At 36.0% G+C, this 133,732-nt stretch overlaps 3 protein-coding genes and 1 long non-coding RNA gene across 8 annotated transcripts; 3 read left to right on the top strand and 1 right to left on the bottom strand.

Annotated features, from left to right (window-relative positions):
* The first annotated feature begins 9,405 nt into the window (after positions 1-9,405).
* LOC133525407 (uncharacterized) lies at positions 9,406-13,386 on the top strand. The gene is made up of 3 exons (XR_009800568.1): positions 9,406-10,032; positions 12,093-12,251; positions 13,251-13,386. It is a non-coding gene; the product is annotated as an uncharacterized LOC133525407 (long non-coding RNA).
* Positions 13,387-24,948: 11,562 nt separating this feature from the next.
* Positions 24,949-27,574, top strand: LOC133525905 (uncharacterized). Its single transcript, XM_061862319.1, has one exon. It carries the CDS (start codon positions 25,743-25,745, stop codon positions 27,372-27,374), a length of 1,632 nt encoding a protein of 543 aa, XP_061718303.1. The 5' UTR covers positions 24,949-25,742; the 3' UTR covers positions 27,375-27,574.
* Positions 27,575-29,782: 2,208 nt separating this feature from the next.
* Positions 29,783-49,333, bottom strand: LOC133525912 (uncharacterized). 2 transcript variants are annotated; one of them, XM_061862330.1, is made up of 5 exons: positions 49,100-49,333; positions 35,347-35,434; positions 33,199-33,432; positions 32,377-32,506; positions 29,783-29,949 (listed from the first exon to the last, which is right to left on the bottom strand). In XM_061862330.1, the coding sequence occupies exons 2-5, from the start codon at positions 35,413-35,415 to the stop codon at positions 29,849-29,851; spliced, it is 534 nt and encodes a 177-aa protein (XP_061718314.1). In that variant the 5' UTR covers positions 35,416-35,434; positions 49,100-49,333; the 3' UTR covers positions 29,783-29,848. The 2 variants fall into 2 exon arrangements, with proteins under 2 accessions (XP_061718314.1, XP_061718315.1); XM_061862331.1 differs by lacking the exon at positions 49,100-49,333 and adding an exon at positions 37,059-37,358.
* An 18,182-nt stretch (positions 49,334-67,515) lies between these two features.
* Positions 67,516-120,880, top strand: LOC133525873 (transmembrane protein 151B-like). Of its 4 annotated transcripts, none has more exons than XM_061862281.1 (8): positions 67,516-68,745; positions 110,867-111,015; positions 111,408-111,626; positions 115,863-115,953; positions 118,405-118,570; positions 119,049-119,172; positions 119,280-119,400; positions 119,601-120,880. In XM_061862281.1, the coding sequence occupies exons 1-8, from the start codon at positions 68,695-68,697 to the stop codon at positions 120,504-120,506; spliced, it is 1,827 nt and encodes a 608-aa protein (XP_061718265.1). In that variant the 5' UTR covers positions 67,516-68,694; the 3' UTR covers positions 120,507-120,880. The 4 variants fall into 4 exon arrangements, with proteins under 4 accessions (XP_061718265.1, XP_061718268.1, XP_061718267.1 ...); XM_061862284.1 differs by having other exon boundaries at positions 67,517-68,745; positions 111,423-111,626; positions 115,863-115,947; XM_061862283.1 differs by having other exon boundaries at positions 67,517-68,745; positions 111,423-111,626.
* The last annotated feature ends 12,852 nt before the right edge of the window (positions 120,881-133,732 follow it).

The following is a 133,732-nucleotide window of genomic DNA, read 5'->3' as shown; positions in this document are numbered from 1 at the left end:
AGGTAGAGGTAAGGAACAGAAACTCCTGAGGCAGAATTGTTGTAAAAGTGTCCAGCTGTCAGCTATAAATAATAGTTCCAAATCTCTCCAGAGTAGCGCTAGAGTAGCTAAGAACCTTGGCGTTATTGACGGAGTGAAGTGCGCTGTCTATGATTAGACTTTTTTCTCAAGTATTCTAGGCATTGTAGCGCCACCTATTTCTGATTTTTTGTCGGACACTTTTTGGTATATGGAGATTTTGTTCCTTGCCTCTACCTTCCATAGTTGTTAGTCTTAATACTTTTCTATTTGACGTATTGTCAAATGAAGTGGACAAGTACCCAATTATTTATTTTGTTTCTATTCTACTCTATGGAGTGGACTTTGGTAAAATTACCAGTGACTGATATCAGTGTTATTAAAAAAAAACTAACCAAATCTTTACCATATATCCCAGGATTCCAGGCTAATACATATAAGACACATTATCTACCTAGTCTGCATCGAGTTCTCTTGAGTAGCATTTTGTGTCTAACCATTTACCGAATATGTTCTTTGTTGTCCCTAAGGAAAAACTATTTCCTGTTCTCGTCCCCTCTTAGTTTAAATACCCTTAACATTATGTGACCGGTATAGATAATAAATCTACATATATTGATTTTTACAATCCTTTTAAAGTTGAGGTATTAATTATTCTCTGGCCCTACAGGGTGTGTACTACCTTCCGCAGCGGAGCGACGTGAAATATTACGATAACGAAAAGTATGCGTAAAACGTTACAAAGGTATATTCATAAAGCGCTACGGGAGGAAGAGCTCGTACAATATCGAAGCGGGAATGAAGCATACTTGGGGAAATAATGTGCGGAATTTGAATGACTAACTGACTGAGACTTAAAACTTGATGTCTGTATTTAATAATTTAATGTTTGTATTTGATAATATTTTAGGAAACACGTAAATGTTGTGTTGTAACGTATTTTACTTTGACATGCATAAACTGTGTCAATACAAATAATTTTCACATACCCTAGGGTCGAGCATATCAAGGGTCAATAATGTACACTTAATGATATCTAATGTACCATATGTTCTTGTGAATAAACTTTCATTCCTTCATTCATTCATTCAATAATGTCACGGTAATTTAAAAATTTATTTAATCCAAGTTATGTGATTTAACCACAATACGTATGGGCATATGGGGTTCCGGGGTTTCAGCTCCGCAAGTAATTTCGATCACTTGCGTTATGTAGTCTACATTGCTACTCAAAAAAATTGACAACAATAAATATGCTCTTGTGATTATGAGTAGATTAAAAAATCTTTCATATTAGTTTCATATTACTAAAATCTACGTTTCGTTTAAGTATGCGGTTTTATCAAAAATACACGCAGTGTGTTTGTTGTAATTAACCGACTTCAATTTCATAGGAGGAGGTTCTGTATTCGGCTGTAGCTATGTTTTTTTTCTTTTTAAATCCTACGTAGCATGAAAATTACGTACGACGTATACTTTTGCATATTCTGCAGTTGGAAATAAAATTTGTAATCACAAAATTCTTTATCAATTAAATGTAAATTAATGTGGGATGTTTTGAAATAGGTATTGTTCGTTATATATAAATAATTTCTATCATTAAATAGGCATTAAACTATTGACTATGCCCACGACAAACAATTTCATTATACTTAGTACTTGATGAGACATAATGAAGTTGACACCGACAACTTGTACCAAAGTCTTCGTTTTGTTTCTATTCTGTCCTTTAGAATCTTCCTTGGTAAGTTTAAATATACTTTTAATTTCAAATGCTCTGAAAGTGGATCATTGTTGTTCTAGAAAGTATTCATATTCATACTCATCTTTATTGCCTATCCACATTGTATCTAAACCTATTACATAGAATTGTATACAACATGACACCCTGTAGGGCGCAGCAAACAGTTTATTCAAGAGGACAGGGGGAGATATTCAAGTGATTTGTTTTTGACCTGAAGTATTTCCATACCCAAAGGGGACCCTATTACTAAGACTCCGCTGTCCTTCCGTCCGTCTGCCCGTCTGCCGCCAGGCTGTATCTCATGAACCGTGATATTAGACAGTTGAAATGTTCACAGATTATGTATTTGTTGCCGCGAAAAAAAAATTTGGGTGAAAGGTACTATTTCATCCCTTGGTTCACAATCTACTATATAACAACGGTGTGTTCTCATGGCATGGTTTTATAGTTATAAAATATTAGCATTGATGCTGAACTCGGTGCACTTTAAGGAAACAGGATTCCACCCATGTACTTTAGAAAAACCATGGCATGGTTATCATGCTGCAACTCTGTTTAGAATATCTCTAAGCATAAATCGACGTACCTATAAGTAAACCAATAGCTCCTTTTCAAAGTAAGATATTAACAATTTTGTGATTCTACAGGGTGTGTACTACCTTCCGCAGCGAAGCGAAGTGACATACATTAACGAAAAGTATGCGTACAACGGCAAAGCATTCATAAAGCGGTACGGAAGGAAGAGCCCCTACTACTACAACATCGAACAAGGAATTAATCATACTTGGGGAAATAATATCACGGTTGAGTTTATTTTAATCCGAGTAATATTTTTTAAGGCCGATCCGCACAGAATGCGTAAAGCAGCATGGGGCATGCGTGAAGTGTCAAAGAGCCGGTGACCTGCTGTGGTATTTTTATTTAAATACTACGTCGGTGGCAAACAAGCATACGGCCCGCCTGATGGTTAACTGTCTCCGTAGGCTATGGACTCCGGCAACTCTAGAGGAGTTACATGCGCGCTGCCAACCCTAACACTCCGCACCCTAGTAGAGCTCTGGCAACCTTACTCACCGGCAGGAACACAACACTATGAGTAGAGTCTAGTGTTATTTGGCTGCGGTTTTCCTTAAGGTGGAGGTACTTCCCCATTTGGGCTCTACTCTAGATCTGGAATGACATCCGCTATGTTGTGCCCTACCACAAAAAGCGAGATCACATTGACAATGCCCATACCCCGGTCGGGTATGACCTTTAGTTGGGATGATTCCGAAAAATCTTTTCCGTTTGGCAACGGCGTGGCTTTTTATCCATCTTTGGTGTAGTATGTGTTATGTTTTTCTACTATGCAACTACTGAAGAAGCTGCGGCAATCCAGATTTTTAATTGACCGTCTTTGCTGATAGTTTAATTGACCGTCCATAAAAATCTATATATTATTGCTCCCTGAATCCTTTTCTCAAAGCTCATACCGATGGTACCTGCTCTATATCAAGATTTTTTGACGATCTGTTTGGCCTAGTTGGTAATACCCCTGCATATGAAACCGATTGTCCCGGGTTCAAATCCTGACCAAAGGACAAAGGACATTTATTTGTGTGATGAGCACGAATGTTTGTTCCTGAGTCATAGTTGTTTTGCATGCATGTATTTAAGTATTTAGGTATATATTATACAGCATGTATTTTTGAGACAATTATATAATCAAAAGTTTAGGGTTTAATGAACACACTTTTATAGGTTTTATAAACAAATGAAGCATGCTATGTATCACTACTTTGTTTTAACTCAAAACGTCGCACTAATGACGCGACTTCACAACTATCATAAGTGATCACGTTATACAAAATACATTGCGGATCGAAAACAATTCAAAAAGTAATAAAATTATGCTGTTGTGTTTAAGAGTAAAATAAACTTTTCTTTCAGAATAATTCATACCACTAAGACCTACGCCTCGTTTAAATTTGTGGTTACAATAAAAATATACGCAGTATATGTATAGTGTTGTCTAAGTACCTATACTTAGACAACACTATACATATACTGGTATAGATGGTACATAGGTTATAGGTAACACGTGCCTTATTGAGCTTACTGTATATCTTAGTCAATTTGTGTAATAATGTTCTAACATAATTGCTATCACACAGCTCCATGTAGTGTTTTTGGAGAGCCAGCAGCTCAACCAGTACAAACGCAGTTTTTTTGAGATTCATCTAAAGCTTTGCGACCTGCTTGAACGTGAACCCTACTTCGGAAAAACATTCAACATTATTCTGGCTAAACGGGGAATTTCCTGCCCTATGAAACCGGTAAGAATTATGTATTTATTATGTTCAGTATACACGTTACTCTATCTCTAAGATGGGAATAATAATTGCCAAGGAGAGGGAGTCCTTGGCAATTATTTCCATCTTATGATAGAGTCTGGTTTCGTGGCGTCTCTGTCTACTTTGCCTTATTTGACGTGTCGCCTTCAGACGCATTGCAACACTTGAGTGTAAGGCTTGAGTGGACGCTCGAAGCGGAGCGTTCAGCGGGGCGTGTAGGGTGACGTCGGACTCACAAGTGATATAAGCAGCGCACTAGGGCCGCTCCTATACGTTTGCATTTGTTTAAGATGCACGCCGCACGCCCCGCACCGCTGCAGAGCCAACTCGAGCGTCCACGGACGGGCGTGAGGTACTGAGGTAGCGTTTAGCGTAGCGTTTTATATTTTTCTCACTCTTGCATTAACAACCTACAGTAGTGAGGTCATTGGCATACGTTTTTTCTACAGATAACTTTCTATAATGATAAGTTACGTGTAGTGCTTCTAGCGGCGGACCTTTGCTTTCTCATTAGTTTTTAAGTTGATGTCTTCTTCTTTTTCCTCGCGTTGACCCGGCATTTTGCCACGGCTCATGGGAGCCTGGGGTCCGCTTGACAACGAATCCCAAGATTTGGCGTAAACACCAGTTTTTACGAAAGCGATTGCCATCTGACATTCCAACCCAGAGGGGAACTAGGTCTTATTGGGATTAGTCCGGTTTCCTCACGATGTTTTCCTTCACCGAAAAGCGACTGGTAAATATCAAATGATATTTCGTATATATATATATATATATATAAGTTCCGAAAACTCATTGGTACGAGCCGGGGTTTGAACGGGGATTGCAAGTCGCACGCTTTTAACACTAGGCCACCAGCGCTTCCCAAGTTTTTAAGTTGATGTGTTGTATTGAATTTATCAATCTTCCAAGAACAAAGTTATTGAATGCAATTAAGTATATTCTAACCTACCTTAAGGATGACTCACGCTAGACCGGGCTGGAGTTTCCAGTGCTCCGTTTTCTATGGAAAGCACCACGTGATCAATGATCAGCCGTCATAGAAAATAACGTATCGGACGCCTCGGCCCGGGCACGGTCTAGCGTGAGTCATCCTTTGCACTATACATACATACGTACTTTTCTTTATTTTTTGGACTGATAAGCAAAAAATATTGTATAAAGGTCTTCATAGTTGTTACCATATTCGTCAGATGAGGATCTTTACTTGTGAAGTAATTATAGCATAATCTATAGTGATCTGTTTTTTTTTTCAAAGAACTCGTTCGTTTGCTGTCAAAAACCGATATTTAATGAAGTAAAGATGTCCATGAACACCGGACAACTAATTTTTTTAAAATTAAATGTTTCTGTTTTCAGGGCATGTACATACTTCATAACCTGACGCTGCCTTCCTTGCCCAATATGTTATCCATTCAAAAGGGTAAACTAGAAGCTACGTTCCGGCAGCTACCCACCAATGACGTCATCACAACTGTTTACGTTACTTTCGTCATCAAAGAAAAATTGTAGTATACGTTTTATACAAGAATAAGTTATTGTAACTTACTTCATTAACTAAATGAGTAAAAGTAGTTTTTAATTGTATACTTACAATTACTAGACTATATATAAACCATAGACATATATATTACTTCGTAAATACCGGCCTTACGAGCACTACGAATGGGGCCAATATATGGGTGTCAAAATCGCATTTAGTTACACTGCTGCGCTCATTCGTGTGGTGAGTTGCGCAGTGCAAAGGCGTCACATAATGCCATTCTCAATTTTAAAACATGCCTTATTGTGTCGTTAAATTGTGTAATAACTATACAGAAAAATCAAATACACATACGAGATTTCATATCATCGCTAAATCATTTCGCTTAAAACAAACTTTAAGCGACAATTTTGTTTCATTACGAGGGTTGCTACTTATATATCCGGAAACAAAAAAACAAACAAACGTACACGGCTGAAAATGGTTTTATTGTTTTTCAAAGTATTCCCCTTGATGATATATGCACTTTTGCATTATGCACGTGTAGACTTATTGACTCACTTAAGAATCTAAATGTTGACATTCACTAAAAAGCAAGCTTGGTTATGAAGTATTTTGTATGTAATTAAACAATAATGTATTTATCTGAGACATTTTAATAGCTATTAACTGCCACTTATTCCTACTTAATATTCTTAAGTAACTAAACTACGAGGGGCGTTCAATATATTCTCGGTATATGTATGAGAACGATAAAGGTAATTTTTTTTTCAATATTTATGTTTTTGCACTTTAAAGATCGGTCAATAAGTTTTTTAAGACCGTCATAAAAATATCTTTTATTTTTAGTGTCAAAATGCTCTTGCACTGCCCCCTTAAACGCTTCATCGTCAGAAAATCGATATCCTCGCAGATCTTTTTTAAGATTTGGGAACAAAAAAAAGTCGCTTGTACCAATAGAAAGTTTAGTTCTTTCAGCAATTAATTTTATCTTCACTCGAGTATCTTCTAATATCATTTTCTCCACTTTGAAGTAGCTGCGACGGGGCGACCAGGTCTAGGGTCATTTTCGATGCTCTCCCTCCCACTCTTGAATTCACTTGACCACTTTTGAACCGTAAATAGTGAAGGTGCAAACTCCCGGTAATCAGAATCCATTTCTTCTTTTATAGTTTTTTGATTTTTTTTCAGTTTTTTTTAGTAATTTCAGTAAAATTGCAAAATCGGCCATGGTGATTACATTGGTTCGGCAATTGTAGAAAAACAAGAGAACAGTTATTTTTTTAATTTACTTTTTTTTTAATGTCAATGAATGCCTCATAGTGGCCAGTATTCAATTAGTTACTAAAAAAGGACGGAAGGTATCAATACTGAGAATATATTGAACGCCCCTTGTAGCACGGCAAAATCTATAATAGTGATATTTATATTAATAAAAATGGTAGCATGGCTTGTTTAGCTGTGGCAACAATGATAACATTTAACTCGTGCTGGACCGGGCCGGAGCTTCTAGCACTTCGTTTTCTATGGAAAGTTCCACGTGATCATCGATCAGCCGTTATTGAAAATGACATATCGGACGCCTCGACGGGTGCGGGCCGTTCTAGCGTGTTATCCTTTATTCAATTGTCACTTCATCGTTGTCTTAAAGAAAGAAAGGGATTAAGGTCTCCCTCGAGCCATTTTTCTAGACACGTTTTTTGGAGGCAGGAGTGAATTCTACTTTCGCATATGTCTCTGGCCAAAGCGACTTGATTATATCTTTGCTCTGACCATCGGCCACGTAGTTTACATAGAATACAACAGATGGCGCTGTGTTTTGCTTAACGAGACTTTTCGTTTTGAATTGTATGCATGGGCTTACCTTTACTTTAAATCTATGTTATACTCGCCGACCAATCTAAGATACAATCATCGCAAGCGACAAAGTGGACGTTATGCCGGCCGTGGTCACAAATTTTCAAGCAAGCTTACACTGTGTGGAGCTAGTATTATTTTCAGTCATGATCTCATGATCGATTCGATACGGCTCGATTCGAAGAATGAGAAACGATAACGATAAGTTTAGGTTTAGATAAGTTGTCATTTAGATATCGTTTGTATGTCACATAATTGACAGAAGCAGCTCGATTCGGGCAAAAAATGTCACTTTGACGTTAGAAATATCGTAGATAGATCTTACTGGGAAACTGGGATCACAGCGGAATCGAAATAAACGTCAATTTTGACATGTCGTTTAGTCACCGATCTTTTAAAGATCATAAACGTGTCTTAATCATTCTTCGAATCGGGCCGATATTTATTTATTAAGGACCAGATATTTTTTTCGACATTATGTCTAAGGATCGGTTGCATCAAACCAATAGGCATTGTCGTAGTTCCCTAATAGAGTCCGAAATTTGTCACGCTATCAACATGATAGGGCTGATTGTGGAGTAAATGGACACCCTAATTTAAATAAGAATAATTATAACGTCTTAGAATAAATATCAATCAATTTTTTTTTTCAGTAAGTAATGCTTTGATTTGAATACATTTTATTCTATGTTTTTAATTCTATATATTTTATGTAGGCCAAGAAGTAAATACAGCCCCAAGCAACCGATATAAAACAAGTTATACATTCGACTTTCAAGATGACCCTGTGGCGTTTTTTTATAATTATTAATCCGATACAAATTGACCAACAAAAAATAAAATAAAATTCAATACAATTTTATAACCAGCAATTTTTTCTACCTACCTAACCCTAGATTAGTTTTTCAATGTACCTACGGTTTTTGTCTCTCAACTGTTTTATTTATATGCATAGATCTATATCATTTCTACGCGTCCGGTCCACAAATTCCTGCAATTACCTTCAAAACCTCATTAAAGTATGATTATACTTATGTGATGTTTTACATAGGTACGCCAATGTTTATCTATTATTCAGCAAAATGAAATGTTATATTTGAAGCATCATGAGGCATGCCAACGTTCTTTTACTTGTTATTGTTCTTACCACATTTCATTCGGAATGGACCTTGGTGTGTATACATTTATTAAGTATATCATTATATTATCTCCTAGGATCAGATAAGATTAATCGGTAATATACTATTAAAATGGGCATAGGTTGTATTTTTTTTTAAGAATATGTATTTGTAACTGAAGGCTCACGGCGCACCCTGGCCATCCCTAAGGTAGAACAGGATGGTCCGGACCTTCTAATTTAATCAGATTAAAGTGATTCCAGGTTGGTCACTTTTTCTTAGTATATGACATTTATTTCAGTTTATGATGGATAACATGTTAACGAGCCCCTAATTCCACGTTTTAATTCATTCGTGAAGGGTAAATAGTCTTCTTTTTCAATTTAGCTTTTTCCCGGCCTAGCGTCAAGGTCGGTTTTCCTACTTAATCTTCTCCACTTTGTCTTCGGCATCCTCAGGTATGAGATTGTTGTCTTCCATGTCGGCTATCATGACGTCCGACGTCCAGCCAGCGCTCTTAGGCCTACCGGGGCCGCGTGATCTAGGGCCTGGGACAGTGAGGTCGAAAGATCTATTTCCGACGTAGTCTACCGTTCTGCGGCTTATACTCGAATGGTTATAGCATCGGAGGCGACTTTCCTGCAGCTTCACCGCAAAAGAATAAAAAAAATGTATCCCAAATCAACTAAAGTAACCTGACAAGATTCTATTTGGTCCTGAGAATCCTGGAATTGCCATTTTTGTGGTAAACTCGTTTATAATTGCGTAATGTTTTCTTTTTTTTGTCAAAGAGTTTTTTTGCCAGTTAAATAACTTAGCACAAATAGAAATACGTAATCAAATAAATAAAAATACGTACGTAAGTAAATACGTACGTTTTTATGAAGGCCAATTAAAATCGTCTCAAATCAAATATATATTTTCATTTCTCATGCTCTGAAAGTGTTGTTCTATGAAGTGTGCAGAAAGTTATACGTTTCTGCACCAGTGCATTTTACATTCCAAGTACGTTATTTTTACGATAAGCAATAAAAATATGGTTTTCAATGGATTTGTTGGACAATTTCCATTCCGGCATTTAACTCCCCATTCCATAAATAACGATACTTTTATCTAAAGTGTTAGTTGAAAGTACCCTTAAGAAGTACTATGTAAGGTCATACTTAGTTGTGTTTTGATTAATACTCACACATGTAATTTACTTTCCTCATATTGGAAATGAAAAATAGACTGATAACTAGGGTGAAATTGTTAAACACTCAGTCTCGGATTATTGACGCTCTCAATGCGTGACATAGGTTTTAATGTTTCTGTTTATTCTAGAGTATTATAATCATACCCGAACGTACCGAAGTGGCCCACGTCAACGAGAAATACTTATATAATGTGTCTGCACGCGTCATAAGGTACGGTAGAAAAAGTGATTACCTCTACAACCTCGAGGCAGGGATCAAGCATACTTGGGGAAATAATATCACGGTGAGCATTTTTTTTCAGTACTTAATAATAAACATAATTTTCTTTATAAATACATGTAACTATGGAATAAATAAAATATGTTTTCCTGTTAAGAAGGAAAATAGCTTTGCGATCCTAACGAAATAACAGTACTTTTTGTATGAAATTTCATTTCGGGAGAAAACGGTTCCTGCTAGCAAAATCTTCACAAATCACTTTGATTTTGATGTCGATCGCTTCAGCATAATATATTCTAAGTTCATATGTTTCGCTTTAAAAAAAATATATACTTTGCAAATATTGAAAAAAAAACCTATAAACCTTATTTTTCATTCTGTCAATAACATATTAAAAAATCATGGAAAAACGTTTTCTCTTTTTCTATGGACGATCTCTTAAATATTTAAAATAGTGATGGACTACTCTTATGGTAAGATAAATCGAAGCAGCGTCTAAAAATGCTTTTGCTTGTCGTTCGTTTTCGTTCATAAGTAATATAATATAATTAGCAAAAAGTTTATACAAAAACGACGACCGGTTTTGACGACTGGTTTGGCCTAGTGGGTAGTGACCCTGCCTACGAAGCTGATGGTCCCGGGTTCAAATCCTGGTTCATTTGTTCGTGTGATGAGCATGGATATTTGTTCCTGAGTCATGGGTGTTTTCTATGTATTTAAGTATTTATATATTATATATATCGTTGTCTAAGTACCCTCAACACAAGCCTTATTGCGCTTACTGTAGGACTTAGTCAATTTGTGTAATAATGTCCTATAATATTTATTTATTATATTATTATTTTATTAAAAAGCGAAAATGGCCATGTAGTCATGCTGTCGAATGGCAGGAGTAAGATGGGGCATAAGACCCAAAATTGCTGTGGCTATACACAGCGGTAGTGAGGCCCATTATTACCTACGCCTCCGTAGTCTGGTGTAACAAAACCAGCCAAAAGACGCGCCTAAACAGCCTGCAACGCACGGCTTGTTTAACAGCAACAGGTTCCTTCTCCTCGACACCGGGGGCGGCCCTAGACGCACTGCTGGACCTGGACATTATAGCACTCCACTTGCAATTGCAAGTGCTAGTGGAGGCCAAGCATTGCGTCTACAGAATATGCACGCTAAACAGGCCAAAATGGCGCTCTCAAGCATTAACCAAACTAAAGCCCTGGGTTTTTGCAAATATAATCCTTAGCATGCCCACTGATGACACGCACACTGAATGTCATTAGGCATTGATGTAGGATGTGTGATCTATGGTGAGAGACCTAAGCTCAGAGCTAGCGTCATCATGAGCACACAGGCCTCAATCTTCCAGGCAGAAGTCTACGCCATCAACAAATGTGCGCCGATTAACCTGGATAGAAAACTAGTGCAGAACTGTAAAACAAACCTAAATGCACTGGCTAACTCCAACAGTCATACTTATATGGGTACCAGAGCACTCCGACATTAACGGAAACGAAGAAGCGGACGAACTTGCTAGAAAGGGCGCAGACACACTCCTGGTCGGCCCAGAACCATTCTATGGAGTCACAAAACGGGATGCATATTCTCTGCTCAGCAACTTAGAAAAAACAAGAGCAATCGATTGGTGGAAGTTCGTCAAAGGCAAGAACATTCGAAAGCTCTAATCAAAGGGTTCAACAGCAAAAAGTTGAATAAACACATGTTTCAAATTGGAAAGAAACAAGATCGGAAAGAGAACGACATGCTGGTTCTGCAAGCAGTCAGAGAAGACTGCAATGCACATTCTCTGTTCCTGTCGAACCACTAATCTTCTAGTCACTACTAGTCAAAAAGAAGTACCCACTTAGGGCGGCACGTATTGCAACCCTATGAGGTACAGAACATTACGGCCCAAAGAATCTGGAATTTCCTGGATTCAACGGGCATCAGTAATGAACTTTAAAGGGCTGTCACAATAGATCACTACCTGGTTGACGTGGCACTCAAAGGCCCACAAACTCCAATAATACTATTATAATATTATACATGTCGGGCAACTCGCGGAAGTGAATAGCACCCTAAAATTAGCTTAATGTTTTTTATGTCTCAGGACACCTTGAATTTTTACAGATTCATTTCGTTTTCTTCGAAGCCCTAAACAACCAATACAAACGGAGTCTATTGGAGCTAAAGCTGAAGTTTTGCGACCTATTCCAACGAGATCAATACCTCGGAAAGATGTTTAGCGCAGTTTTAGACAAATATGGAATATCCTGCCCTTTTGCGCCGGTACGTTGTGAATGAATTAATGAAAATCTTTATTTCAGGAAACTAGTGGCCCGTAGATAAATACCTTAAAACTAACATACATATTATTACAATTTATTTTAAAACTAAATTATACGAATCACGTTATGGTTGCGATGCGTTACGTAACCCCGCAGTGTCAGGGAGCCGACCGCGAAACCACCGAAACTTGACACCCTATGACAGTTTGTTTTTTGCTACAGGCTTAAAACATTTACATAAACAGTTATTGCGATAATATAATATATATTCAATATGCACATATGGCTAGGTACGTTTTACGTACTTACGGTATTTTATTTTATCCTTGTTGAAGTTGTTTTTTTTTTTACATAGTATAATTTTAATTTCACCACATCTACTAGTAGTAGGCCCTCTTGATTATTCAAAAACTAATGAGAAAGTTGCCTTCTATTCACATTTGGGGCAAAGTAATGATTACGTACTACGTACGATGTATTTATTATTACGTTCATTCTGATGTTTAGATTTGGTTTGATTTTTTTGGTATTATGGTATTTGGTAGTATTTTCCTCGCGTTGGTGTGGTGAAGTTTTTTGTTTTTCACTCGGAGGCAAATTTTGTTTAACCCTCGTGCCTTAATACCCTCTTAACGCTCAAGATTCCACTTCTTTCGAATCTCAGCTCTCAGTAGCTCAGCGGTGAATGTGTACTAATTGAATAAGATCTATCTACGATATTTCTAACGTCGAAGTGACATTGGTTGCCCAGATCCAGCTGCTTCTGTTAATTATACGACATACAAACGATATCTAAATGATTGAATGAGATCTAAATCAGAACTTATCGTTATCGTATCTCATTCTACGAATCGGGCCGTTAGTCCGACGATTATCACTGAAACCCAAGTTAGAGAAAATATTATCACGCAAAATCATGTCTACTCACGTTAAAATAAGATCTAGTAGAGGATATTTTAATTGGAGATTGTACTACTAAAACACTTGTCATAACTTCCAGGGAATGTACCGCTTCTTGAACACGACTCTGCCCGGAGAGAAGATTCCCAACTTTCTACCGTTCCGGAAGGGCAAAGTCGAGATCACGTTCAACCAATTGCAGACGCAAGATTTAGTTGGAAGGCTTGTTATCATATTTACCGTTAAAACGTAGGCATAAAATAATAACTACGTGCAAGTACAGATACAGCAATTATGTTTTATTAAATCTTGCATCTTTCAAGTGGCCTGCATTATTTGACCTCCACCGATGAATAGCTGCCAGATATCCGGATCGAATATTAAGTTTAGTATAGCAAACTAACTAGATGGGTTTAGTTACTCTCAAAATCGTTAACCTTTTTTATTAGCTGTTAAGAGGAAAGGGGACGACCGCTTTTCCATACAAACGTAGTCCCCGTTTTTCTCTCTGGGTAGTCTAATTTGATCTATGTTAACCATATACTCGTATATGAGTCAATGATATATTAACCATAGCCATGCGCCTTCGTTTGGGGTTCCGTATCCAAAGAATGTCCGCCGCCGCCGCTGTCCATCCGTTTGTCTGTCTGTCAGTTTGTCACCAGGCTGTACCTATCTCATGAGCCGTGATAGTTAGACAGTTGAAATTGTCACATATGATGTATTTCTGTTGCCGCTGTAACAACAAATACTAAAAACAGAATAAAATAAATATTTAAGGGGCTTCCATACAAAAAACGTATTTTTTTGCCGTTTTTATAGATAATGGTACGGAACCCTTCGTGCGCGATTCCGACTCGCACTTGGCTGGTTTTTGATTATTTCGCAGGGGCATAGCTATGGTTGTTATAAAGCCTGACCAGTAATATATGACCACGCGCCATATTGCGGAATTTCATTAGAAACTAATTTTTACATACTAAACTGAACTGTCACCCTACACATGAGAATAACAGCGCCCTCTTGACAATGATCATATATTTCTGGTCGGGCTTTACCTACATCTAAATGTGTAAAAAAAAAAAACATTTTAATATCCAGGCGATTTCTTGTCGTCGTCCACTTTTGCCTTGACTGTTATGAGTTTTTCATTTCTTGCTAGTTACCCAAAGGTTGTCTGGAAGAGTTCGCTTTTTAACATTACCGCCTGTTACAACTAAGTAACAGTGTAGTTTTTCTGATTAATCCTTTGCAACTTTTTAATTTACTTTTTAGTGCAATAAAGAATGTTTTCTCACATTTTCTGAGGCTATCTCTTAGTCTATACTTCCATAGTGGCAACAACGAAGTACGTCGTATTTCTAACCCTTCAGAAATTTACCAAAATATGTACTTAGACAAAGTATTTCTCCCTATGTGTATGTCTCCTGTGTGAAGTACAGTAAAGATATTAGCTTGGCATCCCTGCATACATATTTGTATATAGCTTACGAGCTAATAGTTTTGCTGACCGTACATGTTTAACGTGACTTATAATTCGGTTCACGGCGAGAAGAAGTTGAAAACTGGGATATAAAATTAAAGAAATTAGAACTTAAAATAGAATTACATAAGGTTCAAATTTCTTCAATTTTATATCTCGAGTTATCAACTTCTTCCCACCGTGTAGGGAATTATATCTCAAGCATGCTTTGTAAGTCTTGCTTTTGGTATAGCGTAGATAATTTTGTTTTCTTCTCTACAACTCATTATAATTTGATATGGATGCATTTGCATGGATTATCTTTAATAATTCTGGTAGAGTCAGACCAAGATAATTTGGCAGCGATTTTTATAGCCCAGGCAGCGCAAGTGTTATTTTAAATGTCAAACATCTATGAAATTATGACGTAACACTTGCACAGGGTCGGCTATAAAAGTCGCTGCCATCTTAGTTTAGTCTGACTCTACTTGAATATGACTCTGCTAAATACAAGCGTCATCTAGCGTTATTACCATGAAGCTCGAACAACCTAGTTCCAATAACAAAACATAGAGGTAACCACGATACTTGTCAGTGGGTTGCAACAAAGAAGAGTGTTAACCAGTTGCCGTTGTTGTTTGCTAGATGGCGTTTTTATCAATATTTGTTAATACGTATACTAAAGTTTACAGCTAGATTTGCGGATGCTAGGTGGCGTGATAGTTGTGCACGTAGCGAAAATATAATATATCAGTATCTCACGGAAGTTGTTAAAATTGATATATTTTCTCTGTAATTCCTTTGTATATTGTAGAAATGTATTAAAGTGGCTGGAAATGTATTAAATCGGTTGAGTTTCCATGTATGTAAATTAAAAAAACACTGTCATCATAGCCGATGACATACATACTGTGATATAACAAGAGACACATCTCTAGTGGCTTTACAGCCCCGTGTAGAATTAAAAAACTATATCGCCATTATTATTTTTATACTGATATCCAGCTTTACGACGGGTGATGTTTAATGTAAAAATTCGCTTTGTGTAACATAAATAACACATTTTCCCATGGAACTGAAAGTCTCAATAAGGCTTTAAAAGCCAATTCGAACGTCTATTGATATCATAATGATATCAGAATGATGTAATTTTAAAAAAGTTACTGTAAAAAATATAATTGATATACACTTTTATTTCTGACTGTACAATTGCTATCAGATGTATCGGAGCAGCCAAGGTGTTCAAAAATATCTGAACGCCCACTCAAATGACTTGACAATAGTGGCGTGTTCAGATATTTCTGAGCAACTTGGCTGCTCCGATATATTTGATGGCACTGTACCTGCTTTTCTCTGCATGTCTATAATGTAGTTGCAGTCACCATTTTAATTAACGCAAACTGTTTGTGCTTTCCCATAGTCCTAGTTCCACTGGCTACAATGGCTACTGACTGCATCTTCAGGTTAGCTTATAAGTACACATGCTTTGCCATCGAATTTACGGAAGCACGCCAAATTTCAACTGAATCACACACCGGAAAGTGATTCAAATGAATTACATAAATATTGGTACGAGTGTTTAGGTACGTATGTATATGTATTATTGTACAAATATACGAAATGAAGCAACAGTGTGTAATAATATAAAATAATAATGTATCATGTTTATTGTACAATGTGCAAATTAAACTTCTTTCTGGCTATTTACCTAGTTAAATAAAACACATTAACACGTAAACTAATTTTACAGTTATCATTCGCGTGTTTTTCACTCGCGCGACATGTTTCGGAGAGCCTAGGTAAAATTAGTTTAATGTTATTATTTCTCACGACAATTTAAATTTGAACATTAACACGTAAAACAATCTGCCCATATTTCCCCAGGTATATATCAACTAAAAAGCGTATCTATAGTAGCTAATTCGTGCAACTTACGTCTTTTCAGAACCGACGGTTTTATAAGACAGTTCTTTAAAAGAGCATTTGTTTTTTCTCTGTGCTTGCATCTTATGTCATTTTAGAACGGGATAGGAATAAGCATCGAGTCATTTGCGCATTTCTCTGAGCTTTGCGCGTGAGAGCGGTGAAAATGGTCGGCGCAAGAAAGTGAAACCTGCAGGCCTTGACCGCCGTCTGTAGAGACGCCCGTGGACAATTTTACATCGTGACCGATACTTCGCTCACTATTTCCTTTGCTTTATTCATCTCGTGCAAACCAGTCTATTTGTGGTCTTTATCAAGAATCTACCTCCTAGTCTGGAATTAGTTTCTTCCATTTTGGCATATTACCCGTCTTCATGTTAGGACAAATAGATAGCTTGATTTAGATTTAGATTTATTTATTTCATTATTAGTAAATTACAGTATAATCAACCCCAAGATACGAAAAAACCCTTTGGAAATTATAAATAACCGGGTTTTGGGCAGATACATCAAAAACAATACTTCGAGTCGATTTGTTTGAAGGGTATTATTTTTTTAAGTGGACATATGGTTGAGCTATTCCTAAATTGATGTCTTGGGTCGCGAAGTCACTGTTATACTAGTTTGCTTGAGACAAACATGTTATAAGTGATGAGAATAGTCGTGGCGAAATCAAATTAAGGGTCAATTTTCGTTGATTATTGAAACGGAAATGAAAATAATAACAAAAGAAAGTTATATATTGTAATTGATAATGCTGAAGTGTGACTTTCGAAAAGTGTGCATATTCCATGACAATTAAAGAAGGTATTTAAACAAAACAATAACATTTATAAAAATAAACATGGAACAAGAACGTACATTACTCGTCGCAGAGATGCGAACTGAGATGAATTCAATGATTTCCCCATAGATTAGGCTCGGTCGAGTGGCGTCGACAGACAATGTAAACAATGTCACATTACAATGCTTCCTACAATTCAGGAAAATATATTAAGAGGTTCATACCTATCTTTGAATAGTCTTGTATTCAACATTTATAAACTTGGGTAAATTCTTGGAAAGGGAAGTGTAAATACTAACGGCCCGATTCGAAGAATGATTAAGACACGTCTAAGATCTTTAAAAGATCGATAACTAAACGACATGTCAAAATTGACGTTTATTTCGATTCCGCTGTGATCCCAATAACGATATTTCTAACGTCAAAGTGACATTGCTGGTTGCCCGAATCGAGCTGCTTCTGTCAATTATACGACATACAGACTTTATGTAAATGAGAACTTATCTAAACCAGAACTTATCGTTATCGTATTTCATTCTTCGAATCGGGCCGTAATTTATTTATAGAAACCGTGATTCGATTGCTTATTCCTTGAAATAATCACTAATGATATCATACATATATATTAAATCAGTACTACTTATAGAGACTTAAGCTGTTTATATCTATAAAGTAGTTAGGCTAGTATTTGTTTATCTAAACAACCCTTATAATTATATTTATCATACTGTAGTTCAACGAAGAATGATATATACGCTAGGTAAGTTTTTTCAACTTCTATGAAACAAGTACCTATGTATGTTAGTAAAAAAGTACTATTTACTTATAAGCAACAAAGTACTTTTTGCTTCACTAATACTAATTAAATTAAGAAATTAAACGTATGCAACTAGTAAATATAAAAATTCCAGCAAAAAAATATTTATCATTTTTTTATAAACATACACGACTCCATTGGATTCGTCCAAATTCGGCGTTTAGCCATTGCCATAGCGCTTGGAAAGTGCTTTGTTTTGGTTGTACGTCGTGGCGCTAAATTACGCTTTCAAACTTACTGTGACGCAATTGTGCTCGGGCACTGTAACCATCGCGTAAGAGATTACCGGCAACTTTTTATACAGATAGTAATTGGAGTAACTGCGTCAGATCGGAACAAATAAAACACCGATGGACGGGAAATGATTTGTGATAGGTAATTATGATTATTACCCACACGTTAAGAATGCAAATGGATGTGTAGATAAGGTACTTATATATTATTAATACTTTCCCCTCTTTCTAAGCATCATTGGCTACAGCATCTTGATTGTTGCAGCGACAGTTCATTAGGAAGAAGAGGCCCGTGTGATTACAAATTACTTCGAATTGTAAATTCCTGCTATATTTTACTCACATTAACGTGTATTTCGTATGGCTCCCTTCAATATATCTCTACTACTATAGGCTTTTAAATTCTACTAATAAAATTGAAAACGAGTGGCCAATCCCTGCTGGTCATTACTACTGTGTTAAGTATGTACCTACGAACACTAATATGAATGAAATTATTCGAAGAATAGCGGTCGAACCTAAGTCTGAATCCCCCTCTGACCTCCTATTGTAAACAGTTTTGAGTTAACTTCATTTACTTAACTCCAAAAAAATTGCGCATTGGCGTTGAATCGCAAAACTTATTTTGTGCGAGGAAGCTGTCAGTTTTACGATCACCGGTGGCGTCTGCTATTCTTTTAGTTAATTCCTTAAATAGTGTAGACGCGTTCGGACCCCACGGGCCAAGGGTCTTGACGTTGGGCTAAGGGTTGTATGTACGTACTTATTTATAGAAACGTAAATATTTGTTTGCGTTCTATCATTGGTTGTCAATTAAAATCATCTAAAGATAGATTTTACATACATTAATTATACGATGCTATAATTACTAAAATAACAAAAGTTATCAACGCTCGAAGCGTCAAGCATCAAATCAAAAACTCGTCAACAAGTCAATTAAACTGTAACAATCGATCCGAGCCTCAAACTTCGTGATCAAGAGTTGAACGAACTTGAATAAGTAATATTTTCATTTCACGAGAAACGACATTATTTAGAAATCTGTCAACACCATTTTGCGAGCTGTAGAAAGCATAAAGGAGCCTGGCGTTAAATGAGAAACACGGAGAAGGGGCGGGAAGGGGGGATTGTTGTGTTGATTTTATTGACATTGAGACTTGAGGACCCCGGAGTATAGGGTTTACTGACAGCATTATCAGGCAAATAAGGCAAAATTTATCTAAGCCGATTAGAGTATTTTCCGTAGTTTCTAATTGACCACGTAACGTAATTTTGACAAATAGAGGAAGAAGACTTTGAGATCCAAGAATTCCTTTAGTATTGGTATTTTATCGGCGGTTGAGTTTCATCACATTCTGATATCCCGCGTAAGTAACAGTTGAGAGCGCTATATCATATTCATACACTTTACACGTAACTATAACATACACTTGGCTGATTGACGTAGTCTCGAAAATTGAAATTATTTAAATGCAATACCTAGTTCTTAATGTTTACATTAAGTTTAAGACTAATGGTGTTATTCATATAAGGTTTATATAATAATGTTTGATATCTCGCAAACTGTTGCTAATAATTTGCCCCTATCCGTAATTAAAGCATTGCTGTTTTCTAAAAAGGAACAAAATGTAACAATGGTTGCTAATTTTAATGAATAAGAGGGTAAAAGTTTAACTTTACACGAGTCCAGTTCCACGATAGTATAGGTGAAACTCACACCAAGTGCATACTCGTATTCTAATTTATGTCACTAGTAAACTTCGTCCGAGCCAATGCTCAATTCCGGCTGCCAGTAACTTCACAAATTTAGTAACTGCTTCATTATTATCCTGCGCATGCAACTTGCATTAAATGTATTAACTTCACCCGCCTAGAGCCCGTTTAAATAGAAAACTTTCTTGTTACTTACATCTGTATCAAGTAACTTCACCAACCTCTGTTAGAAATACGAGTATTAAGTGAGCTTGGAATTTGGACTTAAAATCCAAGGCCGAATGTTAGTTGTGGCACTAAAACAGTGTGTAATATGTGATATTGGGTTAGCAATAGTGAAAGAGCTAGTTTACATAAGTGTACGTTTGTCAAAGGCGAAGATTTAGCTACACGTTACGACAGACGGCTCGTTAATGTTACTGGAATGTTAGTAATTAAAGTTGTATACGTGTTTAAAATATAAAATTTATAATATTTTTCATTAAAGAAAATTTTATGTTAGTAATTTAGATATTATTGACCAATAACATTATATTTAAGTAAGTAATTCATGTGCGTTTTCAATATAATTATGCTATTACGTCAAATTAGCACCTTTTCATCGAGGTACCAGGTACTCCCTAAAACCTCCAAGTAATCCACTCCAAAGGCCGTGGACCACTTACGACCTAAACTTATTTTTCACGGGACTACTATTAAATATTTGAATGAAACAAGCTCCAAGCAAGCTTAGGTAAGGTTTTATGACAATAAATATTACATCACTACACGAGAAGTGAGAATTATTTCATACTCGTCTGCGTATAGTTCGTGTCATCCACGATGACGCGCAGACTTGTCAAATCAAACCTTTAACAACATCACATTACGAGTCAAGACATGCGTCTTCGTGAATGACATGATCTATAGTTTTATTATCACGACTTCGGCATTGGTACCATAATAAAATATGTTCTATCAAGTCATACGCAGAGTACTTATGGCTGGTGATTAAAATTTCACCCTGTATAAATACATAAATACTTAGGGACAATCTTAGACTAATGGAAGCTTATACTATGAGTACTAGACGACAATATACGTAATTATGTACTAATCTCATTGATATATAGTCTACTCCAGCACATTCGTCCACGTATAAGTGTAATTACGCATCACTAATTACCCTGATTTCATCTGGCAATTACATGAAGTCACTCCAAGCGTTCCCAGACTAATGAAGCTATAATTTGCAGCACATTCACCCCAGACGCTAGGTAATCTAAGACATAGATCAAGATGCAAAAAAGTAGTTTAAAACCACTAAGTACTTAGTATAAAAACGGACAAAGTTTATCGTAAAAAGGTTCTAAAAAAGGTTTGAAATTTATAAAGATAGAGCAAGGAAGTCTAATTAGTCTAACAAGTGTAATTAGTGTGCCATATCCAATCATTAACTCTTGATCCGGGCACCTGGCAGCTGTTAATCGGCGGATGTCAGAGTGGCATGCCGGTTAAAGGTTTTGTAAAGGGCTTTTGGTTGACAGTTAGGTACCGCCACCCAGCCGCCACCGCCTGAAAAGCTGTGCTGAAAAGCTTCATCGTCATCTTGTAAATTACGAGTATGAGACCAAACGCTATATACATACTTTAAGTAATGGTACTTGGTTTGGTACACTTAGTATAAAGCACATTTACCGTATATCGTTCGATTGTATCCTATGTATGTACAGATGTGGTGAATAATCCTTCATCATCGTATTTTGACGGAAACGCACGAGTATGTTATGCTATTTCAGTTAGTCTAAGTACAAAAAGTACTGAGGTTAACTGAAGTAGGATGACAAATACGATTTTTTCTTAGAAAATACGATGATTTACTGACACTTGTAAAGGTTGCACTGTTATCGTCCTTCACTGTGTTCGTCACAACAATGTGAGTGCGAGTGTGATGCATATAGATAGGTACGATAGAAGTATATACGACAAAAGAGCTGCCATCATATCCGTCTGATCGGATTTGGGGAAGTTGGTTATCTGACTTCTTTTATTTATTACTTTATTGAATCACCTTTCTCTTCGCATTTTGAATTCGCAACTCAACTACAAATGAACGGATGTTGTTTTTTTATTTTTTGCAGTTACGTTTGTTACGTGACAGGGGCGTACCTTAAACATTTACTGTGTTCATTGATGGGATAATAATCACAGCTGTTATGTGCTTAAATGCAATTTCACTAACGATTATTTTCTTTGTGCACGTAAAGTATTTTCGTAATAATCGTAATAGATGTTTAATAGAGCGGAGTCTGGAGTAAAATGTTATGATTAATATGATGTAGGCATTGACATATATTCAAGGACGGGCCTTACGGGCAGTAAGAGTACTAAAAATGGTGCTAGTTCTGTGGTGTCACTCACGAATTCGAGCCAAGCGAGCAGTCTAACGCCACCAATCGCGCCCGTGTTGCGAACTCATCAACCAATCGCGTTGTGGCGTTTCGGAATTCGTGTGCGTGGGCCTACCGTAAAAACGGAAATTCGCAAATTGTGGGGATTTTTCTCTTTTCTAGCGAGAGCACTAAGGCGTAATTAGACTGACACGAAAAATACCCGCAATTGACGAACTTCGATTTTCGCGGTTATAGCCCTGGCCCCATTCTTATTGCCCGTGAGGCCCGTCCTAGATATATGTCAATGGTAGGTGCATGAATTACAACAATCCAACACAAGTCATGAATTATATAAAGTATGCACATGTTGGTGTTACTATTGTAATGTTATACAGGGTGGCCTAAAATGTTTGGAATAAAGTTAGGTGGAGTAAGAAAACCAAGGGTCAAGAGAATCACTTATTGATAATAAATACCATATAGAACGAAATTAAATTATAACTTACACTAAAAATAAAACTAATACATAAATTAAATTAAATGGACTAATCCAGAATGTGCAAAATTATATTCATTTAGCGTTAATAGCGTTTTGACGACCGGTCTGGCCTAGTAGGTAAGTGACCCACAGACCCTGTGACCCTGCCTATAAAGCCGATGGTCCTGGGTTTGAATCCTGATAAGGGCATGTATTTCTGTGATGAGCACAGGTATTTGTTCCTGAGTCTGTGTGGGTATGTTTTCTATGTATTTAAGTATTTGTATATTATATATATCCTAAACACCCAACCCTTCTTGAGCTTACCGTAGGACTTAGTCAATTTGTATAAGAAGGTCCCTTTAATATTTATTATTTATTTATTAAATACACAAACGCAACAAAATGCCGAAGGAAAAAAAAACGTATTATTGGGTCTTCCTGCATGGGTGCCGCTATGCTACATTCTTTCTTCTAAATAGTTACACTTTATGGTGCATACATTTAAATATCAATAAATTCTATTAGCAATATTGGGGCCTTTTCCTAGGGACCCTCAGCCATTCGAATCCTGAGTTTTTGACTTTCGCTCGATACAAAAAAAATACCAACATAGGCCTAATTTGCACTTTAAAAATTATAATAAATTTTGCACCAAAGCTAAACATATGAAAATAATTTCTGTTAATGAGGAATATTATGCTTGAGGGAAAATAGCAATTAATTTTTAAATTGTAACACACAAAAAAAAAACATTGATCCTTTAAGTCTAAGGAGAGACTTTGTCTCCTTGTGGGTGTTCTACCGCTTGTGCAATGAGCTGTGCTCTGAAGAATTGTTTGACATGATGCCCATGGCTACTTTCTACTCTGACAACGGCCACTGTTCATCCTCACACCCTAGAGCCTAAACGGTTATCATATCACCATCCCATATCCCATCTCATCCACGCTTACGCTCAGTGAGAGTGAGAGAAGAACACGAACTTACTGCACTGCACCATCTAGAACAGGGGTCACCAATTAGTTTCTTTAGGGGTCCGGTTCTTAAAATAAAATGACCACTGCGGTCCGTTTTTATTTGAGTTTATTAAATAAGCAAAAAATAAAATTTCGTGACCCCTAATCTAGAACCTCAGCGTAATATGATTCATGAAGACGTATTGCAGTGCAGCACAGTAGCAGCACTCTCAGCACAACCCCCACCCTCGAAGACTTTTAGTATGTTCATCTGGACACCACAAGGTATAATTGCACCAGTTTTCAAAACTACACGAATTATTTCCCCTGATTTTATTAATTTTCTTGAGCTACGGCCGTTCTAGCGTGAGTTATCCTTTACATATACAAATATTCGCACTATTCGCAGCATTTTTTTTATAAAAATTCTAATACACATACAAGTTATAATACCAGCCAATGCTTCTACCTTAGTCAAAAAAACTGCCTAAGGGCCCATTACGGGTAGTTAACTTTCGCATTTCTAACTTTAGTTGATTGTGACCCCTAAATTAATTAATTTCCTGATATAGTTTTTAAGACGACCTAAATAACATTTCAAAGTGCCTATTATTTCCGTTTCCTTTCCAGTTAGGCTCCAAAAGAGCGAGTTGAACTTCTTCTATTTATTCAACAAATGTATAAAAGTGCATCGTGCATTTACCACGGAGTCGATGGCGTTAGGGATAATAGTAAGTGGGCTAGCGATTATGGAGAGAGTGGCCACGAACTGGAGCACGGGGTGATATAGTGGTTGGTTTGGAAAATCGCCTTATTTTATTAATTAGTATTAAGGTAAGTACAGTCTATTGGGAGACTAAACAAGATACTGATACGTTGAAGTACGAGGATCAGTCGAAGGCCTGTGCCCTACACTCGGACACTATGAATGATACGTTTGATGAAAAAAGTTTTTTTTAATTTTATGAAGTATTAAAAAATAGATCTCGTTCAAATCAATTTTCGGTGGAAGTTTGCATGGTAATGTACATCATATATTTTTTTTTAGTTTTATCATTCTCTTATTTTAGAAGTTACAGGGGGGGGGGGGGCACACACATTTTACCACTTTGGAAGTGTCTTTCGCGCAAACTATTTAGTTTAGAAACAAATGATATTAGAAACCTCAATATCATTTTTAAAGACCTATCCATAGATACCCCACACGTATGGATTTGTTGAAAAGGACAGACAGACAGACATGACGAATTTAATAAGGGTTCCGTTTTTTGCCATTTGGCTACGGAACCCTAAAAACACGAACACTAAAATAAATGCAGAGTAACATTACGCTCTCGACCGTCATATAAAAAAGAAAACAAACATTATTTTCATTTAGAAAGCTGTAAGTATATCAGCAAATGAAATTGTTATACGGTGTAATTTCATGTTATTACTGTTGTTTACTTTACACCATGGTTTCCAGGTTTATATAAGTATATATTTATTATATCCTGATAACTATCGGTTACGAATCTTGTTAAATTTAATTTAAATTGGAAAACCCAGAATTAACAAGCACAATACTTACACACCTTTTGTGAAAACGTACAGAATGAAATACGGTTTCACCTGAGCGCAGGTCACGGGCATGAGAAAGATGCGATAGTCCATTAAGATAGTCGCCAACGACAATCACTGCAATTATCCGGCGCATTCATCGTGACTGAACTGGAATTACCATTGCATTAGAGCGCAAGGGAGGGCGTTTAATGTGCATCCACTATCAGAACTATATCAGTGCGAGACAACCACCGCCGCAGCTCAGTCCTCGCGTGCCCGCCGCGCTGCCGCGATTCGAAAGTGAACAAAATGAAAACGACAGTGAGAATAATCGTATTTTGCGTGGCCCTTGCCGCTGCGGCATCAAAAGACCCGGCGCGAATTGAAAATGGGGAGATCAAGTACCAGTTGGATGTGCCAGGAAAAGAACCTATCACCGTTATAGAAACGGCGCCGAGCACTGTGAGACAACACTGGCAGGATTACTCCCGAGACTTCAAGAACCATGACGATAGTGAAATGAAACACGCAATGACTGATATTATACACGATCCCGATGGTTATCCAAGATGTTTTGGACCATCCTGTCAAGAAGGATTTTCGGAAAACGGGCCACAAAGGGATTTGAACGACTATTACGCAGACGTGGAGAAACTGAAGGATTACCCTGACTTCCAAACAAGCATGCAAGCGTTAGCCGCTAAACTCAAGAAAGACAAGTACAAGACTAACCCATATAACACTGATCCTTACAATACTGATCCTTTAGAACTAAGTCATTCTGATGAAGAAGACAACGCTAAGGTATATACTTCTTGGAATCGTCTCAAAGTCAAGCAGCATAAGCACCCTTATGATGACAAGGAGGGCTGGGTGACATTAGAACCAGTTGCATGGTCTACCAGTAAGATCTCAAAGTGGAAACCAAATGTAAAGAAACAGAAACCCAATCAATGGATCGAGGACGATGACAGACCAGACGGCGACCGATACAATACATACCAAGGAATCGATTATAATAACTATCCTCAGGTGCAAAAGAAACCGACAAAGACTCGTCCCACGTACATAAACAATAAATTACACACATCATCAGAATATGATTCTGAAATGCCATCGAAACCTACATGGAGTAAACCAACCATGAACCAACAAAGTACGTTCAACTATCCTAGTTCATGGTCTCCAGACGATAGTCGGCGTCCATACAAACCAAATTGCGATTCGGAGGAACAGTACAGTGACAGTGGTGCAAATGATGATACTGTTTTTTATGGTATATCGGATTCAGTAGTGACGGATCACCGACCAAGTAAGTTTCCAATTGAATACGAAGCTCTTCACCAGGCTCCATACCAGAAGCGCCCCATCAGGAGACCAACACAAGTGATCTACGCGGGATCTCCTGAGCTGGACAGCGATCGGTCTTCAAGGCCCCCATATGGCGACGGGCAGTGGGTGTTGCTTTCGACAACAAAGGGTTACCGGAATAAAAAACGACAGAGATCCTTGAGCCCTACACCTGCAGCAGATGACCGCTCGGACGGAGCAACGATGACCTCTCATCAAGCAGTATCGCTAACAGTTTTGCCTATTGACAACGCTCACACCAACATGACCACATCACATGGAGGATTATTAGAAGTTGAAAAAAGTTTCAAAACAGTAGAGGAATCAAAGCGAGATATGGAAAAGAAGTACGATTTAGCTTTCGCATCGAGTCTGCAAAAGCCGTCGATTAATCGGGTGGTGAAGAGGAAAATTGTATCGAATATAGCGCCAGACAGCTCGACCGTGTTTGCGGCCGTTGGAGCGGGTATGCTCCCAGCCACCATGGCCATGGTCGTTCCCATGATGCTGGGGCGAAGACGAAGGAGAAGGGATCTTGATACTTCACCAGAAGATTCAAATTTCAATAACATATTTTATAAAAATCAATAATACGTTTAGTTAATTTATTTTTAGTATAAGTGATCACTGTGATTATTAATTTATTGTATTTAATGTTACTGAATATTCCAGTGGCTTTACGTTATTTAAATTACCAGTCTGTTAAAATACGTTTAATGTATTTCTAAGACTCAACACATTTGTGGTAGCCTAAGTGTAGGTAATTAAAACACGATAAGTAAAATTTGAAAGTGTTATTATTTTATTTTGATAGAGCTTTTTTTTATTTAGCACCTTTTTACTTTATATCAGTTTCTGAAATAGGCAGCAATCATAATTCCTTTAGACACTCATTTTAATAAATTATATCTACTTTTAAGAAGGAAGAATAGCTATTCGAATATAACAAAAGAATGAATTTTTTTCTATGAAATCCCATTTCAGGAGAAAACGTTTTCCATTATTTAAATCTTAACAAATAACTTTGATTTTGATGTCGATCGGTTCGGCGTAATATATTCTAGATATATTGGTTTCGCTTTATAGATTTTTTTTGTTTTGCTAAATTTGAAAAAAAAGGAAAACTAATAAACCTAGTTTTTCATTGTGTTAATAACATACTAAAATCATGGAGTATGGAAAATATTTATAAGTGGAAAAACGTTTTCTATTTTTGTATGGACGATAATGTGGTATACCTACGTCCCTCTTAAATCAAAGCGATAATATGTATATGAACGCCTTATTTAAAGTAGGTACGGCGGTTAGTACTAGTGTTGGTTAATTCTCAAGTCCTTTGAGTCCTCTGCTTTAAGACTCGACTCAGTTTTTCAGACTCTTATAATTAAGACGAAACTTGAGTTCTTTTCGTATTATTAGAGTCCCGAGTCGTCTGCAGAGACTTGAGTCCTTTTCGGAGATTTTGTATTTTTTTTTCAAATAACTTCGAAATGCGTTGTCTTTATGTAAAGAGTTGCGCTTAAAAAAGACTCAATAAAGGACTCAACTCGGGACTTAAAAGACTCAGAAGTTTTTTAAGCTCCGAGTCTCGTAAAAACGAGTCTAGTTCTTCAATTTAGACTCAAAAGACTTGAGTTCCAACCAACACCAGTTAGTACGGAATTTGAAGCTTTGTCTTCTCACTTTTGAACATTAATGCTATTACATAGACTCGAAAAGTGACAAACCTTCTAATTGCGTGACTGACTGACAAATAAAACATATGTTTATCATAAAGACGACAAGATTCTTATTAATATAAAATAAAATAAAGTTTGCAAGCTTAGCTTAGCTAAAATCCTAACGCCATAAATAGCTTATGGCAATATTATTTATAAATTCAGATAAAGTACCCAGTACTTCTTACAAAAATATGTACAAGTGATCCAAAAACATGACTACCCACATGCAATTTAAGGGTAGGTATAACAGTATTATCAATCACTTTATACAATCTCGAAATAAAGATAATTCTAGCTGATGAAAATTACATGACAATTACCAAAAATACAACTATGAAAGAGGAAAAAACAATAATTATCAATGTCATTCATGTAATTATGTTATAATATAATAAATATTTACTCTCTAATACGAAGTTCGATAACGTAAGTATCATCACTTTTGCAATCATATAGTTTCAAATGTTTTTATAATATCTCTCTGTTGAAAAAATATAGCTAGCTCGACATACTTTTTGTTCACTTAATTAGTGTAACGAATAGTTTGAATAAATATTTCCGTAACACAAACTAGAATTTCGAACAGCATAGTACACTGCACTAGCATACCTTGAAAACACTGCTGAAAAAAACAGGTACCTACTCAAAGTAAACTTATATTTCAGAAAGTAGGTAATTTCCCTTTTATTTTAAAGTAGGTTCTGCCCGTAACTTCATCTGCGTGGAATGAAAACAATTGTAATTGATAAAACTATCCTGTCGGCTCGATTCAAACAAACAATTGCTTCTAAGAAGTCATAGCGATACGATACCGATCTGTCAGTATCAAAAGTGACGCTTTTTGGCTGAAAAAAAAAAATCACTTGACTCTGACAGATCGGTATCGTATCGCTGTAACTTCTTACGCAGTGGCTTACGTGAGCGAATAACTCGCGGCGGCCCAACGACATTCGCGTTCGCGTTCACAACGAGATCGCACACGTAGGACACTTCCATAGGTATCAAAGGATTGAACGCTTCGCGTTCGCGAGTTATTTGCTCACGTAAACCGACACCTTAAAAGTATTGTTCGAATCACGCCGTGTGTCCTTTCGCGGGCCTCAAACTACATATATCGATACTTTTTTAATTAATCCAATTCAATAAAATAGAAAATAAAATTTCGATCCAGCAGAATATGCACATACCTAGTATGGAATTGATAGTAACTTCGAGATCTTTGCATTACAATTCTGTTGTCAACTGATACATGCATCATTAAATGACATTCTCGAGTAATTGAGGGTAAACTGAGTCTATAATTTATTTGAGGTTATCAAAATTCGTAAATTCAAAACATCTTACTTAATACTTATAATACACTTCTCCCGGTCTGCTGTAAATGTTGCCCGTTCGGATTGCTTCCATCAGATACTTGACGCTGAAGAGGCATATAATCAAAATCACTGGAAACAAAAGAAAATATGTATTTATATTGGACTGAAATTAAAAAAAAAAAAAATTGTTTACCTCTTACAGTTACAAGAGTGCGCATGGCATATATTTTATTGTGCATTTCACGTAAGTACATAGTGAAGAAGACTGTTTAAAATGTTCGATACATATTGTAACTTCCATAAGTGTACATATTTATTTATATGTACACTTATGGAAGTTACAAAACTAATGTACTAAAACTTGTATTGCGATTTCTTTAAAATATTCATTCACACGATTCATATATTATACGATTACGATTTATATATTGCTCAAAGCAACAGTAGCAGTTACGTTGGCCGCCGGCAAAAAGTTTATTGTGGCAATCATAACAGCAAAGGTTTTTTGCGAAAAAAGTGCGTTAGGTAATTATATAAGTACGCCTGGGGCTGGAGAATTGGTTTTGCTCGCATGCGAACGCTTTAAAGGTAAAATAATTTAATAGACCACATTAAATACCTTCCTACAGCTAAAATACTTGATACACAGCTTCGCCGATACAAAAGAGTCCTTTTTTTAAACTACGTGGGTGGCAAACAAACATACGGCCCGCCTGATGGTAAGCAGTCTCCGTAGCCTATGTACGCCGGCAACTCCACAGGAGTTACATGCGCTTTGCCGACCCTAAACCCGCCCCCCCTCGTTGAGCTCTGGCAACCTTACTCACCGGCAGGAACACAACACTATGAGTATTTGTGTGTTTGAAAATATTATAGCTGATCGAGGGCTATTTATACATTCTCGGTTTGTTCAAAATTCTTCATTCTTTTTCCCATTATTGGAAAATTCTTAAGATCGAATTTAAACTGTCATGAAACATACTAACATTAAACTAATTTTATGGTTTAAACTCACGTGTTTTTAGTCACTCGTTAATAATTTCTTGAAAGGACTAAAGTATTTTGTCATTAAACATTTTGGAAGAAATAAATAATGTTTATGCATTTTTTACCAACTAAACTAGTCATCCATGAGTCATCCCATTAGGGGGTGAAAAGGGGGTAGAAATTTGTACAGGGAATCAATAATAAGTTGATTACATTAAAAATAAGCTACCTAATTAGTAAAACCACACAGATGAAGTCATGGGAAAAAGCTTCATTCAAGATTTTTTTCAATAATAAGGTCAAAGCAAAGTAAAATTTAAAGAGCTCGACAGAGAAAAGGCGTTTCTACACGCTTTTACTCATACCGCATTGGCAATGTAATAAACACCGAGACCATTGTTCGGCGACAACAATGAATACTTATTATAATATTGCTCATTAGTAAAATCGAGGAGTAATTGATATACATACAAAGAGCCGGTAATAAAACGTGTATAAAAATGTTGTTATTCCAAAATCAGGGAAAATTTTAGGTACCTATGCACTGTTTTAAATGAAATGATATTTGTTTGGAGAACGAGTAAAAAGTTGCATAGAAACATTTTAAATCAAGAAAATTAGAAAAATCAGGAGAAATAATTCGTGTAGTTTTGAAAATTGGCATAGTCATACCTTGTCTCCAGATAAACAAAAGAACTAAAATCCCTCGAGGGTGAGGATTGTAGGGTGAGGGTGTAGGGGGGAGATGAAGGTACCTTTTTTTCGAATATCTTTACGAATAGCATTATGACTACTGCGGACAAAAAATTAACCATAAAATTCCCTACAAATTTGGTTATGTTTATTTTTACTCTACGATCAAAACTATAGGAGGTACAGGGTGTTTAAGTTAACAGAGAGGTAAAAAATTTACAATTTAAGAAAATGACGCTTTTTCGTATTTGTTCATCATATCAAATTTTTTTTTGTTTAGAATATGCAAGCTTAGTCACCTGTTGACCAAATTTGTAGGGAATTTTATGGTAAACACTTTTGTCCCCAGTATTCATAATGCTATTCGTAAAGATATTCGAAATATGAGCAAAAATAAAAAAAAAAGTAACTTCAACCGCCCCCTTCACCCTCAGCACAACCCCGACCCTCGAGGACTTTTAGTATATTTATCTGGAGACCACGAATTATTTCCCCTGATTGCGTATATACGGGTTAATTTTGCTGAGCTATTTGATAATTTCTTAAACCTCAAGTCAAACCAGAGCAACTATCGCTCGTGTATGCAAGAGCGATGGAGAGGCAGATAACGATTTTCGATTTTTCGATGTTGACAGTAGGCCTTCTGCCGCGTATGCAGCAAATCAATACAGATTTTATAGGAGCTACAGACGTAGAGTAGACATTCTGCATAGGCAACCAGTGTGTACTGCGGATGTAGCACGGTCGCATTTTTATCACTTCTCTTTATGCCTGTCACTTTCGCACTTACATGCTTGTTAGAACGTGACAGGGATAGTGACAAGTGATAATGCGACCGTCGCTGATCTTTGTACATAGTTACGAGTGTAAACTTACAATCTGATCCAGCAACAAGGCCAAGCTGTATCCAGCCGCCGGAGGTGGCCTCCCACACGATCAGGAATATCGTGAGGAACAAATGGAAGAAGCTGTACAGGAAGAACGACGACACCAGGCAGTTGTTCACCTACAAACATCGGTAAAACGTTGTTAATGGTAATTATGCAACCAAATATTATATACATAAGTATTACACTTTAATTAAAAAACAAGGTAGTGAGTTCAATCTGTCTTGACGTTCAGTTCACAATAATTCTGATCAGAAAAAAAAATAATACAAAAAGGGTGCTATTGTAACTATAAAGTTTCAGAGCAATCTAGCTAGTCGTTTTAAAATGAGAGTGTAACTGCGTTTGTACCGAAATTGCTGGGGACCCTTCACATCACTGCCAAATTAAGGGTTAAAGATTGTCACAACTTTAACTTTACGAATAAGTATCTCTATTCTCTAATCTTCACCGTAGTGGCTACACAACTAAAAACTGTGTACCGTTATAATTTTTATTTATTTATTTTGTTAGAAAAAATGTATTTCTTACGGTTCCATTTAACTATACCAGGAAGATAAAGCACAAAGATAAATCGAAATTTATCAACTAAAGCGCTAGTAAGTTTATCTTGAACTGAGTAATCGAGAAAATCTTGTTCAAATGGATTGAGTAGGTACGAAGAAAAATATGCGATATTACCTCTAGAAAGGGAAGATAAGTAAACGTAAATAATTCTTAGAACAACAAACACAAGAAGCTTATTGGTCATGTATATAGATATGTACCTAGCGGGATAGTGTGTGAATTGTGAACGTAACAAAAAACTTACCGAATAAGCTCCACACGTAAACATTGCGGAAAAGATAAACATCAGGAAAGCAATAACTATATACGATGCGTAATACACCATAGCGACTAACGCTACCAACGTTTCTTTTTTCTCTCCGAACAGGTCCTCTAGTTTCTCCCAGTTTTGGAATTTGCTGGAATCAACTTTTTCAGGCGAATTGATGCTAAGGCCAAGCTGGTATAAATTGTAAGCCATTACTGCTATTGTTATTACCTGAAAAAATAATATTTATGATATACAGTGAAACCTGGATAGTTGAAATTTCAAGGAGGTTGCGGTGCAAATAACCATTGAAAGTGATTTCACATTTTTACATACTGGTTTTCTGTTCTATAAAATATTTAGCTTGCATTACTACTATTTAGGTTTTGATATTTTTCTCGTGAATTGTAGAAGAAAGTTTTTTTTAATGTGTATAGAGGCCTTTTGGTGCCAAGGGACCAGGATCGGACCTTTGATTGCAATATTGAGGTTTCTCATTTATCCAGGTCCCAACTAACTAGGTTTCACCGTAGGTATGATGTAAGGTTTAGTGTAAATATTACCACCTATATCTTAGTTGTTAATCTGAAAATTTTAACTATAGATCGTGGCATTCACGAAGACGCGTAACTTGACTCGTATTGTCATGTTATTGCAGGTAAGATTTGACAAATCTGCGTGTCACCGTGGATGACACGAACTATACTTTATCAATGCCGGATTTAGAGGTCTGGAGGCCTCGGGCAATAAACGAGTGGAGGCCCCCTGGCCCCAAATTATTTCTCAAATAAAATGGTAAATTTTCCGATGTCACTATTGTAGGGGCCCCTCTTTTGTGGAGGCCGGGGCCGGGCTGTAGCCGCGGTTGCCCTCCCCTAAATCCGGCCCTGTACTTTCTAATTGTCATGACTTTAAAACCTGTAGCTAATAAAATAAAGTAAGCTATCGGTTCGTAATACATGTAGCGTTTGTTCAGAAATATTTCTACAAATGGAAACTACTTGACTTAAAAGAAAGAAAGAAATACAATATTAATATAGAATGTTACAAAAATATCTATTGAATATAAATAATGTTAAAACAGGTTATCAATTATTTTATTGCCATGCTTTCATTGATCATACCAATCCTAAACGTTTTATGATAGCGCCTACTCATATTGTGTACGCAATTGAAGTATCGTTAACTTTGCTCAACTGTTCTAAAAGGAGCGTTTAAGAGTTACACCAGGAAATTCCCTGAGTCATGAGAATGTATAATCAGGCCATTAGGAGTTGGTAGCAAACTCAGAAATTCTCCAATAAAATTGGTACTCAAGGTAGCGGTATTGTGAGTTAAATTTTATTGAAAATTAGTTTAAAAAAATTGTTCCAAACATAGACTGAAGGAGGAAGTCATTATATTTTATATTAAAGAACATTTTGTGTATATTTTTTTAATCTGAAACTTATTTAACTGTCAATAATTTATTGGCATACCTAATCGCAAGAGTAAGAAGATGCTTTCAATTTCTTAAAAAAATTACTTGTATGTTTCATTTAAACCAAAATTAAGAGGGAACGTGGTCGTCCATACAAAAAGAGAAAACGTTTTTCCACTTCCAAATATCTTCCATTCTCCATGTTTTTTTTTTAAGTATGTTATTGACACAATGAAAACTAGATTTATCGGTTTTCCTTTTTTTCATTTTTTTTTAGCGAAACCTATAAACCTAGAATATATTATGCAGAAGCGATCGATATTAAAACCCAAGTGATTTGTCAAGATTAAGTTAGTGGAAAACGTTTTTTCCCGAAATTGAATTTTATAGAAAAAGGTAGGTACTGTTATTTCACTAGGATCGCAAAGCTATTCTTCCCTATTAACATTTGATACCTATGATAACCAAACGAATAATGGCTAATTCTGGACATGATCCTCCCGCAACAATCTACAACGACCAGTCTTGCGTTGCCCTCCTTGGGATCTAGACTAAATTGTCAGTCGTCTTGTTGCGGGCCTTTCCCGACTACTTTGGTACACTATCACTATTCAGCTTTTTGCTCCAACTGCATTGGGTTCTTCAACTATTGTTTCCCTTCGTTGCCACCATAGAATTTTTCTATGGTTGCCACTATGTTAAGTCTAGCAACTCTCTTTACTTACTAATACGAAATAGCCGAATATCATGTTTCCCACTCGGAGGGGAAAACAGAAGAGGAATTTTCTTGTCATCTTGCACCCATGTGTGTTTCTGTAACAGGTAAAAGATAAATATAAATCAAATAAAAAAAACATAGGATTTGTACACATTCACAAATAATATGGTTTCACCGAAATTCAAAGTTAGTCAACTAGAGGCGTAAAGGTTTGACTGAGACAGTCACTTTTTCACAAAAGTGATATTAAGTGTTGTTACCTAACACAAACACAAGACCAATTTGTCTGGTGTAATACCTGCCTGCTAGGTAAAATAACAACAAACAATGACGTCATGTCATCTTTATGTATGCAGACAAGGCCCAAATACCTGCATAGGATTTCTGGTGATTTTTCCAGATACCGTTACTTTACAAACATATAAAATTAAAAAAAGGCATAAAGGTACTAAAACTACATTTTATTATTTTGTTTTCGTCATATTTCGATGAAATGAGCACAATTTCACCGAATGACCTATAAAACGGAACCAACGGAAAAAACATTTACATTTTTTTTGGTCATGATAGGATTTTGTAATTATTCCAATCAGAATGAAGAGCTCTTCAAACCAGCCAGATTCCAAGTCTAAAGAAAAAAGCATTACAGTTGCCCAGCCGGATAAAAATTGAGCCTGAGCAACCCTAGGTAAGAAAAGTTTCCAGCCATACAACTTAAAGAAAAACCCTACAATCTTAGAAAACAACTTTCTCACGCGAGAAAACTTGCCTTGCCAGACCCGATTTCATTGTTTACGAACACATATGGCGGAAAAAGAAATGTAACGCTGACGATCGTAGGTAGGTACGTGCTCAGAGATGAACTTTAAAAAAAAACACTGTTTTCTTGACAAGATACTATCTTTTTAATATTTTAAACAAATGTGGTAGAAAACAGGTCATTAGAACGACTAAGTAAATAATGATAGGAGATAATACTTTAGTGGTATCACGACTGTTACGAAAGATGAAGCGATACTACGCACAGCGAAGCGCATGATTAGATCTTAAATCTTGTTTATTGTTTGACTACAAACCGTGCTCGCTCCTCTAATGGCGTTATAGGGAGCGTGCATGAACTGTAGGAGGCAGCACAGGAGCCGTCAGATTTTTGGCGTGAGGCGTAAATGTGATGTTTATTGTTCCGATGTAGCCCACAAGATGGCAGACCCTCCAACGCACACGGTTACTATTATTTAACTTCTTAATCTGTCATTTTGACTTATGTATTTGTAAGAACAAGCGCACCTCCATATTCATAAAACTTAACAAGCCTCAATTAGGTCAAGAATACGTTAAATGTCGTAAACAGAAACGGTCGATCCTGCTAAACAATTAGCACCTAAAGTTTTTAATTCTGATTCGCAAAGGTCCTTGTTGACAGAGATTACAAGGCGTATTAATTTACAATATGGCTTTGCGTATGCTCCACTTTAAATATAGAGGAGCTACAACACAACTACAAGGTTTAGTTTTTACGGTTTGGGGAGTTTAAAATAATGTAAGTTCTAATTTTTTTCCGGGCTTACCAGCTCCATATCAGCTGGGCTGATAATGAACATAAACACAGATATGTTTGATTTGCCTTGTGATTCATAATGGCATAGGTACATAATTAATTACATATACATGTATAAGCTAAAATTAAACACTACAAGACAAGACCATATCAAATCTTACCTGGTAATTGACTACGCTTCGAGATTGTTCAGTTGAATTTAGGTTTAGTGCTTAATCGACCGGTGAACTTCCTTTCCTCATCCAGAAACGTCGGAATATCCATACCAAAGCCAATTCAAATTCTTAATATGTTATTACAATCAGAATACACCTCCAAAGCGGCAGATTTTGAATCCTCCCTTTTCGATTAAAAAAGTAGTTTTACGATTTATTACATGTACTTTCAATTTTTTCCATTGTAGCGGGCTTGCTTTGATGCAGCCTCACTTAAACATAACACAACACTGAACACAACCGTACGTTACTGAGCGTTACACGTTGTGCTATTTCGGACTAGATATTTACCTGCCCAACTTGATTTGGACTCAACTTGTGGTTAATTGTCCACCGCGAGGGCTCATTATGAGTTGGTTTATAAATCGTCGCGGTTCGTTGGGTACTAAAGGTCATCGTGGTGAGGGTCCGTCGTGTCAGCCAGGCCAAAGGGCGTAAGATGTTAATGATTCAATGACATATAGTCTTTTTATTAGGAAGGCAGAGTTGCTCAGTGGTCTGTTTGAAGGATAAAAGGTAAGTGAGGTCGCCCTTTAACGCGATAACAGTTTTTGTTCGAGCACGTGGCTTGAGCTATCTTTATTGGGTCTTGTCGGCAATGTAGTTAATATGCGAGCTCGGTCGGAGGGTATTAGGGACCGCTTTGAATGTAACGGCTGTGGATCACGTAGTGGATGAACAGCATAACTAATAGAGACATAAAGATGTGCTTTTAACTTAACGAGCGTTGATATGTTGAGGCCTACTGAAAGTTTAATAAAATGCTTATGATTTTCTAATTGCAAATACAAACGAATTTCCGTTCAGAATTGAGAAGTTCGATGAGAAGATTTATTACGTTCTGAAGCTACTGGCTAAAAACGAAAATGCCTTAAGGCATTAAGTTCGATTAAGTAAATAAATAAATACTCTTTATGGGCGAGAATTAGCCCAACAGCGGTATTTTTGTATTTTGTATACTTTCGTGTAACCATTTAGTGCCGAAGTTGATTTTCACTTCAGCGATATTACTAGATGGGCATGCGTTTAGAAAAAACAAAAAAATTACGAATAGTATTTTAATAGATGCATACATTGTAAGTATAAATATCAAGTCCTATAAATAACGAGCCCTATTAAGACTTCTGCGCATCGGAGTCGACTAATAAGATTCCTAAATGAGTCAGTGTGGTGTCAGAGCTAAAGGCGTTTGCTCAATATAAATGTTAATAAGTTTAGTTTCAGACAACTTATCTTATTCATAAGCAAAAAAAACGTACCTATATAAAGCAAAAGTCACTTGAAGGACGTTCACTATTCTAAAGTACTGACATTTATTAATTATTATCTTAGATTCGGCTGTCAAATAAAAAATATTTTTAGAAAATAAGTAACATTTAAACTAACATTCGGGCAAAGTTAATTCAATGTTTTAATTGCTTTCGCAAAATAAAGTTTACGAGGTCGTTATCTGTCAGGAATTTTATCATTGTCACAGCAAGACCTAACTTTTAGTGGTCATAAAAAAAGTCGTTAAATCTATGGACATCCTCCACGGCCTTAATAAAACCATTCTCTTACTTTGGACTCTGTTCAGACTCTCTGCTGGGCTAAGATGGTTGGCTCTTTATCATTTGTCACCATGCCTGTCACGTTCTAACAAGTATGTAAGCGCGAAAGTGACGGACATAGTGACAAGTGATAAAAGTGGAACCATGATGCCGCCGCTGGGTCAAATTAACATGTCAATTACTCATCGCGGGGTCAATTGTAGCAACTTGAACTTAAATCTTCTTATAAGATAAGATCAAATACAAGGAATAAACAAAATTGCTATACGTCATTGTGCGATAACCTTATCAATCTTATCATACATACAATACAAATATTTACTTAAACATACTTACCGGCAAAATAATAACAAGTGCTTATTGTAAATTGCAATCAGTGTCTGTCGCTCCTTTTGTGACATGAAATATGTAAATAAAATGAATATATTTTAAGTTCTCATTTTAAGTGAATTGTACAAATTCTTATGAGAATAAAGAATCTTTAAACCGAATTACTCGCGATATGATGAACCTCATCCATTAAAATTACTCAATTATTATTATAAATTAATTTTTATGCTCGTTATAATTACGTTGTTTTTTGTGGAATCTGGAATGTATCTTTTAAATTTAAAAGTAATGTATCATAATTTATTTTGATTACATGGGGTATATGTATTTTTATCCACATTTATTTAGGAGCCTTTGACACCGAGACTACTCAGTTAGACCTCTTTATTTTATAAATGCATTTACCTATAATTGGGTGAATACTCCGGTATGATTTCTGTGGTTATTATTTAAGTCCAATTGTATTTGTATTACACCTGTTGGCAAACCTTAATAAATAAATAAATAAAATTAAAAAAAAACAATAATATTTTAAAACTATAAAACCCGATTTTTTTATCAAATTTTTAATTTAATAATTATTTGTACATCATTAATACGTTAACTGTTGTGTATATGCATACGGCCCGATTCGAATTTAAGATAGTACGTACGTTTCTTCAAACAAAAACGTCACTTTGACACTGACATATCCGATCCATATCGTATCTAGATCTAATATTTGACGTATCTTAAAATTCGAATCGGGCCGATAGTTTGGACAAAAACTTGTTACCTTATTTACTTAATGTTAAACTGAAGAAACAGTGACTAGGGTTGCTTATCCAATGCTTTCAGTCAACTCTATATATTTTCCTGTTCCCTGTCGACTCGCCATTATAATTCACCATTGCATCAATGCATGCTAATAGATGGTAGGATCGTATAGATGTGCTATACCGCGTGCGCCCGTGAGGGATAGAACATACGCAATACGCCAAAATTAAAAACACGTTTTAACATTCCTGACAACATACCAAAAACAACCTACGTAATTTGATCGGGTTATTTGTTGCCCACCAATAACCATACTAAAATGTACGGTGGGGAATAAAAAAAATTAAACTGTGACAAAGACAATTAATAATAATGCCTTCTCTGCTACTCCTACTGAAAGATACATAAATACTATCTCGTTCAGTCAGTTACCCCCACCACTCATACCATCATCCATACTAAATACTATATTTATGATGCCAATGCATGTTTATACATTCAAACATACTCACATAACATATACATCCACCAGTGATCTAGTCTCTCTTAGCAGGCAGTAATAATTCTCTCATCACATGCAATTTAATTAATATAAATAGAATTTGTAAGGGCAATGTACTTGTGCTTGTACACACGACTAAACCGGAACACATATGAATATAAACATGGACTTATGCAAATACGTGTAGGCGAAGGAGCTATGAATGGATTTCACGGTAGATTTTGTGTTTACTTAATTACAATTTCATATTGACTATACAGTAAAATTAGGCATGACTATGTTTAACTGTTAATAACCATAGATTTCTAATTTAGTCATATTCTACATATTTAATACATGTTTCTTAACACAAACTATACCCTTACCACGAGTTACTGACAGTGTCAGCACTGGAATATACGCTAACGTCTACCTAATTACTTTCAATACATCTCGCTCGCACTTATATACCATAGAAAGTAAATAAAATAAATGAATAAAATAAATATTTATAGGACATTATATTACACAAATTGACTAAGTCCCACAGTAAGCTCAATAAGGCTTGTGTTGAGGGTACTTAGACAACGATATATATAATATATAAATATTTATAAATACTTAAATACATAGAAAACACCCATGACCCAGGAACAAATATCCATGCTCATCACACGAACAAATGCCCTTACCAGGATTTGAACCCGGGACCATCAGCTTCGTACGTAGACGTAGACGTTAGCGTATATGTCAGAGTTGACACTGGCAATGACTCGCGGAGGATATAGTCTGTGTTAAGGAACGTGTATTCTATTGAATCCTATAAGTAAATTAGAAATCTATGTTTGTTACGGGTACTGTACCCCTAGTGTAACTTTGATCGAGATCATAACGTAACGAACGCGTTTGCGTTAAGTGTCATTTTGTATAGGATTTTGAGTTTCCAAAACGTCCCGCTTGGCGCGCTCTTTCGAAATTCAATACAAAATGAGACTAAACGCAAACGCGTACGTCACGTTTGGAAATCGAATTTATTTACACTAGGGGTACTGGTCATAGCTGCTCCTTACCGCTTCTGCACGGCTAGCACATGACGGGCGCGACAGTCGACAGGCGAGAAAATGCCGCGACATAGAGCTTTCTCGCGAATCGGTAGCATAAGACGCGCGCGACAACCCGCTGTCTCGCGGACAAATGTCAAAGCGACATAATTTTGTCGTTTGACAGTTCCACGCGGGATACTCTCGAAACTCGTAGCACAAGTGCGCTATGGGAGAGAAAATATCCCGCGTTTCAACGTCAAAAGGAGAGAAACTGTCTTCGAGGCTAGAGGGTCGCGAGAAGCATATTTTGTCGAAGTTTTGTTGACTTTGGTCCTAAAAGAAAGTTAATTTTCTATATTTTGTATTTATTTCATACTACAGCAATTTTCTGTGTAATTTTAATATGAATACTGAGTTTTATGATTTGTCCGTTAGCTAGGTAGGTAAGGTACGTGGTATTGCTTTATAACATACCTATTAAGATACCTATATCTATATCATGCCGGTAATAACAAAATGATTGTATTTTTTCACATTTACTTGTTTGTTCTCTTAAGTTAAATGAAAACCCGGCAGAAAAATTAAAAGCCTAAGATTGTGCCACTACATCAACAAAGCAAACAGTTTGATGGCGAGTTGACTGGAGGGTGATTAATAGAAATTACTTTGTGGAAATCCGTATTAATGGATACAAAAATATTACTTCGCTAATCCACGAAATAATTAAGTGCTAGTCAATCAGTGCTAACCCGTTACACTTACACGCGTGTTTTTACAGTCAATGCATGCAACCTACCACCTAAAAAATATATACGCAAATAGTTAAATAAACCACCACCTAAGTACAAAAACTCGTCACGTGCTTCAATTGATTGTGGGATATAAACCGCGGTCTTGGGGTTTAATTATAGGTATATCCGGGTACTAATGATTTATAATATGTGTACAAAAACGCACCACCTAGAGAGGATGGGAGAGGATCGTGCTGTGAGAAGAGTGTATGTGGGGCACCCGGGTGGAAAACGTCCGTCTGGGCGTACCAGATACCGCTGGAGTGACGAAGTCCTAAAAGACCTGTTCGCCCTCGGAATACCAACTGGCGTGAAGTGGCGTAGGATAGGGCAGAGTGGCGCTCTCTTGCGTCAGAGGCCAAGATCTTGTTTGGGTCACTGAGCGAGTGAAGTAGTAGTAGTAATACAAAAACTTTGGAGAAAGCCTTCAGATTGGGTAAGGTAACCTACACCTACTGTACTTAGGTACCTATTACTTACCCTAAGTAGGTGTCTAAGTACACTTTTGTTACTATATGCATTATTTTATTATACGCAGATAATAAAATAATGCAAAATAATGAATCTGGCAGCCCAACTCAACCTCCACCTTACAAAAGGCCACGGCCGTAATACGAGTATTCTGTAGTTACCACCCTAATGTACGATTCCCACCGACAGGCTGGAGTCAGGCCGCACCGGAGCGCATTTTTAATGTGCCTATATATTATATATCGCAGAAGCGATAGAATCCGTCTGGAGGCGTCTCCGCGTCCGCGAGCAGCCGACCGGCTTGCGGCCACATCAATGTGAAATGCGATCCGACTCCGCCCGTTCGGTGGGAGTCGTAGTAGTCGTACTTAAATCTAAATATCTAAAAGAGGTCAGAGTAAATAAAATAACTTAATGTTTTTGTGTATTTGCAATATGAGAAAACTTAAAAAACTAACGCTGCATCCATAGATCGCTAAAATACAAAACACGCAAAAATAACTCATTGTTTTAAACATTCGAGTGTCGTTGTATGGAGTAGGTTCCCAACTTGAGCCCTTCTATGTCCTCCGTGGCAGGATGGCTGTGCCCAGCAGCAGCATGCTTAGGTATAGGCGCCGTGTTTGATGACAGACTTGTGCATGTCATCAATCTATCTTCAAAGCCAGCGGTGCAGCAACTAGCCAGCCACAAGGAAGATATGTTGGGGATTATCATGAGATCTTCAGTCTTCTTTGTAAAGATGGTAGCTTATTTGCCAAAACTTTCGGGTAATCTCAATTATCTTAAAAAAAACACCAATCATTCGTAAGGAGTGGTATTTAATTATTAGGTAGGTATAATTACCTAAAGATAATTCTTTAGATATAATAATGTACTACAACTTGTAACGACAAAGCGAATCAAATTATGATTGACACATTGACATTTCCGACTTCAAAATAATATTTGCTATTTCTTTAATCTTAATACTGCGAAAAGGAGACAAAGTTATCGTGACTAGGGACGTTCCGTTTCTAAAGCTGACTATTCATTATTTTTCCGATTATGTTAGTACCGATTCAGTGTTGCCACGAAAGAAAAGTTTGTCCCAAGTATAAATGGCCACACTGGCTAAGTCGCGCGCGGGATGGCTCTCTCGCGTGGAATTCTTTTCTCGATCTGCCAACGTATGCTACCAAAATCGAGAAACTGACAGGTCGAGATAGAAATTTGTGACACGCGACTGTTATTTCTCGCGGCGCGAGTTATCCCGCGTGTAATCATGTGCTAGCCGTGCTGGTGAAAACATGCCTATAAAGCTCACGGCACTCTCATGTTGGATAGGGTTGAAGAGCCTTTTTACCAGATATGAATTTTGTAATATATAATTATTTATATGTATTAAATTCTTCTGTATTCTTTCATTAGTAAAATATTTTCATACGAATAGGTTCTCTATTTATTATATTACTCTTCTGAGCAAAACTTGAAAACCTACCTTGCTATTTTTTATTAGACTCAGATGTAATAGATGAAAAACGCTCGAAGCCAAACTAACAAAAATATATAATTATTATAAAAATAAAACTGGATACAACTTAGCTAAAGCCGTGAAGTCCCTTTTGCTTGTGTGAGTAATGTAATATGTATTGATAGACGTTCCATAAGATATATTCAAACTTATCGTTATCTTATTTCATTCTTCGAATCGGGCCATTAGTAAAAAAAATGACGAGGGGACAAATTGGATACGGGTGGAGAAGTCAACACACACAGTACACACAGTACAGTTTTTATTTTTTTGAAGTTTTGAAGCGGTGGTGGCCGAGTGGAAATGACGTCCGACTTTCAATCCGGAGGTCGCGGGTTCAAATCCTGGCTCGTACCAATGAGTTTTTCGGAACTTATGTACGAAATGTCATTTGATATTTACCACTAACTTTTCGGTGAAGGAAAACATCGTGAGGAAACCTGCATACATCTGCGAAGAAATTTAAAGGTGCATGTGAAGTCCTAAATCCGTATTGGGCTAGCGCGCATGAGAGGAGGCCTGTGCCCAGCAGTGGGACGTATATAGGCTGAATTATTATTTTTATTTTAAACTTTAAAACTTATTTTACGCAACTTTATTCATTGTGAAGCCAATCAGTGTCTTTTTCTTGGTAAAATCATTATTTTAATATTTTACTTGGGTGAAGTTGGGCACCCGTTGGTGACGTTAGTGTTCTATACACTACCTTTATCAAAGCTATCTAGTTTTGTCTACCCTCATTTTCAATGAGTTCCAAAAGTTGTAGCAAAATACCGGGATTCGATCCCAGGACCATCGGCTTCATAGGTAGGATCACTACCCAATATAGTTCGTATCATCCACGATGACGCGCAGATGTGTCAAATCTAATTTTTAATACGATGCGATTATGAGTCAAAGGCACGCGTCGTGAATGACACGATCTATAGGCCAGAGGCCAGACCGGTCGTCAATATTTAGGTAAGTCCCGCGTTTTTGTAAACTGTACACAACTACATGCAAGTGTGGTTTAAGCTAACTTTTTTACCTATAGTTACCAAACATTTATAAATAAGTAGGTATCTTGATAAAAAAAGACAATTTATTTGGCAATCTAACCTCAAACCTGTATTTCCTCTCAGACATGTTAGTGTAAGTAAGCAAATTATTAAAGGTGACTAATAACAAGTCTAACAACCAAAGGTAACAGAGGTTATTCAGAAACATACCTATAGTTCGTGTCATCCAAGATGACGCGCAGATTTGTCAAATCTAACCTTTAATAACACGACAATACGTACGTCTACGTAAACGTCGTCGTGAATGACACGATTTATACAAATAAAAGATACAGTAATAACAGATTCCCACGATATTTCAAACAATAACTTCGTTCACACGCTACGTTTCTCCTAACATACTTAGCACTTATTGAATTCCGCAGGTGCAAAAACTACTTCTTTCTCGCAAATAAAACTTGATACTTACTTATTTCTATCGGCATCATATATTATGAATTCTGCAGATAGAAAGTAAGCAAAATGTTACACATTTAATTTTTTTATTTAAGCTAGTAGTAATTACTACCTACCAAGGTGGTCAAAGAATAGGTACCTAAATCATATATATAAGCTAAGAACCACCGCAAGGAAACTCGGTTTCACGTAAACGCATCGAAATCGGTCCTTTCGTTGGGAGCTACGATGCCACAGGCTAATATTTGCGTCAAACATAATTATAATACCCCTCTTTGCGTCGGGGGTTATAAAGGGATTGATTCGTAGGAGCTCTCTTGCCTAATTATGTACGGTGGGTTGCAGCTAATCTTGCTAATATAAATTATAATATTAATAAATACACAATATTAATTATTAACTGGACCCCGAAGTACCGTACTACAAGTACTTATCAGTGCCAGTTTTCGAAAATGCTCGTGCCACGCTCTATTGGGATCGATCTATCATCACTGACAGGACTATTGTAGCCAATAAGCCTGACATCGTGATAATAGATCGATCGCAACGCCCGGCCGTGCTCGTCGACGTCACCATCCTCCATGATGAGAATCTCGTGAAAGCCAAGAAGGACAAGTCCAGTAAGTACCTAGACTTTGCTCACGAGATAACCGCCATGTGGGATGTTGATTCGACGATCATTGTGACGATAGTCGACTCAGCAAACGGTCTAATAGCGAATAGTTGACCAATATCTTGAGAGACTCACTAAGTGCTTGGATTAAGGGTTTTACAATGTGTTTATATGTATTTTTTATTGTTTTTAGGGTTCCGTACCCAAAGGGTCAAACGGGACCCTATTACTGAGACTTCGCTGTCCGTCCGTCCGTCCGTCTGTCACCAGGCTGTATCTCATGAACCGAGATAGCTAGACAGTTGAAATTTTCACAGATGATGTATTTCTGTTGCCGCTATAACAACAAATGCTAAAAACAGAATAAAATAAATATATAAGTTGGGCTCCCATACAACAAACATATTTTTTTGCGGTTTGTATAAATAATGGTACGGAACCCTTCGTGCGCGAGTCCGACTCGCACTTGGCCGGTTTTTTTATTCGTTTTTAGGGTTCCGTAGCCAAATGGCAAAAAACGGAACCCTTATAGATTCGTCATGTCCGTCTGTCTGTCCGATTCTGTTACAGCCACTTTTTTCCGAAACTATAAAAGCTATACTGTTCAAACTTGGTAAGTAGATGTATTCTATGAACCGCATTATGATGTTCACACAAAAATAGAAAAAAAAAACAATAAATTTTGGGGGTTCCCCATACTTAGAACTGAAACTCAAAAAATATTTTTTCATCAAACTCATACGTGTGGGGTATCTATGGATAGGTCTTTAAAAATGATATTGAGGTTTCTAATATCATTTTTTTCTAAACTGACAAGTTTGCGCGAGAGACACTTCCAAAGTGGTAAAAAGTGTGTCCCCCCCCCGTAACTTCTAAAATAACAGAATGAAAAATCTAAAAAAAATATATGATATACATTGCCATGCAAACTTCCACCGAAAATTGGTTCGAACGAGATCTAGTAAGTAGTTTTTTTTTAATACGTCATAAAAATTTAAAAAAAAAATTTTTTTCATCAAACCCATACGTGTGGGGTATCTATGGATAGGTCTTCAAAAATGATATTTAGGTTCCTAATATCATTTTTTTCTAAACTGAATAGTTTGCGCGAGAGACACTTCCAAAGTGAAAAAATGTGTGTCCCCCCCCCTGTAACTTCTAAAATAACAGAATGAAAAATCTAAAAAAAATATATGATATACATTACCATGCAAACTTCCACCGAAAATTGGTTTGAACGAGATCTAGTGAATAGTTTTTTTTTAATACGTCAATAAATAAAAAAAAAAAAATTTTCATCAAACCCATACGTGTGGGGTATCTATGGATAGGTCTTCAAAAATGATATTTAGGTTCCTAACATCATTTTTTTCTAAACTGAATAGTTTGCGCGAGAGACAGTTCCAAAGTGGTAAAATGTGTGTCCAAAGTGGTAAAATGTTGAACAAGATCTAGCAAGTAGATTTTTTTTTAATACGTCTTAAATGGTACGGAACCCTTCATGCGCGAGTCCGACTCGCACTTGGCCGCTTTTACATTTTACTTTTATATGCAAATAGTAAAAAACCATACGAGGTTGCGATTTTAACGAAATAACGGTCCTTTTTCTATGAAATTCCATTTCGGGAGAAAACGGTTTCCTATAACTAAATCTTAACAAATCACTTTGATTTCGATTGTCAATCGCTTCAGCATATTAGATTTATGTTTTTTTTTTTTTTGCAAATTTTGAAAAAAAAAGGAAAACATATAAACCTAGTTTTTTATTGTGTAAGTGGAAAAACGTTATCTCCTTTAATGACTAAAGGAGCAGAAGCAAAATACTTTTATTATCAATTAGTTAGTTCAGTAATTATACTAGGGGTCACCGTCTCGTATAGTAGAACTTCAAACAAGATATGTTATGACGTTTACAATATGGTTCATTTAACGAACATCCTCGGCAACATGGTCGCCGCCTGATAACTGGATTAGGAGTTTATTAATTGACGAAGCGAGCGAGTTTAATTGGACGTCCACTCTAAACCAGTCTCGTATAGAAACTTGTCTCTTCGCAACCATAAGCAAACAAAAGTTTTTTAATAATGCACCGTTACTTTATCTGTGCGAATTTTCTAGATAAAATTCCTTTTTTTGACTCAGAGAAAGTTTATCTTCAAAATTTTATTTTCAAATTTAGTACATACTTAAGTACGTATTTAGTTTTTTCAAATGAATTTAGTTTTGTTTACTGCGGCGGAGCCTTTTGCTACTGTATTGGCTTCGAGCAGTTTTCTTGGGTCATTATTTGATAATAAAAATGACAGATCACTAATTGATAATGATTGATGTACCTGCGTAGCTATTTATAGGCTTATTTTTTGATCGTCTAATTTCTGATGTTTTCGGTATCATTTAAGTACAGTTTAATTTTATAGGTATAAATCATTAAGTATGTAGATACTTTGTTATTTATACCTATGTTCTATAAAATCTAGCCTAAGCCTAAGAATGTTAGTTAGACGTTCTTTTCACGGTATTATATACTTAATAGTAATAAACGATTAATTACTATATGACCTAGGGTGGTTATGGCAGACCCATCAACTATATGTATGATGCATTAGTACCTACATGCACTTATAAAAACGTATTACATACGAGTAGTATGTCTTCATTAACAATATACATATACATATTTGTATATTCTGTATATTTAAATTTAAACACAGCTAAGCAGCTGATAAATATTGTAAAATAGTTTTTTGCCATTCTTAGTTTAGCAAAGTAATTTTACAGGAGTTCAACTAAGTATGCTTGAAACTTTTTATTACTTTTTCGAGACCAGATTAGTATTCATACAATGTTCGCCCTGCTCTAAATTATTCTCTTCAGGGTACCGTCAAATGAGGCAGTAAAAATAATTATTCCTGATGCTCCACTTTATCTCAGAAACGTTTACGAAGAAAGATAAATTGTAACAGAATTAATTGTCTAGGTACTTACACAGAATGCAATGCAGAATGTTTTTATTCCAAATCCGTCATATCTCTTTACCAGTATATTTCGCACTTAACATCACTGTAGCATAATAGAAAATTCAGCACAGTTAAAATATCGAACTTTTTTTAAAATATTAATTGAATTCTAATTTGAAATTGCGGTTGGGACCGACGCTCGCGCACGTTCGATGGGTCGCTCGGCCGGAGCGAAGATCGCGGAGGCACCAAGTTACGTCATACGCCAAGGTCGCGGCGACGCAACCTACAAACTTTGTCGGATCTCGGAATTAATCTACAGACCAAGGTTAGCTACGAAACGGGCGAAGCTGCATTTATATGGAACTATGGCAACAAAAGGTAGCTAAAGAAATTGTGATAAGCGTACAATGCAGTGCAGTTAGCAATGTCAGCAATCAGCATCATCAGTAGCAAATAGAACAACCCACCAAAATGATCTGCCACCCTCCTAATTATAGTTTTACTAATAGCTCACACTCTTTTTACATATTTACGTTTTTTTACATATTTATCTTGTAAAGCTATTAGAGTATGCAATAAGTAATAAATGTCTACTGTGACGCATAGTCTCATCCGGTACAGGGGGCCTACAGCGAAAACCTAAATTCGCAAATTGCGGGGATCTTTCTCTTTTACTCTCACTAAGACGTAATTAGAGTGACAGAGCAAAATGCCCGCAATTGACGAACTTCGATTTTCGCGGTCCAGGTACCCAGAATACATGAATTAAGTAGGTATCAATACCAATATTTTTGGTGTTGCCGGAATTTTTTTCATTACAAATACTTTGCTTCAAAACTGAGAAATTCCAATAATATCCACACCTCAATTAAATTATTTCCGATTGTAGATGAGGTACACAGCACAACATTGAGTGATGTGAAGGCAACTTAGGGTTGAATTTAAACAATACCTTCGATTCAACTTTAGGTCACTTTATTATTTCTTTATATTAAATATGACGTATAGTATATAAATTACATCGTGAGTCAATAGCTGATTAAAAGTAATCTCCACCTTGCCTCTTTGAAACGCGAAAATATTTACAAAATGTTCAGATGGCAACGTCAGGTTTGTGAAGTGATATAAACCCTGATAAATGTTAAAAGCTGGATACCGTTTATGAGTAGTTAGTACAAATCAAATTATGAAAACATTATAAATTTATTAAACCAGTTTTATGTAAAGGTGTCTTTGTTGTTATGTGCCCACGCTTTTGCACACATTCGAGCGCTTCAGAAAATGTCTTAGAAGGAGATCAGTATCCGTACCATGAGTTGACACTTGACGTTTACTTTAGCGTTCTTCGTTTGCACTGATGGTTTGGTGCGATAGAGGTGGAATGCGATCGAATTAACGCAGTCGCTAAAGTAAATGTCAAATGCTAACTCGTGGTTGCCGTGCAGTAGGCGTAGCACATGATTGGCGCGACAGTATCTCGCGGCGAGATCAACTACCCGTCTTTTTCTAACTATGTTAATAAAAGTGGGACGGGTAGTCTATCTCGCCGCGAAATACTGTCGCGCCAATCATGTGCGAGCGCGGCAGGAGAGTAATATGGAAAAAGGTGACAGTAGGTATTTGAAACGATGGAAATGTAGTTCAATAACAAAAATATAGTTCATGAAGAAAAAAATGCAAATGTGCAAATTACATGGAAATTTTGTAGGGAAGTATGGTAAGAATGAGAATAAAAAGCATCGTTTGCTATTATCACACACACTTGACACCTTAATTTGACTGAGCAGCGAGTACTTGAGTAGCTAGTAAGTGTCACGAAAAGCACAACAATGCCAGAGATACCAGAGTTGAAATGAATTCTATATGAATATTAGAACATTGAGATCTAGGTGTGAAATTGAGAGATAGAACTAAAAAAAGTGAAGTGAAGGAAGATATACTGACAAAAATACAGATACTTTAGACTTTATGTGTTTGTGACACGAGGGAAATGATCTCTGCGGACTACCTTTGACCTGCTGGATTCGAAGAAAGCAAAAAGGGTCTGCCAGGAGAGACGTGCCCTGTCGAAATCAGAAATCTGTATTTTGAAAACCATGATAACGTACTGGCTGCACAGGACAGGATATACCTTTCATAGCTACAATCATCTGCATGAGTTTACCAACCAATACTGATCGTGTTGGATCATATCACATAACTTTAAATGAAACTCTATGTGAGAACGCTTGAACTGATTATTTTTAGATTCAAAAAACTTCATATGCATCTGTGAAAAAAAGAAAATTTTGAGTCAGTATGAAATAAAATTAGCTGATGCGTTGATGAGTATAAATAAAGAAGAAATAATACGGCTTCGTCATTATCATCAGAAGAAAAACATATATTATAGGACATAGGCATCTACTGTGGGATATAGTAGCTAGTACAGCGTTTCGTTTATTTTTCTGTAAACTATGGTCATCATGGCCCCCAGATCCCCAAACGCCTACGTAATCGTTCTCTTTACCAGACCGTCGGTTTATCTTTTGGTAAGTCTACCCAGACTGTGTTTTCCAGTATCTGCCCATTATATTCACAGTAGGTACCTAAGTCTAGTAATTTCTATTCGATATCGGTAGTCTTATTGACGTGCAAAAACTGAACATGCATTCATGCTGTGTGAGTGAGTAACCTTAGACAATTATAACTAGGTACCGTGACGTTATTTCCCCAGGTATATTTAAGTCCTATGGTTGTATCAAAATAGTAGGGGCTCCTTCTACCATATCGAATGATTTTTGCAGAAACGTTGTAGACATACTTCTCATCGATAAAGGTCACCTCAGTGCGTTCGGGAACAAACGTAACACTCTGCAAATTAAACACTTTTAGTGATAAGTTCCTTGTATTCTTACCCGGCACGTTTGATTTATTTACATAATTGATTATGCTCTTCTCTTGACGCACATGGTGCAAGTTAGTGGAAATAATATAGAATTACACACGTTCTTCAAAGATAGAAGTTCTTCTAATCACGCAGGCTTCTGGTTTGTAAAATGAAACATTTGAAGAAACTATCACGATAAAACAAAAAGTCTGTACTTTTTTACTTATCAAGGTGCATTTATAGAGGAGTGAAATAAAAATGACTTTGAACCAAACTAAGCTTACATGCCTCATAATGCCGTAAACAGCAATAAAATGCAGTGGTCGGAATACTAACGAAAATATAATAATAATGAACTATACTGTGATAGTCGTAAATACATCAGTACCCCTAGTGTAAGTTTTATAGACATCATAACGTGACGAACGCGTTTGCGTTAAGTGTCATTTTGTATTGGATTTTGAGTTACCAAAACGTCCCGCTTGGCGCGCTCTTTCTAAATCACATACAAAATGAGACTAAACGCAAACGCGTACGTCACGTTTCGAAATCGAATTTATTTACACTAGGGGTACCGGTAGAATGGTGATCTTATCCAGTATAATTAATATAATATATATTTGATTATATGTCGGGTGACTCTCGCGTGCATTTTGATGTAAGTGTAACAATTAAATTTCCATATAACTTTGATATATCAATATCACATTTAAAAAAAAACGCATTTTACCGATTACGCAAGACCGAAGTGATCCCATGTATGTAGAGTTCCGTGTACAAAGTTTTGTATGAAACACTAAAAAACGATTTATGCATTTACTTACATTATTATTTTATTAGATTACACATTTAATGTTATTTCCTGAAAAACAGCCATTATGTACCGATATCAACTGAAAAATACCGAACTTAACACCACATACTAAGTTAAACAATTTCTTAATAGAAACTCGAGCAAGGCAGTTGAAGAGTTCTCATAAGAGTAATTGCTTTTTAGCAAACAAGCTTAAGAAGTAATTTTCATAACCCAACAATATATTTTGTTACTGAAATTTCGCTCTCATGATATGATTTACACCGCCCTTCGAGGCTCATAAACGCGATGGGGGATCGTTAAGTGACGTCATAAATAGCCGTATGTCAGTGATGATGCGCTATAAATGCTTCATAGCGCTCTGTGTATGGCGTACTAACACCGTATAACATTACAATGTACAGTATTTCTCTTTTCAATCCTTGTTATTTTACTCTCAAGGTAAGAATAAATCTCGATAAAAAAATTTTTTTGCAAGAATGGTATTTGAAAAATCGGAATCAGATTACTTTGAATATTCTATTCCTGTCTATACTATTTTTTGATACAGTTAAATACTTTATAATGATTTAAAAATATGTCCTTGATGGGTATTTTTAACGGAACAATTTGACAGTTCACCGGTTCTTTTAGAATTTCTAACAAAAGTCACAAATACGGTTCAAATGGCACAAGAGTCCTCCGCGGGCCCTCAATTGTGAACCCTACTTGTGTTCGTTGATCTTTGTTCTATCCGTATGGTATTGGTATAGATCGTGTCATTCACGAAGACGCATGCCTTGACTCGTATTGTCATGTTATTAAAGGTTAGATTAGACAAATCTGCGCGTCATCGTGGATGACATGAACGTGGGTTTTTTTACATGAGAGTGTTGATCATAACAGCTCACCCGCAAAAAATCCTTTGCTGGTTTGAGAAAAGTGAGTTTTGTTGGAAGAGTATTTGCGAAACAAACATTCTGCGAAGAATTTTTTTTGAAAGGCCTATTTAATAAAGGGAATTTCCAAGAGAGAAGAAATAGTTTGCGAACAGATAGTATTAAAAATCGGCAAAGATTCGAGTGCGAGTTACTTTAAAAATACCTAAATCACTATAGTTCCTCTATAGTTCTATAAAAATGTGCACTTATTCTATTTAGGAAAATATCAATAAATATTTGCCATCTAGGTAAACGAATATTCGAACCAACCTGCAACCTAAATAAAAAAAACGTTGGGCTGTATTAACTGTGGGGAAATTGGCCGGAGGTGTGTTCACGGCCTGTGGAGCAAACGATGGGAGAACGATTGCTTTCAGCTTTGTATAGGCTTCTTTTGTTAGCATTTGGGAACATTTGAAGAAAAATCGTTTGATATTCAAACAATTTAAAGCTTATTCTGACAAATAGAGTTTGGGTTTAAAAACACGTAAAAATACTGTAACATGAGGTTTGGAACCTGCAATAATAAAACGATAAGGAATAAGATCGTCATTTGAATATATAGAATTGCTAGCATGAAATCTAGCGCAGACCTGTTGTTTTTTAAGTATAAAACGACAACCATTTAAGGTTGCATGACGAGAGCTATCTGGCGTTGTCTGGCCGAGGGCGCTCGAGTATCTCGAGGTCGACGCAAGTGGAGGGTTAAGTAGAAAAGTAGGCACAGCTCAACGATAAGGGCAGTGAAGGGTTCGTGGCTCAACGAGTTGTTCTTTCCTAACTCGATTTGTGTTTGTATGGTGAATTCGTTTGTTGTTGTCAAGAATAAATGAATAAATAAATAAATATTATAGGAAATTATTACACAAATTGACTGTCCTTGAATTGAAGTCCCACAGTAAGCTCAATAAGGCTTGTGTTGAGGGTACTTAGACAACGATATATATAATATATAAATATTTATATATACTTAAGTACATAGAAAACACCCATGCCTTAGGAACTAATATCCATGCTCATCACACGAATAAATGCCCTTACCAGGATATGAACCCGGGACCATCAGCTTCGTAGGCAGGGTCACTACCCACTAGGCCAAACCGGTCGTCAAAAAGAATAGGTAGGTAAGAATAGGTAAATGATCTTACGTAAAGTGAAGTTCAATAGAAATTGCAAATGTAAACAAACAATTTTACCTTAACTTCATAATCTCGCACTTTTTAAGGACATATCTCTTATCAACAGGTCATATACTTAAATATTTTAATTACTTATATAAATTTTTAATGTTAATTATTAATATTTCAGAGAAAACAACTTTCGAAAAAATGTTATGTTATGTCAAATGCTAACAAGTTTTGCCATATTTGTTTACATTATTTGCAATCGCTATGAAACTCCAGTTTATGTATTATGTGTTATTACGTAACTATGATTGTGTATAAAATATAAAATATTAAACCTAGCAATATAATTTGATCGATCGCTCGTTATAATCATAATTCGTTTTGAGATTAAATGACTTGCACTTTGGTAATAAGACGTACGCGTTCGTTACTTGGGTACATACAATACTTGGTGTGCTTATTACGAAAATATAATTTTATGATGACATTGCGTTATAAAAACTGCTTTTTGGTTTAATGTAGGATATTGTTGACATCAAAATAAAACGCCTACACAATATTAACGGAGATTGAATTAACGAGAACATGATGCTATCTTCACCGACAAGGCGATTGGTTGGTTCTGTGATAAGTTGAGATAATGCGACTACTACTTCATTTATATGGCCTTCATTGAAGGCCCGATTCGAATACAATGATTAAGACACGTTTAAGATCTTGAAAAGATCGATAACTATACGATGTCAAAATTGAAGTTTATTTCGATTCCGCTGTGATCCCAATAAGATCTATCTACGATATTTCTAACGTCAAAGTGACATTGGTTGCCCGAATCGAGCTGCTTCTGTCGATGAAAACTGCCGTGACACTGGCATAATAGTTATTCGAAACTCATTAAGCCAACCCAGGCGGGTAAAAACGAAGAATCTGTTATTATCATACCAGTTGGCTAAAAATATGGATAGATTTTGTTCTGTGATACGAGTACATTCGCGAATCGGTTCGTCTTGAAATTTTATCTCTTGCGCCTTGCGAGTTGCGAGCTTCGGAAATGGAATGTTTACTGCGCAACAAGATATTGAGTTTTGCAGAATATTTCTGCGTGAATGACTACGTGGCCTACATTCATTATAATAATTATGTTTTAAACAAATCCAAATCAAATGTTCTTACGAATATATGCTGCCAGTGATAGAGTTTATTAATAATGCAAAAAACAGGCAAGAAAATTTTAAAATGCCAGTCTAACTTATCCGCTTATGTTCACAGAAATCGCCATTTTACAAGCTTTATATTAACTTGCAATGTACCTATGTATGTATAGGAAATCGTGGTCATGCATGGAGGAGGCCTTCACCCAGAACTGGGTCCCCAAAAATTAATTAATTAAGTTATTTAGATTTTAAACGAATTTTAACTCTGATGATAAATGATAATCGATTCTATTGTATATTGTAATTGTTTGCTTGAATTTTATGTTTTTGTGGGAATGTATTATTGAAGACTTTATTGAAGCTGAAAATTTGCATACATATCTAAGTCGGGTGACAATAGTATTATGGTACTATCGAGCTGATCTGATGATGGAGACAGGAGGTGGCCATAGGAAATCTATGATAAAACAACGCAACCTAATTGTGTTTGAAGTTTTTAGAATTGTCTCGATGAGTATTTAGTTGCCTGTGGAGAAAAGTACAGTATGCAATAAAAGCTTGTACCAAAAATGAAATTTTTGCCAATAACTTATTAATAATGTTAATAAATCAACTATGTATATATATAATATTAGCGCGTGTGGCCGGTTTTGCATTGGTAAAAGCGAACGAACCAAATACGTTGTAATTGTATAGTGGAATACTTATTTTGAGTATTGGCTTCCATTTTCCATTTCGGGAACCATTAGCGTTTGCTCATTGCGCTCCGGCAGGCGCTGTTACGTTTCCGTTAAAGAAGTCTGCTTCAATTGGTAATTCCTTAATACGTAGAAGATTTAAAAACTGAGTAATAATTATTTTAGGCAAGTTTATTTAAAGTCAATTTCATAAGCATGAAACTAATTCTCTTTCTTGTTCAAAAATAGTAGATACTTGTTTAGAGTTCTTACCAATTTGAGTTCTTTTTATTAAAAAAGGGAGTTTTAAAAGTAAACTTAACTAACATTATTAGGTAGGAAGGTAAATGTATGACTATGGCATGTCGCTTAACTTTCTTACATTTTACTTTAGATATTTAAAAAATGCAAGTCTTTTATCTCACATTTTGTTCAAATAATCTCTAACATTCCTTGTATGTAGGCAATTTTTTCAAGCTGAATGCACGGCTCCATATTGATATGCCCCAATAATCGTGGATCGGGAGCTTCTAAGCGCGCGTTACAGGGTCGGGCGGACGCGCAGCCGCCCGTGAGGGCGCCGATACAAATGACGCGGGCATGTATTGCAAAATGGAAACTACTCCCAATAAGCGAAAGGTGTTAATTAGAGCTTCCATTTTGCAATAAGTAAATATACCTATGTACCTAATATTTAGTATGTATATGAACGTAAAGCAATTACTTAAACCCGTTAATGTTTTGGTCATACAGAGCAACTTTTACTATGGGATCAACGCTGAAATCTCGCAAAAAATTTGGCTGTTTCATACATATTGATGGTCTGATGTTGAAATTTCCTATGGGAGAGTCAATTGTTAGGTATTGTCGCTACCTCAATGACTTCCTTAACATGCCAAAAAATATTATATTTATGACATTTGTAAAAACATTATACTGAATTATCCATGCAAAACATGCAGTGTCACAAAGTATAGGTATACATCCTTTGTATTAATGGGTGTTCATAGTTTTCCAATAGGTGTAGGTGCCGACTTGTATGTTTGAAACTAATTTAACTTGGTACATACCGAATAATTTGTTTGTTAAGAAGCGCTCGTGGGTATAGGTTACCTTATACCTTTCAACGTGCAATTCTTGTATAATATTATCAATATCTGGGAGACCTTGTATAATATCATCAATATCTAGGAGCTTTGCTAGGAAAACATATAAAAACTAAAAATGCGCGTCTTCTCAGAGATAAAAGCTAGCTAGATCGATTTTTCGCCCCCGAAAACCCCCATATAGAAAATTTCAAAGAAATCGTTAGAGCCGTTTGCGAAATTCCCAAAAAAAAATATATATATAAGAATTGCTCGTTTAAAGGTATAAGATCTCTGAACTAGAACATTTTAGGTGGGTAGCTAGGTCTTTGTTTTATATGTTTCCTGTTTCCTCTAATAAATAAAAAATATAGCTTGGAATGAAAGCAGAATGCGAAAAACTTACGAGTATCTATTATATTAGTAGGACGCTATGTTAGGGAAAGATGAAATATGTTCTTGTACTCGTAATAAAAGGAATCGTAGGATATATCCTATTATACTTGGAGCATGTTTCACGGAATCCTGCGTCCAGCATAATTTATGATCGTCACATTAGCATTAGGGCGAAATAGGAAGGTAAAATAAAATGAGGCTTATTTTTTTCATTTCAAGAAAAGTGAATAGTAGGTAGTGATATTGGTAGTGATATTCTCAAGTACAACGCCTGCACCTAACAAATGTCTCTTTGACCCAGTGGTTGACTGGTAGAGTATGCCTTAAGGCATTAAGTCCACCATTTGTACTTAATATTTTATGTGCAATAAAGTATAAATAAATAAAAACATTATTTTTTTTCTTATCGTGTTGCTTTGAGATAACTTATTTAATTCTATGGGAATTGATACACATTTCAATGATTTTGCCTCAATGGAAAAAAACGTAAACTTAGCTTGGATATTTTATAGCTCATGAAGCCATTTGATTGCATAACAATCGTGTAACCTTGGAAAATCCTGGCAGTCGATACTGGCATAGGCGATGTTCCAAAACTATCTAGGGCAATGACGTCAGAAACTATCAGACGTCAGTGTCTTTAACTTGAAATTCAGTCACGGAATGGTATTAAAAATCAATGACAGCTATTTCTTTAGACTATCGTTTGTGTAAGTTTATTAGGCAAATAGGTAGGTACAGGAATGCAATACTCGTACCGAGGAGTCATACCATAGTTCTATTGGACAGTTGTTGCGATATGACCGACAAATCTTATGATATTTTTTTTAATGTTCACTTCATTTTGAGTACAGTCAGCGTCAATTCATCTCATTTCTCATTCACGTCAGTCATTCTATAACAACTTAACAAAAATTGATGTATTTAATATAGAACAACTGAGACTGTAAAAGATATACATACTTTGGAACGTGAATTTTAGAAATTTATCTATGTATATTTGGAAAAATTATCTCAGATGTCAGATACTTTTGGCGCGTTGTTTCATCCGCTACTATTGATGCTGACTGTACTAGCATAATACATTAGGTACATTATTTTGTTACATTAACTAGAACTACACAAAAATGAAAGAGCTCTTATGGGATAGTTATTGTTAAACTATGTTTAATCAATTACTAAATATGTACCTAACCTACTGTAAAAGTTATAAGTAAATTGTTAATTACAATACAGGATCTTTAAAATGCTAATATATTTTTATTTCATACTACGTAGTAATCTACAGAGCACAGCTGAAATATAAAATGTATAAATATAGATCTACCAAGGAGCGGTGTTATCTATGCACATATTCTAGTAAGCTTGGAAAGAAACATAAAGTTGTCTATTTCATATGTTCCGCTCATAACTTACTAATAAAATGAGACATGTTTACGAGATTATACGTTTGGTTATTGTGTATAATTTATGTTATTAATTTGTCATTTACGCTACTATCACTACACCTTATAAAACACATGCCGCGTCTGCCTATTTGTATGTATGTTCGCGATAAACTCAAAAACTACTCAATGGATTTTCATGCGATTTTCAGCCAAATAAAATTTATTAAGGTTTTGTAACCGTAACTGTAACCCGTGCGAAGCCGGGGCGGGGGTCGCTAGTGAACAATAAACACAGGTCAATTTTTTTTGAAACAAATATTTGTTTAGAACTAATTACATATTAAAGTTATTTTACATAATAACTATATTAAAGTTCAACTGATGTCACTTCTCTTTGTATTCACGCTAAGTAAGATTGTTAATTTATTTAATTTAGGGCATAAATACTTAGATATTATACGTTAAAAATGACTACCCCATACAATCTCCTTTTTTATTTTTTCTTAAGAATTTTTAGGACTTTAAAGAGGCGACGAGCCTTGAACCGTGTATTTTCAGGGTTCCGTAGCCAATGGAACCCTTGTGGATTCATCATGTCTGTCTGTCTGTCCGTTCGTATGTCACACCCACTTTTTTCCAAAACTATAAGAACTATACTGTTGAAACTTAACAGGTTAGTAGAATTATGGGGAGTCTTCAAAAATGATATTGAGGTTTTTATATCATTTTTTTTCTAAACTGAATAGTTTGCGCGAGAGACACTTCCAAAGTGGTAAAATGTGTCTCCCCCCCCCCCCCCCTGTCATTTCTAAAATAAGAGAATGATAAAACTAAAAAAATATATGATGTACATTACCATGCAAACTTCCACCGAAAATTGGTTTGAACGAGATCTAGTGAGTAGTATTTTTAAATAAATAGTACGGAACCCTTCATGGGCGAGTCCGTCTCGCACTTGCCGCTTTTTAAATCTGGATCTTTAAATGGTTTATAACTTTTAAATTGTGTTTCAATCAACTTAAGTATTTCAACTTAGGTTTATGTTTGTATTCAACTTAGGTACATCTACTTGTTTACGCCTTTGTTGCCTATTATCGATTTATCTCGTCGTCCCCGTAGCACACGAGTCTCCTAAGACGCCAGTCTGCCGCGTCATGCGGGCGACGACGCGGCGCCTGTTCCGTTTGTTCCCTGCGACTATCATCTCAACTATCTCGTAGAAACACTTATAACGTATTGAAGTTCGAGATTCATGATACTACGAACTTTATGTTAAATGAGAGGTTTCTATGCTAAGCAAGAGCTTACACAAAATATTTTATATGTTACTATATATAAAAAAACTTTATGTTTATGTGTCCTTTTTTCTCTAGATTGCTTCTGGAGATAGGCTTTATAAACAATACAAACGCTCCACTACCAGAATTTTATATTAACCGATTAACTGGGGAGGTGATATCTCAGAGTCACCATTGATTTTCTAAAGTAAAGGCACATTCCATATAGATTTTCGTACATTGACCCGCCTGTTTCTATCTCTATTTCACGCGTATAATTATATTGCTGTCCCGCCTATAATATCGGATGTCAATGTAACTGTATAAGCTTGACAGCAATATAATTATGCGCGTACAATAGAAATAGTAACAGGCGCGTCAATAGACTTAAATCAACCAGGAAATAAACCGTGATTACCTTTTATATTGTTTTTGAGCTCCCGATATCCGATTTTACTCGATTTAAGTCGAGTGAAACTAACCGTGAATCATTCAAAACTGTTAGGCGGGTTAAAATACGAAAATCTATATGAAAAGCGTCTCTGCTTTAGCCTCAATGACATAATCAAGCTAAGAACCATTTTTTGATATTAAAAACTTCAGTGTTATTTAAAGAAACAATGAACTAATGATATATCATAAAATCTGTTTAAGTAGCTGATACTAAAGTACTTAGGTGGCTATTTAAAACTGTTCAATGTTGCAAGAATCCAAATAAGTAATTCAAATCCATTGAAGGCAAAGCTTCTTGAACTCCAGTTTCAAAATTCCTTCCAAGACTTAAAAAATAACGTGATAGGTACTGATATTGATGATACTGTTTAATATAATACTGAAGTACTTGGTGGCTATTCAAAGCTGTTCAACGTTGCAGAAATCCTTATGGAATTCAAATCCATTAAAGGCTTCTTAAGCTCCAGTTTCAAACTTCCTTCCAAGGCTTAAATTCTAACAAAAGCACTATGAAAAGTAACGATTATCTACCAGCGTCGCCGTAAAGTAGTGGGAGAGTTGCAGTAAACTAGTCTCGGGTCAGGGTCAGAGGTTTATTATTCAGCAAGCCAAGCCTATACACGAGCAGGAAGCGAACGAAATATAATTTCCGCTCAGATATTGATAGTTAACGGAAACAGTTTTCTACAAAACGAGCATCGAGTATTATAATTATTTTTTTAATTATAATTGTTTTTCGTATATTGCCAATATAAAATAGTAAGTGTATTGTAGGTACAACTTGTAGAGAAAAATATGTTATTCTAAACTTTTTCGGCTCTGTCGCCTGTCTTTTAGAGTAGCCCACAAGTGCCATTCAAGTTTGGTAACGGCAAGGTTGGCTAGCTACAAAAAAACACCAGAGATGCTGCACCTAGACGTCATCTTACGGTACGCTGTCCCTAATGATCCTTTCAGCCCCAGCGGGCAACATTTCTACATTTTTTCTAGAAGCAACTTACCACGCCCTTTGCCACACAAGGATTGGAATGTCTCTGAGTACTTTGTATTCTAAGACTAACGAATTTATGTTTGCTCGAATTTCTGAGTAACAATTTCGCCGAAATAGACAAGAACAATACTGCTTCGCAGTATAATCATTTCCGAAATGGGAGGAATTAGATTTTCCCATCGCTTGCTTGCCCACCTCGGCGTGGAATGAAAATGGACCGTTATGTAGAAACATGAGCCGTGAATGCTTGTCCACACTGTGTTCACTTGAAAATATTTGATGTAATTATATAACATCAATTTATTTTTTAAACCTAAAACGAATCGCATTTTAAAATATATTACCTTAGTTTTCTATTGATATGTGAACAGTCACACTTTGAAACAATTGACTTTAGTTGTAATAGGGTAATTAATTTATATTAACAAATTCAACTGATAATTTAGAGATAAATTTTATTAATTTTTTGTTTTAGGAAAACATAAAAGTAAACAATGGATATAGGTATTAACTTGATGCTTGCAAATTATGAACTCGTAAATATAAAATTATTGTAATAACGACAGCAAAGTGCGGTCACGCGGTTGACAGACGGACGAGTTTAGTGCATCACGAATATCACGATACCGGGCCGCACATTGATCTATTACGTCCCATCTTAGTCTATTTGCCCATTCATACTCGCTGCTGGCGATTTCTCATTCGCCGAGTCGTTACTGTCTGGTTTTTTCCTGTTAGCTTTTTCTCGAACATGTGTTCGTTTTGATATTAGTGTGAAACGCTTGAAGTTTTATGTCTGTTCGTTCCCGTTCGTTTCGTAGGAAAACTAAATCTACTTACTTTGTTATGTATACATAATCAAAATGAGTAATAATTATCATAATAGATTTGAACAAAAATTTGAAACTAATTAATAATTATACAATATTTTACATCGGAAAATGTATTTTGAAAAGAATCGTACAAAAATATTCGTTTGATAGCAATGTGCGGTCATGCGGTCGTCAGCGGACGAGATTAGTGCAACACGATACCGCGCCGCACATTGAGCCATTACGTCCCGGCTCAGTCTATTTGCCATTCATACTCGCATTGACTATTTTTCATTCGCTGAGCGTCTCTATAGTCGTTGCTCTGCAATTTATTTCCAGGTGTTTTTTCTCGTGTACAGTCAAGTGCAAAAATATGTATCGAAAAATCGTCTCATAAATATGGTACTATGCTCTCATTACACTGAAATAAGATGCTATGGGACATATTTTTGAGTAAGATGTGTACACCCATATTTTTACACTTGACTGTACGTGTAAATGTTAGCCCGATGTCACACGATTGCGCAGTTTTATGTCATAGAGTAGCATGTTACAAACTTTTCGGTTGATGGTTCCTGCAATCTTGGAGGATTTAACAAACGGAGTCGTCTTTAAGAGCTTACCTCTTTGTCGAATACCTCGGCCAATGGTCATATGTATTGCATAGACCACGTACACCTTCATGGTATAGACTGACGTTTAGCTGTCATGACTAGTTGTATGTTACGTACAAATAGCCATACATTTGAATTGTCCCTCCCCTGCAAATATCGACAGACTGTTTTGTACAGAAAATTACAGACAAGGCGTCTACCGTTGTTAAATCCTCCATATACGCAATAGGTAGAGGAAACGGTAACTATGAGAACTAGGAAATGAAAGCAGGTTATGTTTCGTGTGAAAAACGCTTTTTTATACAAAAAAGTCATGATCTAGTTTTTTCGCGCAATAACTTATTTCATCGAATATCAATAAGAAACAAGTTATAGTAAAACCACATTTCTTTTTGTTAGTAACTGAATATCTGACTATTTTGCATGGGCACTGTCAATTGAATATAAATTGGTATTTAAATATTTTCCATTCCACATAAGCCCGCGGACGATTTTTCAATCAGCGGTATCCTTCAGCTACAGATGATGCTGTTTCTGTAAACATGATTGAATGTTTTACTTGCTATTTATTATTATACGATACGATTCAAGCGTCGAGATAATAGTTATGTTTACAGGCAATACTTGATTGTATTACCATGTTTTTTTTGTATTTTTATTTTTATATCACAACAAATCATACAAAGAAATTAAAACTAAGATATACCACTGAAACTTGTAAGAAGAAGTTTATGCGTGGTGCAAAGTTTATGCGTGGTGTAATCTAATACTTTTAATGAAATTACTATTATGTTAGTTTTAGGCTTTCTATTTTAAGTTTTTATGAAAGAAATTCTGAATCATATTTATTTAAGCTGCTGTATAAAATGCTGCTATATGCAAATTATTTATGCAGGTCCGTGTTAAGCTTGCATCGATCGATTGACCGGGACTATAATCAAATTGACAATAACATTTTGCCTTAGTCGATTCTTTCTTTTATTGTCTTTTTAAGTAGGAATGCTCGATAAATAACTGATAAATAGCCCTTTTCTGATAAGTATTCACAGAAGAATGAAAAGTCTGATATAGATTACCTACATTAATTAATTAGTTAATTAATTATGTTCGTATTATATATTCTGTACAAGAGAACAGTATTCACTGGAATTCTCTAGAATACCTATTCTAGAAATAATTCTCTTATGTTTAGCGACTGCCTAGTCGCTAAACAATAAGATGTTAGGTACCTACCAAGGTAGGTACTGCTTAATGTATAAAAAAAACAACCTTTCTTATTGCAGAGACACTTATTTTACCTGTGCTTTTATCACAAAAATCTGATTTTCATTCTGTAATAACGGTTAGTTATTTATAATATCAACTTTCTAAAACTAAACTATGAAAGCTTCAAATCCGTTAGTACGACTAGCGTACATCGCTAAGATACTGGATGAATATGCCACCACCGTAGATATATAACCACTATAAGTTACTTGATGCAGATATATAGCTTCTATTAGTCTGACGCCCTTTAACCAAGATATAGGGTGTTGAAGGAGCCACTAAAGTGAGTTATCGAGCTAAGAGCGATCATAGCTGCCTAATCACCGCGCCTCGGAGTGACGAGCTACGAACCATTATGGGGGTGATACGTCAACATAATATGTTAGGTCAGTAAAGTAAAATCTGGTAACAGTAGTCCCAAAAAATGTTTCAAAATGGAATGTATTTTTCCTACTATTTCTGAATAATGTATATATAGGTACATATGCCTAAAAGAACATAAACATCCTCCAGAATCATGTATGTATCACTACAACTTTTAACACCAAAGCAAAACACATTTCCACTAAAGGTAGTATCACTTCCGAGGTTGGTACTTATTGGTCTTTGATTACTGCGAAACTCGAAAACGGCAAAAGTAAAACAAAACCGAAGATGTAGACGTTAATCGAATTTTTGTCGATTGTTCTTTCGCAGCCGACGAACTTCCGGCTGCAAAGCGGCGTCCACGTCACACTTCACGTATTTATGTAAACATATTTAGCCTTTAGGTGTATTGGCACATGCAACCATTTTAAAATATACTTCATAGGAAACCTATGTGTAAGAGCTTAAGCTCCCTCTGACGGATGGTTTATATTGATATGAACAGTTGAACACCCGCATATTATCTGCGATAGAATTGAACGGACGTTTCCCCGTTTCATAGATTTCAGATTGAGTCTGTATACTCTGTATCCAATAGCGAGTGTTAGGATCGAAATGTTACTATTACGCTATTATCACATATAATAATTATACGCCATATTTTTTTAAACTGTTAATTTCAAGGGTGCATTCTTGAGCTTAAATTGAGTAAATTTTTCAAAGTAACTGGTATTCTATCAACCATTTATTTTTATCTGATAAGGCCCGTAAAATGCCCGTGTACATGTTTGTAAGAACACAGCATTTTTTTATTTGAAACTTCACAAACAACAACTTAATACTATTTTGGCGACAGAACGGACTGCGTGGCTTAGTTGGATCGTCTGCTCTTGTGTTGGATTCGGCAGTTTGCCCCGAAACCTCTGAAATACGACACTCTTCTTCGGTCAGAAGTCGGCGCACTCGATGGTCCCCTGCAGCGGTTGCGGCAGTTGAAGTGGCGCGAGCGAAGCTGGAACACCCTCAGCGTTTAGCCGGTCTTCTGGTGTAAATACTTACTCCACCACTTCAGCAGCCATGGCGGTGTGATGCATGCGGGACACGTACAGCGCCTTAGTCGGTGTAGCAATCCGTAAGCCAGAATTCGGCTCGGCGGTACCACACAATGACTTATGAGACCCGGGCGCGCGTGAAATCCTCCTCATTCACAATAGCACCAAGGAGTTCCTCCTTGACAGCTGCTCGCTCGCTTAATTTTTGTAGTGTTCGCGCATAGACAGACGATGCTATAAACATATACGTATATGATGAAGATAATGTGTTTTTAGACTCATGTCTTACACATTTTCATAGAATTACATATTATCCGTAATTTATTTGAATCTCAAAAACAATCTTCCCTCAGCCTGCAGCTCCTTAATTTAGTAAGTACAAGCATTAAAATCTTACAAAATAATTACAATTACTCTGTTTTTGAGCAGTTCGTGGCTCGACGATTTTAATTAACGCTCCGAGCTCAATAACAGATGTTTGACGCCCTAGGCCCAAAACAAAGTTTCTGATAAACCTTTATTGATGACCAATTAATACTTAAATAGATTTCTAAAAACGACTACACCTGCAACTATTAAAGCTGCAGTAATAATTGATTTATCCAATATTGTTGTTTAGTTTTTCAAACATGAATTGTTTTCTTCATTTTATTATTTATTGTATTACAGTCATGTTCATAATACATTTAGGAGTTACAAACTAAAGATGGTGAGCACAAGACTTTTTGTATAGGCAGTGGGTACTCAATATTTTATCGTAAGTCCAAGTACGTTACACCTACGTTTTTATATTTTGTATTCGCAGGCTTATATTGCCCGATAGTAACTATTAATTCGTTATTTATTAAGACTCACTTCGGCACTGGGCCGAAAGACCTGACATAAAGTATGGCTAATTACGAGTACACTAAGTACCGCAGCGAATGTGTAATATGTAGATTGTAGAAACTGGGTAGTTAAGACAAGTCGTAACTTCATCGTACCTATCCTGTAGTTGACTCTGTTCACCCAGCTCAAATCACCTGGGTTAATTAAGTAAACTAAAAACCTGATCTACCAACGGCCTTAAGGTGCGAAGACAAACAAAAAAAAATTTTTTTTTTTATTACTTACTTGTCATGTAACCATTATGTGTACGTTTAAAAATAGGTACTTTAGTTAAACAAACAGAAGAGTTTGCGCCAAAACCCAAAGATGAGAGCGTATAGAGTAAGAGACTACATTAAGAGTAAGCGAGGGAGCAAAAACCACTGCAATTATTTGAAGTTGGGTTTCCAATTTCCAATCCGAAACTGTAATGCATGAAATTATCCGGATCTGGACTGGTACCGGATCCACGGATCTTCCCATACATTTCAGATTCGTCGTGCAAACCCTTATTTGAAGCTTTAACGCTAACTGATAAGTGTGATAAAAAGTTTATTAAATTAACTTTGTGAGAGAATATTCGCAATATTAAATATTAAAAAAGGATTGGCTATTCCATACTATATTCGCAGTTACCAATACCTATTAACTAAATGGATACCATTCATGAAATTTTGAATGCGCGCAACATAAATATTGGTTCACCGATCAATTGAGAGATCCCACCTGTTTTTATATAAATAAAACCGAGAAATATTAAAAGCCCCTCTTGCTGGAAATGAAAATGGACGTTATTTTCATTACGTCCCTACTTTCCGCATTTCTGAAGGTTTTTCCGTTGAAGAAGGATTAGATAGACGATGCTGCACAGAATGCATAGGAAGATTTATTTAAAATTTAAAGCGCTATAAATGAAAGTAAATACAAAAACTCGCTTGTGTAACGTAAAGGGCTCGACTACGCGTTATAGCTCTCAAAGCAGTCAACGAAGCGCGAGCATAGTCATACAACTCACTCGGAAAATAACCTAACGTATGACACTCTAATCCACTCCCCTGACAGATACCTTCCACAATGCATGCAACGGTGCGGCCGCAGCGTGGAAACGTAGAAGCCTCCCCATTGCCATGGTTACCAGACGCTGCAGTGCTTTCTCAGCCCGCCCTTCGTCGCAGTGTGCGTCCGTGCCCCGTCCGCGCCGCACGGATCCTTCGAAATTCCAAATTCGACATGCATGTTATTTTTTCGAAATGGTATACTTTTTAAACTGTAATCAGAAAAGGTTGTCAGTAAATTTTTGATGTTTTTTTTAAGTTTTAGAAATATTGATCTCGGACCGAGGTCCGCAGGTTGTTGGCAACATAATGTGCGAGGGTCGTGTAACTTTGAACAGAGTTTGGATGCAGTTGGTGTGGTTTCAGTGATGGAGATTTGTGTGTTGTGTTTAAGCCATGAGGAAATGCTGTTTTGGAATACGGATCGACTTTAAGACATGACGGCGCAAGACCGAGGAAATATTTTCACGGACGACGACGAGGATTTGGTATGTACATATATTATATAATTATTGTTTCATTTATAACACAATTCACTCATTATGTCAAAAAAATACAAAGGAAAATGGGCCTTTTTCAGGGTGTGAGCATAAAAGGGCACTTGAAATGAAACTTTTGTAATATGCAGATGTTTCGTAGTTTGTTAAGAGGGGTGACGGAAGTGTTGATTGATGGTTGTTTGTTGACTGAAAAGTTTCCAACTGAAGCGAAGCTATTTCGAGTTCCGTAATAAAAAAGACAAGTATACTGAAACGAACTATGTATAGCCATATGTAACATTATTTTTATAGAGCTGACCAGTCCAACGTCTATGAACTATTTTTGATACATATTTAATGGGAAATGATTACTATTAGCAACGCCGTAGCAGACGTAGAGGGAATTATCATTTCAAACGAAGGTTTTTAGTATGTTTCGAAATCGAAACCATTTTTTCCTGATTTGATACTTAATTGAAATAACTGTGTGTAAATTGATCCAACAAATTCGAATTACCCATTTTGTTTGCAATTATTCGTAGATTTTATAGTTTACTTTAGATTTAGTCTTAATAATTATAGGTTAGTTTAGTTTACTATAGTTGTACAGTATTGTTTTTGATTGTATGTAAAATGTTATTCGCTGATGTGTGTGTGTGTGTATGTATTGACGTTGTAAGTTTTAAAGAGGTATATAATTTTATGATAGAGAAGACACTTTTCTTTTTATCATACAATTAATTACTTCTTTAAACAGTTGAATATTACTTTTCGCTTTAAGCACGAAGACTAAAATTTACGCTTTATTTTGTAAAAGTTTTCCCTGTCCATGTTTTTTTTATACTACGTCGGTGGCAAACAAGCATACGGCCTGCCTAATGGTAAGCAGTCTCCGTAGCCTATGTACACCTGCAACTCCAGAGGAGTTACATGCGCGTTGCCGACCCTAACCCCACCCCCCTCGTTGTTGTTGAACCTCGTCATAATTGTAACCTTGGTATATTTCCGGACTAAACCGTTAAATTATGCACCCTTACTAGACAGGTTGCGAAACAATGGCTGGGATGGCCATTGAAAATCCAGTATTTTACACCAATTAGTCCCATGTCAATAACGTCTTAAATGCACATTCGACGATTTGGTTCTGAAAGTCAAAAGTGTCAAACCGTATTCCCTAGGCGGGTGCGGAGCGGAACACGGAATAGTGGATAAAAATAAAAGTCATTTGGCGTCAGTGTTGTATCGAACAGCCTATGTATCACGTAGCGGCTGTCAATACCCACATTTGTTCGTAAAACTGAGAGATGTGTGCAATTTTAACACAAGATATCCTGACAGACTTGTGTTACCGGCCATATATCGTACTGAGTTTTGCAGTAAAAACTCTTATCCAATGGCAATAAAAATCTACAATAATTTGCCAAATGATTTAACTCAACTTGCTCTCAAACCTTTTAGTATTCAATTGTATAAATGGTTATTAGAAAAATGTTTTTATTCAATTAATGAATTTTTTGGTATTTAAGCTAATTTGACATAGACATTTATTTTAACATTTATCATGAATTTTTATTGTTATTATATAATTATTTAAATGACGTTTGTAAATTAATAATAAATTTTGATTATTTGAGGCCATTGTAATAATTTGTGATTTGTGTATATGGAGGGATGATTATGTCGTCGAGCAGCCGTTCAAATATTATGATTAAATGTAAATATAATGTAAATTATGTAAATAATATTTAGATTTAAGTAAAGATTTTGCATGCCCATGTTGTCGGCGAGATGTGCTGAACGTATAGAAAATGTTACCATCTAATTTGTTGTACCACATTTCACGCAAATAAATATATTTCTATTTCTATATTTCTATTTCTATAATAAAGACAGGCAGGCGAAGCCTAGTATTAGTGATGCAGATACACGCCAGGCCAAAAGTAGGGAAATAACTTTGTTCTTGTTCTTTAATATCCGTATTTCTATTATTATTATTGTATATTGGTAGCCAAAAATTTAGATTAAGCAACCCCATAATATTAAAAATATATCCAACATATTCAAATGTTAGAACAAATTTGAAAAAAAATACAAATCGGTCTTTTCTATCGGAACTGGCAATTATTTTAACCAGAATTTAAGTTTTTATTTTAAAATGTTATATTCTCAACGCTGCCATTTATTCTATTTTGTTTTTAAAATCCACTGCAACAAACAATTTTTTTATTCTCATATAAGCTTATTTCCACACCCCATTTGGCCTGGGGTGTACATGTTTGAATTGGTTTACATCGATCAATGAAAAAAAAAAACCCTATAACACAACCAACTATAACACAAATAACAACAAACAAACCTATCTCTTACGTATAATTTATTTATATACCTACATGTTTAGACCATATTTCTGCGCAATTGTGTTACTGTAGCTACTCGTATAGCCAGTATTGATATGTAGGTGCAGCTTTTGTAAGTAATCCCACGAAAAATTACGTGTGTAAATTCGCAAATAATGAATTACTTCTTGACTTACAAAATTCAAATGAACTTAGTTTAATTTTCATGAAGATTGGATTTTCACTCGCATGTCCAGTAATCAGACAAGAGTACATGTTTCAACAACGGTGAACATAGGCCATGTTCCGGAAAGGGTTGCAAGCACAAATTAACGGCGCCCCGGAGACTGGATACGGGAAAATTTTTCCGGCTGGAATTTCACTGAACATGGGACTCGTGTTAGCAAATGTTTACCTGACGGCTTTAATTAGAAAAAGGGATTAAATTTCTTAGTTTATGTCTGTGTCGCACTCAACATTATTGGCATTGTGTTGTTACTGCTATATACTATACTGGCTCACAGATGGGCCAGCGTGTAGAGAAGGTAGTGGTGTCGGACGGCGTATGACGCGGTGGGATGGTGATTGGGTGGTCACGGTTTCATCCGCACATCAAAGGCCAGCGATTGTGCTTACGCATCTACACGTGGCCCATTCCATAGTGCGGGCTCTCAACCATCGCATGGCTATCTCGCTGGTCCAGCGCTGGGCAAATAACGCATGAAAATTGACGCTATTTAGAATGTAATCCAGGCAGAAATAATTAGAAATTAAATGTAAAAATTTAAAATAAATAAAAACGTTCTGCGAAAGAAACGGTCAATAATACGATGATCATTGATTGGATAAGATTATTATTCCATTCCGTATTTTCGTAAAGGAATTCTGACGCACATGTTACATATTGCATGAAGAATAGACGAATTTATATTATTTTCAGCTTAATAGATAACATTGCTCTAAAGCAAGTATGCCAGAGCTCGTCTCAAGGACATGTACTTTGTATGATAACTTCTAGCTACCGAGCGTCTTATTTACGTTAAGCGTTAAAATGTAATAATGTTAGCTAACCGCAAATATTGTTGAAGAGACACAGATATTTTCTATTTACTTTCTTTCTATACTCTATTTACTATCCATTTCATGTGGTACTTCTGCTGAAAAAATCTGATTTGAATTTTTTGTAATTATATTACTTGCATAAAAAAAAAGTGGCTAAGTCTCTATAAGTTTACCGTACCTTCCTATTAATTATCCACATTGTATTATAAAAATGGTATTTTAAAAATACCAACTTACAGTTGGATGGTGGCGTCGAGGCCGTCGAGTAATTTTGCAGGGGTTGTTATACATATTGATTGAGGTGGTAATAATTTGGTGCACGCGGTTCCAATTGGCTCCAATCAGGCTTCAAACCACGAGTGTGGTCAACAAACTTTAGTATAAAAATCACGTTGTGAATATTCGAATTATCAGAATTTACTCGTAAATATTTATGGTTCCTGGCTGATAACTTCAATGTGTTTTGTTTGTAAGTAGGTAGTTTGATATTTTTAAGTAAACACTAAATATTTTCACTGAAAAATATGTAAATATGTTTTTGAAATGAACACTGACGTAAACATCCATTTCGTCGTTGGCTGGCGAAAATACAAAGCCAAAATTTCCTTATAAAAAAATGTTACTTATCTTTATGTCTACCTATAACCCTATAAGAATGATTAATGTTTTAAGTAATTTCGGATATTAAACTTAGTCTTAAACAAGAACAACAATTTTGCACTTAAATATAAATAATTTAAATTGCTACACGAAGCACAAGAGGAAACTTGAGCTGCTTGAGCGTACTTCAACGAAGCGAATCGCGCACATGTGTTCATGTAGGATGTAGGTGCAAACTCGGTTACCAAGTAACAGAGTGGAACAAGGTCCGTGGCCAGCCCTACGTTCGTGTTTACATACTGTAGGTATTCCGTGATTAAAGACAGGGTTTGTCACTGAGAGGTCTACGCGAAAATCATAAAATGCAGTAATTACAATTCTTGTCCACCCAATGAGAAAACAATAGTTAAACCACAATAATAAGATCAATAAAATTTGTGTACTTAGATGGCGATATTATAGTCAGATAAAATGTACTTGACTCAGAAATGCTCTTCATATAAATACATTTCAAGATCCGTAAGGTAAGGTAAGGGTATATTCGGTATTATAGTGTTCTGATTAGGAAAAAGTAGAAGCAAAAATTAAGTCGGCCATACCCCCCCAAAGAAAGCCAACAATTTTTCGAGTCAAGTTTTTTCGTCTACATTTTCCTTATCAGAAGACGGTAGTACTTAAACGGATCCCTACTATTTTTGTTACACCTTGTATATCCTTCGTGCACGGTCATTATGTCACTACCAATCCAAACTACTAGGATAAATCCAAAGGATTCACAATACTAGGATCAAGTATTACAAATTAGTTATATATGGTAGTTTTGTGTAAATAATTAAAACGTAGATTGTATTCCTCAAACAATGGGATCGTTGGTCAATAACTTTTAAAAATTATGAAGTCTTTAGACTTCCTACTTTTCATACAAATCAACAATTCAACATGGCTATCATCATGGAAATTGAGTTGCTTTTCACGCTTTAAACATGACAACATTCGCAAAATTTGCAGTACTAAAAATAAAAACACGAAACATTTTAAAAGTCGCTACACAAATATTGATCAATTTTAGGAGTACAGCCTACAGTTCCATTTATTGCTCCTGTTATAGGCCTCACCCGGTAGATAATGTACTTTACTAATGAGACACACACACACATACACATTATAGATACGTGCACTGATATTCCGAATAGAAAGAGTAACATGAAAAAAATATTTCGTAGAATCCATATTATTATGTATTTCCCCACATTTTAAATGTACTTGTACCATAACGCGATAATTCAATTAAGTATACGCAAATATGTAAGATAAAATATTTAAGTGTAATTTACCCAAATACCTCAATTTGAATTAGCGTCATATTTTCATCATACTGGTTGATAATAATATATTAAGTATAATTTTGAATAACGGCGTACCGAAGCATGTTGATTACACAAAAAAATAGAATTCGTTACAACTGAAGCATCACATTAGATTAACTCTAATTTCAATATCTTACTCTTGAGTAGTTAAAAGTCTTAAGCATTTCTTTTCTTCGAGTACCTCTCCAACTAGTGAAAGTCAGCAAACTGCTCCGCATATTTCTCCCGGCCTTTTTCGAGGTAGAAAATCTCAGCGGCACTTGTTATTTCAGTTCATTCCTTGATAATTATTTATTACGTAGCCGCATTATTTTCCTGCGACCAATATAATGTATTTTCCAGCAAAGTGTTGTTGCTTATTACTAACTTAGTTGCAACTTGCAGGGTCGTATCTGAACAGAAGTGCCTAAGATCACGGGATAGACGGGAAGGTTTCATGACTCCTGGTACCTTCGCTTTTTTTCTATGTAGGTTTTTTTTTTACGAATTACTCTGCAATTATGAAAAGTCTAATTAAAAGTTTACATCACAACCCAAATGTAGTAAGGGATTGTGATTGTTCTCACATTGCTACTTAAACGAAGAAGCGAAATGCAATTGGGGAAATTTTATATTTCCCCGAATGTAGCACTGCAACTAATTGAAATCTAATAATTTTACACCACAACCCAAATCTTAATTCATTTGAATCCTTATTGCAAACATAAAAAAGAAAAAGGTAACAAAGCGTCGGAGGGATAAGCGTACACGCTCCTATTTACGTGCCACACTTCCTAGTGCCGTTTCGTGAAACTCAAGGACCCGAGTTTTTTGGAGCGCGTCCAAAACGAAATTACTCGTTACATAAGCTATCTGCAGTGGGTTTCTGTTGCGTTATTATTATTGAAATAAACAATTTGATTCTGGCCTTGAAATTTAGTGTTTGATTTTTTTATCAGAGTTGTTACCTACCTTTAAACGTTCTCCCTTAATCCTGTCTGAAGCTACTGCAATCATCTGAAATAAATGCTGTAGCAAAACATCGCGACGAACAATATTAATTTATTCATTAACTTCAAATAAAGACCTATGAATAGCAATTATAAAATATATTCCCCAAAGCTACGAATTTTAAATTCTGTTTATAAGGCTCTGCGATAATTTCCTTATTGAACAATGTTTACAAACCTTTATAACTGCTTTGCGGGAAGTCTTTATGCTATGCTATAAGCTATAATCAAGTAGCCAAGAGCGAGCGCACTACGCGAGCACAATGGAGCAAACTGCCATGCGGTTGCACATACATATATCAATGTGTATTACGAGGCTTTATTATGCGTCATAGCTAACAATGGCACTATCCCAAACTGTTAATTGGTTTTGCGGTTTTATATAGCTGCCACCTCCTTTGTGCCTCAGCGTCCTGCATTGTACGCCAGGACTGCTGACTCGACAATAGCATTTCTGAAAATAAAATTAAAAGCAGAGAAAATGACGGTTAACGAACCAACAAGTTTTTTGCCATTAGCGAGAAAAGTCTAGGGTGCAAAAATTACCTGTTTGAAACTAATTCCACTAATTAGGTAATGAACTAAAATGGCAAGTAGGCACATTCAGGGTAAAGACGCAAAAAAGTGTGCTCTTGCTACCAAATGAGGGTTCACTAAAATTACTCGACGGTCTGTATGTAGGACATTTTTATAATTTCAACAAGTTATCCATTCTAAAGGTAATATTTAATTCTGTAATTAAGGATATTAAAAGGTTCTTAAATCCCTAGCTACCAACCAGCTTCTACCTAAAAATTGGCAAAAACTTGTTAAGTTTTAGATGTAGATTTATGCGTAGAAAAAAGCTGGAAAGAAGTACAAACGAATTGAAAAGAAACTGAACTAAAATCTATGCAAATGCTTTTTCAGATAAAATTTACACCATAAATAAAAAGATTTAGAAAAAGCACGTTTGTCAAAATATCGTTTTACGAACAAGCTCATGAATCACTTTACCCCATTACATGTTTTCATAATACGGCACGAAAGTTAATCAAAACCGGTACGCAAAAAACACCTTTTTCGGGAGAGAATGTTCATAAATCTTGAAACAACGCTGCTTTGCTGGCTTGTGGGAACGTCAGATGTGTCATCGAAGTGCCTGAGACTTAAGTCGTTTCTATGGAACTCGGTGAAAAGCTACAACGAAGCTATGTATTCATGTTGATTATAAAGCATAGGAGTCGAACGTTCTGTCGACTCTGTATGACTGTTATCTCTAGATCTGATTCAATTGTTCGTATTAGGATGCTTACTTCACTGACTCTATAAACGGATAAGCTTGTTAAGTTGAGGGTGTGAAATTTGATCCCAAAGTATACTTTTGAGTAATGTTGAGTAAATCTGCAGGTACTAAAAAAGGTAGGTGTAGTAAAAGTAGGTACATAGTCAATAAACACCCGAAACTTATTTTCTAGTTCGTTTAGATGAGAGAAGGAAATAACTTAAAGAAGTTATTTCCTGTCAAATGAAATATATATTTTCTTCAATAAAAAAAAAAACTTAAAGAAGTAGTTTTATTCCAAATACGAACAAACCCAAGTCATTTAAAATAAAACATTCATCTTCGAGCCGTCTTTAGCGCCCTTTATAACTAGAAAAGGGACTTATTCATGACGTCATATTATGTAGGAAACCAGCAAAAATTCTGTAAAACAACATCAACAGGAGATCAAGTTCTTTTACTAGTTCATCTGAGCATTTGACTCGCTTGTGCTAAAACATTGTGAATAAACACAAGGTCGTTCGTTTCGTTCGTGCATTATTCCCTTCCGTGCCATTCCCAGCCTTGCAATATTCAGGGACCTTGGTGCTAGAAAACTGGATAAAAATCTCAAAAATCGAAACTACGTTTTCTCTGTTTCACTACATCGGAACTGAGTAAGAAGCAAAGGAACGGAAATAATGTGACGGTTATCGGGGTACCCGCGATTAAAATGGAACGACGGTTAGAGGTCGGGGTACCAGATTGACTTGCACTCTCTAGGTGCAAAATTAATTTATAGTACAGCCGAGGAATTTGACTTCTGTAGCACTTCGGATCTCATATATTATTGGCACTATGATAAGGCTCAAAATTGTATAGAAATCAAATCAAATTATTTGACCGTTCCTGGGTGATTCTTTTCACGATGTAAACACTCTATTTCCATTGGAGTGTTTAGATCGCAATGTTCCAAACGCTTAATATTCCGTTGACTTACTCAAGTACAATCATGGCTCTCCACAACTACAATATTCAGTTGTAGTTGTAATCCACCTATGTTGTACGAATAAAATCTTTGACTCTTGACTCTTTTTCTTGGATTGAAAAGCGACTTGACCTATTCCTATTTATTTCAAGGAAACTCCCATCAGTTTATTTCTTTAAAGAAACAAATAAAGTAAGTAAGCGGTCGTATTGTTTTGGCTTTAATTGATAAGTGTAGGTGACAGCTTTTTTGGGATAAAAAATCGGCCGAGTGCGAGCCGGACTCGCGCATGAAGGGTTCCGTACCATTATATATAAAAACGAGCAAAAAAATCACGTTTGTTGTATGGCAGCCCGCTTAAACATGTTTAACTATCACGGTTCATGAGATACAGTCTGGGTGCCGTTTTACTCTTTGGGTACGGAACCCTAGAAACTATCGCAGAACTGTTAATAAATACACGTAAATAAAGTTCAAAATACTTAATTAGCCCATGTCGACATTAGGTATGATATAACAAATTGTTGTGCAAGGTGTGCGTTATATGAGCAAAGTTTGATTAGTTGCTGTAACAATAGTTACATGATACTCCTAGGGAAACTTCTGGAAAATCGTTCTTAGAATACCTAAGTTGGTTTTAGGGTACTTAGTGTGCTTTCCAAGTTTAACAATAAGATGAATGGTAAAATTACATAATAGTTTGACTACGTATAGCTTTGAATAAAAATACTAGTGGCACTATGAACTGTAAACTTCTCGAACCTTCATTACCCGCCATTTCCAAAACTGGAAATCGTCAAAATATATATAATTATAACTATCTGAAATTCTCACATAATTTTACAAGAGTCGGTTGATAAATATAACCTACAGGAGACCACAGCCAGCTCAATCCAATAGTTACTCTTACTTACGGCCCGATTCGAAGAATGATTAAGACACGTTTAAGATCCTGGAAAGATCTTTAAAAGATCGATAACTAAACGACATGTCAAAATTGACGTATATTTCGATTCCCCTGTGATCCCAATAAGATATATCTTCTTACGATATTTCTAACGTTAAAGTGACATTGGTTTCCCGAATCGGGTTGCTTCTGTCAATTATACGACATACAAACGATATCTAATTGAGAACTTATATAAACCAGAACTTATCGTTATCTTATCTTTTCCGTGTTTCATTCTTCGAATCGGGCGGACCTTTTTTTCGTTCAAGAAGTTGAGATGTTCCTATTTTTTTAAACTGGATTCATAATTCAGTACTACTTTCCCTTAATGAGCAAAAGCTATGTAAATGAACGTTCTGTCGTATTTATTTTTCAATCTCCAAAAAGCTTGTATAATATCACTCCAGGGTATAGTGGTCATAATTATGCACGGCTCGATTACGGGTGTCCCCGCGGCAGGTATTTTAGGACAATGCGAGTGATTAGCGTAACGAAGTAGGTTGTCCCGTTATTATACCTATCAAACGAGGTCACTCTGTGTTCCGGGGCGGGTGAAAATTCCCTGCTAATAACATAAAAGAATTAAATGTGCTTTGAGTTTTATGCGGGCGCCAATACGAATGATGACATATGGTGAATTTCATGAAGGGATTTTGTTAAAATAGTGAGAAAGGGAACAATTAAACAGAATAAAGTAGAAATAAACAAAAAATGGTCAACATTATCAATCAACAACCGTCATGAAATAAGCAAACTGAATGAATTGTTGCCTTCGGTGTTTCCCGACCGATACGACCTTCAGACCATAAATAAAAGAGCTTACAGCGTACTCACATCGTAAAGGCCAGAAACGCATTTACAAGCCCTCTGGTGTTGCGGATGTCCATGGGCGGCGGTAATCGCTTATCATCGGGTGATCCGTCTGCTCGTTTGCCTCCTATATAAAATAAATAATAGTATTTTTGATAATTGCGTCTAAAATATTGTTAGACAATTACGAAATAAAATCAATAAAAAAATTGCAAGAAAATGCTTCGCGTTAAATGGAACTACTTAACTAATTTGAACTTAACCCTTTCTGTACGGGGACTTGGAACGCCTAGCACCGCCTCAATACGGGCATGTCTTTGCGAGAGTCGGCGGTTAGACATATTTTCACTTACGTGTATTTTCTGAAATATAACAGCTGTGCGGTTGAAATTTTGTACACATATTAAAAACATTATGCACTTTTGATAACTACTCACTTATTGCACTTATAATCACTAGTACTTTATATTTCACGCGTAATATCTCTCACTAAAAAAAGTATAAATGTAAGTTACTACAAGCGATTTTAACTATTGTTAGTTTTGTAAATATTAGTTTATGATATTTTGAATAGAACAAGGCCTTGAAATGATAATAATTATTAACAAAATGCAAAAATATCAACCGTTTTAACGCAACATAAAAACACGACTGCCATTTGAATAAAATAGTGAAGTGCACCTATCGATACAGTTGTCGATATTTATCTGTAATTCTGTACTGCTCAAGGGTAAAAATAAAAAAGTGTAGCAGAGATCATTACTATTTTAATCTTAAGAACATATTATTATTATTATTTATTACCATACACTGTAATATAATCCAATTTTATAACTTTTTTTTATAATTATTCTATAAATCACGAAATTTACAACTATAACACTTGCAACTAGCCTAACTACTAAAACTCGATGAAATATAAAACAACACTATTTGCCGCCATATTGAGTTACTTTTTCTGCACTCGTGGAGTACGGGTGTCAACCCCAGTTGACAGAAAAAATGAGGGATTTTTAAATAAATATTTGTTTTAACGCCATCTACCAGAATGTTTTGCCATTTTTTTCTTTGAATCTATACTAATGCTACTACTAAATATCATCGTTATTACCAACATATAAGGTCTAAGTTGGTTGAAAAAAAAATTTCAAACTTCGTCCTTGTTTCGATCAACTATAGTTGACACCCGTACTACAGTGATGATGCCAAATTGGCAACTCTGGTTGTCACCCGTACAGAAAGGGTTAAACACCATACCACATGTTTTGTTGTATTGTTTTACATTTAATAATATTAAACTCGTACTTAACTTACGGCCCGATTCGAAGAATGATTAAGACACACATCTTTAAAAGATCGATAACTAAACGACATGTCAAAATTGACGTTTATTTCGATTCCGCTGTGATCCCAATAAGATCTATCTAAGATATTTCTAACGTCAAAGTGACATTGGTTGCCCGAATCGAGCTGCTTCTGTTAATTATACGGCATACAAACGATATCTAAATGAGAACTTATCTAAACCAGAAATTATCGTTATCGTATCTCATTCTTCGAATCGGGCCGTTAGATGTTTAGAATTTACATCATTCTAAGCAAAATTATGAAAAATGGCACATTTCTGAAGTTTCATAATAATTTGAGCCGTGAAACTTTTGTATCAAGTGTTGATTTTATTAGCAACGCATAAAGTTTTCTAATAACTGACTTGAGAAACTCATGAAGTTAATGAAGTAATCTAAGTCTAATTACAACTTCATCGCCTACGGAAAAGCAAGATATGTTAATTACTAAGCGCAAAGAACATAATATAAAACACAAATTAGTTTTTACTTTACGTCTTTCTGATTTAGGTATACAATGGATATAGATCACTTTAGGTGAGGCTGTTCCCACTTGTCTTTCTTGTCGAAAGCGAGCGAGGCAAACACTGAGACCAACCAAGGGCTCAGGAAGTCCGTACAATAGAAACAAAGTTCTAGGGTTGCCGTTGTCGAGGTTGCAGTCAGGGCTCTAACCGCGAAAATCGAAGTTCGTCTATTGCGGGCATTTTTCTCTGTCACTCTAATTACGTCTTAGTGAGAGAAAAGAGAAAGATCTCCGCAATTTGCGAAAATCGGTTTTCCCGGTAGGCCCCCAGAGGACCTATGGCGAACCACGTTCGAAGTGTTGCCTCCCTGTCAAACAAAGTGCGACGGAGAGGCAACATATATGGCAACCCTGGCCATGTAAACACACAGTAAAAGTGCTCCTAATGAATCTTATAATTAAAATGGATAAATACGTACGCGTAACATCGCATCGTTGTGCATACACAAGTTAACGCCTCGCGATTGAAGCCACGCTATTTTGAACTGCACAGTGTAATATTTTGTCATTTTAGAACAACGGTAAGATCACCTTTTTAGCCGTTTTACATTTAAAATAATTTATGTACTTAAACAAATTATCCCGTTAATTATAACGGTACAAAGAACACCACGCACAGCTGATTGGACGAAATTCTGACAACTGACAGCTTGACGTAACGCACGGCACAGATAAAGAAGTGTGTTGCCAGGACAAAAAGGTGCGTTCAGAAATAACTTCGCAATCCCTACAGAAGAATTTAAATATCTTTCGAGGAAACGTATATAGAAACTATAATTAAAAATAAAAATAAATCCTTATAAAACAACATACTATCATAACGGCGTCTAAAAGGCCTATTAAAGCGACTACAAGTGGCCGAAATATGACAAATTTTGTAACCAGCTACAAGTGTATCTACTGTACACCCTAAAACTACCATAGCGTGTTCAAGCTGCAAGAAACGGTATGAATATGACTGCGCAGGTGTTTCAGAAAAACTGCACCGTTTAAGAACACTTGAATCCCGGTAACAGTGGAAATGTAGAATATGTATCGCAAAGACAGCTCCGAAGAATGACGTGAATACTAATGACACTTCTCCCTTAGCTGTGACCTGTGTCAAAAATCTAGAGCAGGTATATGCAAAATCACTGGCCCTTAAAGTTACCTAAAGTGAAATGAGCTGTGTTTCTAAACAACATGCACGTCGTATGGCATATACGTAGAATGACTGACTGACTAGATTAGCGCTACGACATGATTTGTGGCAATATTTCCCTTCGGCCGCGTACGCAACCAGAGCTTCGTAACCAGATGCGATCGAAAACTATTTCTGCCTTGTACGAAACCGGTTGCGATCAAAAACTAATTCCGTCTTACTAGTTATCAGTTACGATCGAACACTTTTCTTTGTTGTACGAAACCTTTCGACCGTTGATAAAGTCAGCTAAGATTATATTTATACACCTTGTTATACAGTATAAGTACTGTACACGTTATATATCTAGTCAAAAATCAGAACACAAATATTGTACCAGTTGATAATATTCAAATACTTTGTTGGCAAATACAATGTAACCTTGTTCCTTAAAAGATACTGGCTTAAGAGACATGGAGCACTGACATTCAGGATAAGAAATTATCATGAGTATCATGACAAAATATTTGAAAAAAAAACCTATAGCTAGATGGCCCAGACATTGGTTTCGTATAAGAACGAGAAGTGTTCGATCGTAACTGGTTACGGGTAAGACGAAATTAGTTTTTGATCGCAACCGGTTTCGTACAAGGCAGAAATAGTTTTCGATCGCATCTGGTTACGAAGCTCTGGTTGCGTACGCGGCCGAAGGGCAACATTTCAGGCAGTATGCATCTTACCTTTAAAAAACGTAGTTGTAACGGATCTCAAGGTCACAACATCATTCCCGAGAACTCGACTCGCACTTGCTCGTAAAATTAGTAAGAATACATTGGCCAGAGGTAATGTTTTTCGAGGAAGCTAGCAGGGGCACGATTTATAGTCAATTCAAGTTACCTGCCGCTTACTCGGTCCGTAACTAATGTTAATCGCGGAGGAAACTTTATGGCTATGCACTATGTACCTACATAGCTTGTTCAAGATTTTAGGTAATGTTTTTACTTAAGAGTCCACTTTTTTAAGTTGAATAATAACCAATCGGACTCGTGCTACGATTATTTCCAGTTTTTTTGTTAATCTTTTGAAATGTTTTTTCTTCTACCTACGTATACACATACTAAAACGGCTTAGTAATAGCACTATGACATCGGTCGTCTCTATGTACGGTACGAGTACCATTAACGCCATCCACCCGCGGACAGTAAGTAAACACTTTCTATAAACTTACTGTATAAATACGGGATGGTATTTCTACATTCCTGATAAAACAGGCATTGTAATCCCCACGGGAACACGAAGACGGCGCCTCAAAATCTAACTTTCCCCTTTGAAGACGAAAGGGGACGACCGCCCCGAAACCGTCTTTACATACAAACGTAGTCCCCATTTTCCTCTCTGGATATAATAGTATTGAAAATATTTTTACACAATTTGATGTGTTTTAATCATAGCTATGCCCGACCGTTGATTTTTATAGATTTTTTTAATATTATAAGAGTTAGGAGCGTTTATAAATTTGTATGAAAACTGTTTTTCGCTCCGCTCCTAACTTTTATAATAATTAAAAAATATTACAAAAATATATAAAATTCTGTAAAAATATTTTCCATAATATCAATATTCAGGGAAGAAAATGAAGACTACGTTTGTATGGAGGATCGATCGTCCTCTTTCCTCTTAAGTATTATACCTACGCAGATCCGTTTTCTCTTAATAGTCTTCCCCATTTCCCTTTTTATACAAAATCTACTTAGGGACAAAGTAGCTGTTATTTTTAAGTATCTTCTTACCTCTTAAGAAAATTTAATGTAAAAAGGAAAACCGAGTTCTTTATGCCTTCGTTCACTTTTGATCTGTATGACAGCTTTAGATTTTTATGTGAGAGTCAGAATGGCGGGTGTACCTAAATAAAATCAAATGAAAAACCTATATATGGCGGGTGTACCTAAATAAAATAAAATAAAATACTATAGTTCACGCTCGCTCTATCGCGCGTGCTCTGCAAAATATGAATGAGAAATCGGTGCCTACTTTCTAGTGATGGGTTAAGTCAAACCTCACACTATTGACTTTAATTTTTTTTTTTTTTTTTTTTTTATAATAAATCTATTTATTGACAATAACAATATACATAATGGATATATACAGATGAATACTATAACTAGCTTATATCTAAAAGAGGCCCTTGAGGCATTGTACCAAGGATGCTGGCGGCATTTCCTCGTTGTATCGCAATACTGATACGTTGTGCGAGGAAGCCGCCAGCTCTTCGAAAAAACTTCGGCGTTGAAACTCTAGGTCCATGGGGTCCCAGCGCGCACAAGTTTTTTGGAGAAATCGCGAAACGTCTGGTTGACGTAACTGGTGACCGAAGAGCTGGCGGCTTCCTTGACTTTAATTAAATTGTGATGTACAATATCTAAAGGGTCCTTAACTCCTTATGCTCGATATTATATTGAGTAAAGAGGATACGGGAACTAAGATTTTTAATATTTTAGGCGAATATATCCTTCTCACTAATGGAAGCGGCTCCTAAAACTTGTGCGTTAAGAACAACGCCAGGTTAAGTGAAAAAACCTGCGTAAAAATCTCAAAAAACGATCGACTGTTTCCTCCTCCAAAACTTAACCAAATGTAACGAAATTTTGAGATCTAAATGGTACTGAAATTATCTGTGCCGTGTCGGACTGTTTTGATTTTAAGGCTAATTGATGTCATACCTTCTCTTTGCGGCTAGGAAATTAGGCCGTTTTGCGAGTATTTGAAGTGCACTAGCGCCTTAAGAAACAAAAATATTACACAGATATTAATAATAATAAACTTTGTTGAATAAATCATTGCTCTTGCTCCTAAAACCACGGAGGAAACAGTAGAGTACGTTTGTACGGAGAAATGACCACTCCTGTTGCCTCTTAAGCATGAATCCTAAATCTCCGTTATATAAGTATGCTACCTAATACAAAAAAATGACGAAATGAAAAATGGCGAGAAATCGTACGCCTGATGTCAGCGGTTTACCATGACACTGATTTACCATGTTTACCAGTTTACCATGGCAAAGAGTACGACGACAAAGAAGAAGAAGAATAAATAATTTTCAACTGATTCTCGTGAAATTTTGTAAGCGGGTTCAATAGCTACATATATGTTTTTCTGTCGTTTAGTTTTTTGGAAAATGTTCAATATGGTGGTAATTAGCGTAACGGACTTAAGTGCCACTACAGTCTATGGCTCTTAAGACCATTGTGAGTACGCTGTGAAAATGACTCAACGAAGTATCTTTTTGTTTTTACATGCTTAAGTATATCGATCTTATCGCGAGGAATATATTTCACAGAGCCACTAGTCGTAGTCATAGAAGAAATATATATGGTACTTTGCATTGTTCAGCAAAGTAAGGACATCATCGATATCCCCAAAGAAGTTTAAAACTCATCACAATAATATTCTGACAAACACGCATAATTTGCGGCTTTTATTTGATTAAGAGCCCTTATTCCTTAGAGAGTGAAAAACGAACATTTAAGTGCATGATTTTTCTTAGGAAGATTTCTTTGAAATTGCGCCTGCTCTTTTCTAAGACATGATTTTCTGAGTTATTTGAACTTAACATATTAAACATTAAAGGTACTAAATCCTGACGTAATTAAAATAATTGTACCTTAGCGTTTTTTCTTAAAAATGAGATCGATAACGTGAAAAATTATAACGCCTGCAAAATTGTAATAGCAAGCAAAATATAAAATGAGTATAACTTGGAAACCACAAATAAAATGGCTCATATTATAATTGAATGTGAAGGTACAAAAAAGGTACAAAAATTTTGCATTTATAGATTTTATCAATAACCACGGGAACATAGCGTAATAAAGTACACCTGCCATTCTGACTGTCAGGATGGCGGGTGACCTGTTTTTTGATGATAACTTTATGTACCGTGAGGTACAATTTTTTTTAAAGGAGGTACTAAATAGTACAAATTAGGTACAAAAATATGGTATGCTTTTCATTTGATTTTATTTAGGTACACCCGCCATTCTGACTCTCACATTTTTATTTGTTTTCTATACCTGTCCACTGGTAAAAAAACATTTAGGAAAGCAATGACTACCATTTTGATAGTACAGTCCACTAAGTTGGAGCCAGTTTTAGGCGATATACTTAATATAAGTCGCGACTCGCGACTCGCGACCAGATTTTAAGCTCTAATACTTGTTCTTTACTTTCGGGAGGTTGACTTACTATACTACTACTTTTGAGACTTACACTGAAAAAAAAAACTGCCGAAATTATATACGTAAAAAATGCAGAAGCGGTTCACAAAGGGCAGAAGTTAAATATTCTATGGAGCGAGTGGAACGTTAATCAAGTTTATATTTTACGATCATTACGTGAAGTTTAAATTGGGTTGCGAATAAATTGCAAGTTCGGGCACTGACGGTGGTTAGCGGGGAGTTGGCAAAGTTATTGGATTTCGTGGCTTTCGTCAAAAAGTCAGAAAAAGAACATCGAATGAAGGTTGAGAGTAATTAAAAAAAATCAGGTAATGACAATTACATGTTTTTCTTAAAAAGTAAGTAGGTATTTATTTTGAATTACATAAACAAGCAATAAAATTAACCAAGGCAGAGACGTTTACAATAAAACCTCGTTGTAGTTTAATTGCATCTGCGTTAAAACTGCGTCGTCAAAATGATATTTATATTTTAAGATTTTTATTATTGTACGAGTATGTATGTTAGTCTGTAAGGTATGTATATATGAATAGAATAGAATATTATAGAATAATTTTTATTCGTAGACACAAACAAGACACATTAAATTACATGATATAACAAAAACAAAGGAATAATAAAGTGCCACGAAATGACCTCATCTCAGCATGTTGCTGGTGGCTTCCAGCGCTGATCTTCCGATGAGACCATCAAGTGAGATCAAAAAATGACAAAAATATAGAACAGGGAATGATATCCCCTTAAATAAATATCATATTAATATTTACAGTTTCAAAACTTTTCTGTTTGTACGCATGGTCATATCATTATCATCATCGCATCATTCAATTAAAGCTAGGTATTTTTTATTTCGTATTTTACTGGCAATGAATCTATTTTGACGACAGACGTTGGAAGACATCGAATGTCACCGAAGTAAACAAGAAGAAAATATTTTGCAGTTAACGATTTTACTTACCACAAAAATGCCAAAAAAGACTTCCAGACATGCAAGAAAAAATAATTTGAATACAATAAAATATTTACACCAAAAAAAGAAAAAAAAATCGCGTAGCATTCCGGTACATGACCGGTACTGATATTTTAGTGTCATGTGGTTGTACATATTTATTTAACTGGTTAGTTGGTTGGGCTAAACTTTTTTTTTGTTAGGCCGTTATACCTATAGTATCCCACTGCTGTGAAAACGCCTCTCCCCTTGATCGCCACAACTCCCATTTGTTGTGCTATTTCTGGCCAGTTACTGATGAAGTCGTCCCGCCATCTCCGTCTGGGCCTGCCACGTCCCACGTGACCCACCACGTATGCGTGTTTCGGAGCGCAATGTAGTGTTTCGGATGCGATCGGTCCTTGTGACACCTAGAATGCTGCGCTCCATTGTCCGCTGGCAAACCTTCAATTTGGACTTCTGACTCTCGGTGAGCGACCATATTTGGGCACCGTAGGTTAGCTCATGCAGACTACACATGTCAACGAGTTGACGCTTTAGTGACATTGGAAGGTCGGCCTTCATTAGCTCCTTCATGGACCAGTAGCTCTTCCAGGTATTTTGAACACTAAACTGAATAGGTTTTATTTTCTTATTTAAGGTATAGGTAGCTGTGCAATAATAAATATTTATCGACATTGCCACCAGTACAAAATAAGACTCCACGTAAGAAGATAATTAATATATACGGTATAAAATTGATGAATTTTATGCCGTGCGAAAACAAGTACCATGACTAAAAACGTTTTGCAAAAAGACATTGGTTTTAAAGGCAGCAGGGAGCACTTGCGAAAACTGATACACAGTATGAGAATCAAATATGTATAAGAAATGCAGAAACAAACGGTCTATATCTATACTGATGGAGCGTTGCAATATTATGATTTGGCGAGAAAGTTATTTAAATTAAATAAAAGAAACGAGGGATACAGAAAATAGGTAGGTACTTATTATTTATATGGGCGTGACCTCCATCTGAAGAATAAAATCAATATTTAATATTTGGAATTAGATTTTGATCAAAGTTTCAATTCTCTGAAAACTGATGTTCTGATATTAATACAAATATCAACATGAAGCTGATACACACTACTGTACCGACTATATACATGACGTTTGCACGTCATTGCCATATGTAAGATGTTTGTAGCGACACTGTCTTAGGGCCAAATAGAAAGTTGTTTGGCTTCTTAATAAAAAAAAACTAAATCGAATATAAACGAACTCACTTTTGCCGCCTGCTGATAAATTTAAAGGAATTGCAAAATTGAAACACCATTGAAAGTATTGTTTTAATGGTGAAAGTAGGAATTTTTGTGTACACACGCAAACACTTAAATCAAATCGGAAATCTATTTACCCAATCCCTTCTACCAAAATTGTTCAAGCTCGTAGAGTCTTCGTGAATCGAGTTTACTTTATGATTCGCAGAGAGAGAGTGTCACGAAATTGACATAAGAAAAAAAAGCGTTTAAAAAGTGTCGTTGGACAATAGATTAGTATACTCGCATAGTCGCTATAAGATATAATACCCGAACCCCTGACATGCATCTAATACAACCCCATCCAATGCCTTGGAAAAAAAAAACAAATTTAAAAACAATACATTAATAGAAAAGATTTTATGGAACGTGAGTTACCTAAAGTACTAATACTATATAATACAATAACAAGCTTATATCTAAAATAGGCCCTTGAGGCATTGTACCAAGGATGCTGGCGGCATTTCCTCGTTGTATCGCAATACTGATACGTTGTGCGAGGAAGCCGACAGCTCTTCGGTCACCAGTTACGTCAACCAGACGTTTCGCGATTTCTCCAAAAAACTTGTGCGCACTGGGGCTCCATGGACCAAGAGTGTTAACGACAAAAACGAGTTTACTGAATTGAACAGCTAGCTGGGACATTTGACACAGCACATCGATCTCACAGCTAATGATTAGAATCAAAAGTACATATAAGCATTAAAATAGCGTATAGGTAAGTGCTGTGAAGAGTATGAATTTCTTGGTATTTAGTACACGTTGTCGATTATCGGTTATTTTTATTTCCATAGTTAAGTTTGACTTTTTTCAAATGGATTGAATTTAAAAAGTGTTTAAAAATCATAAAATATTTATTTATATCTGTTCAAAGTGAATTAGTATGAGCAAAAAATAAATTAATATTTAACAATTTAGATATACATATGAATACGTAAAATACTAAAGAGTTACACGAACAGAATAAATAAATACAGGAAAATACGATTCGAGAAAAGGTACCCATCGAATGATTGACAAATCAGATTTTCACGAAAAATTTGCTGATTATCATAATCTTCCCACGTCAGTAACAATTGGCTGCGCCAAGTCAAAGCCAAGTCAGTCAATTTTTCGCTAACATCAGATTTCTCGGATCGTACATAAATAAACTTACGCATGTTATGCCAAAGGTAGGCAGCAGGTTAACTTTTAACTACTCGTTTCAATGCAATTTGTAGCAATTAATGGAATAAAAAGACGAAATTGTAATATTGCATTATGACAGGTTGCCATCCCATCGCCCACAACACACTTGAACCTATATCCCACAGTCGACTTCTACAAAACCCGCGGGAGGAAACACCACACGGGTTCTATGACGAGTATTTCCAATATATTTTTAAAAGGGCTGGACAGGGTAAATCCTTCGCTTTTAATGAATAATTTTATTTTTAACGCTTTTGATCACGTTCTTAATGTTGATAGTAGCTTCACGGCGCGCAAAGTTTTAAGCCTGAGTTCTAATCAAATGGATATTTCCGGAAATGGCCGTCCAAAAATGGTAAATTAATGGTGGTTAAGTGACTGCGGGATGATGGGGGAACCTCACGTCGCACACAAACAAACACGCCTTATTTATTCAGTGCCAATCGATCTGCCTTCCGAGTGATATTGAGAATGCGCACTGAAGTATTCATGTTTGATCAATTGGATTGTCTCCTGACAGCAGGGTCTTAAGAACAATTTACCTGAGTTATCAAGCCCAATGAGTGAATATGAAGTGAACCTTGAACTTAGCACGTTACAATCCCGATGGACTTACATTTTTTTTCGCCCTAGTAGTTACAAATTTTTGATTATAATTGATAATACGGTCACGGGTGAATTCAAAAGTCTGTAACCCAACTTCGAACCCGAGGTTGGTAGGACGCAGCAGGAGAAGGGCCTCTAAAAGGTAGACTACCGATCTGGTCCAGACTGATTGAATAGTAGACCGGAAGTTGTGGAAATGTTTGAAGAAAGACAATGTCCAGCAGTAGACGTGTTTCCACTGATATGTATGATAATGAGAGTACGATTCTCTGTTTGAATATTACAATTCTACCTATAGGTACAATAAAAACTATCGGTTATGCAATCGCACCACTAGAATAGATAGGAATAGAATGGATAGCAATAGATAGGAATGATAAAAATTATACAATGTATTATAACTTTATTTAAGGTCGTAATTTGTATACCAAAATAGCCATAATAGCCGACCTTATAATTAAATTGCTTAAACAAAAAGGTAAACCTGAGAAGCTATTAAATATAATCACTTAAGCGGGAAGAGGTTACGTTGGCCAACAATAATAGGGTCCTTCGATTAATTCAAGTTTTATTAATACCAACAGAGCCTTCGTCAAGAGATAGGCATCTTCGTAACTCAAGGGGAATGAAAATGAATCAATTTCCTATATAAATGTCCATACAAATTTATCTATATTCATTGCTCTTGGTTATATTTAATGTATTGTAACAGCCTATATCTGTCGGCGGCTTATCGCAAAATCAGGCAGATCATGGAATTCCTAGGCATATCATGAATAATGAAAATTATTGTCTCGTTCCCATGAGTCAATGAGACTCCTATTTCTGGACAGTTACGGACTATTAACGAACCAAACCTACCTGTCTATTGTTTAGTGACTACCGTCAAAACATTACACAGGAACTTTACGATCGGCCCCCGACAAAGCCACCCATTCTGCGCTAATCATGACATTCATGACATAAGACATTCTCGTTATGTCGCTATGGAGCGTTTTCGCTAGATACACTCGCCATCAAACTTGGAGGATTTCACAATTGGAGACGCCTTGTCGATTTTTGCGGGGCAATTGATGTCAGATAAACGTCAGTCCATACAATCCATTGGCCGAGATTTTCGACAGAGGGGTAAGCTCTTAAAGGCGACTCCGTTGTTAAATCCTCCAAGCCATCAGATATATCGAAAGGGCCGAGGTATTCAAAAATATTTGAACATGCAAACTAATGGCTTGACAATAGAGGCGTGTTCAGATATTTATGAGCACATTGACTCCGATATATCTGATCGCGACTATACAATATATATGCCGAGAGGCCAATAAGAACGTACATTTTTGTACCGAATTGATGTCATTATCATTTTCGCGTGCATTTCGTTCTGTACATGTATTGGCGCAAGTGAGATGCATGGGCGAATGATAACAAAATGACATAATTTAGATATCAAAATTATTTCAATCGGTCTGCGGGAAAAATATGCTATCAACTAACGGAGTGGCGGAGATAACGGACTTTTAGGTTTTTTTTTGCTTCGCCGTAATCGGGTAAAAATAGTTAAGTCATTCACTGCTAAGATGAATTTGACAATAAATAAATAACTCATATAAAGTTATTTACAATGAGTTATTAACAAGACAACTAATTATTAGTTTATTTAAGTAAGTAAGTAAATATTCTTTATTGCACCAACAATTATACATTTTACATACATGTAAAACTACAAATGATATATTTATTTGTTTTCGCTCTTTATAATACATACAATTGACAAAGTATCAGATATGCGCAAAGAAATAATAACATTTAATTTTTAGAATAAACGCGGTTGAACAACACGCGAATTATATTCCAGAATTAAATCTAGCGGGCTTATAAGGGTTGTGCTTATATATCAATCATCTATCATCATCATCATAACTTCCACAACCAAAAAGTAGGTATAAAAGTGCGAAAGTGACACAACAGACGATTATATAGATACTATAACATAATATTACGATTATTCTTATATGAAAACTAATAATAATCGGAAACTTCAAAGAATATTAGGCGCACTAGTTTGTACTTAATCTATTTAACGGTGTTTGTAACACACAACGTCTCACGTTGTCTGTCGTGACGTTGTTTGCCCACCACAAAAATCGAAAATCGCTATTTCATTAATCTGCATCTCTGTTACTCTTGTATTCGAGCAATAGAGAGGCAAATAGACGAACTAGCGAAGGCAATGGTTCACGATAGGTAAATTACCCGTGGTTAGGTGATTACAGTGATATAATTGGATAGATTTTCCGCCGTAAATTCCATAGCTCTAGCCCGAGTTATTTAACGTAAGTTCGGCAAGGACCATTATATAATTGTGCTATACTAGAGATCACTAAATAATAGAGAATTATAACATCTCCATAAAAATTCACGCACTCCTTTGTTGTGATGGTGCAACTCAAAAAAAGTTCAGGCAAATATAGCCTGTGGACGCTTGGTTTCGAAGTGGTACTATGCCGAAAGTGATATGCGCACAATATTAAAATTTATGCGTTGTAGTAGTACTTAATGGTTCAAAACAAATTCGATCTATTTTAAAATTCGGTTCTCAAGCAAAAAAAATTGACGTTGGGTATTTTAACCAGGCGGTGTAAAATAAAGTATTTTCTAGGATCTGCTTCAGAAACCTACAGGCAGAAATAATTTCCTAATTAAATCAACGCTGCTAGTAAAGGCAGTTAAAACTTTTACGAACAATTTTCAAACATTAAAACATGTTGAAATCGGAACGTATCTTCGGTCGATTAAACTTATAACTCAAGACTACGCCATAACACAAAAGATTACGTTTGTTGTCAAGTACCTACCAGAGATTAACTTAAAAGCCCGTCTTTCAGTCTGAATGCCTCTTTGTCATTTTAAACGTGTTTTAGACGTAAAAGGGATCCTTTTGTTTAATCCGCCTCAAAAGACATGTCATGTCGTAGATTCGTTGGACAACCTTTACAACCAAGTTGCGAAAAAGTGGGGAAATTTTTAATATTTTTATACGACTTTAATATTTCAAAACTAAGAGGTTCTCATTTCGGATGCATGTTTTTTTAATTGTTTTTACGGCGAAACAGTGAGATATGAGCCAACAGTGCCATGACACTGAAAAAGTATTATCACAAACATCAATAGCACAACGGTACCGTGTCAGGGACGGCGGTAATCGAGGCCAGGTTGCACATGGAACGGCGCGATACAGAGGTCTAACTGTGGGAGCTTTTAGACCAAATATTTCTTTACATATATTTCGATCGTCCCAATTGCTGATAAGTGTCTATCGCCGCTCAAGTAAAGGCTCGTACCATTCAGAGTACACTAAGCTTATCGTTAAAACGTTACAAGTACGAGACGCTTGGAGTTCTGGGCACCAAGCGTCGCGTTAGCGTAATTGTTTTATAAGTGAAATACTGAAATCTCATTGGTTGAAATGATGGTGTCACTGGCGTCAGATGTCTTCGGCAGATTTATCGACAATCTTAGTGTAGATGAAAAATATATTTTATTGTTTGATTATGTCAGATATTATGTTTTCAGTATTACACTACGCCTATCGTAATGATGACAAAAATCTCATACGCTACGCTACGACAACGCTTGGTGTGCGGAGTTGTTTGAATTTGTTCGCGCTCGTAGCGCTCTCGTTCACGCACTTATAAGATACGCTTACGCGTCTCTTACGCTTACGCTTCAAAATATGTCCATAATTATTTTTGTTATATATCACTGTTTTATTGAAATAATAATTATATATTGCTTTTAAATTCGATTATTGATACCTACTATGCATGAAATAATATTATAGTAGTATATGAATGATATAATTTTTATTTTTATTTGTGTATTTTATATGTATTTTTATCGTATTTCAGATGTTTTCGATAGTTCTAATAAATATGTGCTTCTTTCTGCACCATTTATACATGTCTCTGTTTAACCCGATGGTTGACTGGTAGAGAATGTCATTAGGCGTTAAGTCCTCCATTTATACATTATTTTTGTATTGTGTGCAATAAAGTTTAAATAAATAAGTATTTTTTTCCGTGCTCATTCTTTTTTAGTATTCCTTGAAAAAAACAAACTATGAAAGTTTCTTGTAATATTCATCATTATAGATTTTTCCAAATTTATAAAATCTCGTCCTTTGGTCCTGATGAAACAATTTTCAAGCTTATTAAATTTTTTACTTATTTGTCGCGCATGGGATATACGATATGTCATCGTCTTGAATGTACCATTACGAGGGTGTAATATAACAAAGGGCTACTGTTGATTCGGCTATAGGACACAAGATTAATGACGCATTTATGGTCGTATTTACTTCACAATATACGCCAATGTTAGTGACAAAACAATCCAATTTGCATCTGGACACTCATTTGGGTGGCGTGACCTATGTAAATTTGTAATGTAACGTAAATATCGTTGTCTTTATTAAATTATAGAACGGGACTTAATCGCGTATTAAATTCTACATTTACATCCAACCAACCAAGTGCGGGTAGTTTGAAAATCTCACGCGGCTACAAGATGTTGATGTCAACTTTAGCCACTGTTCTCCGAGACCATGGGGACAATGTCGCCCTCGAAACGTCGGAGGTAAATTTAGAAGTTAATACGCGATTAAACTTCTCGTTCTATAATTTAATAATGTGTAAAAATCGTGAAAGTTCAAATCAGTATCGTTATCTTTGATTTACAAACGCCCCATCACTCGTCATGAAAACATTCACTTTTCAATGCTGAGTATATTACCTTCTTTAAAAATCAATGAAATATTTGAAACTTTTGAATTTCTAACTTCTAACATGCAATATTTGAGAAGATTCTAATGTTTTCTGCATAGCAAGATAAAGCATAAGAAAAGTCTCGGTTGAAAAGTTTCCGTAGCCAGCAAACCAGCATTCGATCAACGGCGTTACTTGATTTACAAAATTGGCTCAGCTGGAAATTGGAACATGAAATTTTACGAGCAAATCGGAGGAAATCCTGAAAATGGAAATCATGTAAATTAATTTATTATTGAATTATGAAAACGGGAAAATTGTTGCGAATTCTGTTAAAAATTAAAGCACGTCGATACTTGAGAAATATATGGACAGGCATTTAGAATCTACATACAATTTATGATTTAAAAAAAAAATGATGTTAAACACATCATCCTAAAATCTCACATTTTACATTCTGATAAGTTACAACGACAAAACACATATTACACCACTAAAGTTTCTAGCATAATATAGGTATAACGTATGATTTGCCGCCATATGGGGTACTTATAACATGAGTTAAACATAAAATCGTCCAGTGGGTACAGTAATTAGTCCAATATTTAATTAGTAACATAAATGACACTGACAAACATTACAAAATAGATACAATCTCGTAACTCTTCAAAGGTTACAAATGTTTTGAAATAATACCGTACTCTCCTGGTCCATAATGTTCGATGTCATCGTTCCTCGTACAAATTGCGACGAAATAATAAAATCTAAACGGCCCGTGTGTAATGGAGGACGTGAGGAGCATCGTTGAGTTACTGGATTCTTTTTCGAACGACTCCCTTTTGTCCTTATTGCTCTGTTTGTTTACGTCACGAAATAACTGTTATGATATAACTTATTTGGCAACGGTAAGCTGGACACCGTGAATCGGAACTGCGTGGTAAAATGAAATATTTGAAACTTGATATTTATATTTAAAATATCCTGTGGTTTTAAAGATTTAGCTTTTTCCTCATCAGCTGACAGTTAAGATTTTTTTGAAAAGGGACGAGAAAGTCAGGCAAACCGGGCTCATTGTGTCGAGAAGTGTAATTTGTCGCAATGTAGTGACATAATTGCGATAACATTCTTTAATAGGCAATTTTGTGTCTTTATGCCACAAATTTAATCCCCTCTTTCCGAGGTATTTGTCTAGGTTTAGTTAACAAGAGGTGCCTTAGGGGTGGCTTCATAACATGAATAAACCTGAACATTAAGATAAAGAAGACCAGGCAGACCAGCGGTTGCCAACGTTTGAGTCTGTGCGGAAAGAGAAGAATCGTGGCAGAAATGGGAAGTAACATTATCAATTATACATGGCAATCAAACCTTAGACACCTGCCTAATAAAAAGTAAACAAACTTCTGTCGTTTATTTGTCATTGTGTATTTTTATTTTTTACATATTTTTTTAGTAAACAAAAAGAAAGCCACAAATACAAAAATTAATCAAACAACCCGTCCCGAGCCCTCCCAGACGCAAAGGTGCCCATCACGCTCGCCGCGTTGCCACGCTGAATAGCGATAGACAGCCTCTGCATCAGGATTTTTTTACATCAGCAAGATTTATGTATAAAATATTATGGAAACGGCATAAAATTGTACACAGTTCAACAAAGTAAATTACATTTTAATATTACCTATTTTGTTTCGTCAGCGGGCGGGAAAAAGCGGCTAAAAGCTTCACTATCGACTTACAAGAAATACACAGAACGTGTTTCCGCTATAACGGGTATTTATGCTATTGTATTTAATATTAAATTATTACCTCTTCAATAGACCCCCTAATAATTATTCTCCGACACGAAATCGGTAAGTATATTCATACTGTATTGTAGGGTAAACCTTGGCTATTTGGTGATACATAGTTATTCGGTAACAGTCAGTTTTATTGTCTTTTGGCCAAGTTACCTGGTAATTTTATGACTTGGAACCATATTACACCACATTAGCCAAATTCGTGCTATTTCTTAGACATCGTTTTAAGCAATAAAATTACAGGGCAACTCGGCTAAAAGACAATAAAACTGGCTATCACTGAATAACCAAGTACCACCGAATAGCCCAGGTTTGCCCTAAATGTATTAATATACAGGCCATTCATTATCTTAAAGTAACTGACAAATAGTTTTGATACTTTGCCATTTTATGATTGCCAGGATTGAGTAAACGTAGTCTGTCGAATTTATCACATTTATTTATTTTTAAGTTCGTTTGTTAGATATATTTGTATTCAATCGATCAGAATACTCAAAATACACTTTAAGACAATGTAATAAAAAATATTTGTAAATATTATTGCAATGACACAAGGTCCACCGAAATGGTGTTGCTGATACTCGTAGTTACGTTACGAAATATTAATTCATAGGTATTTAGCAGGAGCTTTGAGACAAAGTAAAATATCGTGAGAGAACCGAAGAAGTCCAAGAGAATCCCAAAAATACCTACTCTTGCACTGTTTTATATCATAGATACTAAAGTTGATGGTTCGATTGCCCAATTTCTACCCAATTTACCCATCCGATTATGTGCTAAAATAACTATTGGATTGGTTCTTAGATAATTGTAAATTGGACTCTCATCTGGTTTTGTACGAAAATAGCAATTGGATTGAGCAGATTCTTAGCTAGTTTAAGTAGTTTTGTCAATCGAATTGTCACTTTAGTACCTGGAACATGAAAACAAAAGTTGAGTTTAACCTCTAGGTAGAAGGTGAAATGGCAGTCACTTTCGTGAAAACCAGTGCCTGTGCTAATTCATAGGATTCGGTTATCGAGCCGACACCAGGCTCCCTTTAGTGAGCCGTGTAAAAAAGCCAAGATAACGGGATTCAAGTATCATGATCGTTAGCGTAGTACTACAATTTCGTGACAGTGTTGTCGGCATAACAAAAACATAAAATAGCACTGGCACGCCCTCAAATCCTACGACTCTTCTCTTTCCGCATAGACTCTAGCTGCTAAGATAAGCTCGTTTATTGGCCCTTTTAGAGTTTTAGCTAGTATTAGCTTTATGAATTGGATTTACACATTATTTTTAAAGCAGCTTTCTATTTTATTGAAGGAACACTAGATTCAAGTAGGTTAATCTAAAATATAAATATCTATAGTTTATAGGCATTTATCTATGATTGAGGGCGTCTTCCCGGATCGGCTTAAGGTTAGTATTATTAAGCCTTTATTTAAAAAAGGAGATAAGGAAATATGTGACAACTATAGACCTATTGCCATTATACCAATATTGTCTAAAATATACGAAAAAGTTATATACAGACGATTGCTACACTTTCTTGACAGACATGAAATTTTAAACACCAACCAATTTGGATTTAGAAAACGCAAATCCACTACTTTGGCTATACATGAGCTAATCAAGGATATTACGTTATCTAGAGACAATAGGACACCTATAACAACAATCTTCATGGATATGTCCAAGGCCTTCGATTGCGTCTCGCATAGTATACTCCTAAGAAAGCTTTATCACTACGGCATACGTGGGAACTGCCAAGACTGGCTACGGACGTACCTATCCGATAGGAAACAGAGAACTGAAATTACGTCATACTGTGCGAAGACGAAATCGTTATCAAAAATGCGGTCTGACCAGTCTAATGTGAACATGGGGGGTACCCCAGGGGAGTATACTTGGACCGTTATTATTCTTAGTTTACATTAATGACCTACCCAATGTCACACATAACAAGGTCCTTCTGTTCGCCGACGACTGCTCCGTGATTATTCCCGGTAATGATCCAGCAACTTACCAATCAGAGGCAAATTTAGTGTTCAACAATATCAACACCTGGTTGCTGAGAAACAATTTGAAAGCCAATATGAGCAAAACCAAATACATGGAATTCTATGCCCCTCAAAGCAACGCAAAAAATCTGGTAATAAAACATAATCATGATGCCATTGAAAGCGTTCAAACCATAAAATTTCTCGGGGTCATGCTGGATTGCCATTGTGATTGGCGAGCACATATTGAGCATTTGGTCAACAAACTGAACAGATTTGTGTTTGCTCTGCGCAGGATATCACAGGTGGTATCCCAAGAATCTGCTCTTTTGGCTTTTCATGGCCACGTTATGTCCAACCTTCGTTACGGTCTCATTTTATGGGGAAACTCCACATTTGCCCAACAAGCGTTCGTATTACAAAAAAAAATGCGTTAGAGCAATCTGTGGCGCCAAAACGATGGATTCTTGTAGACCGTTGTTCAAAAAATTAAAAGTCCTTCCGTTGCCAACGTTGTACATTTACGAAACATGTCTCTTTGTGAAAACTCATATTAGTCAGTACAAAATTATGAAATCTAACCCTAGGTCAACTTCTAAATTCCATGGACTCAATATCAGTTACCCATGTCATAACTCTGCTCATTTTGAAAAATCTGTTCTTTTCATGTCTGTCAAAATCTTTAACCACTTGCCAAATGACCTAAAATCCCTGGATTGACAAGGATTTAAAAGCAAATTATTTATGTGGTGTTTACAAAAAATGTTCTACACAGTCAATGAACACTTTGTATCCACCAATGCTTAAAAAAATGTTATTCCATTTTATTACTATTGAGTGCTATTGACATTTAAATATTATGAATTATTAAAAAAAAAAATTGTTTGATACTTTTCTATATGCATGACATTTGCCTATTATTATTATTATTCTTTTTTATAATTATTATTGCATTTTTTTTATATAATACTTTTTTTTTATTCTGACATTGTTATACTTTTATTCTTAATTGGTTTTAATGACATGCATACTGAGAGTCCAAGTATTGTACGCCAAATTCTGGCTGATTGTGATGTAACAAAATACTAACCCTACCACCATTTATAACCACTCACATTCAAACAATAAATAATTTGTATTTGTATTTGTATTTGAAACTAAGCAGTTTTTAAGTAAAACTAACCAGAAAATAAGCCTACTTTCCTATTTATGGAAGTAAATACAGCGCAAAGTGCCTTTGACGGTAATTTTCTACAAAACACGATTACCCGTCCTTCGTGTACAAGGCATTAAATATTTATCTGCATTAGGTAATCACGCCAAGTCCGCCTCTTGATATTCTCATACATTTATTATTTATGTGTCACTTCTTCAAGCCATTAAAAGTAATTAAACTTAGAAATTTATAAATACAGTATGATTAGAAAAAAATATATAAATAAACCTAGGTACTAGTGAATAATCACTGCAAAACCACGTATAACTACATTAAGCATTCATGAACATTAACTTTGTTTATGCTTAAAACATTTAAAAATCTGATCTGGTAACTATGATTTGCGTTCAGTTCTAGATCAGTAAATTATTCAGAACCAAGCTAGAAAAGGTTAGTAATGCCTGAGTGAAAAAGTGGCAGTTCTTTATTTCCCATAGATTCCAAAATAGGTGATATAAGAACTTTAGTATGCCGATTTATACTCCATCTTTTTGATATAACATTCTGTGCCATAATATGTTGCTTTAATCTGATTAAATCAGATTTCGTATACATGATGTACAGCATCCATATGGGACTATTGCACAACAAACTTTGTACACACACCTAAATACGAATTTAGAACTTATATCTACAGAACAAGATCTGAAACTACTTGTATATTCATAATTTCAAAGTTTGTACCTGATACTGAGCCACTGAGGCCTATTCTGTTTTAACAACTTGTAATGGTTTTCATTTCATTTAGATACGACCGTGAGTCGTCGAGTATCTCTCACGCACCAAGGCAAGTGCGAGTGAGATAACGGCACGACTCCTCATTGCATTTCGTGACCACAAATCAGCTGACGCTAGCGCTGATTGGCTTCTGTTATCGTCCTAGGGCACCCCGGAAGCATGTGCATAGGGCCTTCACAAGATACTTCCACGCCTTTTTGTCTTGAGCAACCGTCTTGACCTCGTTCCAGCTCAGGCCTGCGGCTCGCAGCTCGTTGTCTACGCTTCGCCTCCAGGTGTGTACGGAACGTTTGAGGGCTCGCTTTCCGCCTTGAGTCCACCACTCAAACGGAATACTGGCGCTGTTCGCAGCTCCCTTCTAAAGGGTATGTGCGATCCATCTCCATTTCCGCAGCGCTACTTCTTAGGCGATCGAAGGTTGTCGGCACATACTTCATAAATCCTCATTCCTTATGGTCCTCGGCCAGAAAATGCGGAGGATCGACAGAAGGGACTTATTGAATTGAATTGAAAACTTTATTTCAGACACATTAGGCAGCTCCTTTGACACTCTCCATCCGAAGAGCAGCACGGACTTGACTATGGCTTCGAAGAGGGAGATTTTACCGCGTCGAGTAAGGACCGCGTTTGAGTCCCAAAAACGCTGATTGGTGCGTACGATTAAAGTCGTATCAGAATCAGGAAAATATTATCAAATTATGAAAATAGAATCGGCCTCGCCATGGAACTCACTTAACGAGAGCTTGCACAGAACAGCAAATTACATTCCAAGTGCACTTCCGTTTGCTGTAACCGCCTTTGTTTGCCTTTGGGCCGCCATTTTGATATTAATGCTTCTGTTTGAAGTAGGTGGAATAATTTCCTAAATTAGAATTGATTGTAAGAACTTATTACAGACAAACCAATTTATTTGTATGATGACTTCGATGTTAATTTTTTTTAACGTAAAAAGTCCTTTTTATATTTGTTTATATAAATAAACTGACACCTTACATTATAAAAATTAAGTTTTTGCAACTGTTTCATAATCACCAATAAGAACGAAGCAAAGAAAGAAGTTGTAAAGTTTTCTTTGTCTATCTTTCTCTTTAACGAATGAAAATGAATAAATTTATTCAGTAGATTTCTAGGTACGGAAAAAGAAAAAAAATAGAATAATATGATTTAAAAAATGCGTTATTTTGAGCGGAAACACTATATCTATGTATATAAATGCGTGTGTCCTGATTGACTGACTGGTTCATCAACGCAGAGCCAAAACTACATAAGCTAGAAAGTTGAAATTTGCACACTAGGTTGCATTTATAAAGTGTACAAGAGATATGAATCGATTTGGAAAGGGGGTTAAAATTCATCCCGAAAAAGGTTAAAAGAGGTTGAAAGTTTGTAGCGCGAACGATTTGAGTAGGGACTTGAAGAGAATATATTACAAAGTACGAAAAATAATTTCAGTGCATTAAAAAATTCAGTCCCCTAATAGGGTTAAAAAGGAGTTGAAAGTGTGATTCGGAAAATAAACTAACGCGGACGAAGTCGTGGGCAACAGTTAGTACCTACATTAAAAACCCCTTAAGTTCTTGGTCACTTATTTTCGTACCTACATATATGTATATGATGTCTAATTCAGTTCACCTACTTAACTGAATTTGTTAAATGTACAATTTTATCGTAGTTTCTACTGTGCAGCAGTAAATTCAATGAACACACTTAAATATAAGCAATCTGCCTCCTGAAATCGCTTTTATGAAAGAAGATTTTTGATCTAATGTTACGACCTTACTTTGACCCGTAAAGTTTCGACATACAATCCCTCGGCAATATTGAATCTACAAATGCGAGATTTATTCGTTCGAGCTTCATGGCAATATTTCGTATACTTTACAACTCAAAAATTTTACTACAGTTTTATGTATTAAATATATAAGAAAACAATATCTGTAACATCTTACATGAAAAAACGGGTGCACATGCGGCCGCCAGCGCTAAACAAAACTATGTAACAGTTAATTTACACTTTTGTTTTGAGAAGTTTTTTAAGCCTGGTCATGGAGAAATAAGTACCTACCTAAGCTTAGAGTGATCACTTCATACATAATAAAAAACTATTTATGTGGGAGTAAGCACTCTCTAAGATTTAGACTTACTTTTTTATGGAATTGAAGAGCTTTAGTTTTTATCTTTTGTTTAACTTTAATCTAATTTAAAACTTCTCTAACTCTAACCACCTATTCACATATCCAGTTATAGTGTCGATCGTTAAAAAAGTAAATGCGTATATCTTCCATTTGTGATTGGCATTAATATAAAGTTAATACTAGAAGCAAGTCGTTGTAAATATTGACTTTGTTTCATTAGAGAAAGTAAAATATAAAGTCCTAAAACATGAACTCTCTCCTTATGTCAGTTCCTTAAGTCTGTTTTAGTTGGATGTAATTTAAAAAATAATCTAAGAACAATGTTATTTACCGTATTTTTATTACTGATTTAAATGTTACATTTCTAAATTAATTAATTTAAGTATGAAACTTCCAAAAATAATCCATTTAAAAATAAACTGTCATAAGGACGATCATTCGACGTGAAAGGTATAAACGATTTGTCTAGTTGCTAAGCTTAAATAAACAGCAACAATAACCCCGCTGTGGCTCAAACAGGATTCTCGGTCTAAACTAAAACACTCAACACACAAGGCGTGTTTACGTAACAATATTCCATCTTACATTATTTTGCGTCAAGTTTTATGAACACACTCTGCGTTTCCTCTGGATCATCATTCAAGTATTCTGGTAAAGTTTTATAATAAAACTTAACTGAGCATGTGTAGACAGCAATATGATATATAGGAACCTGCTGCATGATTTATTCTCTAAATATACCTAAGTAAAATGTTGTTGTTGTAAACTTTCTTTCCATTCCAGTAAAATAACAATTTAGGTACAGTCAGCGTCAAATATTTTGTAGCAGTCAAAGTGGCCAAATAGTTCGGTACACCATACTAAATATATGGTGTACCGAACTATTTGGCTACTTTGGTTGCTACAAAGTATTTGACGCTGACTGTACAACACATTATTCATTCTCAACAAATACAGCGAAGCCTCAAAGCAAAGTTCATGTCGTGGCTATCGCGTTATTCAACCACCACTTGTTGTGTACTGATTGAGTCGTGGTACTGATAATTCTTTTCGTTCTTAAATCGGTAAATATTTACAGTAGAGAAATAAAACATAATTTTAAAGTTTACATAGGTCTACGTATTAATTTAAACGGGGTTTACACAATATTTTCCTTTTATACTCGTAACCAGCCCATTTACAAACATGTAGCACCAAAATACTTCGTTTAATTTGTTATCTTTGAGGCCTTTTGATTACGTCCCTGTTGACAAAAAGTAATTGCCTTTTACCAACCCATATCTGTCACATAAATTTATAATTATTCCTCTTTATCTTTACACGGCTCCTAAAACTTAAATATGAGCGGGAATATATTTAATACACTAATAACGAGTTTCAGACTTCATAATATTTTGAGGCTGGTCTACTGACAAGTCGTCAATTACAGGGAATATGTACGATCTAGGAAATTGATTCATTAGCAATTTGCAGTTCATTTGATTTTGTTTGTACATACTTATGCTCTCCAATCTAAAGTGAATTACTTAGATACTGACAGACAATGCACACAGCCTAAAGAAAGTTGCCGTTGGAGGAATCTGAATTATAAAGCACATATTCTTCAAATTCAGACCTTCGGGGGAGACTAGTAGACACCTACATAATTTACGATCAAATTAAAATTTCATCTCAAACACACGAGGAATTCCGTAAAAGTTCTGCAACTAATTGCCAACTGCATAGCTATACGTTCCCAGTGCACTTTGATTTTAACGTTTGTAATAAATTTGGAACAGTTTCCGAGAAACTTCACTTCGGCATTGACAACTCCAAACTATTGGAAAATGTTTGGAGCAGTTACCTACTTCTTAAGTAGTTTACGGAGAACAATCGTAACTGAGCATTTAAATTTAGTTGGGCAGTCTTAGGTAAGTTTTTACGAAAAATAATTTTGTAATGGAGTACCTAATCGCATAAAGAACGCATGTATAATTTGTGCATCATAGTAACAGCGACAAGATCAAGTAGTCACTGTCAATTGTGCTGTATATATAAGCTATTAATCCATTTACTTTTTCGACGTTTGTATTGGGGTTCGTTTGCGTAAAATCCGGTAGTTCTGATATTTTGCAAGATATCTTAGAATCTACACGTATTAGGTCTACAGGGCCAATTCTAGTCTCGTACTGTAGCAAATTTAGTCTACTTTAAAAACGCTCCGATAAGGCAGTCTCTGAAACTAGTTCTTTAGGGTTATAATCGCCTAAATCTACAACAAAACCGAAATTTCGCGATTTTTTAGTTTTTTGACAAATTGCGTTCGGCGCTCGAGGTCACCAACTTGGATTATTCATTGAGCCAACATCAAAAACAAGACTGTAAAAAATCAGAAGTACTGTATTTGACGCGAACGCTAATGTATAAAGTTACTGTATTATATATACGACATACGTGGATCTTTGCCAACACGTATACGTACGTAATATCACTACCAACACTGAGGTGCCTACATAAATATTTGGAATACGAGTAGAAACGTGTCAGACTCAATTTCACACTCGCTGAATTAGGCACACAATATTAGGTATACAGCAGTTATATATATATTAAAAAGGGTCACTCACGTTTATGGAACCACACGCGTTAAAGCTCATTGTTATGGAGTGAAACATTCGAGCAATCGTCGACTTAAAAACGTTATTGACCCTTTAATACAGAGAAGTACCTACAATTGAATCACTAAGTAAATTAGGTCGACTGAGGGTCCGATTCGAAGAATGAGATAGAAGCATGTCGATACGGGCAATCGGTTATGCCAGTGTCAAAAGTGACGTATTTGTTTGAAGAATCGTTATTTTTAACACTGACATATCCGATCCATATCGTATCTTTGATACATTTTTGACGTGTATTAAAGTTCGAATCGGCGTTAGTACCTAAAGTACCGCTTAGTTTGTACCTAAGTTTTTTCTGGAAAGTGTTGGCAATCAAAGAACTTAGGGAACAAATCAAATTATTTGATCAATCCGGTCTCCGCCACTGGGGGGCTTAGTAACTCTTCATTTAGTGCGAGTAGGTATATGACATCTATTTCAGTTTTAAATATTGGCAAAATTATTCAGCATTCAAAAGGGTCATTGAGCTAAGATCAATTACGGACGCAAGACCAAGACTGCAATCATATTGTTAATTAATACAAAATTGCCTCGTCCCGTTACAAGCTCCATAGAATGTAATGGGAATGACCACATCAAATAGATTTTCCTTTTATCTTCATAAACAGCAGGTTGCCACCCGCTGCTACTACCCGCTTTAAACATGTCACATACAGAGTCCCGTGGCTTTTCTTTAAACAAGTTACGGCCGTTATGTTTTATTTAATATAATTTTCTAAATATTTGAAATTTACTCAAAAGGTTAACGACATGTAAGTAAGTAGGTATAAAAACGTAGGAGTCAGAGGGAGACTCCCTATATGTTGGCTATCTTTGAACATGTCATGCTTGCTATGACCGAGATAAAGATAAACGATTTTCTACTCAAAGTTAGTTTTCTGTCCCCATGAGAAAAAATTAAAGAAAGCACATAAAAGCTTTGACAAATGTTACTTGTGTCGCATTAATAAGGTCTTCCAATAGATCCCTGGTCATTTGAACTGATGTACTTAGCTGAAAAAGTGAAAATTTAATTAAATAAGTATTATAAGGACAATCTTATACTAATCGACCTATTTCCACAGTAACCTCAATAAGGCTTGTGTTGTGGGTACTAAACAATATTAAATATAATATATAGGGATATATACATACATGGGAAACAACCATAACTCAGGAATAAATATCTGTGATAAACACGCAAATAAATGCCCTTACCAGGATTCGAACCCGGGAACTCCTGCTTCGTAGGCAGGGTCACTACCAACAAGGCTAGGAGGCCGTTAAAATGTTTTCATATCTCACTTAAATATTAAGAAAGCCTTAATAAAACATCAACTTTTTTAACTTAAGTTATATGAGTTACGGTTAACCAGTGTAAATCGTCTTTAAAGCGGTTAAATAAATAAAAAAATCTTAACTATTTACTGAGAAAAACATATGACTAAGTAATGTAACTTGATTTTTTTTTGTGTTGCATAATCTATGCATGACGTGCACGACCAAAATACCACCATTGTTTCTGTTGATCACGCGTATGTCATGTAACTTAACGTACATACCGTCGTCGTCGTGTGCCCAATATAATATAAAAGAGGTCATGCAGAACTCGATTTAACTCGAATAATGAAAACTATTCAATTAGGTATGCGAAATTTTTTTTAAAGCTAAGGCTTTAGGCTTTGTGACCATATTTCCTACATATAAATTATTTAAAAAAAGTAACGATGAATAGTCAACGATAACAGCATTTGAATAATTAAAATTATAAACGTAATTAACTCGAAACTCATCTTTTAAAAAGTTACATGAGCTGCGCCTTACACCTTATAAAAAGCTCAAAACATAACGCTGGTGATTCTCATCCGATTAGAATATACATTTAATCTGTATTAAATTAAAAATTAATCAATTCGCTCCTAATAACATTAGCAAGTAACCCAATTCGACCACATCAGAATAAACATTATCGTAGCGGAAACTCGAATAACATTATACGCAGAATGTAATCCATTCAGTGAATTGGCAAAACAATTCAATTTGCTGGTATTGCCGCCAAGCGTCGTCGAATTCTGTTCAGTTGGCGGCTTCATTCTGCTATCGCACGCTGTTGTAATAAGGATCAGATTGAGTTTAGATACGTGCGCCTGAATTGTTTTCTGTTAGCTTTTGTCTCTGCTATACAATGTTCCGTGTTTCAATATCGTGTGACACGAGGCCTTGCAAATAAAAATAAATTAATTTATAAGCGATTTCAAATTGGGTATATTTCGATACTTATATCGTTGATGTCGAATCTATGCTATTTTTTTTATTCCATTTGGAAACACAAAAGTTTTATGCTAACTAAATCAAAAAAAATCTACCAGGTATACATAATTTGCTTACGTGTAAAAAAAAACCGTTTGTAATAGGGAACTCTGCTTATAACTACTACTACCACAATCCGTCAAAATTTGAGGGTCTACCGCGAAACAAGAAAATCGAAATTTCGTTATCTAACCTCTCTATGACTCTTGCATGTTCGAGCGATGAAAAGGCAGATAACGAAATTTCGATTTTCGCTTTTCCGGTAGGCCCTTTGTAAATAAAACTCCTTGATGCATCAATGTTATATTTTATTATCTGTAAAAACTTGTCAAAAAACAGTTTAAGGCACAGTATGTATAAGTTACTCTATGGTTTAGGAAAGTTGCTAGTGCTGCACTCTGGCGGCAGAACATTGCAGTAATATTCCCTATTGAAACTACGTCTAAATAACCTTAATGCATGATTTTATCCAAAGTTACATGGAATATACAATATTAAAATAGGTTATAAATCCACTGTAACATTAGCAAGCCGTTTCATGACATTAATCAAAACTAAGCGTCTATAAACGGGGATAAGCCGATACTGAAATATTGCCCCAAAACATTAATGGTGCAATATATCACAGCGGGTCATCCCTGGACCCCGTTTTCCGACACGATCCTAAATACAAGCAGCGGGTTGGAACATCATTTACCCAAGGTGACCGCCATTATGACTGAGCTAAAATTAACGGCAACTGAGTCATGGAGGTCTTCGTATCCACTCTGTTAGGTGTAAGATTCTAACTATTTATCAACGTCTTGTCGAGAGATAAACAAAGGGTTAATTGAATCCAGGAATCCAGGGTAAGCCTGTGTTCTCCATTATTGTAATTACAACGAAGAAACGATAGATTCACAAATCACTGCCTGGCGACATTTATGCAAGTAAACCAACCCCATTTAAAACTTTGTGTTTATGTCTATAAGTAACGTATAATAATAATAATATAATAATATTATAGGACATTATTACACAAATTGACTAAGTCCCACAGTAAGCTCAATAAGGCTTGTGTTGAGGGTACTAAGACAACGATATATATAATATATAAATATTTATAAATACTTAAATACATACAAAACACCCATGACTCAGGAACAAATATCCATGCTCATCACACGAATAAATGCCCTTACCAGGATTTGAACCCGGGACCATCGGCTTCATAGGCAGGGTCACTACCCACGAGGCCAGACCGTTCGTCAAAACGTATATACATATATTTAAAAAATCATACACTTACAAGGATACATATTAATATTTAAGTAATAGAGCTAGAGTCTGTGTGGAAAGAGAAGAGTCGTGGAATGTATGGCCCAATACATTCCTTGACTCTTCTCTTTCCGAACAGTATCTCCTTTTAATATTTATTATACGTATTAAAGTTTATGTACGCGTCGGTAAATATAGTCTATTTCCAAATACAGACAGCCTTTGTACAAAGAGCTACCTCAAATTTACCTCGAAATCGTAATTGAAAAACTAGAATGAGAATGAGTTTCATGTACTACTGAAACCGTCGCGTGTTTAATCATCCACGCAATAAAATGTTAATTTGTTCTTAATTCCCTCATGGCCTTAAAGAAATATAAAACGCGTTAGGCTCAAAATGTGCCACTAATGTTATATTAAACTTGGCTGACCCAATTAAGTTTTGGTAACTTAACAATCATGACTAAGTACTTTTGAGATTGTACTGCAAGGAGGTCTCAATATGATGGATACTAATAATGAAGTTATGTCCTTTTTACTTGAATATAAAAAGCAGCCAAACGACATGCTACAAAAATATTTCAATAGATTTTTTTTTTATAGTTAAGGCAAGACAGAAATATGAATGCCTTAGTCTTATGAGGTCATATGTGAACTTCAGAAATCAATATTATCCCGTAATTCTTATTAATACTTTCTTTCTAAAATGGAGCTTTCAAAAGCCTTTCGAAAGTTCTAAACGAAACTCGGCCTAGTCACTGGGAGTTATGAGAACTTTTACCACCATTTTTATTTAATTTTCCTTAAAAACTTTCTCGAGATTTAACTAAGGTAACTTTAAAAAAAAAAGGAACAAATTTTGGATTAGAGGAAGCGAACTTTTATATTTATTACCTTAAAATCTTACTTTTTCTGTTTGTAACCTACAGCAACAAGCATTATATGATATTCCATATTGTTTAAAATGAAACATCATTGTAGGTATCCCTGCTCCGAAATTGCCTAAAAACTCAATTAATCAAACACCGCTAAATGAAAATGTAGCACAAAATGGCGACCAGAAAATTCAAAATTGATTGATCTCATTTTTCTTGTCGTTACGATGCAGATTTTGCCATTTATAATAATTATGAAAAAATTAATACTGCAATATAACTACTCTTCATCGTCATTTTTTTTAAACCGGTTGTTTTCAAATACATACATTCTTACATATAAATCTTCATCTTCTTCATCTTAAAATAGATTCTTAGCCATAAATATTAGCTTGTAAGCGGAGGGCGCACTTTATTGGACCAATGTAAATAGTGTGGGTCGATTCTTGGCTTTTTCTTATGGACCCAGTATTACTCGCTGACCAAAAATTTCCGCACTTAATTCGCCTCCTAAAATATGTATTAAAGCCTTACGGAAATAAAATGGATTTATTGGGTACTATAAGTTTAGTCACATGGTTTATGCTATTTGCTTTTATATTGTGTGATGTTATTGTTAATAAAACTTACCAATCGCTCATAAATATGTTAGGGATAATAACTATCAAGAGTTTGAGGATTAAAACAGAGGGTTACATTTATAGGAGCTTACTACACGAAGTTTAAAAAATGAAGTGAGAATTATTGTTACCCTCTCAGTCTATTAAAATTTTGTATCAGCATCGACTGAACACAGTCTCTCTTCCACAGCGTCCACGTCAGCAGAGTTTGGGCGGGGTACTGCGGCGCGAAGGCAACTGGAAGTGCTTCATGCTCACCCTCATGATCGCCGGATGTCTCGGATCCGTGGCCTGGTGCAACACCGCCAAGATCGACAAAGAACTCATCGATTTGCACACGTAAGTATAAATCATAAATACTTCCTTATACGTAGAGTCGAGATAAGATGCCGACCCTGATAATTGACGACAACCTCGATATTGCTAGTTCTCCAAAATCGACAGGCCGATACGCCGTCCGTTGCCGGTTCGGTCCATTTACCGACTTGTCGGTAACCAGCGTTATCAGTAAAAAATATGTCATAGTGATCTTTCTATTTAGAAAAGGAATCTGTGTAATTTTTTTTGCTGCTTCCATTGTGTGCTTTTAATTCTAAGTTTGCTTTGCCTCTTTCTATTTCTAACAAATACCGCTGACCGCTTCTGATAATGCTCAACGTTCAACTGAAATACTTTTACATAATATTTTTGCATAGTTTGACTTACCTAGCACGGATTAATCTCCAAATTAGCTTCTTTTCCCGCAGATTCCCGATAAAAAGGGTAGTACGTGAATCCCCTTGCGATGTCGGCTACGCCTACATACCGATTGCGTTCGTCCTGCTTTTATACCTGGTGTACTTGGTGGAATGCTACCACAGCACAGCCAGGATCCAGCTCGCCAGGCGGGTGGACACCGCAGCGGTGAGCGCCAGGGTGCACGCCATGAGGACCGCTACGCCAAGAGTTTGGTAAGTGCACCAGATTATTTATAGTTGCAAGAATATCTTCTTCTCCTCAGACAGCTATAAAAATTACAACAGTTTTTTTATTTTTATTTAACTAAGTTCTAACTGAAAATACGAATAGGCCCTTTTAATTAAATTGAGAGATACGTTGTCGCGAAAACTGTCTCGTTCTTGTCAGTATTTAACCAAAAATTTCTAAAGTGAGCATACACTAAACAGGCCCTTATTTTTGTTGACCAAGTTCAATCAAGTCACTTTAGGCAATCTATATATATTGGAAAAAGTAAATACAAAGTATGAAACTATATTGAAAATATTCGTACACTTACATACGTACGTTTTATAAGACAAGTAAGCAAAAGTAGTAATACCGTCCGCTGTGTGCAGGAAATCCCGGCGAAAATCTTTGCTGGCTAGTGGAAAAGGTAACAAGGTAACGTATGTTTCAGGAACGGACCGCGCAGAAAATCTAGGACTTAAAACGTTCTTTATATAACAGTCCTAGTAATGTGTTGAGAAGTCCAACCATAAAACAACTTTAATACCGTTAACTGAGTCGGTTACTTCCATTTACAGGTATTAGGTACTAAAGTACAGTCAGCGTCAAATACTTTGTAGCATCCAAGGTAGCCAAATAATTCGGTACACCATATATTTAGTATGGTGTACCGAACTATTTGGGCACTTTGACTGCTACGAAGTATTTGACGCTGACTGTACGTCTACTGATCTTAACGCTACAAAGCCATTAGTAAAAGTTGTTAAAGGTACTCAAGACTGCGGTAATGTTTGCGTCGCAATGTCACGAAACCATTTCCGAATGAAATTACCATATTGTTGATGTACCAGTATCTTGATAACGACCGGCCTATTGGGGCCCGCATTCCGATAAAGATCTTATAATGATTGCCAGTGGCCTTGCCGGACTTGCCCGCAATGTGGGGGTTTATTTATTCCTCGGTTGTAATTTAATACGCCCCAGGTTTCAGCTTCCAGCTAGCCATGGTTAACCGCATAAAAAACCCATCATGCATGTCTCTAAAGCTATTAAACGAGCTTGTCAGCAAAACGTTCGACTTTCTCGTAAAGTAATCACGCTTATTACTGATGTTGTATAATCTGCAATCCGAGGGACCGAGATAACTCGGAAAACGGAATTTCCCCAAAAATAAAACTTATGTGTAGCCTCATAATCGTCAACATTTGCAAATAGTAAAAATATTGAACGTTTGATGCAAATATAATAACTGCTAGCAAATCCTTAGCCAAAGCTCTCAGAAACCAATACAAATAACGATTAAATCCGTAACCGCAGCGTACCGTATATTCGCGCCCAGGGGTAGGACTAATCGCCTTACCGCTTCACGGTCGTGATTCGACAGTGAATTTGTGTTTTCAATTACTTAGCGACAATCTGCTGGATTAATATCGATACTTTTAGAGTAAATGTGAAGAACAGTGCCCCTAGTGTAAATTTAGTCGATAGCGAAACGTGACGTACGCGTTTGCGTTAAGTCTCATTTTGTATGGGTTTTTGAACAGCGCGCCAAGCGGGACGTTTTGGAAAGTTAAAAATCTCATACAAAATGACACTTAACGCAAACGCGTACGTAACGTTTCGCTGTCGAAAATATTTACACTAGGGGTACAGAAGGACGAATCAACTTTTACTTGTTACTCGTTGCCATGGTTTCGGTCATCTGGGTCACTTTTAAAACCCCGGATATGGTATTTGAAAAAATTTAAATAATGGCATTTATAAGCCTTGCCATGAATCACCCTTCCTTAGCATATTAGTAGAACAAGTAGCATAATATTTCTCCTAATTCACTAAGCTATTATTGTCGGCTGGCTGACAGGATAACAAGAAGACTCCTCTTCCATTTCTATTGTTGCTATTTGTTAATAAATTTGAAAATTATGTGAAGCGTAAAATTATTTCTAAAGCTTTTTATACAACACACAAGACTATATTAATGATAAAACGCCGTGGGATTAATTGTTACATTTAGATTGCATTCTAGAATAGTATTATTTTTAATTTTTTTATTGTGAAATTTTCTTGGATTTCACGGGCCAATAAATCTCGGGTCTTTTTATAGGCTTGTGTGGGGATATCGATCCAATAAGTAGAGACCCCTTAAAGAGCTTTAATGTCATATAGAACGACTGTGAACCCGTTCACATGTGCAACAAAAGACACCCGTGAACCGGTCGCAGCAGGCATTGGGACTATTGTAGAAAAAGTGAATAGTGTAACTATCTATGGATTGAAGTTTGGGTGGATAATGGGACTGGGTTATTGAAAAAACGTCCATGCACCTGCCATAACAAAGTTTTCACTAGTTATCGAGGCAGGCGGTGATTTGCCGCCCACTAGATGGGTCCCTGAAACCGTCGTTGTGAAGACACTAGAACATCGGTGTGAGCGGCTCAACTTTGTCGAGGGCCGCCGTTTTTACCAAGTGGCTGATAACAGCAACTGTGCCAACTCGCGTTTTGTTTTGTTCATGCATGTTTTGAGAATTTTACAATTAAGTTTCACGCTTTAAACTCTCATTTTTTTAACGAACAATAAGAGTTGCATCAATGAATTGCTATACAAAATCATATTACGTAGGTCAAACACCTAGTTATTACCCAAACAGCGATAATAATCATACAAAAAATAAGATTAAGAAATTTATTTTAAAATTAAAAAGATTCATGTTATGTAATTCTAAATCCTTTTCAAAGCAGAGTGTCAAAATGATTAATTCTAAATTCCTTTCAAAGTCGAGCATCAAAATACCGTTCACAAACTTCTTAAAATATAATTAAAATAAAACAAATTTACCCTGAAAAGTAATACAAACTCAACACTCAGGTCGACATCTTCCAGCGAAATCAAAACCTCTTCGCTTAATTCTTTATACGTAAAAGGGGAACCACTTTATGAATTGCCTCCCCGGACGCCTCGCTATTAATATCTTATTGTGAAGGCAGCGTCGGTATTAAATGTCGAAAGTGTACTTTTACCTGGGGCTTTCGATGGTGATACAAAGTGGCTATAGCTGGGTCAAACGGGGTAAACTGTGTCATTTATTGTTTTAGTTAGTAAATCTTGGAACCAAGTACTAAGTTATATTAGTATTATTAGTACTTATGTACTAAGTTCATACTTTTGTATTATTAATGACTATACTTTTATAACACTTTAAAATTCAAATTCATATGCTTACCTATTTTAAAATAATGATAAAATAAATTATAAGCTCAAACGGTACAAAAACCGCAAGAAATGTTATTAACTAAGGTTAGGTGGGGTAAGAGAAACCATAACACGTATAAGAAAAATAAACAGAGATATTAAAGATCTTATAAATAAATTTAGTGATGATACTAAAAATATAGCTAACGCATAAATTTACTTAGTTAAGTTAGTATACAGTTTTATAACCATGTACATATTCTTCAAATAATTGTTACAGTTAATGTTGTAGGTACCTATTCTGTAAATTATTTAATCAAATGTTACATTTCTAAATAAATAAAACATGTCACATTAAAACTAAATATAAATAAATCACATTTAAACTGAAACCTAAAAAACTGCACCTAAAATAACCCGCCCTGGATCGTACCTGGCTCAAAAGTCCCCATTATTCCCGCTGCGTTTCCCTGCTGAACTGCAATGGAGATCGCTGATGCGACCCAGAGCAAGGATCGTTTCATCATCTTTTAAAATACTTACGTAGAAGTGTCTTCATACGGTTTCTATTGCCTCGAGGAAAATTAACCACAGATTATTAAAGTCTGTTTGGCTTTGATAAACTGAAGAATGAGATTAAAAAACTCTGAGGATGCAATGAAAATCATAACAACGCTATTGAGCCACCGAAGGACCCCCGCCCCGATTAATAATAATAATATATTAATAAAATTCTTTATACCAAGTTTAAAAACTCATACAATACAATTAAATAAAACAATAACATAAAATTAAACATAAATTGAAGCGAATGCTACAGATAGATCCTTTAATGAATCTCCCTGACGTTGACGTAGACCTCTTATATGCGAACGACCGCTTTTCTCGCACCGTATCTCTTACCCGAACGCCATGGAACGCTCGTTCTGTGCGTGTACGCTTGATGCTGACGCCGATCGTAATAGCGTCACCGTCTTGAGTGCACGCTTGGAGCGTATATTTCGTGGCCAATGCGTTTCAGTTGTTAACTTTTGTATCATCTGCGGCAGGTGGAAGGCGATCTGCTATCATTACGTGCGGCGCAAGCGACAGGTGACACGATACCGAAACGGGGACGCGTATACCACCACGCAGGTAGGCGTAAGTGCACTTTTGTGACACATATCTAATCATTTTTTATTTAAGGCTTTGATCAGCTTTATCCACTGCTGCTTGATATGTAACAACGCGTAAAACTTATCGCTTTAACTGACATGCCAGGTTACGGGGTTACTTACTTAGGTATGATTTCAATTATTGAATCGTAGGGCTAAATTCTGCTGCAAAGATGTCTGGCCACTCTCAGAAGTTTATATATGCAGGAGTCAGGCATCTCGAGTATTGTGCGCTCGGTGTGATGAATTCTTTGTAACTGATTTAATTAAGGGTGGTGTTTAGCTGCAATCACTAGTGGATGCTTCTGCTAGATGGCTGGATATCTGTGTTTTTTTTTAACTTTGAAATTGAAAAAAAAAAACAACAGGAATAAATTTAACCGTTTAGTTATCACAAGCAAGACAAATAGCTTCCTTTCATGATGCAATCGTAGTCACGGAAATGTCCCTTTGTTTCTTGCCTTTCTTTGTACTTACTGAATTATTCATTAGTTTAGTGCGTTAGCAGAGGAATTTAATTGAAAATTAAGTGCGTCCAAGGTTTCCAAAATAAATGTGATATGTATACAAACTATTCGTTAAATAGCGAGTAAGTAAGTAGCGAGTTGTATATTTTTTAATCAAAGAACATTGACTTGTGAGTAAAAATAGTAACTTACCTTAACACAGTTTCCTTAAAGTTAGCACGCGACTTGACTTTCATTAATATTCACGTCACGTTATATATTACGTAAAGCACGTGATGTGACTTGCACTAGGTACTACCGGCCCTTCAATACAGGTAAAATTTATGGTGTTAGTTCTGGTCACAGACTACACAGACACATTATGAAACGGTTACTAAGAGCACGAGGTCAAACTTGTAAAATGTTAGAATTTGAGCAGTACTAGGTACCCAGTTGTGTTTTATACTATATCTTTGGTAGCAGCCTAGTTACCTCCAAAAGCTAAATATTTTGCAATTATTTCTTTTTTACACGAGTACTGGGGGCCGATTTTTAAATTTCGAGCGCTCGATTTCGTCAATAAATCTGTGGAAAACGGGGAAGTGCTATTTTTGAAATACGAACGATAGAAATTGGGAATCTAATGGAATAGAGCACTCGTTTTCAATTTTATTAGTAGAATTTAAATGCCTTGTAGTGGAGATAGTATTGAAGTGAGCCAAACGAAATCGAGCGCTCGAACTTAAAAAACCGGTCCCCTGGTCGTAAATGTGGGTGCAACTGAAATAAACGGTCGTACCTAATCCCATACAACATTAGTACGGGAGCGCTTAGGTGTGGTGGCCTCAATTGTCTGTGCTCCGTCGAGTACATAGTTGAGGTGATCTGCGATTCTAGTAAATTGTTCTATAGCTTCGTATACTGACGAGGGATTCTATAGTGTTTTGGGGTAGCATTTCTACTATTTGGTCTGTTCACGTTTACACACACACACGTCACATACACATGCACACGCACACACGCACGCACATTTTTTAAACGCACGTCACACGTTCGCTTCCGACGAGTTCAGTATAATAAATATGGAAGTGAATGCCTGGGAAAGTACCTATACTTTTGGGATTATCTACTTTATCTTGGTCACCGAAGTCAACTTCGTACGGTATGGTCTTGCTTCGTATTGGCTTCTTAGTTTAAGTGTAGCCCTACTCTATATGTAAAAAAAAAAACAATAAAACCTGCTGAGAGTATTTGGCATGGCATTTTTCTGACTGGAGTAGGTACAGTACCATGGGTAAGCACTCCATGAAAGCAATCATAGGGCGAGATATCTCATAATTTTTTATTGGCATTTATTTACCTTATGCACATGCCAAAAATCTTGTGAAATTTCGATCTGTGGTGTAAACATATGTATCGGTAATTTTTAAGGTTCCTTTCATCAAAAGGAAAAAACGGAACCCTTATAGGATCACTTTATTACCCGTCCATCTGTCTGTCGGACCAGACCCTTTATCTCGGGAAATGCATTTAGGTATCGAGTTGAAATTAAAACCATACTCAGGTCGACAGTCTTTTGAGCTGTGGAAAAAAACTTCTAAGTTAAGGTAAGAAAAGATACGGCCGTTTAAGCCGCCAAATAAAAAACGTATATTTCGACACTCTCAAGGGAATCAAAATGTATAGGGTACTTCCCGTTGATCTAGAATTATGATATTTGGCAATTAATATCGTCTTGCACCATAAGTACCTACAGGGAAAATCTAAAACCTATAAAGTAAGACAAAATAAATTATATTTGTACGGAACCCTCGGTGAGCGAGTCCGACTCGCTCTTTTCTGGTTTCTGGTTATTTAGAAAATTGGAACAAGTGCTACCGTAAGGGCGCGGGAATTATGATATGACGACAATCCATACCCATTACACGTTCTTGAGCATTGCGGGCCTTTGTTACTTTCTTATTAGTATTTGACTTCTATTTCAATTATAGGTGTACTACGAACGCGTGAACACGCACAGCGCGAGCACGTCGTTTGCGCATGCGTGCTGCGGGCAACGAGACGCATCGCGCAACCTCGTGCTCGACTCCAATACGCCCATCACTAAAGTGCGCTTCAGCAAAGGCTTCGCCTTTGCCAACATTGAGGCTGCCAGTGGTAACTTTTCTAAATTATATATTTTCCTTTAGACAAAGATGTAAACTATGTAAATTAACAACTATCCACCATTAAAACAGTAGGAACCACAAGAAAAAAAAAATTGTAAAAAAAAACTTTTAAGACAAAAAACGACTGTATGCGACAGACAACTATCAAACATTTTATTACTACTACGCACCTACCTAAAATAGACCTGTTTGGTCTTGAATGGGTTTATCTCAATACATTTCTAAAGGGCATCTGGATACTGTTTTCTTTTGTGTCAGAGCTTAAAATAACTGGACTAGATAAAGATCAAGCAAATTTATTTTAAATTACTCTGCGGTAAAAGCAGACAATTTGAATGAAAAAAGTCTCTTTTGACAAGAAATTTACGACTGAGGACGCGACATCTGCGACTTCGCCTTTGAAGAAACGAGGTTATTTAATTTTCACGGGAATTATTCAGTAGACTATTAAGATTATAATTTTTCAGAGTTCGAAGATCAAAGGTCGAGGTTTTTCGCTGAACACGAGCGATTCGACGACTTCATGGAGATGCGAGAGGGTTTGGATCTGATCGGAGTGAGCTCGTTCAAGGAGTACATGGTTGCCTACCGGTATTTTTTTCAAAGTTCAATATAATCGTAGAAAAAAAGTGCAATAAAACAGCAGTTCCAAATAGCCATCCTGGTTTGAATTCCAATTAATTATCTTTTGTTTACAGGGACGCCGATCGCTGCCCATGGTACTCTTCTCAATGGTTGTTTTGGACACTGTCGTGTTTATTACTTTCCTGGCCTCTTCGGATTCTTATAGAATGTAACACCGCCTACGTACATTATACAGTGAGTACCTTTTTAAGTTTTACCTACTCGAGCAGAAAAACTGCAGTCAGAACATAAAAAAAAAACTATTACGCTTCCTTTCGTTTTAAAGCAGATACCAAGTCACTGAGATAATGTCTTTGTTAACAGTTTTTATTATCTGCAACTTATCTTTGCATTATTATTTTAACTAAGTTATTCAGTGTGCATTTCATTTTCAGATTACCAAGATATTTGGAACAAACTATGAACTGGATCCTAGTAGACAGTTGGATATCGATACCCACATGTCAGATACGCTACCTCCTGTTCCACAGAGGAATTATGCGTGGGCCATAGCCGATGAGCAAAGCGCTTTGCTGTGCTCTGCGCCTCGACCACCCCGGGCTCTTCCTCTCTCTCACGCCTCAACTGTTGACAGCCTCGAGCTGTTTGCAGCCATCCGAGAGAATTGTGCCTTAGTTCCTTCCTATTCAGAAGCCATGCGTATCGACGCAGCACTTAGAGAAGATCCTGCAGAAAATTCTAATAGTAATGGAGTACTAATTAACATGGAAACCGAGCCAAGACCTCATCGGCCCGCTATAAAAGCGGCTTCCTTTGATGAGCCACAACGCAGGCCCAGAACAGCTGTAACTAGCACACATTCTAGTCATAATATATCTGCAATCGCTAGGTCGCATGAAGCGAAGCAGCAAAACCGGCGATCTTGGGCGGGTATGGTGTCTACCAACAGAACGGCAAGGCAAATCCTTGAGGAGATCCGATCTTCTGCCCCAGTGTGCTACCAACCCATGCCAGAGTCCCAGGCTCCTACACGAAGTGGGGATAGTACGCTATACTTTTCAAGGGAACTATCTCCAACCTGTTCTAGGGATCCATTCGGAGGTCGGGCTCAAACGACACCGACTGACGAGCCTCCATCTTATGAAGAAGCGTTGAAGCTTCCAGCCTTGAGGAAACTGACAAGGTCAATCACAGGAACTGATCTTTCCGGTCCTAGAAGGGCGTTCCTCAGGGATGTTTTATCGAACAGAAGGTCTTGCCTTGAAGGGGTGGGGGTGCTGGCGGGCGCGAAGTCGGTGCGGCTCCCCAATAGTGACCCAAGTGACGAAACACCGCTATAGCGCTTTTATACACTCGTGCAATTATTGACTCTTTGGTGCAATCAAATATACTCAACTCGTGGTGCCCGCGGCTTTGCCCGCGCTAAATCTACATTTTTATTCAGCCTGTACTTTATTTAGCGATATTGAGTAATTAGAGGCCAGAACCAAGCTGTAAATATTATAATATAATATTTATCGGAATTTGTTATGCGTAATGGCGAAATACTAAAAGGCCGTCTTAATCAGACTTGCATTGTATTGTAACGTACATTATGAAATAACTTAAGTAAGTGAGATGATATTATACTTTTCTAAGGCAGAACAGATTGACAGCTTTATAGGAAAAAGCGAATCGTTTAGTATTTTGAAAGGAAATAAATAGTTTTAAAGAATGAGCTTGCACAATTTTATTAATATTTAATATATAATAGACGCCATGTAGATAGTAATAAAGTACATTATGTGTCTGCTTGCATATTCTATAGATAAAGTATCTAATGTTATGTTAGATAGGGTATTACATTTATAGGGTCCGAGATCCGCTAAATATTAAATTAATTAAATATTTCATTCCATCAGAAATTCCCACAGTAATATTATAATAATCTTATTACAACCGCCGCTTCCTTCGTTAAATCTCGAGGGAAGCATTTCCAAATAATGTTTTTGATCATAGCCACGCTTGAATTGACAAATGACCCTCATCGCATATTCTATTGCACAAAAGACTCATTTTTTGTTCAATGATGAAAATGTATTTTTTTCCTTTAGAAAATGTAAAGCTCGCTGTTTCATTAGCAGCCAGACCACCGAATTATTGTAAAAGCAGTAAAAGAAAAGAATTAAATACTTTAAGGCGGTTATTTTGGGGTCTGTTTATAAATTGTACTGTACTTAAGTATAAGGCAGTGCCTTATATCGTTGTTTGGCACTGGGCTTCTGACACGTAGCGATATTGCGGCTTGTGAACTGTTGTAGGTATAAATTGGCAAAATCAAACTAGACAACCCTCGGAATCTCCAGAACAGTCCCTAAAATAGATATATATGTTAATAAAAGGTTCTGTTTTCATGTCCAGACCATCTGACATTTAAGGACCTCGAGGAACCACCGCTATCATAGAAAATGTGCTTCATCCTTTATTGATTTGCAAATTCGCCTTTTACTCTGAATCTACGCACTATATGAAAATAAATGTTTTCCGAGACGGTGGCGGTTCCTCGAGGTTCTTAAACCTCAAATAGTCTGGTCATGCAAACATGACGTTTTATTAACATAGGCAAAAACCAAATTTCAGGACTTGTCTAGAGATTACGAGCTTTGTCCTAGTTCGATTGTGCTAAATGTGCTCTCACACTGATATGTGAGACACACATCAGTTATATTATGTCAGGTATTTTAAATATCTAAAAATAGCTGGGGGCCTAGCCAAGATAACAAACTTTGGTAGAAAACGCCAATCGAAACTTATATAATGTATGGAAATAATCACGTGACTTTTCGCAGTATCTGTCATCCCGATTTTTTTAAATCTTCGTTTGGTTTTTGTTGATGATCGATTGTCATCATGGCTAGGCCCCCTGGCAGTGAAACAATCACAAGTATTAGAGGAATTGTAAAATTTCAAAATTTCAAATTAAAACTAGTCATGGGGACTGGTCTGGGCGATTGCCCTTCTTGTTATAAATATTTTAATTTAAAATATCTTATGTGTGGGAGCTTGTGTGCCGGATTTAAAATATCTTGTTTGAACCTCTTAAGTACATCCGTTTACGACTTACGACTATGTATGGGTAAAATTTATTATGGATATCTTGGTAAATTCTCTGTCTTTTTAAATGACGCCTAGTTTTTGATATAATCAGTTGTAATTGTGATGAAGTTTTTTTACCATGAATTGAAATACGACCGTCCAATCAAAAGTGAGCGTATTCTCCATATGCTTAGTTTCTACTTTTCCTCCTTGCCTTTATTTTTAACTTTTTGTATACGAATTAACCAACTAAGCAATATAAATCCGATTTTCATCAAATAATCATAAGAAGCAATGTCTGTACGCAAGGCAAGTGCACTAGTTTAATGATAACTTTAAATATAAAATAAATGTTGTTTAGAAAAACTTTCTCTTTGTAAGGCCCGGCCCGAACTGGACTAACTAGCTAGGAATATACGTGCAGATCTGTTAAGAATGAAAATTAGATACAGTCAGTGACAGCTGAAGTGGCCAAATAAATTTCAACACACTATTATTATACTTGCCGCAAAACTATTAAGTGCTGAGGGAGGTCATATTTAATCTCTTTCACTCTTGGTTGGTCTTAAAATGGGTAAAGGAGATAGCATTATGATCTCAGTCACTAGTTAGTTTTGCGGCAAGTATAGTATGGATATAAGGATGTGTTACCGTATATTTGACCGCTGTCATATTTGACGCTGACTGTATAGGGGGCCCAGCCAAGATCACAATCGGTTGTTTTGTCTCTGTATCACTCTTCCATATTAGTGCGATAGAGAGGCAGATAGCATTTCGTTGTCGTATCACAAACAATTGTCATCTTAGCTAGGCTCTCAGATGTATCTCTTGCAGATTTGTCTGCAGACACTGCAAATATGTTCGTCAGACATATCTGCAACAAAAATCCGAGGGACACATCTGTAGTTATATCTTTAGCTATTAGCAAGCACACTTTAAGATTAATACACGTTTAAGGATGATTCACGTTAGCGTCCTACACTTAATTTTCTATGACGAGTAATCGGTGATCACGTGATGTTTTCTATAGAAAATGAAGTAGCGGTGTAACTTGAGTCATCCTTTATCGCGAGTTCAGAATAAAAAGAAATAAACTAGTTTACTTTATTACTGGTTTACTTTGCTGGTACTTATAGAGGAAATATCAATACCATGAACTATCTTGTAAAAACGATAATACCTAATTATTTAGTTATCTCCCCTTCCTCTAAATCCGTCCTTAATTGTTCAATACAAATATTTGCTATTTTATAATATTTATTTACACTTTCTATTTCTATGTCCTAAAACCATTTATTTTCCTCTTAAACTGCTTCTTAAATGTTTTGCAAAAATATACGTCTTCTGTTGCCAGTTGCGCAAACAACTTATTTTTATGCTTTTTTCCAAAACATGCACATCTTTGCTAACGGGTCTAGTCTTTTGCCAAAAGTGATACTAATGTAATTAATCGGTAAGATAATTTTGGCTAAGTAAGAGTTCGATGTTCAATTAGTACTTATTGTATATGACGAAGAACCAAAATAGATATTTGGTGAGTAAAATAAATGTTAAAATAAATAAAAATCGCTTAATTAACAAAGTTTTCATACTGTATTAGCTACTAAATTATAAATAAACAAACATACGATTATACTGTTGAGTTAATTGTATTTTTACATGTTATTTATGTTGTATATCATTCAGAATTGTATGGGTAAACAATACAGAAGTGGAAATTTGCACAAGTTTGGCACAAATTCTTAATTAAAACATTATTTGAATAGCACACATAATGTTAAGCATTATTAATAACATTTAGTGCCAATGACAGTAAAGTAATTAAAAACTAACAGCACAAAGAATCTCACTAAACTACATTACAGCAAGTGCCGTGTATTTATAGGAATCTTAGACAGTAAGTTGTAATTACGCTTTCAATATTCAAAATAGTTATTGTAATTAAATTATTTATGGGCTTTGATAGTATAGTCGAGGGAAAAAAAATTAAGTATATTAATCAATTTGAGGAGATTAATTAATGTTATTATTGGCCAAGAAATAATTTTTTCACGAATGGTAAGGCGTAAATTACACATAGGCAATCCGTCACAGCGTGACGGCGTGAGGTACGACATTCGTTGCCACATTACTGTCGCGTTAGAACTCAATCACGCACTTTATCAAGGAAAGGGTCTAGCAGGCTAAGGAAGGAGAAGTGGCCCCTGTGACGAATATCGGATATTTATAATGTCATTTGTTGGCTATCTTATAATATAGAAACACCTTAACTTTCAGCCCCCTATCTTGAACCGTCACCGAGATAATCCCAAAAACGTCATTTTATGGACACACTACTTAACTGTCGCCACTCAACTGATTTTACAAACATAATACAATGCGACAATATTAGCTATTCTCCTTGGGACCTTGCCAAAATTGCTGTCCTGTTATCACAAGAAAATTATTTCCCTAATAGGTAAATACCGCCCATAATAAAATTTGCGTTTTATTTATGAAACGTTTGCTTCGACTATGCCATCAAAGGAAATTAATTGTTACCTACGCTAAAAGGTAAATGAATATTTTCGATTGTAAATTATCGGTGAAGAGAAGTTTATTATTTTCAATAAACTATATTACAAAGTATCAAGCTTGTTTCATTGAAGTGTTCTCGCTAGCGGTTTGTGCCTTAATTTCCATGGAGGATTCATGAGAGATTTCATGGAAACCGTGACTTTTCCAATATAATAAGAAAAGAGGACATTGATTAATTACATTTCATTTATTTATTCATAAACAATATCCGTCACATTTAATTTTTTTATAGTTAATGGAATGTTATATGTACCTATCGGTGGCCGATCGGAAAATCCGTCCGATCGTAAAGTTCCTATGAAATGTTTTGACAATATATAGTTGCATGTTGCATTAAACCAATAGATAGGTAAGACAGGTTTGTTAAGTTGCTTCAGATGCCCGAAGGGCAAACTGTCCAGAAATAGGAGCCGCGCTATAGCGGGGCTCCGTCGACTTAGGGAAGTTAGGGAACGAGACAATGACTTTCACGTTGCACGATACGCCTAGAATATTGATCTGGCGGATATTACTATCGGCCGCCGACATATGTATAATAAGCACATATATAGGCGCTTGGATGTGTATGATTGTATTGTGTTTATTTTTTTAGCGCACCCTGCAGCTGAAGTAATAATGATGTTATGACTATTATTCACCGGCTGGAGCACGATCGAACTGTTATCACTTGTCACTATGCCTGTCACTTTCGCACTTCAATGCTTGTTAGAACGTGACAGGCATAGTGACAAGTGCTAAAAATGCGACCGTGCTACAGCCTCCGTTTATTTTTATTTCATTTCTCAAATTTATTTCAAATACTTGGGTCAACTTTTTAATTATATTGGTAGGTGGCAGCGCGTCAAAAATACTGGAAGGTAAGCCGGGGCTAGCGTAATTTTCTAGTTTTGATGAACTCAAGAATAGTCCCCGAAAGTTCTGAAAATTAGGGAAGTCGATGAGAAACGAATTATCTGGATGCCACGCTCAACTAAAAAATCGTAGGAGTATAAAACAAGTATTTGTTTGTGAACTTAAAAAACAAAATACTGCTACATATTTACGAAAACATTAGTAATGTATTTCTTAAAAACGCTGGTTCCATGCCGTTATGACTCATCATAGTCTCCATAAAAGTGTCATAAATACGGGCGTAACGTTGCGACGAAACCACTATTGTGCGACTGAGGATCAACTCGGTTTAGGGCAGATGGGCTATTTAGTAAGGCCGGAATGTATAAAAGAGTGCCGTAATGCAAATTTTTAGGTAGACCACACGATTTAGGAATAAATATTATTTATGTGTTTTGGTACAGATTTTGTATCAAAGTTTCCATTGCTCGTTAAGGATGGGAGACTGCAATTGTATGTACTGGCTAAGGCAGTCTTCACATTGTATGCGGATTCGAGGGATGTGCGAGCAGGACATCACTATACGCGGTCACGCTCATGCACCGGAGCGGATTCGCAATAACTATGCTTAGCACAGAAGTGACGCGGCAGCATCTCGCCTGCGAGATAGACTACCCGTGTTTTTTTCACTGAATTTGAGAGGGACGGTTAGTCTATCTCGCAGGCGACGTACTGTTGCGCCATACCTGTGCTAGGCCTGCAGTGTACATAGTTACAGTTTAGTCGCCCTGTAATGAAGCATATGCCTGGATAATATCAAATTATCAAATTCATAATACGAGTGGTGATCTCTAGTTTCGAGATGCCAATCCTATATTGTCATGTAATGTGTTATTTTTCGCTGACCTAGTTAGCAGTCCATTAGTAGGTAAAAGATTTGGCTCTTGAGTACTTATAACTTGAAATTAGTGCAAAAATGTGGGGAGCCTATCCAAACAATCGCTCACATCTTAGAGAAATGTCCTAAGAGGCGGTTTGCCGGAGGCATGCAAGACCTGATTGCCCTCACAGCAGATGCAAGGGATTGGCTGCTCAATTTAGATTTAAAACTATAATTATATGTATTTTTTTTTTGTTAATCTTCATTCAGGAAAAGCCATACGATATATATAGTGCAAAAATGATAAAGTTTGAAGTAGGTTGAAAAAACTTTCTCGACATAAACAAAGAAGAGGTCCCTGAACTCAACCTAATAAAACCTCTTTTTAATTGCCACTGTTTCCATAAAAGTAAATTAGGTACCCCAACGTAAAGATAAGCGAAAACGAAATTTATGCCACAAACCGTATAAATTTGATCATATCTCAGTACCCAAACATATGTATGCAAAATGTAAGTAGACACGTTTATATAGTTCGTGTCATCCACGATGACGCGCAGATTTGTCAAATTTAACCTTTAATAACATGACAATACGGGTCAAGGCAGACGTCGTCGTGAATGACACGATCTACATTGCACATACGAAATAACAGTTAGTGCAGCATATAGACACTAACTGCGACACTTAAATGATGATTGACAGACCTTATCTCGTTGCAATAAGGTCGACTATAAGTATCATACTTTCGATGGAACCTGAAACAATATAATAAAGACTGCTAATGCCTTCACAAAACTATGTTTTTCATAATTATTGCATAGCTTGGTATGGCAAATCTTTTAAAGACTTCCTTAAAATACATACAGCATGTAACAAAAATAGTGGGGATCCCCACTATTTTTGTTACATCCTCTATAAGTGGATGTTAAAACGCGATACATAAACGCTATTGACAAACTCTTACGGAGAAGCGCCACTTTGAATGAAAAAAAATCTTTTTTTTACGATTTTAGGCTAAAATTGACACAATAAAAACAAATAACAACACGTAGTAAATAAGAACACCGTTTTTGACTGTCGACAATAACAACAAATGTTCTCATAGTAACTCATTGTTTTGGCCGCGACATCACACAAACTACACGACAGAACAAGCGTGGCTATGTGAAGCGCTGGCCTCATACAATATTCAGTGCTTTATCCCGCGCTTGCATTATTGTTGCATAAACATCTCGACGGATAGGTACTTTTCATAACACCTAGGTATTCGGAAAAAAGCTTTCCGAAGCTTTCTTGTCCAAAATAAATGCTTTTTATTTATTTTTCTTCAGAACTATAGGAGGGATTAAAGTGGCACTTTTCTTCTCAGCTAAGAGGGATCAAATTGGCACTTTTCTGTTCCAGGGCATTTTATTGCCAGTAGGTATAAAATAATCACACAATGAAATATGAAAATAGTACCTATGCACATAATCTATAATAATTTATTTATAATCGGTTACTTGCATATCTACTATTTTGAAGCTTAAATAATATTTTGAAACAATAATTTCCTCATACGTGCGTTAATACTTGAATCCTTCACTACGCTCAGGATGTACGCCCTCACCGTAAATATGTCATTTGGCTCCCTTGTGACACAATCTACTATTTTAAACGACTGACGAAAATTTGGTAATATTTTTTTATTTCGGTTGGAAACTGGGTTAGTGTGACAGCCTGACAGGAACACAATTTAACCAAATAACATTATTATATTTATTGCCTACTAGGCGAATTCGAGTTTTAGTTATTCGATCCGTTTCCGATATGATAGTGATCTGTCAATGTCAGAAGTAACGTTTTTGGTTGAAGAAATGTCACTTTTGACACTAAAAAATCGAATAACATTTATATTTCGTCACTTCATTTTTTCAGATATAATTTTATATTAACCATGTAGTTTCCCTATTGTATAGATAACATCGCACACATTTAAGAGTAACTATTTTACTTTCAATCTGCTCTTCTGTGATGTCTTTATAATGCAAGCGTGCAGAATATGTATTTATGTATAGGTATGTTGTGCCCTGATAATGCCTATAATAATTACATGGTATAAACATAATGTGTTAAATAGGGGTGGCACGTGACGTCAGGCAGTGTATAATTAGGCTGTATGAATAGATTTATTTGTGTTACGTACCGTACGTGTCTAACGGGTAGTACCTAAATGAAGCCCGTTGCCCGTGAATTTTAATTGGATCCATGTGGAAACGTGATACAGACCCAAGGAATTTATACGGGTAAAATATAGTATGCATGTAACTTCGGTACATTATTACCAAGATTGGTAATAAATCAGAGTGCCAATCGTTACAAACAAAACGAAAACTAAATTATAACTTCACACTGTTAAATAGTTCGTATAATAAAAATTGCGTTAGTTAAACAACATTCCCTAACTGCCTGAATGGACGACCAACCAATTACTTATTATTAAATTTCCCGCAAACGCGAGATTTTTAATCTAGTTCTGCAAACCGAAAAAATATCGGCTTATCCCCTTTAAGGCACTTTGTTTTACTCGGATCGCGATCTGCGAATGGCAATTTAAAGTTGTAAAAGCCTGCGGGGCTAGAGAGTCGTTCAATTGTGAAAACAAACAGAAACCGAAAATCAACAAATCTGAGACTTTATCCCTAAGGCATAAAGGCCAATTTCATTAGTTCCACCATATTTATCAAAGGACATTCTGAGCAGTCCGTAATGCCAAAAAATTATGCCATTTATGGAATTAATTGTGTAATCTCGAATTAAAAAAGATTAGGTGCCGTGGTGGTCCTCAACGGGAAGGTAATTTAATGAGAGCACATAAATCGGGGAATGAAAACCGTATTTGTATTTTCTCGGTTTAGTGCTGTATGTCTAATTCGTTTAAATTACTACAGTCAAAAGATTTAATTTGTGACCCATTTCGTACCTTGTTACAATAACAAACAACATGAAAGTCGCTAGAGACCCCATACTATTATCATTGTGACAAGGTATGAAATGGATCACAAATTAATTGTTCTGACTGTGTACATGGAAATCATGGAAAAATGGGACCTTCAAACCTCCCTCTCACCCCCGGCTCAAGGGCTACGGTCGGGGACTTTTGATATGTTCATCTCCTAACTAGTGCAAACAAAGTTACAGACGAAGTCAAAAATTGTATTGTCTCTATAACTTTTTTTGAGCATTCGTTGTCTGGCCTACAAATTTCAATAGGTAAAACAAATCTATTAGATACGTTGTTATTCATAGGAAAGAGGGTATTCTTTTATTTTTTTATCTACGTGTTTTGTTTTTGAAGAGCCGTATTCGAACTTTTAAAATTTGTAATTTTATGTTGATTTGATATTAGTTTGATATTAGATTGAGAATTATTCACCTAAAGAAAACGAATCAAATTTAATAAATCGTAATGAATCAAATTTAATGTTCGTAGTGGAAAGCTCTTTTGAAAAACCAAAACACACCACACTGGAAAAAAACGTTTAACTTAAACACGTACATTTTCAAAATTTAAGCATTGGCGACAACAGCAATTACAACAGGTACCTTGTTTTCAGCCGTAAGAACGTCAATGAATCAAAATTCTCGTTTCCCTGTTTCGCTTTGCTAAAATCTTGTTTAAACCATGCACTTGTAAGCTAAGACACAGCATATGAGTTTGATCAGTGACGAAAGTAAACGAGCGAGTTAACTTAAACCAAAACTGGAGTCTATAATATGAAGAGTTTCATACACCTTTCTGAATTTAGTAATTTTAGTAATTAATGACAGAACAACAATATTTAGAAGCGAGGTGGAGATATCTTCATCGTGACTCACGTCCTTGTTGTCAGTTACTTAATTCAGAAAGGCGTATAAGCTCTTTAATTGTATATTTAAGCCTGCTAACATCATGACTTTAATCTACTTGGCACCATTCCGTGAGCAAGAGTTCGGTGTATTGGAGATGGAGTGGGAAGAGGTTACCCAAGCTGCCCAAGACCGGAGTCAGTGGAAGAAAATGGTTCGAGCCCTACACCCCAGGAGGGGGTAATAGGATGAAAAGATGAAGAAGAACATCATCATAAAAACTGTCACAAATTGGAGTAATGAGCTTGGTGCAATTCTTTTTAAATACACAGGTGCCAAAATGCGATTTATCCGTAAGTCATACCCAACTGAGACCTTACGTACAAATTTTAGTACAAATTGCGCAATATATTTTGAACTTTTAATGAATAACTGAGGGTTCCAACTTCAAAAACAAAAGAAGTGCTTCTGGGTCTCAGAGTTTAATATCGATGGCTTTTACAACTAAGTTTTGTTTGAAATATCCAAGATTAATACTGTTTACAATACATATGGTGCTACTTTTCCGCACTAGTGCGAAATTAGCACATTATGTAACTATGTCGAAAATTTAATTTAATTTTTAATATTTGTCATATGTATAGGTACTGTAAAACGTTGTACGATACATATGCGAATAGGTAATTCGCAACTCGTATCGATTTAAAACACTCCCTTCGGTCGTGTTTTAATTTATCGCCACTCGTTACGATTTTCTATTTTTCGCACTTGTATCGTAAATAACTATTACGTAACACAAAGCTGCAAAGTGCACTCGTTATATAAATAAAACTCATTTATACAGTGGGTAGGCACTTTTGCAGCTCACTTGATACTATGAGCCTTCCTCTGGTATTTGCCAAAATAGAAGTTGCGCAATAGAAGTTGCGGTAAATAGCACAAATATATAGCAAAACACTACCTATCTATGGTAAACCTATAGACAGATTGTAGGTGTGTACCTACTGATTGTAGTATGTACTGTGGCTGTAGCCCTACGCAAACGTAGCCATCCCTGGCACTATAATTAATTCCTCGGCTCGTTCAAATTGGATTATCGAGAGACTTCCCAATTTCACCTCTCCAGCAAGAGATCGCTGTCGATGTATAGAGTACCTATAGATCGTGTCATTCACGATGACGCGAGCCTTTACTCGTATTCTTATGTTGTTGAAGGTAAGATTTGACAAATTTGCGCGTCACAGTGGATGACACAAACTATAATTATACTCGTAGACCATTGATGGAAAAAATGAGTGACTGAATATTTTCAACTGCTTGTATAAAGTATTTAATACTTATGTGACGCAATGTAAATTTACCTACTTTAATATACCTACCTTTGTCATTTTCTCTGTCATTCAATATCGCAAGATTGAACCATTCGTATTGAAATGTTTCACTGCAGCGTCATCTGCATTAATAGGCCAGGCAACGAATGCTCACAAAAAGTTATAAAGGGAAATGCTTGGAACACAACTTTGGCTTCGTAACTTTGTTCGGACTACTTAGTTAGAAGGTGAACATATCCAAAGTTCTCCGCCCGTAGCCCTTGAGTCGGGGGGAGAGGGGGTTTTAAGGTCCCATTTTTTAGTTTTTCGATTATATCTCGAAAACTATGCGACGACGTCGAGTCGTGCGTCGTGCGTGCGATGTTTACGTCTTAGCGACATGGCCGTTTATATACAATGAAAGTTGGCTTTTGTTACAAGAATTATTTAGTCAAGTTTTCGATATCTTCGCGCGTTGATTTTGTACCTACAGTCAATGAATTTGACTATATAAGTACCATTTTGTACCTTGTCATAGTGACAATCAATATGGAAGTTACTGTGACAAAGTACAAAAATAGAAATTTCCTTGACAATATATTATGTAGGTATCACACATGGTCACAATGAAAATGACAAACAGCAGACTTATTATTAAAAAAAAATATATATATATATTTCATTTTACCTACTTACTTGTCTAAAGGAGACACGGGTCATAGACGTTCTACAACTGACATTAACTTCCGCTTAAAATGTCAAGCAACAAGCTGAAACTAGTTGCCCCACGTCACGTCACTAACGTAACAAGTTCGATTTCCAAGGATAAATAGAAAAGCCCTAACCGCTACCACACGGAACGTACAGGCCAATTCGAGTTTTACTTATTCTATCTGTTTCCGATAAGATACTGTCAGTGTCATATTGGAAACAGATCGAATAACTAATACTCGAATTGGCCTTATAGAAGGGATGAGATGCACTGCTTCCGGATTTAGCAGGAGGGAATATTCCTGATTACCTACCGCGAATATCAAAAATTTAATCAGCCTCTCTAGTTATTGTTAATAGACGAACATAAGGTCCTTTGTTTTCCATATTGAGGTTATATATCTAGTAAGGGGGCATTCATAAATTTACTAAGAAAACAGCGGTAGGTAAGAGCGGTGGACCAAATCACAAACTTTAGTTTAGTTTGGAATCCTCTCGCAGCACTCTAATATCTGGGATTTCAATTAGCATTAATTGAAATTTACTGTAAAAATTTGGCTGTTCAAAACATTAACTTGGCTTACGCCTAGCTTATGCTTAGGGATGCTGCGATCAGAACTAAATAAAATATACCCAAGGTCAATCAATGTTATCTTGTTTGGAAACATTCTCATGGCCCATCACTAAAAGAACAGTATTTTGAAATTCAATTTATGTCCTTCGTAACCTTCGTTGCGTCGGGCCAGATGATTTGTTGACCCAGTTGGAACACTTTGATTCCGCCGGTTATTTTATTTTCTTTTGCCTCAATAAAGGAAAATAAAATATTTGGCTGTGTTTTTCTTATATTGAACGATATTTTGTAAATATCAGTCTCGTTGAAGCTCTATTTGGCTGTTTTTGTGTATCGTTTCATCTTAATTCTTACCTAATACACCTACCTATGTGCAATTACTAAAGATCGAGTGATTAAACCTTAACACATGTAACTACAACATGTGATCTGTTTGTACAGAAACGATTCTGTTGGAACAGACAAAAATAAATGACAAAAAACTAGTACACACGAACATCGTTGATAATGTAATCTCTACAAAACTGCAGCTACTTAGTGACTACAACAATAATTATTATTTCTACATTCACAAAGTGAACAAACATTTTAATTCTGTATGTAAAAAAAGACCCATAAAACACATTGTTTGCATAAGATGAAAATTCAAAAGAAACTTATTTACTGGTTTTAATTAATTTCATCCCGTTTCACGTGCTTAGCATTAATTTGATTATTTCCCGGCCGTAGCGCCGTACATAATTCTTGCTAATTATCAACATTATTCGTGTATTCAAG

The sequence above is a fragment of the Cydia pomonella genome, chromosome 15 (assembly GCF_033807575.1).
Source record: "Cydia pomonella isolate Wapato2018A chromosome 15, ilCydPomo1, whole genome shotgun sequence".
NCBI lineage: Eukaryota > Metazoa > Arthropoda > Insecta > Lepidoptera > Tortricidae > Cydia > Cydia pomonella.
This window is presented reverse-complemented; position numbering and strand designations above follow the sequence as displayed.

What these genes read in the sequence shown, in the direction of transcription:
- LOC133525905 (XM_061862319.1), top strand. Translation starts at nt 25,743, where the DNA reads ATGAAAACGACAGTGAGAATAATCGTATTTTGCGTGGCCCTTGCCGCT.
- LOC133525912 (XM_061862330.1), bottom strand. Translation starts at nt 35,415, where the DNA reads ATGACAAGAAAATTCCTCTTCTGTTTTCCCCTCCGAGTGGGAAACATG. An exon ending in TATTCGGCTATTTCGTATTA is followed by an intron (nt 33,433 to 35,346) that starts GTAAGTAAAGAG and finishes TTATTTTTTCAG; the next exon opens with GTAATAACAATAGCAGTAAT. An exon ending in TTACGTGTGGAGCTTATTCG is followed by an intron (nt 32,507 to 33,198) that starts GTAAGTTTTTTG and finishes CGATGTTTGTAG; the next exon opens with GTGAACAACTGCCTGGTGTC.
- LOC133525873 (XM_061862281.1), top strand. Translation starts at nt 68,695, where the DNA reads ATGACGGCGCAAGACCGAGGAAATATTTTCACGGACGACGACGAGGAT. An exon ending in CGGACGACGACGAGGATTTG is followed by an intron (nt 68,746 to 110,866) that starts GTATGTACATAT and finishes TCTCTTCCACAG; the next exon opens with CGTCCACGTCAGCAGAGTTT. An exon ending in ACCGCTACGCCAAGAGTTTG is followed by an intron (nt 111,627 to 115,862) that starts GTAAGTGCACCA and finishes CATCTGCGGCAG; the next exon opens with GTGGAAGGCGATCTGCTATC.